The sequence below is a fragment of the Scomber japonicus genome, chromosome 5, assembly GCF_027409825.1.
Source record: "Scomber japonicus isolate fScoJap1 chromosome 5, fScoJap1.pri, whole genome shotgun sequence".
NCBI classification, from domain to species: domain Eukaryota; kingdom Metazoa; phylum Chordata; class Actinopteri; order Scombriformes; family Scombridae; genus Scomber; species Scomber japonicus.
The window spans coordinates 33,002,488-33,118,984 of NC_070582.1; the positions used below are offsets into that span (position 1 = coordinate 33,002,488).

The window sequence follows — 116,497 nt, forward strand, 5'->3', positions numbered from 1 at the left end:
CTTGAGGAACTCTGGGCATGTCTCATCCACCCCCGGTGCCCTGCCACCGAGGAGCTTTTTGACCACCTCAGTGACCTCAGCTCCAGAGATAGGAGAGCCCACACCCGAGTTCCCAGGCTCTGCTTCCTTACTGGAAGGCGTGTCGGTGGGATTGAGGAGGTATTCGAAGTATTCCTTCCACCGATTCACAACGTCCCGAGTCGAGGTCAGCAGCGCGCCATCCCCACTGTACACAGTGTTGACGGTGCACTGTTTCTCCCTCCTGAGATGCCGGATGGTGGTCCAGAACCTCTTCGAAGCTCTCCGGAAGTCGTTCTCCATGGCCTCACCGAACTCCTCCCATGTCCGAGTTTTTGCCTCAGTGACCGCCGTAGCTGCACTCCACTTGGCTTGTCGGTACCTGCCTGCTGCCTCCGGAGTCCCACAGGCCAAAAAGGCCCTATAGGACTGCTTCTTCAGCTTAACGGCATCCCTCACCACCACTGTCCACCAGTGGGTTTGGGTACCGACCACCTTGCAGCCACAGCTCCGGTTGGCCGCCATAACAATGGAGGCACGGAACATGGCCCACTCGGACTCAATGTCCCCCGCCTCCCCAGGTACATGGTCAAAGCTCTCTGGGAGGTGGGAGTTGAAGCTCTCTCTGACAGGAGACTCTTTCAGACGTTCCCAGCAGATCTTCACAATGCGTTTGGGTCTGCCAGGTCTGACCAGCATCCTCCCCACCATCGTAGCCAACTCACCACCATGTGGTGATCAGTTGACAGCTCCGCCCCTGTCTTCGCCCGAGTGTCCAAGCCATCCGGCCGCAAGTCCGACTACACGACTACAAAGTCAACTGCGGCCTATGGTGTCCTGGTGCCAAGTGCACATATGGACACCCTTATGCTTGAACATGGTGTTCGTTATGGACAATCTGTAACGAGCACAGAAGGATCCAGTTGGCACACCCAGTGGAGGGAGAAGCACAACATCTGCACGGAGACCCATGGGAAAGGAGCGGGACCCGAGGGAGCCAGCACCTACACAGGGGCCACGTCCAGGGACTTTGGAGACAAGCACGCAAGAGAGAGCGAGACATCAGCTACAAGGTGACGTGGGGGTAAATGACGCCCATTCCTCACATAGGCAGCCAAGTATCACTGCACAGACCCCGAGAGAGGAATCAAGGCCTCAGGAGGAGTCTGGACCTGAAGGAAGAAGGCCGCAGCGTCAGCGGAGACCACCACGTGGAGCTGTCTCGCTGCAAAAAGACTAATTACGGACTATTGGACACACCTGTGAGACGCCAGGTAGAGAGCAGAGACTTAAAAAAAGGTTCAGTCTGTAATGCAAGAGAGCTACGTGGACGTCTTATTTGTTTGGCGGCTGGTACCCTTTGGGCTGGGTAGGGGCGCGCGCAGTCGGTTAGGGCTTGCCGGCGTGAAGATAATAAGGTAGGGGAGCTGAACCTGGGTGAGGAAGGGAGGCTAGTTGCCTCCCTTAGGTGGCAAGGGCAGGGCTTTAACAGGGCTGCTAGCCGCCGTTCTTCCACAGCCTTTTCCCCAACACTTCATCAGCCGGTGCTCCTGTGCCTTAAATTATTATTGAAAAGGAAATAAAGTTTTGTAATTTTCTATATAACTGCTTTCTGTGTCCTGTGTGTGGGCAACTAAATTCTCTGACAAAAAACCTTCACTGGTTTACAAGGTTTATTACAATATTTTAGATTATTAATGGTAGTCTACAGTCACCGTCTAGTATATTTTTTAAAGACATCTTTAAAACAACCAATACAGACACAGTGCACGTCCACTAGCTCCAGGATCTGGAGAGAATTCAACTGGAAGAATATGGTCAGATTTTTTATAACCCCCAAGATTAGAAAAGGGGCGTCTATGTGTGTCTATTCAGCAGCCATGCTGGAGAGCGTGTGGCCACATGGATGCTGACCATACACACATATTCTGGTCCTGCCAAAAGTTAAAAGGATACTGGGACAAAATATGGAGGGGTTTACAAAAAATAATAGGATACGAGATACCAAAAACATGTAGGATACTCTACTTGGGGAATCTAACACAAGATACAGTACAAAAAGAGGATGAGTATCTTGTTAAAGTATTGCTGTCAGCTAGTAAAAAAACAATTACCAGAATGTGGTACAAAGTAGACCCCCCGACGGAGGAGCAGTGGATGTGCACTGTGGAGGAGATTTTTGTAATGGAGAAAATCACACATAAACTGAGACTACAAGAGTCACAATTTGAGGATAAATGTGAAAAATGGACTGACTACAGAAGACGAGAAGAGGACACCACCATCGCCACTGAACAATAAGGACATTGATATAAGGATGAGTGTTTAACTATGTATGTATGATGTGCCCTGACACTGTAATTGTTGAAAGAAAATTTGAATAAAAAATAAGTTACAAAAAAAAAACAACCAATACAGAACATACATTGAGAAATGTATATACTGTAATTAATATACATCAGAAAGTTGTTCTCCATCCTTTAAAAGATCATTATACTACATTCAGGTTGGTGTGAAGAGAAAAGCAGCTCACCAGTAGGACAGTCATCACCAGGTTGAGAGTTGATCATAATGTTGGCTTCAGCGTTACCTGCAGGTAACTTGTTGGAAGTGAGAGAAACTCATCATCAGTTTTACACACATTCATTCAACATGAGGAACTTTGTAATTGGTGATGTAAATGTTACATCTGACAACTGGTTTTAAATTACCTCTCTCTCATTATGGTCAATATTTCTCATGGGCACATAGATATCTACAAGAGAAGGCAAAACAAAGGTCAAAAATATAAATGCTTACTGTATCAATGAATAACGTTTCTGAATATTTAATGTGTACATTACCAGTGGCTTTGGCTTGTGTCCTGTACACAAATAAAAGAAGCAAGTTTTTATTAAGAATGTGTCATCATCACACCAGAAAGTAGAAAACACTACGTTGTGGGACAATGAACAGAATATCCAGAGGAATATATATTTATTTACCAAAATACCTCTGTGGATTATGTGGTCACTACTTTAAGGCCCAGGGTTTGATGGGATATGAGAAGGTGAAAAAACTCTCTCTACTGATTCAACAACTAATGTCCTGGTGCCTTTGAGCAAGGCTCTGTTCTAGTGGAAAAAAAGGAATTGAAAAAGATTTCTTACCTGTTGTATGAAACGTTTTCTGGAAAAACCAAACAAACAAATATGTATATTTTGTTAAATAATCAGCAGTTAGTAATCATTAAGACCAGGAAGTGTTAATGGTCAGTAAATGCTTGTCAGTTTGACTTTGTTTTCAGTAGCTGTAATTCAGTGGAAATAATATTGTCTGATTACTGAAATCCAATCAAGAATAACTGAAAATGAATATCTTAATGCAGTGATTGAGATGATGAAACTTTTGATATTATTGTTATTAATAATTAGAGGAAATCTAGCAACCAGATGAGGTGCTTTTAGATTTTTTATAAGCTTTTCAGCAGTAAATATTTGAACCTACAAAAGATGTTTTGATAATTCTCTGAAGGTCCATCAATACAAGCAATGCCTCTCGCATTTGATACTATATTTTAGAAATATTGATTATAACTGCTTTCAAAATACATTCAAGTTTCGTTGAACACATTTGATATAGTTCTCACCAGTTCTTCTTTGGGAACAGAGAAGTGCCAATCCCAGAGAGATGACACCTACAGTTACTCCAAAACCAGTAACTCCAATACCAACAACAACCAACTTCCACGTCCATGTTTCTGTTTTGGAACAAGAGAGGCCACAAACGAGTGTCATTACAGCTAAAAGGAGTTTACCATGATTAAAGTTGATTAATCATATCAATTCAGGTTAAGGATATCTTAATTATCATAATTATGTGATACACGTTGATTCACTGTGACACTGTAGAGCAACAGCCTCCATAATGATTAAACTCAGTAGAAAACAGACATGGTAACTATTTCTAACTTTGAACACATTGGTGTCACTAAAACAACATATTGTCAAATAGCCTGGGAAGAAAACATACTGTACTAAACTGAACAACATGTCATTTTTAATATTTATAAATCTAATATGTGTAAGGAATCACGTACTTCTTGCTCACCTGAATTCAATGGAATTACAGATGTGTTAAGTTTCTGATGTGTTGTAAAAAGTCAGAAACATTAAACACATTCACAGCAGTATCTCAGCATTTTTGGAACATATCATAAAAGTCCCACCTTTATTGTCTCCTGATGTCACATTCAGAGGAGTTTCAACAGCGGTCATCGTGCTACCTTTTGCACTTAGATTCATCTCAGCAGTAACTGTTTCTTGAAGACACAAGAACACAGATTTTAAATATGACCCATATTTCAACATTTTCAAAAGATGTCAGAGAAAAAGGCAGTGAAAATAAATGTCACCTGATGTTGTTTTCACTGATGTTAAGGAAGTAGTGGTCGAGCCAACAGTATGACCTGGTGGAACAGAACTCTGATCTAATGAATACAAATAAATCATTTAAATGCAGTATTTTCATTATTGAACTCATCCACTAAGACAACTAAATGTGATTTCATTACCTGATGCTGGTTTTACAGGAGTTACAGGAGTGGTAGCTCTGTTAACAGTCTGACCTGATGAATAATGATACAAAGACCTTTAAAACATTACAAAATAATACATATACAGGTGAATCATGGTCATGTCAGATTTACAGCATTCCCCTGGTGATTTAAAAAAAGAAAAAGAATAAAATCTGTCACATAGATTCATAAAGGTCCTATTTAAATGATTTCTGCATTTAACATTCAAATGGATACAATTAATACTCATGTATCATCTGAGTTCAGTGTGTGTGATATGTAATACAAAGTTCCATCATTACTTAGAATAACAAGTACTCAGTGATCATGAAACAAAGAGAATACCTTCATCACCTCCACCCACAGGTGACTTTGTAGTAGAAATGGAGGTTGTTAAATCAGTTTGTCTCTCATTGTTTTCTGCAGCACCTACAAAAAAAAATCACATTTGAAACTTTACATCACACCTTTGTTATTTTGTGTTGATACTTTATCACTATTCAGATTTAATAATATCAGGTAATGGTAATAATATTCACTCACTTTGTATCATGATGGAGGTTGTGTCACTGTGTGGAGATGGAGAATTTGTCTCTCCACGTTTTACAGTGTAATAACATTTCACTTTAATCTCAGCAGGTGATTTCTGATGTGCCATCATCAGCAGTTCAGTCCCTGTCAGTGTCTGCAGACAAGAGAGGACTCTGACAGTTCCTCCACTTAAAGTGTAGAAATAACACTGAGTCACAGACACTGATGATGGAGTCTGACAGTTCAGTGTGACTGAGTCTGTCTCTGTGATCACTGGTGGATTCACTGTCAGTTTAGGTGGAAGACGAGCTGAAAAAAAAACACATTTCAATCTAATTAAATAAGTGTATTTTCAAGTGTCACAGTCACAGGTTGTCATTTGTTTTTCAAATGTTTCAACCTCAAGAAGTCTGTTCTCACACACTGTGAATGGACTCCTGGCAGTGATGTGCAGCAGAGGAAAGCAAAGAGTAACTTTTAGCAGAGAACATGATGTACAATGAATGATAACAACCAACCCTTAAGTACATTTGGTTTAGTTTCTGTATTGATCTATTTTTACTATTATTACTTTAAACAAATCCTTTGAATTAAATGATGAAATATGTTGTTGCTCCATCTACTCCAGATTATACATATTTCCACTGAATAAAATAACTATTTTCAACTTTTATGGTCACACAGGTTGTTTTAAATGTTTGTCAACCTCATGAAGTCTGCTCTCACACAGTGAGAAATATAAGCAGGTTTGTGTTGAAGTCTTCTCCCCCCTTGAATAGTGTTTCCCTGCTGTTACAATTATGTTTCCTGTAGGGCTGCAACTAACGATTATATTGATAATTGATTAATCGATCGATTATTTTTTCGATTAATCGATGAATCGGATAAAAAAGTATATTTTACATTTCCACCCCTTCATTCAAAAACAAAAACATTATTTCTAACTGACAATGCAACAAAGTGCTCAAACATGTTGCTGCTTGGACGTCCCTGAGTTGTTAAATTAATATGAAATTATAAATAATAATTTAAACAAAACAAGTAAATATTAATGTCTGATAGCTTTAACAAAATAACATACACATATATGCTACACAACAAGAGGTATTTACTGTTGTTCAATCGACCTGAGCTGTTGGAATAATAAATAAAAGATAAATAATAAAGAAAAATGAAAATGAAAAAACTTTTAACAGGATTTGTTTCAACATTCAGTGGCGGTTCAGTTATATTATTTATCGTAAACTATAACAAATTAGTAATAAAAAACATGTCACACAAATAGAGCACACTTATAAATCAAAATTACCCTCCAGCAGTGTCAACCAAGAATAAAGTCTAAACCAGTTCATGGTGGTGTACAGACTGGTTTCATATTATTCTTCATGATTTCACACACAACCCAGAAAAAAAATACAATAATTAGTCTGTAAAACTATATATTTACAGTAATAAATGATGGTTTATTTTTGTAGTTACCAGTTTTACTTTTTCCATCATTAGGCTTCCATACTAACTATGTGAGCTAGATTCCTCTGCTGCTCTCCTCATCTCCTGCTGCTGACTGTGAGATCTGAGCAGGTAGAAGCTGATACTAACTATAACCAGGGAGCACACTGCAACAAGGTTAATGATCAACACAGTGACATTATATCATTAATATGATCATGAATATGATCGTTTTTTGTGCGCGTGCATACGTGCTGCCCTCGGTAGGATGCAGCACACACTTTCTAGTTTTATGTAGTCTGAACTGCTCGTACACTTTAGAAGATTTCGGACGGACCGTTTTCTCCGCTTCTGCCGATACCGGCTCTGCTCAGCTGCGTCTGAACTGCTCTACGACCTGACCAGAAGGCAGTAATCGCGCAACACAACAAATCGATAATGAAATTTGTTGGCAACACTTTTAATAATCGATTTTATCGATTCGTTGATGCTGCCCTAGTTTCCTGTAGTACGACCTCCATGGTTGGGGTTAAGGCTCAGGTTATGGTTAGGCATAGAAGAAGTAACTGGTTGGGGTTTTTGTCACTCAGTAATCAGATTACCATAACGCTGCCAGAGACAAGTGGAGCTCATGTTCAGAGTGTGTGGAACTCACTGGGGTTCAGGTAAGGCCTGCATGCTAGCAGCTGATACAGCCATGAGGTTCAATGGTAATTAAATCTCCTGAACGACATACAAAGTGACACTTGTAGAAAAGAAATACTACAATTGATTATATTTAATAGGAAATCCATGAATACAAAAAAATAAAGATGAAAAAACTAAACAAACTAATGCCACTTGACTGCAATGTTGAATGTTGCAGTGTTTGCGCTGATGGTGTATCACATAAAAAGCATGACAGTATAGTTACTCACTTTGTATAGTGACATCATTTTACCAATAATCCACAACATATACTGTGACATTTGTTATAAAGAAATACTTCCATGCATATACTTAATAGTAAATCCATGTTAACACATGATAAAGACGCTAATGCCACTTGACCCCAAAGTGTATCACTTTATCAGGTTTAATATCAGGTGATAATATTCACTCACTTTGTATCATGATGGAGGAAGTGTCACTGAATGGAGATGCAGCATTTGTCTCTCCAACAACTGCTTTGTAATAACATTGCAATTCAACCGTAGCAGGTGATTTCTGATGTGTCATCATCAGCAGTTCAGTCCCTGTCAGTGTCTGCAGACAAGAGAGGACTCTTGCTACATTTAAAATGTAGAAATAACACTGAGTCACTGATGGTGGAGTCTGACAGTTCAGTGTGACTGAGTCTGTCTCTGTGATCACTGGTGGATTCACTGTCAGTTTAGGTCGAAGAAGAACTGAAAATATAAAGGTAAACATGTATGTTATATTAAGTACATAACTGTTCAATTCATTTGACATTCCTCATGAGGTATTATGATTTAATATAGAAAATGTATAGAGCACATATACTTTGTAAAATGTGTTAATATTCACATATTAATAAGTTACTATTATAAACTGAAACTAAACAGACTAACCTTGTGCTTGGATGTCATGAAAACAATCTGCTGGAGAAAATAAAGTGTTAAAAAGGTTAATAAATGCAATAATAAGGTTTGGGTAACTTTTTACATTATGACCTACGTAGTACAGCCCAAGTATTCCTAACTTACGTTGTAATTGTAAGAATCAATAGAAAGTTAAACTTACGCATGAGGACAACAAACAACAGGAGTCCTGCCATGATGAAGCTGAAGACTAAGACTGATCAGGACTCCTCTAGAGACTACACTTGTGTCTATTGTGGGACTGCACTGACTTTCACATACAGTTGAAACCAGAAGTTTACATACACTGTATACAAAGACACATAACCTTTTTTTTCTCCCTGTCTGACTTTATATCAGACGAAACTTAGTCAGTTAGGATTACCAAAATTATTTATATTTGCTTAATGCCAGAATAATCATAAAGAGGATTTTTTAGACAATGTTTTACTACTGTCTTCAAAGTCAGAAGTTGACATACATTTCATTAGTATTTGGTAGCATTGCTTTTAAACTGTATGACTTGGGTCAAATGTTTTGGGTATCCTTCAACAAGCTTCTCACAATAGTTTGCTGGAATTTTGGCCCATTCCTCCTGACTGGTGTAACTGAGTCAGCTTTGTAGGCCGCCTTGCTCACACACGTCTTTTCAGCTCTGCCCACAAACTTTCTATAGGATTAAGATCAGGACTTTGTGATGGTCACTTTGTAACTAATTTGGCAGTATAATTAGGGTCATAGTCCATTTGGAAGACCCATTTGCACGCAAGCTTTAACTTCCTGGCTGATGTCTTGAGATGTTGCTTCAATATTTCTACATAATGTTCTTTCCTCATGATGCCATCTATTTTGTGAACTGCACCAGTCCCTCCTGCAGCAAAACACCCCCACAACATGATGCTGCCACCCCCATACTTCACAGTTGGGATGGTGTTCTCAGGCTTGCAAGCTTCCCCCTTTTACCTCCAAATGTAACAATGGTCATTATGGCCAAACAGTTCAATTTTAGTTTCATCAGACCACAGGACATGTCTCCAAAAATTAACATCTTTGTCCCTGTGAACATTTGCAAACTGTAATCTGGCTTTTTTATGTTGCTTTTGGAGTAATGGCTTCTTCCTCGCTGAGTGGCCTTTTAGCCCATGTCGGTACAGGACTTGTTTCACTGTGGATAATGACACTCTCTTGCCAGTTTCAGCCAGCATCTTCACACAGTCTTTTGCTTTTGTTCTGGGATTGATACATACATTTCACACCAAAGCACGTTCGTCTCTAGGACACAGAACCTGTCTCCTTCCTGAGCGCTTTGATGGCTGGACATTCCCTTTTTTTTTTTTTTAAGTATGTTTTTTGGGGCTTTTTGCCTTTAATGTACAGGTTTAGTGGAGAGAGACAGGAAACTGGAGGCAGAGAGGGGGGAATGACATGCAGGATACGACCGCTCGGTGCGGGATTTAAACCGGGGTCGCCTGCAGCAAGGACAGTAGCCTCAACACATGGGGCGGGTGGTTTACCCACTGAGCTAAACACCGCCTCGACATGCCCATTTATACTTGCATATAATTGTTTGAACAGATGAATGTGGCACCTTCAGGCATCTGGAAATTGTACCCATGGATGAACCAGACTTGTGGAAGTCCACAATTCTCTTCCTGATATCTTGGCTGATTTCTTCTGATATTCCCATGATGTCACACGCACAGGAAGCAGTGTGTTTGAGGTGTGCCTTAAAATACATCCACAGGTATGCCTCTAATTAACTCAAATGTTGTCAATTAACCGGAATCAGAAGCTTCCAAGGCCATGACATCATCATCTGGGCTTTCCCAAATTGTTTAAAGGCATAGTAATCTGATTCAAATCGTTCATCATTGTTATGCCCTAGAAAACGTGTTTGTTTCTAGAAAACACAATTCTGTGTGATTTGTTTATTATCATAACCATAACAACATAGTAGCAGTGCATGCTGGGAAACAGACAGGAAGTAAATTCACCATGCGGCCATCAGCTCTTCAGTTACTTGGCTATTCTTCCTCCCTCTTTGCTAAGGCAACGTCTGTGAGTATTAGTTATCCAGTAAAATAAAGTTATGAAGCAATTTTGAGTTTGTGCTGAGATGCTAATTGTGTTGCTAAGCTAAGTTAGCTCTATATTTTGCTGCTGCTTACTGTTTTCATTTGGTCAATTGTGTTTCATGGTATTGGCTGCACTGCTAGGATAGCTAAGCCATGCTATTTACCAGACACTGTTGTGATGTTTGGTTGTATAATAATGCAGATATTTTGTTGTATTGTGTTTATAGGTTCACAAGATTCCCAGTAAACTTAATGGAAATGTATCATCTGTGTCCTGGAATTTTTTGGGAGCGTTTAAACTGAAATGGAAACATAGCCCATGACACTGATTCCTTCTCAAATCTGATTTTTAGGCCTGACTGTCCACACTGTTTTTAGCAAGTGTCCAAATCGGATTTGGCTCTGTTCAGACTGGGCCACAGTAATGACCAATCTGACAGATTGCCATGGCAACGTTGTCAGAGTGGAGGCGTCATCTAGCGTGTATATATACATGTGATGTCATATAATTGCAACAGCGACAGCAACAACAAACCCTCGAGCTTCACTTGAACCGAGCCATCTCCCCAAAGAAGAATTTGGTTTGGTCCTCTATCCATGGACTGATGTTTTTGACGTCCTCTGTTGCCTCCAGTGATATCACCTAGCAACAACAACTGGAATAAGTGCGGGTCTGGTGTCGCATAGAGTGACGTAGAGATGTAGAAAGACGTCACAGACAGTCAAATCCGATATGAGTGTTTGGAGCTGTTCAGACTCAGACACATCTGTCCCAATGCGATTTGAAACTACCTCCCAAAGGCGGTTTCAATCTGGTTTGCAAAAATCGGATTTCACTGCCGATTTTGCAGGTTTTCCCACTTACAAAGCATGTAGAGGTCTATAATTATTATCATAGGTACACTTCAACTGTGAGAGACGGAATCTAAAACAAAAATCCAGAACATCACATTGTATGATTTTTAAATAATTAATATGCATTTTATTGCATGACATAAGTATTTGATCACCTACCAACCAGTAAGAATTCCGGCTCTCACAGACCTGTTAGTTTTTCTTTAAGAAGCCCTCCTATTCTCCACTCATTACCTGTATTAACTGCACCTGTTTGAACTCGTTACCTGCATAAAAGACACCTGTCCACACACTCAATCAAGCAGACTCCAACCTCTCGACAATGGCCAAGACCAGAGAGCAGTATAAGGACATCAGGGATAAAATTGTAGACCTGCACAAGACTGGGATGGGCTACAGGACAATAGGCAAGCAGCTTGGTGAGAAGGCAACAACTGTTGGCACAATTATTCAAAAATGGAAGAAGTTCAAGATGACGGTCAATCTCCCTCGGTCTGGGGCTCCATGCAAGATCTCACCTGGTGGGGCATCAGTGATCATGAGGAAGGTGAGGGATCAGCCCAGAACTATGCCGTCATGGATTAAAATCCTGCAGCGCACGCAAGGTCCCTCTGCTCAAGCCAGTGCATGTCCAGGCCCGTCTGAAGTTTGCCAATGACCATCTGGATGATCCAGAGGAGGTATAGGAGAAGGTCATGTGGTCTGATGAGACAAAAATAGAGCTTTTTTTGTCTAAACTCTACTCGCAGTGTTTGGAGGAAGAAGAAGGATGAGTACAACCCCAAGAACACCATCCCAATCGTGAAGCATGGAGGTGGAAACATCATTCTTTGGGGATATTTTTCTGCAAAGGGGACAGGACAACTGCACCGTATTGAGGGGAGGATGGATGGGGCCATGTATCGCGAGATCTTGGCCAACAACCTTCTTCCCTCAGTAAGAGCATTGAAGATGTGTCGTGGCTGGGTCTTCCAGCATGATGACCGAAACACAGAGCCAGGGCAACTAAGGAGTGGCTCTGTAAGAAGCATCTCAAGGTCCTGGAGTGGCCTAGCCAGTCTCCAGACCTGAACCCAATAGAAATTCTTTGGAAGGAGCTGAAAGTCCGTATTGCCCAGCGACAGCCCCGAAACCTGAAGGATCTGTATGGAGGAGTGGGCCAAAATCCCTGCTGCAGTGTGCAAACCTGGTCAAGAACTACAGGAAATGTCTGATCTCTGTAATTGCAAACAAAGGTTTCTATACCAAATATTAAGTTCTGTTTTTCTGAAGTATCAAATACTTATGTCATGCAATAAAATGCAAATGAATTAAAATCATACAATGTCACTTTCTTGATTTTTGCTTTAGATTCCGTCACTCACAGTTGAAGAGTACCTATGATAAAAATTACAGACTTCTACATGCTTTGTAAGTGGGAAAACCTGCAAAATCGGCAGTGTATCAAATACTTGTTCTCCCCACTGTATGTCTTTATACAGTGTATGTAAACTTCTGGTTTCAACTGTACTTGTCATACTGTAAGTGTCATTTAGCAGAACTTGCGCTCAGAAAAACCACAGCGAGCATCAGAGGTTAAATAATACATAAATAATACAACTAACTACGTGTGGTATTTAGATGAATCTACCACAATGGGGGCTAACCTCTGAAGAAAGACACAGTTTGTTCATCATTTCTTTTCTTTTGTTCTTTTTCCCAGAGTAGCTTTTAATCATATCAGCAGAACTACTGATATGCAATGTCTCAGTTTCACCTTTCAGTGTTTGGTGCATGTGTGTGTTCTTGTTATACAGGTAATACTGTATACTAGGAAATCATCTCAATATGCAGTTGTGATTGTTTTATGTTTTTATAGTTTGAAGCATTGTGACACAGCGAGCATCAGAGGTGAATCATCAGACCATGGAAATATGCACATATTTGACGGGCCCCACAAATACAATACGAAACAAGACACAGAAACATTCACACATCTGACATCCTTTTTAAAGAACCAAGTACTGTACATGTATTTAGATTATTCAACCACACAAGGGGCTAACCTCTGAAGAAAGACAGTTTTGTTTGTGGGCAGAACTACTGATATACAGCGTCTCAGTTTCACCTTTGTGTATGTAGGTGAATATTTTTATTATACGAGCTATACTGTATACAAGGAAATCATGGGTTATTGTAGATAAAATGTTTTGTTTTTTACTGTTTTATATGTACATGTTGTATTTGTTTACATGTAAAATACATTTGTTTATCATTCCTCTTGTTTGAAGCACTTTGTAGAAACTTGTTTTGTGTTTACTGTGATATAAATAAACATGAAACTGAACTTTATCTTTTGAAATGAATGGGACCTTTTTAATAGTTGATTATGTTTTTATGATTTGAAACATTGTGATGCATGATACATGACTTCTGTTTCTATCAACTCAGTAATAAAACCTATAATTGTTGACACAGTTACTTTTAGGTGTTTAATATGAAATGTAAATTTTCTTTATTGCATCTGTGAACTATTAACATTGTATTGTAATTGTAATTAGTAAAAGTCATAATAATAATTCTTTAGTCTCAGCTTTATCAAATAAACAGTGCATGCTGTGGTTTTCATGTAATACATTTAGTGTCACCATGAGTACGTAATCCATTACATCTACTCCCCAAACTATTTTAAGAACCTTATACTGCATTCAAATTAAGAGAAAAAGAAAATCAACTCACCAATATTGCATTCATAGGTGACCATACTGTAGGTTTAATCATAAATATATAGAACAGAGAGAGAGAGAGAGAGAGAGAGAGAGAGAGCATAACTTTGTGTAAGACAGCATGATTATGAAGGAACATCTCTTAACAGAAACAGAAATCCTGATCCACTGTTGAAACTTACCAAATATTTCCTGTAATCTGAAACAGAAACCAAAGAGGACTGTTTTGTTATAAGCAGTACATGGTCTTCACAATGAATGTCTGAACTGAATTTAAAACTGGGCAAAAATTATGAAGATGACACATACATGCCGGTAATAAGTCGGACTTGTTTCCAGTGAGGGTTGGACTCCGCCACGGCTGCCCTTTGTCACTGATCCTGTTCATAATCTTTATGAACAGGAATTATCATTACACTCTGATTATTGAAATATATGTTATCAGTTTATCTTTAATTCTGTCATCCTGTTTTTCAACACTGTAATGTTTCTATCTTGGTCAATTCTGCACACAAAACATCTTTTTCATGTCTATCCATTAAAGTCCATGTAAAGTAAGAATAAATATGTGTTCTGAGTTTGACATACCACAGAAAAGTGTGTTGTTAACCACTCTGCCAAATTTAAATGATTCACGAGCAAGGAACACATCACCAACGAGATACGTTTTAACAGATTTATTGACAGAATTTGAATGAATTGTGTATTCTTGATGCGGAGTGATTCTTGATACGGTGATTCTTGATGTGGTGTGGGGAGGTCGGATGAAGGATCCGCCGCTGCGCCCGGGCAGTGACGAACCCCTAGGAACCTGTGAGAGAGGAGAGAACAGAAGACAGGGAAACTCGAAAAAAGCGAGAGTTAACGAGGGGGAAGATGTTAGGTCTGTTTATATAGGAGCCGTAATTGGTGTGTGTTCCCCCTCCTTAAACTGCGCTTATCAAGCTTCGATTCACGAGCAAGGAACACATCACCAACAAGATACGTTTTAACAGATTTATGGACAGAATTTGAATGAATTGTGTATTCTTTTTTTTTTTTTTTTTAAAGTATATTTTTTGGGCTTTTTTTGCCTTTAATGTTCAGGACAGTGTAGAGAGACAGGAAACAGGAGGCAGAGAGAGGGGGAATGACACGCAGGATAAGACCGCTCGGATCGGGATTCGAACCGGGGTCGCCTGCAACGAGGACTATAGCCTCAACACATGGGGCGGGTGCGCTACCCGCTGAGCTACGCTCAACCCCATGAATTGTGTATTCTTGATGCGGAGTGATTCTTGATGCGGTGTGGGGAGATCAGATGAAGGATCCACCGCTGCGCCCGGGCAGTGACGAACCCCCAAAAACAGATCTTAGATCATTGAGTCTGAGCAGATATAGCGGTGATATGTTAATGAGGCGTTAATAGTGATAAATCCAAGATGCAAGCAAGACGGCATGGGTCGAAGTGCGATGGTGACAGTGAATTCTGAGCATCCAAGGAAACTGAAAAAATGGTAATATGAACATCGCTTTGAGGGTCAGGGCGATGTGAGGAGTTTGGTATCCTCAGCGAATGGTGTGTATGCAAGTGGACAGCAGTTCGGCAGTAAGAGAAAGCCATTTGGCTGGTTCTTGGTGGAGGAGACCAGAGAGAAGTGACTTACTTGGGGATGGTTTATGGCTAGGCTGGAATTACCTGTGATTAGTTTGGAGAAAAACTAGTACCGCTGAGGTAGGATTTGATAGTAGGTGTTCTTATGTTTATGGCAGAATGAGCATAAGTGATGTAGCAGATGACGGTGGTGAGATAGAACGAGGGGAAAATGGTGTTGTGTCGGTCATGAAAGTGTTGGAAATTATTCCAAGCTGTCCAGTAGGAGGAGAGTGTAGAAGGTGATAAGCTGTTAATGATGTAGTTTTGGAATTCGATGATCAGGAGTATTAAAGATGGATTTACAGATTGAAAGTCAGTGCAGAATATGGAGGAACTGGAGTCGGCCGTGGTTTGGCGTGCAGAGCCAAGTTTCTGAACTTCTGGAACATAAAATGAGAGAGAGAGTCAGCGATAGTATTATAGTGGCCTGAGACATGGGTGGTGCGGAGGATATATTGGTTAGTTGACGGAGTGCCACATGAGCGACACATGAATGGCATGATTGAAGGGGAGTTGGAGCGACCTTTGTTAATGATGTCAACTAATGAGATTATCATAGTGTATAAGAATGGATTAACTAGACTATTCGTGTCCCCATAGAACGGCGGCGGCTACTATGGGGTAGATTTCGAAGAGGCGGAGGAAGCGACCTGGCAATTGTCCATGAGTTCTGGGGGCCATTCTGATGCGAACCATCTACCGTTGTAGAAACCCCCAAAATCAACAGAAGGAGTGGCATCAGTGTAGCTGGATGTCAAGGGAGTTGGTCAGAAGGAGATACCGTTCCAGGTAGAGAGGAGGTGGAGCCACAAGCGAAGCTCGGCGAGACATGATTGGTTCGGTGAGAAGGAAGACTGAAGCGACGGGACTGAATATGCAATAGACAGCAGGTGGCTCTAAGAGGTGTTGATAAAGAAATAGATATGGTGACGAAATAGGACAACATATATGTTACTTTGAACGTGTGACAGGGGCATTGATAATGAAATGGTTGAAGTGATGAGATAGGACGACGTGTAGGTTACATTGAACGTATGAAAGGGGCGTTGATAATGAAATGGTCGAAGTGACGAGAGAGAACGACAGGTAGTTCACGTTAAACGTGTGAAAGGGGGTGGTTTCAGCTGGCCATTTAGCGGAGAACGATGCATGGTTCAAGTTGCGGGAGTAGCACTTGGGGGCAATGACATTCCGGTGTCACTGCCCGGGAGAAATGAGCTGCAGGGATCAGTGTAGTAAAGTATGGGTTATCCTGGTACCTCGATGATGGGACGGCGGGGTGCTGGAATCCCGGTGGCAGAAGTTCCGGTTGAAGCAGAGTGCTGGCAGCTCTCGGTGCCAGGAACCTTTACTAGAGCAGGCTTCTGTGGCAACTAGAGCAGGATGTCCATGTTAAAAGCTGCCTGCTGTCGAACTAGGCGAGCCAAGGTTGGATTGAGTAAACGGCGGGGTCACTGACATCAAACATCCTGGCCGAATTGAAGTGGTGCAGATGCAGTGAAAAACAGCAGGGGTCATTGGCATCCTAGTGCTGATGTTCTGGTCTAAGCCCAGTGCTGTGATTGGAATGAAGAGACGGCAGGGGTTGTAGGCATCCCGGTGCCCGATGTTCCCGTTGGAACGAAGTGCTGTGGTTGAACAGATTAACAGCATGGGTTGCAGGCATCCCGGTGCCTGATGTCCATAACTAAGCAAAGTGCTGCTGTTAGATTTAAGAAAACAGCATAGTCACAGGCATCCCGGTGCCTGATGTCCCTGTCTAAGCAAGCGCTGTGCTGCTGTTGATTTAAGGAAACAGCATGGGTCGCAGGCATCTCGATGCCTGAAGTACACGACTAAGCGAAGTGCTGCTGTTGGATTTAGAAACAGCATTGTCGCAGGCATCCCGGTGCCTGATGTCCCTGTCTAAACGAAGCGCTGCGGTCGTAGTGAGGAAACGCCATGGTTGCTGGTATCACTGTGCCCGATGTTCCCGTCTAAGCGGAACATTATGGTTGGAGTTAGAAAAACACATGGGTCGCAGGCATCCCGGTGCCTGATGTCCCTGTCTAAATGAAATGCTGTGGCTGGAGTAAAGAAAACTGCATGGGTCGCAGGCATCCCGTCCCTGTCTAGGAGCGGCGCTGCGGTTGGAGTGAGGAGACGGCGGGGGGTTTATGACTCAGACGATATAGAAGCAATTTCAGGTTAGTTGTATTTGTGATAAATTGTGTTGGTAGCTTGCGATCCAGTGCTTTTAACATGGACGATACAGAGTGATTTCGGTTAGTATTGTGATAAGCTGTGTTAGTAACGTCAAAGTCCTTCTAAGGCAAGTCATCTCACTCGGCGGCAAAATTGGCCACGCCTCCGGGCAGCTATTTGGCCATAGGAAGACCAACCGGCTATCTAAATGAATAGGGAGAGAGCTGTATCTCCATTTTCCGAGGTCTAAGGGACATAAAAAACATATGTTTTGAAATCACGATGAAAATCAAACTATAATCGCTGAAAGGGTTTGATGGTTTGGTATCAAATTAACGTTTTAAAAGCCTTCTTCCTTACAGGCATTGTTCAGCTCTTTCAGTTTGTTCAACAGCACCTCCCACTGACACCTTTTCACATTACTTACTCCAGTAGTATTTTCAGTTCACTTATGTTTTGGGTCATGCTACAACAAGCCATGTGCAGCTCTCATTTCTAGTTGACAAGCCCGGGTGAATATACGTCTGTAAGTAGTAATTCATTGTCTCATTGATGTTTATTGATGATACCTGTTTCATAGTTCATTTGTGTTTCACTCTGTGGCAGAAATGTAACGTTTGCTGCTAATCAGTACTAGTCATATAGCTTATTTGTTAGCCTTTAGCATTAGGCTGCAGTTTATTGTGTGTGATGCTGGCTTGGAGGCCTTTGTTGTGAGCTAATGCTAATTTAGTTCTTCTGTTCACTCACATGATTTATTTGTGCACTTTGAGAGTGATTTGTGCATTATTATTTTGGGAATATTTTCAGTTCATGTCCATTACAATTCATGTGATTCATAAAAAATCATTGTTAAAAAAAGGGTTAAATATTTACAACTAAACATTATTTAGTACACACTGTAACATTCATTCTATGTGTATTTCATGTCATTGCAGTTCTACAAAAATTAAAAGAAGGACAGAAAAGAGTATCAGAAAACTAAACAAGACTTTGCCTTCAAACTGAAATCAGTCTCCTCCTGGTCTTTTTTCCCACCTTCTGATGTTAACTGTCTGCCTAGCTTTGCAAGGGTGGCTTTACGCACAGTGAGGGCAGAACAGTAGAAAGACGTCAATACGGCGGACTCATCATCTGGAACACAACTTACCTGTATACAGCATTCAGCTTCCTTCTTTACTTGCCGCACACATCAGTTTAAGGATGCAGCAGCAACACGCAGACGATAAGCCAGAAGTGCAGTCACGGCGCTCAGGTTCCAGGGCTTCAAGACGGACGCGCCTGTCATCAGCAAGCGCTGCTGCAGTCGTCGCACGAGCAAAGGCAGAAGCAGCACGCACACAAGCCGCTTATGCAGAAATGGAAGCAAAAGTTATGATAGAACAAGCTCAAGTACAGGCAAAGCTGCATGTGCTGAAACTGGAAAAAGATGCAGCAACAGCCTCAGCCGAGGCAGCAGTGTATGAAGCAGCTGAGGAAAACGAAATCACTGGGTCTCAAGGGGAACTTGATCTCCAGTTCGAACCACTCCCACCTGCCCAGAGAACATCTGAGTATGCACTTCAGCACTCTCATGAAAAGGCTGACGAATCATCTGTGGTCTCAGGGCCTTTGACACCACCACTACGCTTTGAGCCAACTATCAACATCCCAGCCACGCACCACACTGCAGGAGCCAGTATCAACATCCCAGCCACGCACCACACTGCAGGAGCCAGTATCAACATCCCAGCCACGCACCACACTGCAGGAGCTAGCAAAAGCTTTGCTCAGCCAGACCACAGTCTGCAGTGGACACCTCTCCGCGCTGATGGCCAGACATCACCCATGCCAGATGTCGCGAAGTACCTGATGCGTCGGGAGATGATTACCTCCGGCCTTCTCAAATTCGATGACCGCCCTGAAAATTATTGGGCATGGAGATCCTCTTTCCTTGCAGTCGTCAAAGAGCTGGACTTGAACTCAAGAGAAGAGTTTGATCTCCTGTCAAAGTGGCTAGGACCTAAGTCAACAGAGCTGGCCAAAAGAATGCGAGCGGTGCACATCCACAATACAGCTGCAGGGCTTGACATGGTATGGCAACGGCTCGAAGACAGCTATGGATCACCAGAAGTCATTGAACATGCTCTGTTTAAGAGAATAGAAGACTTCCCTAAGATGTCTAACAGAGACAACCAGTTGTTACAGCAGCTTGGAGACCTCCTACTTGAAGTTGAGTTTGCACAATCAGGAGGGAAGCTACCTGGTTTGGCAGTCCTTGATACGCCACGTGGAGTCAACCCTATTGTTGAAAAACTCCCATACGGCTTACAGGAGAAGTGGGTCAGTCAGGGGTCGAGGTACAAAGAAGAGTACCGAGTTCCCTTCCCCCCATTCAGCTTCTTCTCTCAGTTCATACGCAGCCAGGCTAAAACAAAAAATGATCCAAGCTTCATCTTCACATCCAACACACAAAGCCACTTTAAAGCTCCAAAGCCCACCAAAACACCTGTGTCAGTAAGAAAGACAGAGGTCGCAGCTGAAGCTGCGGCTACCTCTTCAAGTGCATCAGGGAAAAAGCCGGATGATCCAGGGAAGTTCTGCCCGGTGCATAACAAGCCGCACCCTCTGAAGAGGTGCCGCACTTTCAGAGGAAAACCACTGGAAGAGCGCAGAGCTTACCTCAGAGAGAAAAACATCTGCTTTAAGTGCTGCTCTTCAACATCACACATGGCAAAGGATTGCAAAGATGTCATCAAGTGCATAGAATGTAGCAGTGACAGGCACTTAGCAGCACTATATCCTGGTCCAGCACCATGGATCTCTGCCAGCTTAGAGACTGCACCAGAGCAAGGCGGGGAGCGAGACCTTCTTGAGAATCCAGAGGTTACCTCAAAATGCACAGAGGTCTGTGCAGGAGCTGCTAGTGGAAGGTCATGCTCAAAAATATGTCTAGTTACAGTGTATCCCGCTGATCAGCCTGAACAGGCAGTCCCCATGTATGCTGTTTTAGACGACCAAAGCAACCGGTCCCTGGCACGACCAGACTTCTTCGAGCTCTTCAATGTGAGAGGAGGTGCAGTCCCCTACACTTTGAAGACCTGCTCTGGCATAGTGGAAACGACAGGAAGGAGAGCGACAAACTTTGTCATTGAATCAACAGATGGGCAAGTGCGGCTCACTCTACCTACACTCGTTGAATGTGATATGCTCCCTGACGACAGGACTGAGATTCCCACTCCAGAAGTAACACGCCACCATGAACATCTGAGGCCTGTGGCAGACAAGATACCTCCACTCAACCCTAAAGCCCAGATCCTGATCCTCTTAGGGAGAGACATCCTGAGAGTCCACAAAGTGCGACAGCAATACAATGGAAAGAATAATGAACCCTTTGCACAAAGACTGGACCTGGGGTGGGTTATTGTGGGGGACGTTTGTCTGGGGAATGCCCACAAGCCTAGCAGTGTGAGCATTTACAAGACAAATGTAATGCTAAATGGTCGGAGCTCTATTCTCAGTCCCTGTTCAAACAACTTTCAAGTCAAAGAAAAAGCTGTCATGTTAGCACGAACTCCATCTCTCCAGAGTGGAAAAGAAGCTTCAGCTCTTGGGAGCACTGTCTTCAATCGAACTCCAGACGATGACAAGCCAGGCCAGTCTATTGAAGATCAAGCCTTCCTCACTCTCATGGATCAAGAGGTCTTCATCGACGAGACAAATAGTTGGGTTGCACCGCTACCTTTTCGCACCCCACGCCACCGTCTGCCCAACAACTACACGCAAGCGTCAAAACGACTCTCCTCCCTGAGGCGCACACTGGATAGAAAGCCAGTCATGAGACAGAACTTCATTGAGTTCATGAAAGACATCTTCAATAATGACCATGCAGAGCCGGCTCCTCTACTCGCAGGTGGTGCAGAACGATGGTACTTACCTATATTTGGAGTGTATCATCCTCAGAAGCCTGGGAAGATAAGAGTGGTTTTCGACTCAAGCGCAAAGCAGGATGGGATCTCCCTGAATGATGTGCTGCTAAGCGGGCCGGACCTGAACAACACTCTGCTAGGAGTTCTCGTGCGTTTCCAAAGGGAACGCATTGCAATCACAACTGACATCCAACAGATGTTTTATTGTTTCAAGGTTCGAGAAGACCATCGTGATTATCTGCGTTTCCTGTGGTACAAGGAGAACAACCCGGACAAAGAGGTCAGAGAGTTCAGAATGAAGGTGCATGTCTTTGGCAACAGCCCCTCCCCTGCTGTAGCCACTTACGGGCTTAGGCGAGCTGTCCAGCAGTGTGAGGATGAGTACGGCACTGACTGCAAGCAATTTGTGATGAGGAACTTCTACGTTGATGATGGCCTCACATCAGTCCCCACAGAAGCAGAAGCAATCGACCTGTTGACAAGAACAAGGGAGATGCTAGCAGTGTCCAATTTGCGCCTCCACAAGATCACTTCCAACAGTGCTGCAGTCATGGCATCTTTCCCTGCAGAAGATCTCGCCAACGATCTAAAAGATCTTGACCTGGGAACTGATGCTCTGCCACTGCAACGCAGTCTCGGACTTGTCTGGAATCTTCAGACAGACTGCTTTACCTTTCAAGTGTCAAAGGAGAACAAACCATTCACCCGCAGGGGCATCCTGTCGACCGTCAACAGCCTGTTTGATCCCCTTGGGCTCGTTGCTCCCATCACCAGGCAAGGGAAAGCCCTAGTCAGAGAAATCTCTACCGAGGATTTCGACTGGGATACCCCTCTCCCCCCTGAAAAAGAAACACCCTGGGAAGCCTGGAAAGAATCTCTTTCAGACCTCGAAGGGCTGAGCATCCCAAGAACGTACTTCCCTACATCCTTTGCCTCAGCTCAACACCGGCAGCTGTGTGTCTTCTCTGACGCCTCAATGATGGCTATTGCAGCGGTTGCTTATCTTCGAGTCATTAATAGTGAAGGTCAATGTCACGTGGGGTTTGTCATGGGAAAAGCCAAGCTGGCACCTCGGCCAGCTCACACAGTTCCACGATTGGAGCTGTGTGGCGCCGTTCTAGCAGTGGAGATGGCGGAGCTGATTCTCCGTGAGATCGATGAGGATGTACATGCTGTTGACTTCTACACAGACAGTAGAATCGTCCTTGGATACATTCATAACACCTCAAGAAGGTTTTACATGTATGTCTCCAACCGAGTCAACCGCATACTCAAGTCTAGTCGCCCAGAACAGTGGCACCACATCGCAACTGAAAGTAATCCAGCTGACCACGCCACAAGACCTGTGTCAGCAGCAGCCCTAAAGAATACCAACTGGTTCTCTGGCCCAGAGTTCCTAGGACAGCCAGAAGAAGAGAAACCTTCTCCTGAAGCAGCCTTCACACTCATTGAGCCAGATGTGGATGAAGAGATCCGGCCTGAGATCGCAGTGTTCTCTACCAAAGCCGCAAAGGTTCAACTTGGGGCAAGCCGTTTCGAACGGTTCTCAACCTGGAGGTCAATATTACGTGCCATGGGAAGACTCATACACACTGCACAAGCTGCAGCGAAAACCTCTCAAGAGCACACTGCTGATGTACTTTGGCAAACAAAGGCAGTTGTCATTCGCAGTGTGCAGCAGGAAGCCTACAAGGAAGAGATCAGGTGCTTGGAGAAGGGTGGTAAACTCTCAAGGCAAAGTCCTCTGAAGAAACTTAATCCCACCATTGACGAAGATGGTCTGCTGAGAATAGGAGGGCGCATCTCATCAGCTGATCTCCCCAACTATGAGAAGCACCCCCTGATAATTCCGAAGAGCAGCCACATTGCAACTCTTTTGGTAAGGCATTATCACGAGGAGGTAGCTCACCAAGGGCGCCATTTCACGGAGGGAGTCATCCGGGCTGCAGGGCTGTGGATTGTGGGAAGCAAGCATCTAGTTTCCAGAGTGATTCATAAATGTGTGGCCTGCAAGAGACTGAGAGGAAGGTTGATGGAGCAGAAGATGGCCGACCTACCTGCCGATAGGCTTACCACAGAGCCTCCTTTCACGCGCGTAGGTCTGGATGTCTTCGGACCTTGGTCAATCACCTCACGCCGAACCAGGGGAGGCAGCGCCGAAAGCAAACGTTGGGCAGTTCTGTTTACGTGCATGAGTACCCGCGCTGTGCACATCGAAACAATAGAATCCATGTCCACATCTTCATTCATCAATGCTCTGAGGAGATTCTTCGCCGTCCGTGGGCCCTCCAAGCAACTCCGCTCTGACCGCGGCACCAATTTTGTTGGAGCCTGCAAGGAGCTACAAATTAACACCGAAGACTCAGAGCTCAAGAAGTATCTTGCCCATCAAGGGTGCACCTGGATTTTCAACCCGCCCCATTCTTCCCATATGGGCGGCTCATGGGAAAGGATGATAGGGGTCGCACGCCGCATCTTGGATGCAATGCTACTTCGTTCAGGGACAGCTCCTCTCACTCATGAAGTACTCACGACACTGATGGCAGAGGTCATGGCCATGATGAACGCCAGGCCGCTGGTACCGGTGTCAGTGGACCCAGAAATGCCTACTCTCTTAACACCTGCCATGCTGTTGACCCAAAAGATCAGTCCTCTGCTACCCCCTCATGGAGACTTCAATCAGGAAGACCTGCATAGAAATCAGTGGAGACAAGTACAATGCCTAGCAGACACGTTCTGGAAGCGCTGGAGAATGGAGTACTTAGCCACGCTCCAGAAACGCAGAAAATGGACAGAGGATAAGCCAAATGTTCAAGAGGGAGACGTCGTCCTCCTCAGAGACAACCAGGCCAAATGTAATGAATGGCCTGTTGGAGTCATCCAGAAGACATTTCCCAGTGCTGATGGAAAAATACGTAAGGTCGAAGTGAGAATATTCAGTCAAGGTACTCTCAAGGTTTTCCTTAGGCCCATCTCAGAAGTTGTTCTCCTTCTGTCAAAGGACACTTGATTATCTTAAGGGAACCCTAACATGTTGTGTTTTGGATAAGAGTGGTATAACAGGGTCATACCAGGCGGGGAGTGTTCAGCTCTTTCAGTTTGTTCAACAGCACCTCCCACTGACACCTTTTCACATTACTTACTCCAGTAGTATTTTCAGTTCACTTATGTTTTGGGTCATGCTACAACAAGCCATGTGCAGCTCTCATTTCTAGTTGACAAGCCCGGGTGAATATACGTCTGTAAGTAGTAATTCATTGTCTCATTGATGTTTATTGATGATACCTGTTTCATAGTTCATTTGTGTTTCACTCTGTGGCAGAAATGTAACGTTTGCTGCTAATCAGTACTAGTCATATAGCTTATTTGTTAGCCTTTAGCATTAGGCTGCAGTTTATTGTGTGTGATGCTGGCTTGGAGGCCTTTGTTGTGAGCTAATGCTAATTTAGTTCTTCTGTTCACTCACATGATTTATTTGTGCACTTTGAGAGTGATTTGTGCATTATTATTTTGGGAATATTTTCAGTTCATGTCCATTACAATTCATGTGATTCATAAAAAATCATTGTTAAAAAAAGGGTTAAATATTTACAACTAAACATTATTTAGTACACACTGTAACATTCATTCTATGTGTATTTCATGTCATTGCAGTTCTACAAAAATTAAAAGAAGGACAGAAAAGAGTATCAGAAAACTAAACAAGACTTTGCCTTCAAACTGAAATCAGTCTCCTCCTGGTCTTTTTTCCCACCTTCTGATGTTAACTGTCTGCCTAGCTTTGCAAGGGTGGCTTTACGCACAGTGAGGGCAGAACAGGCATCTTGGACTGCGCATGCGCAATACTTCACGACAGTCTTCATTTACGGTAGGCACTGACAGTAAGACGTCATCTTACGCTCACAGCAGAGACAGAAGTTTGCTCACAGTCAACTTTCCCAGATCATGCCACAATTTTGGATAAAGCATTACAAAATATATGTACACAAAGTATAAACTGCTGATCATGTGTTTTAAAATGTCGCTGTTGAAAATGACTTCCAAGTGTCACAAAAACGTGACCACGTAGGACCAGCAAAATGATTGGAGCAACGGCACCAGAAGAGGCGGGACATGTGCAAACACCGGCCATCTTGGCGTTACGTAGTTTCCCTATGCATTTCAATGGGAGTGATATGTCTCCTCTTATTATAATGTCTCTGGTAACGTGCAATACGGTGTGTTTAATGGCAGATGATGCCTAAAATGACGATTGACTCGATATACTGGCAACGTGCAACCCAGTGTTTGTAATGTGCAAGTGCGTGTAACGGTGTGCAATGGCAAAGTAACGTTAGAGTAGCTGCATGAGAAGCTTCCAGCTGGTATATGGAAAAGACAATGTGGAAGTAACTTTAAATTAGTTATTAATCTTTACTACAAAGTAGTGGAGATGGATAACGTATGATGCAGGACTGATGCCGTTGGTATAAATGCCATAGACTGTATAGAAGAAATGGATGTAACAACGTGACGTCACCCACTGGTTTGTGGACTGCTGCTCGGAAGCCAATGGTTTCTAATCTGGGCAGCGCCATCATGAAAATTTCAGGTGCATGCTGGGAAAAATAAAAACACGGATTCTACTTATATGGCATGAGGCGGGGGCATGGGCGGGCCCATGGGCGGAGTGGGGAGGTTGCAATCAACCTGTCGATCACGACGTAGCCATGCCCTAATGCATACCCTGCTTTATCAAATGTAAAATCAGGGATGGCAAAGTTTTACAAATGAACATCATACTGCATTAAAGAAGACTTTAAACTAGCGATTGAGACCATAAACACATTTTGAAAAGGTTAGAAATCAAGTGAGAAGTTGGTAAATTCTCCATTGACTTGTATAGAGACAGAAGTCCTTTTGACACCAAAACGATAATACTGACAAGTCTGAGTAGAATGAGTAGCGCAATACTACCTGGCCCATGCCAGGGGGGGCTGTGGCCGTGGGGCTACAGGGCTCTGTGACGTCACGCGTGCCGATCCGGGCGATGATTGGCTTAGACGAAAACCCGGAAGGCGGGAGAGCCGGTGGCTGTTGTTGAAGCTGAGTAAACAATGAAGCTTTAGTTTAATGTGGCTGAGGTTGATAGGGAATGCATCCTATGCAGGAATCATTGGCAGTTCGGTCGCTGATGTCGGGGTCCGTTTGTGGATGTAAAAGCGGCCGGACGGAGGGTGCGAGTCTGGTGTGGTGGAGAATTATCTGGACTGTTGAAGCGGCTGAGGAGGGGAGAGTTGAAGCTGCTGCTCCAGTGGCTTTGTGCGTTGCTTCCCTGTTTTTTTGCCCTCGCTAGTGGAGGAGAGGAAGCCGCAGATCTACCGGGAGTGTCACATCAGGGGAGTGTGAGTTGAAGAGCCTGCGAGGCCGGCATGTGCCCCGCGGGCGCTCGGCTGCGGTCTGCTGCTGGGTGATGAGAGGAGAACCGGTTTCCCACGAATCTTCAGTCAAGTCGGACAGGTTGATCTGCAGTTTGTGATCCGTGGTGAGTTTGTTCTTGGAGTAGTAATCGTAGCATTTGTTCAAGTTTTGTTGATTTAATTATGCGAGAAGTACGATCTGTTTCTGGGATGACCATGAAAGCTTGACTGAGACTGCCTGCATGTGAAACTCGAAAGCGAGAGTGAACGAGGGGGAAGATGTTCGGTCTGTTTATATAGGAGCCGGAAGGGTTGTAATTGGTGTGTGTTCCCGCTCCTGAAACTGCGCTTATCAAGCCATCAAAAAAATCGCCAAATATATGAAATTAGGTTTCAAAGTTCTTTCTCTGCTCCCAAACGCTGTGGGCGTTCCTGCCGAGTTCGCTGAAATCCCGCCCCCTACCAAGTGTCACCAGTCAATCAAAGTCACCACCTCAAACTGAAACATGGATGCTTCGGCGGCTAGCTGTAGAGTAGACTGTAGTAGTACAACGTTGTATTAGGGCCATGTGTTAGAAAAAAAAATACTGACCTGGAAAAGGCGGGAATATTTTTCGAGAAAAAAACTGAGATTAAACTCGCAAATTTGCAAGAAAAACTCACACTTGCCACAAATAAACTCACACATTTACCAGAAAAAAAAACTCCGAAAAAAGGTGTTTTATTCTGCCAAGCATTCACCTCACTCTAACACTGGGGAGGAGTCGCTTGTGCATTATGCTGCCATGGAAGAACTGATCTAATTGTACTTTTCAGTTGGGTTTATCAATAAAGAGATACTTGTGTAACCGAGCGTTATACTTAAATAGGTTATAAAATAAAAACACAGACGCTGCTGCTTGAACATGACACACACTTCCGTTCTACTCCTTCAAATGTATGTGAATTAAACTGGTATATTTTCTGACATGGTATGGGTTTTTCTGTGAAACAGACCCAGTTTCTTGCAATGTCTTTTTAAAGTCTGAATGCTTAGGATGATATGGTGATAAACACATAAACAGTAATTTTACCTGTCTGGACATTCAGCTCACTGTCTAGTTTATTATTATTATTATTATTATTATTTATATGCTGTTATTGTGATGTTAGCTGTAAAGTAGCAGCTAACTCTGCAAGTTAACTTCCAAACGTACAACCAAACATTAGCTGATATATTTAGCTGCATAACTTGCTGTGCTATGCAGGTGTGTATCTGGTGTTTGTTCACTGCTTTCAAGTGTTTACAACCATGAAGACCTATAAACACAGGTTTGCTATCACATTAAGATTATTTCGACTGATACAAAATGCTATGTTTTCCATAGCTGTTACTCTTACTGTAGTTTTGTCAAATCAACCTGAACAGTTAAATCCTGATAGTTTTTACTCTGTTGTGCTTTGTTACACATACAGATTGATTCATACAAAAATAGATGTACTTAATTGAACCCAAATTTCTTGGAAAATCCTGACTTAAAGCATCAGGCATTGCTTAAGAAAAGAAAATATACAGTAAATCAACACTAAAATGTAGAAATGTATGTCTATAGAAAACAATAGCTCAATACTAAAACATCATTTTGGAAAACCTGCATGTTGTTTGTTAGATGATGTTTAATATGATGTTTGTTTTTAGTCTGCCTGCACCATCCACTGAAGAGCTTTTCAGGACACAGGTCAGCAGAGGTACAGGTGACACTTTGCCTCAATTATTAAAAAAATAAAATTGGCACATATTTGCTCCACACAGAAATTTTAATGTTTTATATTGTGCATTACGTTAGCCACCATGTCATGGTCTTCTCAATCATCCATTAACAATGGCACAAGACTAATAATGGCATTGTATTTATTTTTTAAGGGCACTCCCAGACACACAACTGTTGTCTTGCCAGAAACCTTCCAGCCTCTCATCCTGTAGCCCTGTTCATCAGACCTGGACCCTGTTCTTCAGACCTGGACCCTGTTCATCAGACCTGGACCATGCTCTACCCATTACTCTCCTGGATTCTTCTCTAGACCGGCTTGGCTGCTGCTCAGCTCCTCTTCAGCCTTTTCCCAGCTCTACCTCCCATTTCTATCCCCCTCAATAAATACTGTCTTGTCCTTCAGTCGTGCCTCCTCATCTCTCTGTATCACACACTGTATTATTTTCCAAATATATTTAAAATTTTCATTAAACAGAATCACAGTGAATACAAAAATATGTTGAAAGGTACAACACCAATAGTTAAACACACACACACAAATAACTATTCAATTAAATTACAAAGTTATTTTGGCTGTCTGCTTTCTGTTTTTCTATACAGTATAAAACATTTCAATATTTCTTTACAGAGGCGTACAACATATTCATCATGACTAATGCAGCTTGCTCCTCAGAGATGGTGGCGTACGTATGGTCTGTGTCCTGGGGAGAAAAACACACCAACTGTAAGGGTTCTTTAACAATATAGCATAAACCTATACAGTAATTATATTCATTAATGTGTTTCATGTCTGACTTACATCCTCATTTTCAAGCTCCGACTCTTGTGGTATTTCAGAAACTGTGAATAAAAGAGCACCACATGATATTGTTTCCCTTTAAGTTATACATTTTATTCCACAGTCTGTAAAAATAAAAGAGATGACATGTGTAGGTCCTCTGTAAATATAAAAAGCATGTAGTCCACCTGATCTATGTAAAGAATTTCACAGTCATTGCACTCCTCTAAATGTATGCATTGTTAATGAGTCTTCAGTGATTAAATACTGTATATGCCTGTATTAAAAGAAAAAGAAAAATATGTAAAATATGTAATGTTCTCCATCCTTTAAAAGATCATTATACTACATTCAGGTTGGTGTAAAGAGAAAAGCAGCTCACCAGTAGGACAGTCATCACCAGGTTGAGAGTTGATCATAATGTTGGCTTCAGCGTTACCTGCAGGTAACTTGTTCAGTGAGAAGAGAGAGGAAGGGAGAGAAACTCATCATCAGTTTTACACACATTCATTCAACATGAGGAACTTTGTAATTAGTGATGTAAATGTTACATCTGACAACTGGTTTTAAATTACCTCTCTCTCATCATGGTCAATATTTCTCATGTGCACATAGTCATCTACAAGAGAAGGACAAAGGTCAAAAATATAAATGCTTACTGTATCAATGAATAATGTTTCTGAATACTTAATGTGTACATTACCAGTGGCTTTGCCTTGTGTCCTGTACACAAATAAAAGAAGCAAGTTTAAGAATGTGTCATCATCACACCAGAAAGTAGAAAACACTACGTTGTAGGACAATGATCAGAATATCCAGAGGAATATATATTTATTTACCAAAATACCTCTGTGGATTATGTGGTCACTACTTTAAGGCCCAGGGTTTGATGGGATATGAGAAGGTGAATGAACTCTCTCTACTGATTCAACAACTAATGTCCTGGTGCCTTTGAGCAAGGCTCTGTTCTAGTGGTTCTTTTCAGTGGGCGATGAGAGGACGAGCTGCAGTACATGAAGCTGAATGTTTGTGTCAAAGTGGTATAGAAAAATACCAAGTCACTCAGCTTTTTCTAAAAAGGAATTGAAAAAGATTTCTTACCTGTTGTATGAAACATTTTCTGGAAAAACAAAACAAACAATTTGGTATATTTTTTAAAATAATCATCAGTTATTAATCATTAAGATCAGGAACTTTAATGGTCACATAGGGCCCCATTTTAACTATCTATAGCGCATAGTGTGAAGCATGTGGCGCAAGTACCTTTGGGGCGGGTCCAAATCCACTTTTGTTATTTTGATGACGGAAAAATGGTCAGTGCACCAGGCGCCTGGTCTAAAAGGTATGGACTTAAGTGTCTTGAGCGTCTTTCCTCCAGAAGCAGACGTAGTTCTGAGACTCATTCTCCACAAAAACACCAACAACTCACTCTGTGCTGGATATATTCACGTCTCCTCCAATCAGGTCATGCAGCTGTACACGTACAGACATCGTGGTGCTTTGTTTTCATTTATTTATCATTTAATTACAATTTAGGTTCTCTATAAATGGTCTTGTTCAGTATGTAGTAACAGGTAAACTCAGCAGGGTTTTAACTGTTGAAAGTATGTAAACCTGATCCATGTCATCTCCATAATATGTGTTAAATATTGTTCATAAACTGTTTTAATCATGTTAACCTTTCATACGGCTCAGTGGAAGGCTCATTCTCATTTTATTTTTTACAATGAATTAAATCTGATAAATATTATGACTAACTAATATGACATGTATTTTTAATATGTTGATGTAAATCATAATAAGAATTCACATTGTGGTTCTTTTATTTGTAATGTTTTGCATATTTGTGTGCTGCAGCGTGTCCCTGTGGTAACAAGCACAGTGTCTGCGCCTATATAGAGCATATTGAACTCTTGATGATGCTCCCTTAAATAACAGTAACATATGCACCAGTGACGTCAGACCTGTTTTTTATGGTCAGTAGTGCAATCGCTTTCCTCTGCCTCAAAATAGCAACGTGCCACCAATGAACCTGACTACACCTCATTCTGAGACCAACACGTCTATAGGCGCACAGACTGGTTTATGTGCATTTGCTATTTAGACAACGTGGTTGCAGGAAGAGAAAATGACAACTGCGCCGTGAGAAACTAACAAAGACACATGCGCCACGCACGCCATCCACTGTGCACCGACCGCAAGATGGAACCCTAAATGCTTGTCAGTTTGACTTTGTTTTCAGTAGCTGTAATTCAGTGGAAATAATATTGTCTGATTACTGAAATCCAATCAAGAATAACTGAAAATGAATATCTTAATGCAGTGGTTGAGATTATGAAACTTTTGATATTATTGTTATTAATAATTAGAGGAAATCTAGCAACCAGATGGGGTGCTTTTAGATTTTTTATAAGCTTTTCAGTAGTAAATATTTTAACCCACAAAAGAGTTTTGATAATTCTGTGAAGGTCCATCAATACAAGCAATGCCTCTCGCATTTGATACTATATTTTAGAAATATTGATTATAACCGCTTTCAAAATACATTCAAGTTTCATTGAACACATTTGATATAGTTCTCACCAGTTCTTCTTTGGGAACAGAGAAGTGCCAATCCCAGAGAGATGACACCTACAGTTACTCCAAAACCAGTAACTCCAATACCAACAACAACCAACTTCCACGTCCATGTTTCTGTTTTGGAACAAGAGAGGCCACAAACGAGTGTCATTACAGCTAAAAGGAGTTTACCATGATTAAAGTTGATTAATCATATCAATTCAGGTTAAGGATATCTTAATTATCATAATTATGTGATACACGTTGATTCACTGTGACACTGTAGAGCAACAGCCTCCATAATGATTAAACTCAGTAGAAAACAGACATGGTAACTATTTCTAACTTTGAACACATTGGTGTCACTAAAACAACATATTGTCAAATAGCCTGGGAAGAAAACATACTGTACTAAACTGAACAACATGTCATTTTTAATATTTATAAATCTAATATGTGTAAGGAATCACGTACTTCTTGCTCACCTGAATTCAATGGAATTACAGATGTGTTAAGTTTCTGATGTGTTGTAAAAAGTCAGAAACATTAAACACATTCACAGCAGTATCTCAGCATTTTTGGAACATATCATAAAAGTCCCACCTTTATTGTCTCCTGATGTCACATTTAGAGGAGTTTCAACAGCGGTCATCGTGCTACCTTTTGCACTTAGATTCATCTCAGCAGTAACTGTTTCTTGAAGACACAAGAACACAGATTTTAAATATGACCCATATTTCAACATTTTCAAAAGATGTCAGAGAAAAAGGCAGTGAAAATAAATGTCACCTGATGTTGTTTTCACTGATGTTAAGGAAGTAGTGGTCGAGCCAACAGTATGACCTGGTGGAACAGAACTCTGATCTAATGAATACAAATAAATCATTTAAATGCAGTATTTTCATTATTGAACTCATCCACTAAGACAACTAAATGTGATTTCATTACCTGATGCTGGTTTTACAGGAGTTACAGGAGTGGTAGCTCTGTTAACAGTCTGACCTGATGAATAATGATACAAAGACCTTTAAAACATTACAAAATAATACATATACAGGTGAATCATGGTCATGTCAGATTTACAGCGTTCCCCTGGTGATTTCAAAAAAGAAAAAGAATAAAATAAAATCTGTCACATAGATTCATAAAGGTCCTATTTAAATGATTTCTGCATTTAACATTCAAATGGATACAATTAATACTCATGTATCATCTGAGTTCAGTGTGTGTGATATGTAATACAAAGTTCCATCATTACTTAGAATAACAAGTACTCAGTGATCATGAAACAAAGAGAATACCTTCATCACCTCCACCCACAGGTGACTTTGTAGTAGAAATGGAGGTTGTTAAATCAGTTTGTCTCTCATTGTTTTCTGCAGCACCTACAAAAAAAATCACATTTGAAACTTTACATCACACCTTTGTTATTTTGTGTTGATACTTTATCACTATTCAGATTTAATAATATCAGGTAATGGTAATAATATTCACTCACTTTGTATCATGATGGAGGTTGTGTCACTGTGTGGAGATGGAGAATTTGTCTCTCCACGTTTTACAGTGTAATAACATTTCACTTTAATCTCAGCAGGTGATTTCTGATGTGCCATCATCAGCAGTTCAGTCCCTGTCAGTGTCTGCAGACAAGAGAGGACTCTGACAGTTCCTCCACTTAAAGTGTAGAAATAACACTGAGTCACAGACACTGATGATGGAGTCTGACAGTTCAGTGTGACTGAGTCTGTCTCTGTGATCACTGGTGGATTCACTGTCAGTTTAGGTCGAAGAAGAACTGAAAATATAAAGGTAAACATGTATGTTATATTAAGTACATAACTGTTAAATTCATCTGACATTCTTCATGAGGTATTATGATTTAATATAGAAAATGTATAGAGCACATATACTTTGTAAAATGTGTTAATATTCACATATTAATAAGTTACTATTATAAACTGAAACTAAACAGACTGACCTTGTGCTTGGATGTCATGAAAACAATCTGCTGGAGAAAAAAAAGTGTTAAAAAGGTTAATAAATGCAACAATTAGGGAACTTAAAAGAAAAAAATATTCCAGGTAGTTTTTTACCTGACAGATATCTAAAGTATGATCTTTTTCTTTTGTTCTCACTTAATACAAAATATTACACTGTAAATGAGGAATAATTACACTGTACACTGTTAAGAGTTAACCAGTGTTTGTAAGTGTGAACCTTCATCAGTTTGTACATTAATGCTGAAAGAATCAATAGAAAGTGTAACTTACGCATGAGGACGACAAACAACAGGAGTCCTGCCATGATGAAGCTGAAGACTAAGACTGATCAGGACTCCTCCTAAAGACTGCACTTGTGTCTATTGTGGGACTGCACTGACTTTCACATACAGTTGAAACCAGAAGTTTACATACACTGTATACAAAGACACATAACCTTTTTTTCCTCACTGTGTGACTTTATATCAGACGAAACTTTAACTGTTTTTAGTCAGTTAGGATTACCAACATTATTTATATTTGCTTAATGCCAGAATAATCAGAAAGAGAATTTTTTAGACAATGTTTTATTACTTTCTTCAAAGTCAGAAGTTGACATACATTTCATTAGTATTTGGTAGCATTGCTTTTAAACTGTATGACTTGGGTCAAATGTTTTGGGTATCCTTCAACAAGCTTCTCACAATAGTTTGCTGGAATTTTGGCCCATTCCTCCTGACTGGTGTAACTGAGTCAGGTTTGTAGGCCGCCTTGCTCACACACGTCTTTTCAGCTCTGCCCACAAACTTTCTATAGGATTGAGATCAGGACTTTGTGATGGTCACTCCAAAACATTGACTTTGTTGTCCTTAAGCCACTTTTTACCAGATTTACCAGTCGATCTTGGTTCCTACCCTCACCTATGGTCATGAGCTTTGGGTAGTGACCGAAAGAACAAGATCGCGGGTACAAGCAGCCGAAATGAGCTTCCTTCGTAGGGTGGCTGGGCTCTCCCTTAGAGATAGGGTGAGAAGCTCAGTTATCCAGAGGGAGGTCGAAGTAGACCCGCTGCTCCTCCGCGTCGAGAGGAGCCAGATGAGGTGGCTCGGGCATCTAATCAGGATGCCTCCCGGACGCCTCCCTGGTGAGGTGTTCAGGGCACGTCCCACCGGTAGGAGACCCCGAGGAAGACCCAGGACACGCTGGAGAGTCTATGTCTCTCGGCTGACCTGGGAACGCCTCGGGATCCCCCGGGAAGAGCTGGACGAAGTGGCTGGGGAGAGGGAAGTCTGGGCTTCCCTGCTTAGGCCGCTGCCCCTGCAACCCGACCCCGGATAAGCGGAAGAGGACGAGACGAGACGAGGCCTAGGGTCATTGTCCATTTGGAAGACCCATTTGCACCCAAGCTTTAACTTCCTGGCTGATGTCTTGAGATGTTGCTTCAATATTTCTACATAATGTTCTTTCCTCATGATGCCATCTATTTTGTGAAGTGCACTAATCCCTCCTGTAGCAAAACACCCCCACAACATGATACTGCCACCCCCATACTTCACATTTGGGATGGTGTTCTCAGGCTTGCAACCTTCCCCCTTTTACCTCCAAATGTAACAATGGTCATTATGGTCAAACAGTTCCATTTTTTTCAGTTTCATCAGACCACAGGACATGTCTCCAAAAATTAACATCTTTGTCCCTGTGTGCATTTGCAAACTGTAATCTGGCTTTTTTATGTTGCTTTTGGAGTAATGTCTTCTTCCTTGCTGAGTGGCCTTTTAGCCCATGTCGGTACAGGACTTGTTTCACTGTGGATAATGACACTCTCTTGCCAGTTTCAGCCAGCATCTTCACACAGTGTTTTGCTTTTGTTCTGGGCTTCACACCAAAGCACGTTCGTCTCTAGGACAGAGAACCTGTCTCCTTCCTGACTGGTATGATCGTTGGACATTCCCATGGTGTTTATACTTGCGTATAATTGTTTGAACAGATGAATGTGGCACCTTCAGGCATCTGGAAATTGTAGACATGGATGAACCAGACTTGTGGAAGTCCACAATTCTCTTCCTGATATGTTGGCTGACTTCTTCTGATATTCTCATGATGTCAACCAGAATCAGAAGCTTCCAAAGCCATGATATCATCATCTGGGCTTTCCCAAATTGTTTAAAGGCATAGTAATCTTAGTGTATGTAAACTTCTGACTTTGAAGAAAGTAATAAAAAAATGGTCTCATTTTTCTGGCATTTAGCAAATATAAATATTTTTTGTAATCCTAACCGACCTAAAACAGGAAAAGTTTCGTCTGATATAAAGTCAGACAGTGAGAAAAAAAAGGTTTAACAGTGGGGAGAACAAGTATTTGATACACTGCCGATTTTGCAGGTTTTACAAAGCATGTAGAGGTCTGTAATTGTTATCATAGGTACACTTCAAACTGTGGGAGATGGAATCCAAAACAAAAATCGAGAACATCACATTGTATGATTTTTAAATAATTAATTTGCATTTTATTGCATGACATAAGTATTTGATCACCTACCAACCAGTAAGAATTCTGGCTCTCACAGACCTGTTAGTTTTTCTTTAAGAAGCCCTCCTATTCTCCACTCAAATTGTAGAACTGCACAAGGCTGGGATGGGCTACAGGACAATAGGCAAGCAGCTTGGTGAGAAGGCAACAATTGTTGGCGCAATTATTAGAAAATGGAAGAAGTTTAAGATGACGGTCAATCTCCCTCTGTCTGGGGCTCCATGCAAGATATCACCTGGTGGGGCATCAGTGATCATGAGGAAGGTGAGGGATCAGCCCAGAACTACATGGCAGGACCTGGTCAATGACCTGAAGAGAGCTGGGACTACAGTCTCAAAGAAAACCATTAGTAACACACTACGTCATGGATTAAAATCCTGAAGCACACATAAGGTCCCCCTGCTCAAGCCGGCACATGTCCAGGCCCGTCTGAAGTTTGTCGATGACCATCTGGATGATCCAGAGGAGGAATGGGAGAAGGTCATGTGGTCTGATGAGACAAAAATAGAGCTTTCTGGTCTAAACTCCACTTGCTGTGTTTGGAGGAAGAAGAAGGATGAGTATAACCACAAGAACACCATCCCAACTGTGAAGCATGGAGGTGGAAACATCATTCTTTGGGGATGCTTTTGTGCAAAGGGGACAGGACAACTGCACCGTATTGAGGGGAGGATGGATGGGGCCATGTATCGCCAGATCTTGGCCAACCTCCTTCCCTCAGTAAGAGCATTGAAGATGGGTCTTGGCTGGGTCTTCCAGCATGACAACGACCCGAAACACACAGCCAGAGCAACTAAGCCTGAACCCAATAGAAAATCTTTGGAGGGAGCTGAAAGTCTGTATTGCCCAGCGACAGCCCCGAAACCTGAAGGATCTGGAGAAGATCTGTATGGAGGAGTGGGCCAAAATCCCTGCTGCAGTGTGCAAACCTGGTCAAGAACTACAGGAAACTTCTGATCTCTGTAATTGCAAACAAAGGTTTCTGTACCAAATATTAAGTTCTGTTTTTCTGAAGTATCAAATACTTATGTCATGCAAATTAATTACTTAAAAATCATACAATGTGATTTTCTGGATTTTTGCTTTAGATTCCGTCTCTCACAGTTGAAGAGTACCTATGATAAAAATTACAGACTTCTACATGCTTTGTAAGTGGGAAAACCTGCAAAATCGGCAGTGTATCAAATACTTGTTCTCCCCACTGTATGTCTTTTTATACAGTGTATGTAAATTTCTGGTTTCAACTGTACTTGTCATACTGTAAGTGTCATTTAGCAGAACTTGCGCTCAGAAAAACCACAGCGAGCATCAGAGGTTAAATAATACATAAATAATGCAACTAACTGCGTGTGGTATTTAGATGAATCTACCACAATGGGGGCTAACCTCTGAAGAAAGACACAGTTTGTTCATCATTTCTTTTCTTTTGTTCTTGTTTTTCCCAGAGTAGCTTTAACCATATGAGCAGAACTACTGATATGCAATGTCTCAGTTTCACCTTTCAGTGTTTGGTGCATGTGTGTGTTTGTAGGTGCATGTTCTTGTTATACAGGTAATACTGTATACGAGGAAATCATCTCAATATGCAGTTGTGATCGTTTTGTGTTTATTATTTGAAGCATTGCAACACAGCAAGCATCAGAGGTGAATCATCAGACCATGGAAAAACGCACATATTTGGCCCCACAAATACATTATGAAACAAGACACAGAACCAAGTACATGTTGTATTTAGATGAATCAACCACACAAGGGGCTAACCTCTGAAAAAAGACGACAGGTTTTGTTTGTGGGCAGAACTACTGATATACAGCGTCTCAGTTTCACCTTTGTGTATGTAGGGGAATATTTTTATTATACGAGCTATACTGTATACAAGGAAATCATGGGTTATTGTAGATAAAATGTTTATTTTTTTACAGTTTTATGTGTACGTGTTGTATTTGTTTACATGTAAAATACATTTGTTTATCATTCCTCTTGTTTGAAGCACTTTGTAGAAACTTGTTTTGTGTTTACTGTGATATAAATAAACATGAAACTGAACTTTATCTTTTGAAATGAATGGGACTTCTTTTTAATAGTTGATTATGTTTTTATGATTTCAAACATTGTGACACATGATACATGACTTCTGTTTCTATCAACTCAGTAATTCCCGGCATGCACCTGAAATTTTCAAGATGGTGCTGCCTAGATTCGAAACTATTGGCTTCTGAGCAGCAGTCCACAAACCAATGGGTGACGTCACATATGTTACGTCCATTTCTTATATACAGCCTATGGTAGCGACCTATGGTAGAGACTCACATCGGGTAGCGTCATGGGCGGAGTCATGGGCGGAGCGGGGAGGTTGCAATAGGTTGCTAGGGCTGGATCTCGAGGACATTGTGCAATCAACCTGTCAATCAGGACGTAGCCACGCCCTAATGCATACCCTGCTTTATCGTCAAATATAAAATCAGGGATGGCAAAATTTCACAAATGAACATCATACTGCATTGAAGAAGGCTTTAAACTAGCGATTGAGAACACATTTTGAAAACATTTACTGAGGTTAGAAATCTGTAAAGTAAACTGGAGTATGGCTCATGGGATAAACACCCAATAGAGGCCGTCCACACTGAATTCTGTCAAAGAATTCTAAATGTTCAGAGGAAAACCCCAAATAACGCCTGCCGAGCAGAACTGGGACATTTCCCATTACTGCTTAACATACAGAAACGGGCAATGACATCCTGGACACATCTAAATACAAGTCCAAAAGACACACTTCCATTTAAAACACTAAAAACCCAAGAGCTGAACCCTGAAAACAGCCCCCTCACTCAGCTGATAGTGAAGCTAACTAATCAGGCTCCTATCAGCACAGCTCCAAAACAACACAATAAAACACATTATCAATCAATCAAAGGATCTATATTTAGAACATTGGGAAAATGAAACAAAAACTCAAAATCGACTAAATTGTTATTTAACTCAGCAGCTCCTCAGCCTCTTCAGCTCACTGTCTAGTTTGTCAAGATATGCTGTTGTTGTGATGTTAGCTGTAAAGTGGAAGCTAACTCGGCAAGTTAACATGGCAGCTAATGTTAGCAGTGTGCTAACGTACAACCAAACATTAGCTGATATATTTAGCTGCATAACTTGCTGTGCAAGACGAAGACCTATAAACACAGGTTTGCTATCATATTAAGATTATTTCGACTGATACAAAATGCTATGTTTTCCATAGCTGTAACTTAACTAACACTTAAATCCTGAAATCCTAAAGTTTTTACATACAGATTGATACAAAAATAGATTCACTTCATTGAACCCACATTTCTTGGAAAATCTTGACTTAAAGCATCAGCCATTGCATAAGAAAAATACAGTAAATCAACACTAAAATGTAGAAATGTATTTTTAAAGAAAACAATAGCTCAATACTAAAACATCATTTTGGAAAACCTGCATGTTGTTTGTTAGATGATGTTTAATATGTGTTTTTTATTCAGCTGGAGAAGAAATCAAGGCCTGGTGACCCAAAACTTGTTGCACCTCAGGTGTGCCTGCACCATCCACTGAAGAGCTTTTCAGGACACAGGTCAGCAGAGGTACAGGTGACACTTTGCCTCAATTATTAAATAAATAAAATTGGCACATATTTGCTCCACACAGATGTTTTAATCCACAGTTATATGAATGTTTTATATTGTGCATTATGTTAGCCACCATGTCATGGTCTTCTCAATCATCCATTAACAATGGCACCAGACTAATAATTTTTTTTAAGGGCACTCCCAGACACACAACTGTTGTCTTGCCAGAAACCTTCCAGCCTCTCATCCTGTAGCCCTGTTCTTTAGACCTGGACCCTGTTCATCAGACCTGGACCCTGTTCATCAGACCTGGACCCTGTTCTTTAGACCTGGACCATGCTCTACCCATTACTCTCCTGGATTCTTCTCTAGACCGGCTTGGCTGCTGCTCAGCTCCTCTTCAGCCTTTTCCCAGCTCTACCTCCCATTTCTATCCCCCTCAATAAATACTGTCTTTTCCTTCAGTCGTGCCTCCTCATCTCTCTGTATCACACACTGTATTATTTTCCAAATATATTTTAAATTTTCATTAAACAGAATCACAGTGAATACAGAAATAAGTTGAAATGTACAACATCAATAGTTAATGTTTTCACTAAAAGTACACTAAACACGTGGGGGAAATATGTATGTATGTGTGTGTACATATATATATATATATACACAATGCCAAAAAACAACCTATCAATAACTATTCAATTATATTACAGTTAGTTATTAAGTTATTTTGGCTGTCTGCTTTCTGTTTTTCTATACAGTATAAAACATTTCAGTATTTCTTTACAGAGCTGTACAACACATTCTTCACGGTTAATGCAGCTTGCTCCTCAGAGATGGTGGCGTACGTATGGTCTGTGTCCTGGGGAGAAAAACACACCAACTGTAAGGGTTCTTTAACAATATAGCATAAACCTATACAGTAATTATATTCATTAATGTGTTTCATGTCTGACTTACATCCTCATTTTCAAGCTCCGACTCTTGTGGTATTTCAGAAACTGTGAATAAAAGAGCACCACATGATATTGTTTCCCTTTAAGTTATACATTTTATTCCACAGTCTGTAAAAATAAAAGAGATGACATGTGTAGGTCCTCTGTAAATATAAAAAGCATGTAGTCCACCTGATCTATGTAAAGAATTTCACAGTCATTGCACTCCTCTAAATGTATGCATTGTTAATGAGTCTTCAGTGATTAAATACTGTATCTGCCTGTATTAAAAGAAAAAGAAAAATATGTAAAATGCAAGTGTTAATACCCTAAATACCAGAAAGTTGTTCTCCATCCTTTAAATCATTTGAAAGTCTTGTTCTCAGTATTTCTCATCCAGCTTGGAGAACTTTACAGCCAGTTTTATTTATTGTAATATACCGTCCTCCTGGCCCGTATGCCCAATTTTCATATGACTTCTAATTTAGTCCTTAGTACTGATAAAGTAATTATAGTAGGCAACTTTAACATTCATGTGGATGTTGATAACGACAGCCTTAACACTGCATTTGTTGCATTATTGGATTCAACTGGCTTCTCTCAAAATGTGAATGAACCCACTCACTGTTATAACCACACCCTCGACCTTGTTCTGACATATAGTATTGAAGTTGAACATTTAATAGTTTTCCCTCATAATCCTTCTTTATCATTATTTAATAACGTTTGAATTCCTATTACTGGACTATACGCCGTTAGACAAACATGTTTTTACTAGATGTCTGTCTGATGGTGTTGTCACTAAATTTAAAGAAATAATTCCATCATCATGTCTCAATACAACACAGATGACTTATTCTGACTTTAGTCCCCCCCAGATTGACTGTGTTGTTGATAGTGCTGCAGACTCACTGAGAACAACTCTGAACTCCATTGCCCCTCTAAAAAAGAAGGTAATTAAACAACAGAGAACAGCTCCATGGTACAATTCCCAAACCAGACAATTAAAGCAAACTTCACGAAAATTAGAAAGAATATGGCGTTCCACTAAACTAGAAGAATCTCACTTAGCCTGGCAAAACAGTCTTTAAGCATATAAGAAGGCCCTCCGTAATGCCAGTCGTCTACTACTCATCACTAATAGAGGAGAATAAAAACAGTCCACGGTTTCTTTTCAGAACTTTGACTAAACTGACAAAGAGCCACAATACTACTGATCCATGTATTCCTTTAACTCTCAGTAGTGATGACTTCATGAGTTTCTTTAATGGTTAAAATGACGTTTTAACTATTAGAGACAAAATCAATCACCTCCTGCCCTCAATACGCACTGATGTATCCTGTAACACAGGATACCTAGAAATCACTGTTAACAGTGATTTCTAGGTATCCTGTGTTACAGGATACATCAGGTTTAAACCTGATACTTATTTAGACTGTTTTTCTACAGTCGACCGTATAGAATTGACTTTAATGATTATTTCATCCAAACCATCAACCTGTCTCTTAGACCCAATTCCAACCAGGCTGCTTAAGGAAGTATACCCCTCAGTTAGCACTTCCTTATTAGACATGATTAATCTGTCTTTGGTGACAGGTTATGTACCACAGTCCTTTAAGGTAGCTGTAATTAAACCACTTCTTAAAAAGCCTACTCTTGATTCAGAGGTTCTAGCCAACTATAGGCCGATATCGAACCTTCCCTTTCTCTCCAAGATCCTTGAGAAAGCAGTTGCTAATCAGCTGTGTAACTTTCTACATAGTAACAGTTTATTTGAGGATTTTCAGTCTGGATTCAGAGCTCATCATAGCACAGAGACTGCACTGGTAAAAGTTACAAATGACCTTTTAACCTCATCAGACAATGGACTTCTCTCTGTCCTTGTTCTGTTAGATCTTAGTGCTGCCTTTGACACACACATTGATCATCAAATCCTGTTGCAGAGACTTGAACATTTAACTGGTATTAAAGGAACAACATTAAACAGCATTAAAATGGTTTAAATCATATTTATCTGATAGATTTCAGTTTGTAAATGTTAATGATAAATCCTTCATGCAAACAAAAATTAGACATGGTGTTCCTCAAGGTTCAGTGCTTGGACCAATACTATTCTCTTTATATATGCTTCCTTTAGGAAACATTATCCGGAATCACTCAATAAATTTTCATTGTTATGCAGATGATACTCAATTATATCTATCAATAATGCCAAATGAAATTAACCAATTAACTAAACTACAAACATGTATTAAGGACATAAAGGCCTGGATGACCTGCAACTTCCTGTTACTAAACTCAGAAAAAACTGAAGTTATTGTGCTTGGCCCTAAACACCTTAGAAAGTCATTATCAAATGACATAACTACTCTGGATGGCATTACTCTGGCCTCCAGCTCCACTGTAAGGAACCTAGGAGTTATATTTGATCAGGATCTGTCCTTTAATTCCCACATAAAACAAATGTCAAGGACAGCCTTCTTTCATCTGCGTAATATTGCAAGAATTAGACATATCCTGTCTCAAAATGATGCTGAAAAACTAGTCCATGCATTTGTTACTTCTAGGCTGGACTACTGTAATTCATTATTATCAGGCTGTCCTAGCAAGTCTCTAAAGACTCTCCAGCTGGTCCAGAATGCAGCTGAACATGTTCTGACAAAAACTAGAAAGAGAGATCATATTACTCCCACCTTCAAAGCTCTCAATGATCAGACTCCATCATATCTTAAAGAGTTTATAGTACCTTATGTACCTACTAGAAGACTGCGCTCCCAGCATGCAGGCTTACTTGTGGTTCCTAGTATCTCTAAAAGTAGAACAGGAGGCAGAGCCTTCAGCTATCAGGCTCCTCTCCTGTAGAACCATCTTCCAGATTTGGTCCGGGGGGCAGACACCCTCCCTACATTTAAGAGTTGGCTTAAAAGTTTCCTTTTTGATAAAGCTTATAGTTAGGGCTCTTTGAGCTCTTAGCTTATGCTGCTATAGGCTTAGACTGCCAGGGGACTCCCATGATGCACTGAGCTCCTCTCTCCTCCTCCCTCTCTCTCTCTATCCATCCATCTATATCCATTAACATTCATGTACTATTAATGCATTCAATAACCTAAACTTCTTCCCCGGAGTTGTCTGTGCTTTCTGGTCTCACAGGTAATCTGGGTCTGTAGACGTCCGGATAACAGATTACTGTCCCGGACCTTCTAGCTTCATTGTTGATTTTCATTGTGCCTCTCTCCTCTATCCTTCCTTTCTCTCCTCTCTACCCCAACCGGTCGAGGCAGATGGCCGCCTGCTCTGAGTCTGGTTCTGCCTGAGGTTTCTTCCTGTTAAAAGGGAGTTTTTTCTCGCCACTGTTGCTTATGTGGGAATGTTGGGTCTCTTTAAAGTTAAAACCTGAAGAGTTTGGTTTAGAACCTGCTCTATGTGTAAAGTACCTTGAGATAACTTTGTTGTGATTTGGCACTATACAAATAAATATTGATTGATTGATTGATTATACATTCAGGTTGGTGTAAAGAGAAAAGCAGCTCACCAGTAGGACAGTCATCACCAGGTTGAGAGTTGATCATAATGTTGGCTTCAGCGTTACCTGCAGGTAACTTGTTCAGTGAGAAGAGAGAGGAAGGGAGAGAAACTCATCATCAGTTTTACACACATTCATTCAACATGAGGAACTTTGTAATTAGTGATGTAAATGTTACATCTGACAACTGGTTTTAAATTACCTCTCTCTCATTATGGTCAATATTTCTCATGTGCACATAGACATCTACAAGAGAAGGCAAAACAAAGGTCAAAAATATAAATGCTTACTGCATCAATGAATAATGTTTCTGAATACTTAATGTGTACATTACCAGTGGCTTTGGCTTGTGTCCTGTACACAAATAAAAGAAGCAAGTTTTTATTAAGAATGTGTCATCATCACACCAGAAAGTAGGAAACACTACGTTGTAGGACAATGATCAGAATATCCAGAGGAATATATATTTATTTACCAAAATACCTCTGTGGATTATGTGGTCACTACTTTAAGGCCCAGGGTTTGATGGGATATGAGAAGGTGAATGAACTCTCTCTACTGATTCAACAACTAATGTCCTGGTGCCTTTGAGCAAGGCTCTGTTCTAGTGGTTCTTTTCAGTGGGCGATGAGAGGACGAGCTGCAGTACATGAAGCTGAATGTTTGTGTGAAAAAATATCAAGTCACTCAGCTTTTTCTAAAAAGGAATTGAAAAAGATTTCTTACCTGTTGTATGAAACATTTTCTGGAAAAACAAAACAAAGAAATTAGTATTTTTTGTTAAATAATCAGCAGTTATTAATCATTAAGATCAGGAACTTTAATGGTCACATAGGGCCACATTTTAACGATCTATAGCGCATAGTGTGAAGCATGTGGTGCAAGTACCTTTGGGGCGTATCCAAATCCACTTTTGTTATTTTGATGACGGAAAAATGGCCAGTGCACCAGGCGCCTGGTCTAAAAGGGATGGACTTAAGTCCCTTCATTAATCATAGGTGTGTTTTGGGTGTAACACACGGTAAATCAGAGTTTGCTGAAAAGAAAGTTGGATGATGAGCTGCTAACCTCACATTTAATTCATATAGAGGAAGAATATGGAGATATAACCAACCAGTCTGATGAGTGTAGAGGTGTGTGTGGTTATACTGCAGCACCAGCTGATTTAATAAACAGTGAGTGGCTGTGCGCTCTGCGCTCTGTGCAGCATCTCAGAGGCTACAGACTTATCAACATATCAGTCCTTTAATATAACCTGCTGTGGATAAGAGACACTGTAAGAATCACCCATGTTCATTAACAGATTAATACAGATGTTTTAACCACAGATGTTCAGATGCTTTTCTTGTTGATTAAATCACTAAGTAGCAGCTGAGCGTCTTTCCTCCAGAAGCAGACGTAGTTCTGAGACTCATTCTCCACAAAAACACCAACAACTCACTCTGTGCTGGATATATTCACGTCTCCTCCAATCAGGTCACCGTGCATGCAGCTGTACACGTACAGACATTGTGATGCTTTGTTTTCATTTATTTATCATTTAATTACAATTTAGGTTCTCTTTATAAATGGTCTTGTTCAGTATGTAGTGACAGGTAAACTCAGCAGGGTTTTAAATGTTGAAAGTATGTAAACCTGATCCATGTCATCTCCATAATATGTGTTAAATATTGTTCATAAACTGTTTTAATCATGTTAACCTTTCATACGGCTCAGTGGAAGGCTCATTCTCATTTTATTTTTTACAATGAATTAAATCTGATAAATATTATGACTAACTAATATGACATGTATTTTTAATATGTTGATGTAAATCATAATAAGAATTCACATTGTGGTTCTTTTATTTGTAATGTTTTGCATATTTGTGTGCTGCAGCGTGTCCCTGTGGTAACAAGCACAGTGTCTGCGCCTATATATGAGCATATAGGACTCTTGATGATGCTCCCTTAAATAACAGTAACATATGCACCAGTGACGTCAGACCTGGTTTTTTTGGTCAGTAGTGCAATCGCTTTCCTCTGCCTCAAAATAGCAACGCGCCACCAATGAACCTGACTACACCTCATTCTGAGACCAACACGTCTATAGGCGCACAGACTGGTTTATGTGCATTTGCTATTTAGACAACGTGGTTGCAGGAAGAGAAAATGACAACTGCGCCATGAGAAACTAACATAGACACATGCGCCACGCACGCCATCCACTGTGCACCGACCGCAAGATGGAACCCTAAATGCTTGTCAGTTTGACTTTGTTTTCAGTAGCTGTAATTCAGTGGAAATAATATTGTCTGATTACTGAAATCCAATCAAGAATAACTGAAAATGAATATCTTAATGCAGTGGTTGAGATGATGAAACTTTTGATATTATTGTTATTAATAATTAGAGGAAATCTAGCAACCAGATGGGGTGCTTTTAGATTTTTTATAAGCTTTTCAGTAGTAAATATTTGATAATTCTCCATCAATACAAGCAATGCCTCTCACATTTGATACTATATTTTAGAAATATTGATTATAACTGCTTTCAAAATACATTCAAGTTTCATTGAACACATTTGATATAGTTCTCACCAGTTCTTCTTTGGGAACAGAGAAGTGCCAATCCCAGAGAGATGACACCTACAGTTACTCCAAAACCAGTAACTCCAATACCAACAACAACCAACTTCCACGTCCATGTTTCTGTTTTGGAACAAGAGAGGCCACAAACGAGTGTCATTACAGCTAAAAGGAGTTTACCATGATTAAAGTTGATTAATCATATCAATTCAGGTTAAGGATATCTTAATTATCATAATTATGTGATACACGTTGATTCACTGTGACACTGTAGAGCAACAGCCTCCATAATGATTAAACTCAGTAGAAAACAGACATGGTAACTATTTCTAACTTTGAACACATTGGTGTCACTAAAACAACATATTGTCAAATAGCCTGGGAAGAAAACATACTGTACTAAACTGAACAACATGTCATTTTTAATATTTATAAATCTAATATGTGTAAGGAATCACGTACTTCTTGCTCACCTGAATTCAATGGAATTACAGATGTGTTAAGTTTCTGATGTGTTGTAAAAAGTCAGAAACATTAAACACATTCACAGCAGTATCTCAGCATTTTTGGAACATATCATAAAAGTCCCACCTTTATTGTCTCCTGATGTCACATTTAGAGGAGTTTCAACAGCGGTCATCGTGCTACCTTTTGCACTTAGATTCATCTCAGCAGTAACTGTTTCTTGAAGACACAAGAACACAGATTTTAAATATGACCCATATTTCAACATTTTCAAAAGATGTCAGAGAAAAAGGCAGTGAAAATAAATGTCACCTGATGTTGTTTTCACTGATGTTAAGGAAGTAGTGGTCGAGCCAACAGTATGACCTGGTGGAACAGAACTCTGATCTAATGAATACAAATAAATCATTTAAATGCAGTATTTTCATTATTGAACTCATCCACTAAGACAACTAAATGTGATTTCATTACCTGATGCTGGTTTTACAGGAGTTACAGGAGTGGTAGCTCTGTTAACAGTCTGACCTGATGAATAATGATACAAAGACCTTTAAAACATTACAAAATAATACATATACAGGTGAATCATGGTCATGTCAGATTTACAGCGTTCCCCTGGTGATTTCAAAAAAGAAAAAGAATAAAATAAAATCTGTCACATAGATTCATAAAGGTGGAAAATGGATACAATTAATACTCATGTATCATCTGAGTTCAGTGTGTGTGATATGTAATACAAAGTTCCATCATTACTTAGAATAACAAGTACTCAGTGATCATGAAACAAAGAGAATACCTTCATCACCTCCACCCACAGGTGACTTTGTAGTAGAAATGGAGGTTGTTAAATCAGTTTGTCTCTCATTGTTTTCTGCAGCACCTACAAAAAAAAATCACATTTGAAACTTTACATCACACCTTTGTTATTTTGTGTTGATACTTTATCACTATTCAGATTTAATAATATCAGGTAATGGTAATAATATTCACTCACTTTGTATCATGATGGAGGTTGTGTCACTGTGTGGAGATGGAGAATTTGTCTCTCCACGTTTTACAGTGTAATAACATTTCACTTTAATCTCAGCAGGTGATTTCTGATGTGCCATCATCAGCAGTTCAGTCCCTGTCAGTGTCTGCAGACAAGAGAGGACTCTGACAGTTCCTCCACTTAAAGTGTAGAAATAACACTGAGTCACAGACACTGATGATGGAGTCTGACAGTTCAGTGTGACTGAGTCTGTCTCTGTGATCACTGGTGGATTCACTGTCAGTTTAGGTCGAAGCTGAGCTGAAAAAAAATGCACATTTTAATCTAATTAAATAAGTGCATATTTCAAGTGTCACAGTCACAGGTTGTCATTTGTTTTTCAAATGTTTCAACCTCAAGAAGTCTGTTCTCACACACTGTGAATGGACTCCTGGCAGTGATGTGCAGCAGAGGAAAGCAAAGAGTAACTTTTAGCAGAGAACATGATGTACAATGAATGATAACAACCAACCCTTAAGTACATTTGGTTTAGTTTCTGTATTCATCTATCTGCTGAAACAAGTCATTCATAATTTACAATAACAGTTGTTGTATGTACATATTTACTCCAGAACGAGGTGTCAGATGTTTCCTGATCTGACACCTGCGATGTCCAAATATTTAATAGGAAATCCATGAATACATAAAAAATAAAGATGAAAAAAACTAAACAAACTAATGTCACTTGACTGCAATGTTGAATGTTGCAGAGTTTGCGCTGATGGTGTATCACATAAAAAGCATGACAGTATAGTTACTCACTTTGTATAGTGACATCATTTTACCAATAATCCACAACATATACTGTGACATTTGTTATAAAGAAATACTTCCATGCATATACTTAATAGTAAATCCATGTTAACACATGATAAAGACACTAATGCCACTTGACCCCAAAGTGTATCACTTTATCAGGTTTAATATCAGGTGATAATATTCACTCACTTTGTATCATGATGGAGGAAGTGTCACTGACTGGAGATGGAGCATTTGTCTCTCCAACAACTGCTTTGTAATAACATTGCAATTCAACTGTAGCAGGTGATTTCTGATGTGTCATCATCAGCAGTTCAGTCCCTGACAGTGTCTGCAGACAAGAGAGGACTCTTTCTACTTTTAAAATGTAGAAATAACACTGAGTCACAGACAGTGATGGTGGAGCCTGACAGTTCAGTGTGACTGAGTCTGTCTCTGTGATCACTGGTGGATTCACTGTCAGTTTAGGTGGAAGAAGAACTGAAAATATAAAGGTAAACATGTATGTTATATTAAGTACATAACTGTTCAATTCATCTGACATTCTTCATGAGGTATTATGATTTAATATAGAAAATGTATAGAACACATATACTTTGTAAAATGTGTTAATATTCACATATTAATAAGTTACTATTATAAACTGAAACTAAACAGACTGACCTTGTGCTTGGATGTCATGAAAACAATCTGCTGGAGAAAATAAAGTGTTAAAAAGGTTAATAAATGCAATAATAACTCATTAGGAACTTCAACATATAGATGGATTAAAACCACTTAATGTGTAATTCTGTTAGATGTAGAAATACTGTATATTAACATGTTAATACATATTAATTAAAATACAGTATGTATTAATTCTTTATATTACGGCCTAAGTAGTACAGCCAATTATTCCTAATTTAGGTTGTAATTGTTTGTGCTGATGTTGTATCAGTACAGTTGGACTGATGCAGGTACAAGAGAACAAGATGTGAAGTTAACAATTAAAGGGGAACAATTAGGGAACTTAAAAGAAAAAAATATTCCAGGTAGTTTTTTACCTGACAGATATCTAAAGTATGATCTTTTTCTTTTGTTCTCACTAAATGTAAAATATTACACTGTAAATGAGGAATAATTACACTGTACACTGTTAAGAGTTAACCAGTGTTTGTAAGTGTGAACCTTCATCAGTTTGTACATTAATGCTGAAAGAATCAATAGAAAGTTTAACTTACGCATGAGGACGACAAACAACAGGAGTCCTGCCATGATGAAGCTGAAGACTAAGACTGATCAGGACTCCTCCTAAAGACTACACTTGTGTCTATTGTGGGACTGCACTGACTTTCACAAGTGTCATTTAGTAGAATTTGTGCTCAGAAAAACCACAACGAGCATCAGAGGTCAATCACACTATCAGACCACAGAAATACATGGACCTTTATAAAGAACTAACTATGTGTTGTATTCAGATGAATCTACCACAATGGGGGCTAACCTCTGAAGAAAGACACAGTTTGTTCATCAGTACAGGTAATACTGTATACTAGGATATCATCTCAATATGCAGTTGTGATTGTTTTATGTTTTTATTATTTGAAGCATTGTGACACATGATACATGTTATCTTCTGACCTAACTTCTGTTTCTATCAACTCAGTAAAATTCAACAAAGGCATTACACTATTCTAAAAAATAAAGATAACATCGTAATAACGCGAAATGAAAAAAAGAAAAAGAACAGTTCAAAAAGACTTCAGAGATCTGTACACTGTCTCCCTGGTGAGATGCAGCTCGCTCCTCTAAGGTGACATTTTTAGGTTTTCTTATTCTGCAAAAAGAAATAAAACATATATGACTTTATACTTTATACTACTATTTATTGAGATTTACAAGTTACAAACAACTGTCTTGCTTTGTAACCTAAAGTTCTAAAGCTCTTACATTCATTTGCATTTTAAAGATGATTGTTGACACAGTCACTTTTAGGTGTTTCATATGAAATGTTAATTGTTTTTATTGCATCTGTGAACTCTATTAACATTGTAAATCCATGTATAGTCTTCTAGGTTATTCTGTTTAAAGTGAAACCCCAATTGGTAAAAGTCCTAATAATTCTTTAGTCTCAGCTTTATCAAATAAACAGTGCATGCTGTGGTTTTCATGTAATACATTTAGTGTCACCATGAGTACGTAATCCCCATCTACTCCCCAAACTATTTTAAGAACCTTATACTGCATTCAAATTAAGAGAAAAAGAAATCAACTCACCAATATTGCATTCATAGGTGACCATACTGTAGGTTTAATCATAAATATATAGAACAGAGAGAGAGAGAGAGAGAGAGAGAGAGAGAGAGAGAGAGGGAGAGAGAGAGAGAGAGAGAGAGAGAGAGAGAGAGAGAGGGAGAGAGAGAGAGAGAGAGAGAGAGAGAGAGAGCATAACTTTGTGTAAGACAGCATGATTATGAAGGAACATCTCTTAACAGAAACAGAAACAGAAATCCTGATCCACTGTTGAGACTTACCAAATATTTCCTGTAATCTGAAACAGAAACCAAAGCACACCTTAGTACACTTTAACAAAGAAATGTGTATAAAATAAACATGTATAACACTGATCAATTGCATTAGCAAGATGATTACAGCAGATGCAAAAGAGGAAGAAACACTTTGATTTACCAGTGATGATTGGTTTTGGTCTAAATGAAACAAATAGAAACAATAGAGGAAATCAGTCACATTTAGAGAATGTTGAGGTTTCTTTTAATAGGTAGATTCTTGATGTGTTGATGAAGAAGGAAACCACCGCTGACACGTCTCAATTGTAACTTTGAAAGGTTTTATTACAAAGGAGAACAATGTCAAACATCCAATCTTGGGAGAGCCCTGTTTCCCAATCTGAAGCTCTCTCTCTCTTTCTTCAAGTCTTCCAGCACTATATATACAGTCCCTAAAAATTCCACCTTCTAAACAAATGTCCAATCTGGAAAAACAGTCCTGACCCCTCATTTATGACTTGTTTTAACAAATGGTCAGTCTAAGGAAATAGCCTTTGTCTCGTCCTTTATGGCTAGCTGTAAACTTTTACTTAAGTAAACGTCTGTTCAAGTGATACAGAATTTCTAGGGTGTCATATATTATCACAGAACCGATGACCAAGCAGAACAGATACTACAATGTAAAATCCAAATCAATATATTGTGTTGGTTTTCACAAACATCTCTGAATACCTGAACAGCTATCAGTATTTCATTCACACACCTCCTGGCTTAGTTATACATCATTTTAATTGGCTATTAGCTGACTAGTAATATCCAGTCAAATTCATACAAGTGTACAGGACAACCTTTAAAACCTGACAGCTTCAACTTTTATGTGGTATAATGTGTGTTCTCAGTGTGGTGGAGATGTTACTTTTTCCAGCCACAATTTGAATAAAATGGTCAATGCCTTCATGTGTCTCTGATTGGCTGGTGTTTTCTCCACAACTCTCAACTTTCTAATAAAAATAAAATAAAAAAAGTCTCATTGCACTTGAGCATGGCACGTAATCTGCACCTGCTCCAGTGGAGCGGCTCAGAGGCTGGAAAAGAGGACTGTTTTGTAATAAGCAGTACATGGTCCTCACAATGAATGTCTGAACTGAATTTAAAGCTGGGCAAGAAATTATGAAGATGACACATACATAATTAAGTTTAACCTAGGAATGTTTAAAGAACAACATTTTCTTACCTCTCGAAACTCTTTTCTAGAAAAAGGAAACAAATTATCATCCAACCCTGATTTTTCCTGTTTTTCAACACTGTAATGTTTCTATCTTGGTCAATTCTGCACATAAAACATCTTTTTCATGTCTATGTCTATTTCTTTTATACAGTCTATGGTCTGTATCTCCATCCTGGAGAAATCCCTCCTCTTTTGCTCTTCATGAGAATTCTTAAGTTTCTTCCCATTAAAGTCAGTGTAAAGTAAGAATAAATATGTGCTCCGAGTTTGACATACCACAGAAAACTGTGTTGTTAACCGGGTGGTTAACAACACAGTTTATATCTCCACAGAAGAAACTGAGTGTTTGCATTTGCCAAATTTGAATGATTAAAAAAAAATCGCCAAATATATGAAATTAGGCTTCAAAGTTCTTTCTCTGCTCCCAAATGCTGTGGGAGTGCCCGCCGAGTTCGCTGAAACCCCGCCCCCTACCAAGTGTCACCTGTCAATCAATGTCACCACCTCTACCCATAGCCTCTACCGAAACATGCTAGCTTAGCGGCTAGCTTAGCGGACTGTAGACTGTAGTAGTACGACGGCGTATTAGGGCCATATGTAAAAAAATAAAAAATAAAAAATAAACTCACAAATTTGGGTGTAGTAGTAGTAGTAGTAGTAGTAGTAGTAGTAGTAGTAGTACTACTACTCTAACATTAGTTACTGCTCATATCTCCACAGAACAAACTGAGTGTTTCACGGCTCTTTTATCTGATATTTAATCAATACAGGTTAACTTTTGACAGGTATTCATACTCAATCAGTTGTTCCTGCTCCTGGTGCATGTTCAGGTTCAGCAGCCCCTCTGTCCTCCCTGTGATACTGAAGCAGCCCCTCTGTCCTCTCTGTGGTACTGAAGCAGCCCCTCTGTCCTCCCTGTGATACTGAAGCAGCCCCTCTGTCCTCTCTGTGGTACTGGCGAAGAAGGTGAGCATCATGGTGTAGAATAATGACATGTCACTTAACATTACTGAAGGGGTCTGTGGGAATTTCTCTTTTATGATTATGAAAAAAAGAAAAATGATGAAATCCTTAATTCCCACTGCAGTCAGACTGTACAATCCTGCACTATAATTTGCACTATAAAGCCTTTTTTAGTTCATTGTTGTTGTATACATATGTTTTTAAATAGTTTTTCTCATATTGTGATGTAGTGTAGCTCAAGTGACAAGGAAGGTGGTAGGCAGGCAGACTCAGGCTGTTGTTTGAATAAGTAAAAACTGATTTATTCAGTCCAGCATAACAACACAAAAGAGCGCGTGTCCAAAAATGAAAAGAATACAATCACTCAAAAATGCGATACTCAAGATACTCAAGATACTCAAGATACTCAAGATACTCAAGATACTCAAGATACTCAAGATACTCAAGATACTCAAGATACTCAACTGAACAAGTGCACACAGCTACACCCTATCCTCTGACCTCCTCTAAACCTACACCTCTCCCTTTAAATAGGCCCTCCACTCAATTAGGCAGAACCATCACTACAGGGGTGTTCTCTCCCTCTTACCAATTGGCACTCAACAATGCTACTTGTATCAGTCAACACTGTTTACCAGCCATCATACGCAACATTTCCATAAGCCAAAACAATACATCAAAAACATGAAATCAGCCCTTTACCCGAGTAAAATAAACCCCCCCCATGCTTAGTCCAACCCACTGACATCACCAGTGTATAAATACAGGAAGTAGGTGGGTGGTTCTTCCTTTTGTTTGGTAAGCACATGGTGGGTATGGTAAGTAACAAAGAAAGACAATGCATTATGAAACTCAGAACTAAACCCAATAAAGATTAACCTCATACATGTCTGTTTTACTTTGACCAAAAGTTTGCTGAATGTAAATTGTAACCAAATATTAGTGATGGCGAAATGAAGCTTTCCGAACCAATGACGCTTTCAATGCAATTGTATTGAAAAAAGGTTCATGGTTCGAAGCTTCAAAACTCCATGAGGACCTCTAATGGTGATAGAGCGATATTGCATTGGGGCCATTGTGATGTAGTTCAGAGGGCTTGAATGGTGTTTATAAAGAGTGCTTGTGGACAGTATTGTCTGTAATATAATAAAGCACATTGTTAAATGATCAGATGAGATAAAGACTTTTATTTGTCCCACAGTGTGGAACATTATATATAAATAAATGAATAAATATATATACATATATATATATATGAATACATGAATATATATATATCTTTCAAATATCATTATTTTTAATTAATTAATTATTATTATATCATTACTAAAAAACAGGGGTAATAATGTGTAGTTTGACATTGTGCATTAAAGCAAATTAGTAGCTAATAAGTTTCAGTAATCCCGGTAGTATAATTGTCGTGATAATATAATGAAAATAATAAATAATAAAAGTGAAAAGAGAGAGAGAGGGTAAATGTAGATATCCACCAAGAAAACCCATTGTGGGACTCGAACCGTAATCGCTCATTTGAGAAGCGAGTGCGCAAGCCACCTGACTATCCGTGAAGAATTTTTAGCGAGAATTCAACAGGCATATACCGCACCAACTCCTACACAACCCACAAGTGCGCGTCCGGTTTCAGGGCGCTTTAAAGATTTGAACCAGTCATGTGGGCGTGCGTGACAAATGAAGCTTCGGACGTCATTGGTCATGTGATCATCATCAAACGAATCACGCTCCGATACAATGGTTCACTGCTCGGTGGTTCATTTTTCTGATACACGCTTCGAATCGTTGGTGTCACAGGTAACATCACTACCAAATATAATGTAAAACAAACAAACAAGCCCAGGATAGTATGTATCTGTATATGATTACTGGTAAACTAATGGTTGAAACAAACAAGCATAGTCACATTAATACATTAACTGGTGTTGATGGTGAAAGAAAAGAGTGACAAATCATGGGTTTCACCCACTTTGTTACATATCACTATCTTTTTGAGCTGCTGTAACGGTGAATTTTCCCCACTGTGGGATCAATACAAATTTAACTTATCTTAATCTTATCTCTCATGGGATACTCAAAAAAAACTTATTTGTTGTTTATCATTCATCATAATGTTCATATATTTCATTTGATGAGAATTTTCTATTTAAGAATTATAACATTAAGATTATTTAGACTAAAATAAAAGTAAAAGACATTACTTACAGATGGTATCAGTTTAGCATCAAATAGTGAATTCCACTGTATGCAGAATGTTACATGCATGTCTACACAGTGTTATATTATCACAGCTCAATGACAGTAAATATTGTACAGTTAGTATACAAGAGAGTTGCAAGCCTGCACAGTGCAGGTTATTCAAAGCTTTGAATGGATCAGTTGAGTTCTGGAAGTGTACTTCCAGTAACTGTGCATGGTGGTGGGACCCAATGTGATATGTTTTCATTAGGCCCAAAGTCCCTAGCAGCACCCTTGCTTGTAAAATATCAGTCATTGATTCACTTTTGGATTAATACAGCCTACATTATAAAGTGGTTCAAATTAGCTTAGCCTCCACCAGCTACAGTATTAAAATGTCTCCTCCTCATATGTATCTTTTAATAATAATCTGAAACACTGTCAGAGAGGCATCCTACATCTCAGAGGAAAATATTGTACTTTCTACTCCGCTCCATTTATTTAAGAGCTTTAATTACTTTTCATTTGAGGATTTGACACAATGGATAATATAACAAGCTTTTAAAATACAACACATTGTTAAAGATGAAACCAAAAAGCAGTGTGTAGTCAGGCTCACATTTCAGATGTCTGAGTTAACAGCTCCACCAAATGGTGATTTTTTTTTCCCCCCTCTAAACTTCTCACATGCTTTCATTTCAATAAATGTTCAAATTATCCAATATTTCAGCAAAAATCAAAGATTAGAGAAAAAGTCCAAAAACTGAAAACATTTGTGTATCAGAACTTAGTTTTTTCTTCTTTCCTCTCCCATTAATCATCTCAGCAGCCCTCACATTTATCTGCTGACCCTTTGGAGGGGCCCCACCCCTAGGTTGGAAACCACTGGACAAAACTATCTAACTGTATATAAAGTAGTGTAAACTAGCTAACTGTATATAAAGTAGTGTAAACTAGCTAACTATATAAAGTAGTGTAAACTAGCTAACTGTATATAAAGTAGTATAAACTAGCTAACTGTATATAAAGTAGTGTAAACTAGCTAACTGTATATAAAATAGTGTAAACTAGCTAACTGTATATAAAGTAGTATAAACTAGCTAACTGTATATAAAATAGTGTAAACTAGCTAACTGTAGCCTATATAAAATAGTGTAAACTAGCTAACTGTAGCCTATATAAAGTAGTATTATAAACTAGCTAACTGTATATAAAGTAGTGTAAACTAGCTAACTGTATATAAAATAGTGTAAACTAGCTAACTGTATATAAAGTAGTGTAAACTAGCTCCACCTCCAGCAGCTACAACAGTAACATGCTGCTCTAACACTGATGCTTCACTATTAATAATCTAATGATGTCATATATAATAATATATCACTACTTTTACTGTAATACTGCATACTACATCACTCATAATACTGCAGTACTTTTACAGTAATACAGCACACTACATCACTCATAATACTGCAGTACTTTTACAGTAATACTGCATACTACATTATTCATAATACTGCAGTTCTTTTACTTTAATACTGCATACTACATCACTCATAATACTGCAGTACTTTTACTGTAATACTGCATCACTCATATTACTGCAGTACTTTTACTGTAATGCTTTAACTACACCAAGCTCATAATACTGTAGTACTTTTACTGTAGTACTGCATACTACATCACTCAATACTGTGGTACTTTTACTGTAATACTGCATCACTCATATTACTGCAGTACTTTTACTGTAATGCTTTAGCTACACCAAGCTCATAATACTGTAGTACTTTTACTTCAGTAGGATTTTTCATGCAGTGCTACTCATAATTCATTACATCTTGATGCTAATTCAAAGTTTATGAAAAAGTATAATTCCGCATGCACTCTTACTCATAAATTAAGATATTAACACTGTATTGATACTTTCACTTGAGTACTTGACTTCCATCAGGGGTGCCAACAAGCTTTCACATTTTTTCCTCATGCACTTTTGGGTGCCCCCTGGTGGCTAGAGGTCAGTCTTGCACTGACTGTGAATGCACCACAGAATTGCTGTTTCTGCAAGTTTCACACCACCTGTTTGATCTGCTGATATGAAGGTATTCAAGCACTAGATATATTTGCCATCTGATTTAAATCTTCATTATAATCACATGACACATTTAGTATTTTATGAATATGTTTAAACATCACATTGAACTCTGGTTGACTTACTTACACATTCACTGAAGCTGTTAACTTGCAGATTTCCTGACAGTGATGTGTGTCAGTGTGGGAGGTTAGACGAGGTTCCTGCTCTCTGTCTTCTCTACATTCACTGTAATAGCGACTCACATCATGGAACAGGATGTGTGAGTGTGTGTGTGTGTCACCTTCACTTTGCTGCCACAGATTAGTACCTGCGTTCTCTGCTTTACTCTCCTGTCAGACGTGGATGATTACTGTTTTCAGTGATCATTTATTCATATTTGATTTACTTTTTTTAAGTCTGGACATATGAGCTGTGAAGTGAATATTAAGATCTGCATTTCCTGCATTTTTTTGTTGTTACTTTTATGTTAATAATGCAGCGTGAAACACTCAACTTGAGCAGTTTTCAGTCAGAGTAGTTCACTGATGATCACAGCTTGACTTATTTTAGGACTGTGCATCTTTCCATCAAAACCAACAGTTTACTGTTGACAGGATGGACTCCATCTCTCAAAACCTCCAAGGTAAGATCTAATTCAACTCTCTTAATTCTCTTAATGAGAATTCCGTTTTTCTACTGCAACTAGAAGGCATCATTCATGTGTTTCTGCAAGCACAAGAAAGTAGTTTGCTTCTGACACATCTGTGGATAAGGTTCACTGTAGCAAAAAAACATCCGCTTCAGATGACTGAAAATAGAGCAGCACTGCTCCTGAGCTGTTCTTACAGACATCAGCAGGTTGAAGGAATGCATGCTGCTCTCTTCAGGCTGAGGTGGAGGAGAGGCTGGAGAATACTGACTCTGTGACTGAAGCATTATGAAAATACCTCTGAAAATACAACAGGATTTTAAATTTAACAAGATTTATAGGGTTGGTTATGACAAGAATATAAGTGTTCTACAGTATGTCATGATGTTCTTTCGATTGCAGTGTGTGTGCTGCAGAACTACTGATGGTGTTACAGAGTAGTACAGCATCTTTTTACCTTATCTGTTTTATGTGTATGTATATGAATGCACGTATGTAAAAGTGCCAGTAACCAATTTCATTTAACCCTTACATACTGTTCATATTCTACACCCTTGCAGTATGTTCTTGGTCAATTGTGACCCAGTCTAAGAATCTCCTCATAAAAAGTGTCTATACCAAATGTTGAAGCACAGGTGTGTTTAGAAAGCATCAATAGTCGATCTGACTGATCAATAAATGTGTGATTAAACCTTGATGAATGTTTCAGAGAGCAGAGAGAGTGTATTTTTTAGCTTTTACACCACTCATTTTAGGAGAAAAAACAGCTCCTATCACACAATATCATGTCCTATTTGACCTAAGACATGAAAATATATTTATTGTATAACCATTAGAGCCATCAGTCGTCATCCTCATAACTACTATCTTATTAAAACTATGAACTTTTCATTTCACTAAAACACATGTTAATAGATACAGAGATAATTTGACCCAGAACAGACTCAATGGACAAACATTTGTAGCATCTATACAAAAATATGACATTTAAAATATTTTAATTTTTGTGCATTTTGGGCCATTTTAGGAAAAGTCATCAAAGTAAAAGAAATTAGTGGTGTTTTTACAGCTGTTAAATGTCAAAATTGGTTGAATCTGACCCAAACAGTATGTAAGGGTTAAAAGGCCATACCCCTAAATTTGCATCTTTTTAGGATAGAATAGAGTCTTTGGTTGCATAGCACCTTTCAAAAGCAGGATTACAAAGTGCTTCACAAATTACAAATGCAAAACATACAATGACAAAAGAATATGTTGCATACTTCACTCAAAGAAAGCAAAGGTGATGAAAGTGTAAAAAACAAGAGATTAAAACACTTAACAGAGTTGGCTGACGTGTTTATATTTTGGGGACTGTAATGAATTGATATATGGTGGTGGCAAGTTCTGTAGAGCCTTAAAAGTAATAAGAAGGATTTTGAATAAAATCTTAAATTTGACATGGAACCAATGTAGTGAAGCAACTACTTGAGTGATATGAGAATACTTTTGCGTCCTAGTAGTCAGCCGTGCCACTCAATTTTGCATATTCAATAAATATGCAGATATGTCTCAGCATACAGGAATACAGTGAATCAGAATAGTCAGACAAGAGACAAATCAATATAATCAATATAATATAGTTACAGTTGTACAGAAAACCCTCCCCATAGGTTCTACTGTTGATTGATCTTTACTTGGAGGCTGTAATTTGTAGAATAATATTGTGTTATACTGAGAGATGTTTCTTTTCTTTTCTTATTGGTACTTTTGACAGACACACATAACCACCATATAGCTGTGTTACATATTACACACTGTTAATTCTGCCTTTTTACTAAGCAGAACAACAAAAATCATCTGCTAATAACCTGATAATTATAATAACAGACTGTAAAACACTATATATATATATATATATATATATATATATATATATATATATATATATCCATGACAAATATAAATAAGTGACAGAACCATAATCTGCAATGACAGTAACTCAAACAGAAAGCATGGACAGTATAGTTAGAGATAAGATCTGTTTATTCAGATATTGTGTCAAACACAGGTGGTACAAAGTCAACAGAAAATTATCACTGTTCCCACTGTTGCCACCATCCATATGTACAATATGCTAACATTTTTAACAATATATCTCTTATTGGGAAAGAAACAGTCCTCACATACTGTTTAAATATCACTCTGAGAGATGTTTTTAATATTTTGGCCACATGAGTTAGATCAGTGAGGACAGATGAAACTGTCTAAAATATGCTGATAGGGTTCTTTGAATATAACAACTTAACTAGCAACTAAAAAACCTCTGAAACAGAACACTAGACTGTGGTAAGACACAATAACAGCTTGATAATGATGTAATGAGTCATAATGCATTGTATGTGTAATATCAGAGATGAGCCATAATTCACTGCACCACAACCATCAGTTGAATTGGTCCAAAGTCAGGTCAGGTTTTACTGTTAGAAATGTTTAATTTGAGTGAGACAGTTGACAAAATGTAAGATTATTACTGACTCATTTTAAGGCTAAAACGTTAGCGACTCTGCCCTCAGCTAGCAGCGGTGTTTCCATTCTAACAGTCAATGACACCAACTGACAAACAGAAGGAAACATGACTGAATCTGTGGTTTTTCAATAATGTCATGAACAGAACAAAGAGAGGGGAACGACTTAAGAGACCACAAGATTCTTTGAAATACTTTATCTATATTCACTTTAACCATGACCAACTTTTCTTACTAAAATGAGGAATTTATAAAGAACAGCAAAGAGTTTAACAAAATGTGACAGTGAGAGTGAAAGTGAAAATGCACACTGTGCCCTCACTCTGGGTGTACACACCCAGAGTGAGATTGTGATAAGTCAACAGTTTAACTGGGTTCACCCATTTTGAAAGAAAAGGGAAGAACGCTGGCTATATAAGGACAGGTTCACAAATTTAAGGTCTGTTTTAACGGTCAGGAGCCCAAATGAACACTGAAACCTGTTTTTCTTGCTGTAATCATTCCTCCTATTCATACTGACCATTAGAAGATCCCTTCATAATACACTTACAATGGAAGTGATGGAGGACTAAATCCATAGTCCTCCTGCTGTGTAAACATGTATTTAAAAGTTGATTTGAAGCTAATATGAAGCTTCAGCGTCCAAATGAGTCAAATCTTCATCTTCTATGTTTCAACGTTAGTGTTTTTTTGTGGCAAAGTCTTTTTGTTACTATACTTCCAGCACAGCTCAACAGGAAACACTAAGAGGGAATTTGATGCTTTTAATAGTCAGTATGAACAGGAGGAATTATTACAGAGAGGAAAAACACTGACTGCTGTTAAGACACACTTTAAAAATTGTGAACCTGTCCTTTAAAAATGCAGTGTGTAAGATTTACTGGCATCCAGAAATGGACTGTGATATTAATATATATATAATATATATATAATATATAATATATAATATTATTTAGTGTATAATCAGCTGAAAATAAATGGTTGTGTTTTTGTTTCCTTAGAATGAGTCCTTTATATCTACATAGTGGGTCCTCTTTCACGGAGCTTGCCATGTTGCACCACCATGTTTCTACAGTAGCCCAGATCAGACAAACCAAACACTGACTCTAAAGAGGGCCTTTCATGTTTTTCATGAGTTTCACAACAACTGTAGGTTCTCTTATATGCTTGGAAGTGGGGGTGGGTTATTCAGTCGGTTGCATTCTGCAACATCAACTAAAATTGCATTCAGTTTTCATCCACAGTTGCTATGGCTACCAGTGTTCCTTGTCACCTAAAGGCCAAAACTACATAAGATCATATATAGATCCAGGATTTAAAAAAGTCTGCAAAGAATTCTGAATTTCTTGTGAAATAGGTGTTGCTGGAAGCTTGGTGATTACAATTAAATTAACACAGTTATTGAAGGGCATTTTTGTATACCATTGACTCTTATCTCTCAACTGACTGCAGACCATGCTGTAAATCTGTACTGAGTGAAGTAGGGTTGTAAAAACAGAACCTCCAGTGGTGAACCAATCATTTGAGTTGATTTGATCACTGAAATGAACTGATCTTGGCCTGAAATTATTTTGTATGGAAGTGGTGGTTTGACCGCATTCATATGAAGAGCAAGTGAAACAATATCAAACCATCTGTCCCAGCAATCATCAGTCAACACACTGTTTTTCCCTCTATATTTTGCCCATTCAATCAAAGAATCAATCATAAAGTTCTAAGAGTGGGACTTATTAACTTAATAAATTGGTTAAATATGACATTGCATGTGTCTGAGGTCTTAGCAGATTTGTTAGAGAAAACAAACCCATTATCCTTTGGGTTAAGAAAGGCTGCCAATTACCTAAATACCATGAAAACACACTCAAACAAACCATTTAATGACATTATTGAATGATGTCTAAGTGGTCCATAAAAACACACAGATCCTATACAAATGTGCGATTTTGTTACTGAAACTCTGCTCTCTCTGCTCTGCTCTGTGTGTGTGTGTGTGTGTGTGTGTGTGTGTGTGTGTGTGTGTGTGTGTGTGTGTGTGTGTGTGTGTACGTGTGTGTGTGCCTGTAACTCGGTAAGCAGATAAGATCTCCGAGCTGCTGAAGCCTCACAGAGTCTGTCTGGTGAAGCCCATCATTCTAAATCAATCCAGTCAGTCAAGCTCAAGATCAGCCAACAGGTTTCTGGTGAGTGACGGAAAAAATCAAGTCTTTAATGTCTATGTCTATCTATCTTTAAAACTATTGTGAACTCTGTCCAAACAGATTTGAGACAAGTAATAAATAGCTCACTTCAATCAGGCACGTTTCCTAAACCCCTAAAAGTAGCTGCCATTAAGCCACTCTTAAAAAAGAGAACGCTGGATGTTTCCATGTTAACCAACTACAGACCTATCTCAAATCTTCCTTTTATAACCAAGATCATCGAGAAAGTGGACTTTTTGACAAATTTCAATCAGGGTTCCGACCTAACCACAGTACAGAGACAGCTCTTATTAGAGTGTTATATGACATAAGGTTGAACACTGACTCAGGCAAGGTGTCAGTTCTGGTCCTGTTGGATCTCAGTGCTACGTTTGACACTGTGGATCACAGTATACTGTTGAACAGGTTGGAAACTTGGGCAGGACTCAGCGGAACAGTCCTAGACTGGTTCAGGTCCTACTTGGAAGAGCGGAGTTATTTTGTGACCATTGGAAGTTATGAATCTGATCGAGTGGCTATGACATGTGGAGTTCCTCAGGGGTCAGTTCTTGGACCCCTTCTGTTCAGTCTATATATGCTGCAGTGATGCGTGGGTCCGCTTTTTTTAACACCCGCCCCAACCCGACCCGCCAGGAGATCCAACCCGCTCTGCCCGACCCGCAAAAAAATGCGCTGATCATGACCCGAACCCGACCCGACCCGAGGAAAAAAAAATAAAGCCAGTGAACGTATTGCCATGGAACCTACCGATGAGAACTCATTTGTAACACTGTAAGACAGATAAACAAGGATTTGCAGTAAAGATTATGATTTTCATGAAAGATTAATTGAATACCAAACAACAAATACACTGTTAGTTATTGATTTTTACATCGTTCTTTATTGAACGAGTGCGGAAAGCATCTCTCTGCCCTGCGCACAAATACAAACACACACAAGTACATGCCAAACATAGTCAAAACTGTAATATCTGCTATAACATCAGATCTGAGAGCTTACATTTTAGTGAACTGATCTTTGATCACTTGTTTAAATTGAAGTAAAGATCATAGAATATACTGTAGGTAACAATGATATTTCAATAAAACGTATATGTTTAAATTGAAGAAGTGCAGAGCATATAATGATATTTATAGCTGATGACTCTCAGAGATCGAGAGGTGAATTAATCTTCTGATCACAATTTAACTTTAGCGTCACTAAGCTATTAAACACATCACACACAGGTTATTATTGATTGAGCACAACCATCATGTTGATTCGGAGTGACACCCAACTGTGTTAGGACATAGTCAGGTTTGATCAGTTAGCCAGAGTCCGCACAAAAGTAGTCACATAGCGATATTAATAACAGTTTTATTTTAAAGTTTGTCTTCTTCTTCTTTCACATAAAACATGGATTATCATAAATAGGCAAGTGAAAGTTCCTAAGTGAGAAATATGTGTTTTGTCTTTATGACCCGCCCCGCCCGCAACCGCAATATTTTTAAAAAATTGAACCCGAACCCGCCCGACCCGCGGATATCCGCGGGTCATGGGTCGACCCGCGCATCACTGATATGCTGCCCTTGGGTCAAATTCTGCAGAACTCTAATGGAGACTATCACAGTTATGCAGATGACATGCAGATATACCTAGCACTGTCTCCAGATGACAACAGTCAAATAGAGTCATTGTGTCATTGTTTAGAGCAAGTAACAAATTGGGTGAACCAAAATTTCCTTCAATTAAATCAGGACAAAACTGAGGTCAGTGTTTTTGGCAATAAAGAGAAGAGGATTGCTGTCAGTAAACATCTCGAGTCACTCTCTCTAAAAACTAGGGACCACGTCCGAAACCTTGGCATGCTGATAGGCTCAGATTTGACTTTCAGCAGTCATATCAAATCAATCACCAAAACAGCCTTCTATCAGCTTAAGAACATATCCAGAGTGAAGGGTTTTATGTCTCAAACAGACCAGGAGAAGTTAGACTCGACTACTGTAACAACTGGACTCCCACAAAAAAGCATTAAACAGCTGCAGCTGGAGTTTTAACCAGAACAAAGAGAGCAGAGCACATTACTCCAGTTCTAAAGTCTTTACACTGGCTCCCAGTCAGCTATAGAATAGATTTTAAAGTTCTGCTACTGGTCTACAAATCACTGAATGGTTTAGGTCCAGAATACATGAATGACATGTTAGTAGAATATAAACCCAGTAGAGCTCTGAGATCTACTGACTCAGGTCAGATAGTTGAGCCCAGAGTTCAAACTAAACATGGTGAAGCAGGTTTTAGTTGTTATGCTGCACACAACTGGAACAAACTACCAGCAGACATGAAATCAGCCCCAACTGTGAATATTTTTAAATCCAGGTTAAAAACACTTCTCTTCTCCTGTGCTTATGTTTGAGCTCTTTTAAAGCACTTTACATTTTAATCTTTCATTTGCACTCTATGTCCTTTTAATGATTTTAAAGCAAATCATTATTTTATGCTGCAAACTTATATTTAATGCTCTATTCTAGCATTTTATTTCTCTCTTTCTATTTTTCTGTACTTTGTTTTTATTATTAGGGTGGGGGGTGAGGGGTTAATTGTATGTTTTAATGTTTCTCAAATTGCATGTTTTTCTCTTTTATGTAAAGCACATTGAGTTGCCATTGTATATGAAATGTGCTATATAAATAAAACTGCCTTGCCTTGCCTAGAAAAGTCTGCTGTCAAAAAGGGTTCAACTACTTATGGCTTTGAATGGATAAGCTCTATCTACTAACTGAAATACATAAGAAGAAAGTAGCACATTACATGAAATGCCATAATATTTTTGCTCTTCCTGGCAAAACAGCTGCTGTTCCTGCCTGATTTAAAATGTTGAGTGAGCGCTATCCTTAAAGCTGCAATGACTGATTTATTTTGACCACTTGGTGGCAGCAGAACAGTCTGTTAACACATCGGCTGTGTACGAAATCACTTCCTATTTGCTATAGAGTGAACTACATTTACCCTCCACCATTTTATTTGAGTGTCTGAAAGCTGAGTGTGTAAATATATCCAATATATAGAGCACTCAAATATTCCTCCCCGTGACTCTACAGCTGATGATGATGACACAAAATGATGACGATTAGTTAAAGGTATAGTAAGCGATGTGGGGGAAAACGAGGAGAAAAGTTGTTGATATTTGAGTGAAAACCAAAACACCCCCCCTCCCTTCATGCTCCTTCTAAGGCTCCATCCCCGAAGTTCATGGACGCGCATTTCATGGTAACGGACGTAACCACTGCGCAAGCTTCAGTTAGATAGCAGCATTTATTTCTCTGATAGTACAGGTGGCTAGCCTGGCTAACACCAGACCGCATCTCAATCTCATGTGAGATTATTGTGATAGCAAACCTGTGTTTATATGTCTTCATGACTGTAAACACTTTGAAAGCAGTGAACAAACACCAGATACACAGCGAGCAACTACACACAGCAGCTACGTTGTAGCTTACGTTAGCACGCTGCTAACGTTAGCTGCAAAACGTGCAGAGCGTCAAACAGCTGTAGTAACAACTCTGCTACTTTACAGCTAACATCACAACAACATCCTGACTAACTAGACAGTGAGTTGAATGTCAGCAGGTAACGTTACAGTTTATGTGAAGCAGCGCTGATGTTACTCACCTGTCCAGCAGAGCAGCGTCTGCCTTCACTCTCTGCTCCTCCGCCGGGTCTCCATCTGTCTCTCCGCGGCTCCGCCGGGTCCCTGTCTGTCCCTCCGCCGTTAGAAAACCACACTGATGTGTCCGCGGGTCCTTGTCTGGTCAAAGTCCTTCTTTTATATTAAATGTTCTTCTAACTTTCTCCTCTCTGGATGTTTCTTTGTCACCTCTCCTTCTCCACCATGTTTGTACCAGACGTTTCTCACTCCGACTGCGTACACTACGTAATCCCCCTCCATTGTTGTGTTGGCTCGCACCGAGCCACATATTTATCAGCTGAATCTCAGAGCCAGACTGTGTACTGATTGAAACCGGACTTTTTTTTCAGCGCGCACTGGAACGGACAGCTATAGCAGATAGTGAGGAGAGATTTGGTGATTTTGACAAAAAATGTATTGGATTTTGATTTTGAAATTGGATTATTATTGTTTACTACACCGTTAAGGTCTGAAATCTTGATTTGCTGCTCACTATTGATCAAACTACTTAGTGTTTATATTATATAGGGAGTAGTGAAGGAGTAAATAAAGGAGTGATTTCAGGCACAGCCACCATGACATAGCAACACTCACCTCATGAAGTTGATACGGCTAAGGCGAGCATATATTTCCCTATTTACACAACCGATCCAGCAGACATTCACTAGAAATTAAGTTTGTGATGAATGATTAATGTACATCCAGTATTCTCTCTCCTTTTAACTCTGTTTTGGTCTCAAACAACTCCAGAGAGAAATATCTGGCTGACAAATGCTCCACTACACGTTTGCTGCTAGCCACTAACTTTTTCTGCTGATTCACATTAGACTAAATACTCTGTAGATTTGAGGAGAACTGTTGGTGATAATTCTTAATTGGTTTGTGACCTTTTTCATATTACACATAGGGTCTCATTTACTAAAGATCTGTGTGTCTAAAATGGTGTGTAAACTTGACATCACCTGCAAAAAATATGCAAGATCTACTAATGCAGCACACTGAGGCTTGAGTCTTTCAACTGCGCAAGATAACACTATGCATTTAATATGTTTACCATAATGAATATGTAATATGGGCTGTTTTTACCCCAGTGTGCAAAATACAGAGAGGAGAAAATGCAAATATGTTATTTAGTACATGCATTGTGATTTACCAATTTGTGATTTATGTTGTTGATGGTAACTGTGTCTATAAATAATATGTTTTGAAGAGCAGGTATTAACCAGCTGCTCACAGATGACTGCTGTTACTGTGGTGAGGAGGACACAGAGACAATAACACAATACACAGAGAATGGGTTTTTTCCACCTGTGGTATTATTTTTGGAGTGGAATATTTTTGGTTTTACTAATAGCAAACAATTAAAAAAAACAAATAACCTCTTCCACTAGAACCTGATCACATTTCATTTTGTTCTTGCAGCTTTCTGCTCGTCCAAACTCTCCATTAAGACACAAAACCCTCATTTAAATACTGCTGTCTGCACCTGTTTTCATACAGTTATTCTTAGTAGATCTAAGTAGTAGTAGTAGAAATCAATTGCACTGTGCACGCAATTTAGTACCCATAGTCGTTTCATAAATGGTTAATAAAAAAATTAAGTTAGTGCAGCCTTAAATGATCATTTTGGTGTTTTTGGTGGATAGCAGATGCTGGACATTAGCACTATAGAGCAGCATTTTAGTTCAAATTGCAGTTTTTGCGCCAATATTCACTGACTGTTTTTATATAGTAGATTGACAATATTGCATTTTTTTTCTCAGGGTCAGACAATTTCATCAACAATTTGCTGTTTTTACTCTTCAGTGCTGTAATGATCAGGAGTTTGCTATTGTAGGACCTATAGATCTGTCAGTATCACATCTAATGTCCTGTCTGTGTCTCTCTGTAGGTGCTGAGTCTATGGAGGGGTTATCTGGTTGTTAACAAGCAGCCTGTCAGGGTAAATCACTACTCTCATATTTATTTGAGCTAAACCTCTATTGAAGGTTTGAAATCTCTGTTTTTTTCTTCTTCTACCTGCTCTCCTCACCTGTGTTTGTTGGACTGCTCATTCTGACACATGACAGCATTTTAAACAGATTTATTGAGTTAAAATATTCATATTTGGAGTTTGCAGGATTATGTTACAGTGACACAGACAAATAACTGTCACTTACAGGAAATGCTAAACTGTGTCAGCAGATCTTTCTTTTAAGAAAAACTATGTCTTGATCATTCTGGATACTCCATAGAGCATAATGTTTATACTGTTTTCACTTTAGAATACCCTGTGAAAAGTTGCAGTTAACTTTTTAAAGGCACATTTTTCACAATTCACCTTCATTGTATTGTGGGGTGGAGGCAGATATTTTCATACATGGAGGAATAAAACTAAAACTATCTACATCTATGTGCACACTACCAGATGTCAATACATAGTTTCTTTTTCTTTAGTAATTTGGGTAAACTGACCCTTTAACACAATACAGTCATTCAAAAATGTGTTCTCTGTAGGAAGGACTTCATGGAAAGTAATTGTTGGGAATGTTTGACTCTTACAGTAACAAAAATAAAAATGCTATATATTAGTAATGTTTGGACTTCAGCAGAATGTGATTGCCTGCCTTACTTCTTGTTTCACTCTGTGTTCACATGCGTGTTTGTTTGCGTGTGTACAGGTAGAGAGCACGTTCAGCTTCCTGGAGATTTGCTCCATCGACATTCACAGTCTCACACAGGTACACTATCATTTTTATCAAAATCTGATTCAAAGCTGTTTTAAGATTTGTTACATGCATGGCTCAATACACAGAGGTTTGTTTTACACACAGAAGCAGACACAAACTCAACTCATGCCTGTGCTACAGATCCACACAGTTCTGTTGGTTGTTTGTGTTTGAGTGAGAAATGTATTCAGGAAAAATGCTTTTCTACTGTATTCAAGACTGGTTTATTTGAATTGCACCAGTAGATATTCATTTGTAAACACATACTCCAAATCTTTTTAAATTTACTTTCATTAGAAACACAATCAAAATATACATATTATACCTGAAACTGTGTGTGGGGTATTTATCATTCTGTGGATGGCCTTTTACATACCTATGACCATATCCAGAATCAGGTTACAGGTGTCTTAAACACCAGTTTTTACAGTATATTACAGTGTGTAGTTACAGTATATTTTTGTCATTTCTTTTATTAATTTGTTAATGCCAAAGATGCTGATCTGTTTGTTCCTTTCAATACATAGCTTTTTTAATATCTGACAGAAATGGGACAGTTAAGAGGCCTGTTTTGCCATATCATTACTGACATTCTTGACTATTGTCATGTCAATTTCATTACCACCAGTAGACATTTTATTATTACACTTGCTACCCTTGAGTCCATAAGATCTGATTTCAGTGTGTGTGTGTGTGTGTGTGTGTGTGTGTGTGTGTGTGTGTGTGTGTGTGTGTGTGTGTGTGTGTGTGTGTGTGTTGCAGATTGTGTTGGAGACAGACAGAAAGACTCTTAGTTTCAGTGTCTTGCACATTGAGGATCTTGAGGCCATGGTCAGTCACATGACTGGCTCACTGAAGAGGATCTTCCCTGATTCATCTCCAGGGTGGGTTTCCCTCCACAACCTGCTGCATGCTACACTGAACCTCCAACAGTCTGAAAAGCTGCTTTTTACACACTGTCCCTCTTTTGCAGTTGCTGAAAAATAGGTTCAAATTCGACCTCATGACCCTGTAGCACCATTGATACCATTTGTTACACAAAATCTTGACCTCTGAGCTTTGTGTGTATACCTTCAGGAAGCTGTTAAAGACGATTCCTCCTGAACTTGAGCAGAGACTCCACACACTCACCAGTAGAATAGAAGAGGAGCTGAATGGTCAACCTGGATCCTGTGGTATGGAGCTTTAATTTTATAGGGCGAACTTTGACAGTTGACTAAGAAGCCTTGGTGTTTCCAGGCGTTTATAAAGTGTGTGTTTGGATGTGTGTTGCAGGAGGATTCTCTGATACCTATGCTGCTCTGTGTGACTTCAATGAGATGCCGTTCAGAGAGGAGATTCAGTGGGTGGGTCACTGTTTTAATACAGCATCACACACTTTATTATGCTGGCAGTACCAAACTACTATAGTGACACTTTATAGGCACTTTGCAATAACGGAAATGACATCACCAGTGTCATCAGTGTATCCAAATAAATGATGACCAAATGTTTTAACAGGATGTTGACAACATCTACAACATGCACAAGTGGAGACAGTTCAACCTGCAGGACTTCAGTCACTTAGATAGCAGGTGAGATTCAGTGCAGTCCTGTTACATCCAGTCCTTCTCCTCATCTGTGTGACATATTGTTTAAATTCTTCTCTTCTCCTCTTCTCTCCTCTCCTTCTCTTTCCTCTCATTTCATTTCCTCCTCTCCTCTCCTCTCCTCTCCTCTCCTCTCCTCTCCTCTCCTCTCCTCTCCTCTCCTCTCCTCTCCTCTCCTCTCAGGGACTTGGCAATAGCAGTAGCAGCTCTGTCTTTCAACCAGTGGTTTACCAAGATCTACAGCAAAGAACTCAAACTGGTACTCTCTCATTAGTTCATTCATACAGTATGTATTCTGAGATCATTTGTCCTCATTTGTCCCTGAATTCAACTTACCGTGAATGTATGGACTTTGTCTGTCTCTGTGTTTGTCCCTGCAGTCAGTAGACATCCAGCAACAGCTCACCTTCCTGCTGTCCAGATCTCCCAGTCTGGAGGAACTCTCACTGGAGGCCAGCGGACTCAAACTGTGAGTCTGTGTGTGACTGTGTGCAGATATGCTGGTGTGTAACAAGATGAAGTAAAGTGATGGAAGTAAACAAACTTCCCTCAACAAGACGTGCTCTGTGTTTAAATGTGTGATAGAGATTTCAATTTAGACATGAGCTATTCAGATAGTAGCTTTGCAGATGTCCTTTAATGCACAGACTGAGCTTGGCTGCAGGTTAGAGGTCCTGATTGCCCAAATATACAGCATGCAAACCAGCATGATACTACACCATATACTTATTGTTACATTTCCATGTGAATGAAACTACTTGAGACTGAGAAGTAGCTTTCTTCTTTCCACTGCAGAGACTTTGCAATCAAAATGGCCGCTGCACTGCGGGATCACACCTCCTCTACACTGCAATCCATCAACCTCTCAGGCAATGCCATTGAAGACAAAGGTGGGCATTTGATATTACAAGAGTGGCAGAAGCAGAGAATTAGAATAGAACATATGGTATGAAGTTATGGTGATCATTTCATTGTTTACAGTATGTTGTCTAATGAAAGCTGCCCTCCTCCTCAGATTTTAACATGTGATTTAAGATCTGTTCACCCAGACATAAATGTATGTGCGTGTGTGTGTGTCGTTTCATTTCTAGGTGTTATAGCACTTAGTCTGGAGTTGGAGAATCTAGTTGAGGGACTTAAATACCTCTCTCTGTCCCGGGTGTCCATGACAGCAAGAGGTAGAGTCACACATGTAACTTTCCTGCATTCAAATCTGTAAAAACTACTAGACCTGTGTTGTATATTTCGTTGAGCTGTGTACTTGTGTTTTTCCAAATGTTTCCAGTAACCAGAGAGATCAGTCATTTTAATCAGTATAGCGATCTGTTTCATCTAATGTCCTGTCAGATGTCATATCCTCTTTGTTCATGCGTCAGCGCTGTTTTTGTCCACAGGAAGCTTTCATAGATTAACCTTTTATACAGTTTTAAAACACATTTTTACCATATGCTTTTTAGATCATGGTCATTTTAACTATATCTTTTAACTGGATGAAGGATTTTAGTCATCAGACATCTGGATCAGAAGTTATCTGAGAAACAAGCTGAGCAAAACACTGATTTTTGTTTAAGGTGAAACTGTTTTATTCAGTGTTTTTACCAGTTTGAATCAGTAGGTCTGTTTATTGAGGACAGGAGGAGAACTCTGCAGGTAATTCAGCTCCAGTAAAAAACCTCCTGAATGATGAACACTGAAGATCAATGAAGACAACTCCTGCAATGCCTTCTACACATCATCATCAAACTCCATCATTTGTTATTGTTTTGAATGGGAGACCCCTAGTGGCAGAAAATATTGCACGTTTAATAAAACCCCGTACAAAAGGAGTAGAAACTCCACCCAAACTCCTAAATACTTATAATGGCAAGGCAGCTTTATTTATATAGTGCATTTCATACACAGGGGCGACTCAATGTGCTTTACATAAAAACAAACATTTAACAGTAAGAATTGGAAATAAAAAAATATAAAAACATGCGATTTGAGAAATAAAAATAAAACCCAAACATTAAAACATACAATTAACCCCCCCACTCCACCCCCCACCCCACTAATAGTAATAAAAATATAAAAAAATAGAAACAAAGTGCAGACAAATAGAAAGAATAGAGCATTAAATAGAAGGTTGTAGTATAAAATAATGATTTGCTTTAAAATCATTAAAAGGACATAGAGTGTAAATGAAAGATTAAAATGTAAAGTGCTTTAAAAAATCTCAATCGTAAGCACAGGAGAAGAGAAGTGTTTTTAACCTGGATTTAAAAATGAGAATCTTTCATACTGTGCTATAATTGTGTTGTTATATGCTTCCAGGTCTCGGCTGTCTGAGTCAGGTGTTATCCACCAATCAGCTGTTCTCAGTATCTCTGACCCACCTGGATCTGTCTGATAACCCCGGCAGCCTGGTTACTGAAGACGCCACGGTGTGTGTGTGTGTGTGTGTGTGTGTGTGTGCTTGTATTCATAATGCTTCACAATCACTGGCTCATTCATCAGCTGCTTGGCTACCAGCTGACTGCTCATATTCATGCTGATGTGAAACACACACATTATAACTTGACACTTATCTCTGTTACTCCTCTGATATATTGCTGCACCTCCTTCCACCACCTCAACCTCCACCTTATCTTCTATATTTTTCCTATTATTGATTTAACTTATATTTAATGTTCCTATATGTGTTTATTTTTACGTGTGCAAACTGTGAACATATTCAACAAACAAACTTATAAAGAGTTTTTTTTCTGTTTGTGTCTTGCAGTTTCTCTTTAAGTTCTTGTCCAGTACTAACTCTCTGTCTCATCTGGACCTCAGTGATACCAACTGCCCTCTAGACACGGTCAGTGACAGTTTGATTTGTATTTGGGTTTTTTTTTACTTTGATTGATATAAGTACAGTCCATGATTCACTGTACATATAAATGCATCCATTCCTCCCGTCTTTCACTGGTTGGGAACAGCTCTAACAGTCTTGAAAGTAAGTTATCTTGTTGCTAGATAAGAAGATAAACATGATTTTCGTCTCTGAACATCCAGTACAGTAATATCTCCAGGACATGTTGAGTCTACCTTAGCATACAGATTGTTAGCAGCTGGAAACTAGCTGAAAAAAATAATAAAATCACTCCAAACAGATGTGATCTACATGTTGTGTCTACTTGAGTCCTGCCTCACAGAGCTGCTGACATGACTGTAGAAGTTTTCTGCATGTCACTATGTATGTAACACACAGTCATTGTGCTCTCTTGCAGTTGTTTGTGTCTCTGTCTGCTGGATGTTGTTACAAACTAATGCACCTGAACCTGGCCAGGAATCCTTTCAGCCACAGGTGAGCTTCTGTTGTACAATCCATTAATGTCAGCAATCATTACTTTAACCTTAAGGAAGGAAGGAGGGGAGGAAGGAAGGAAGGAAGGAAGGAAGGAAGGAAGGAAGGAAGGAAGGAAGGAAGGAAGGAAGGAAGGAAGGAAGGAAGGAAGGAAATGGAAAGGAAAGGAAAGAAGGAATGGAGGTAGGAGAGGAAGGAAGGACGAAAGAAAGAAGGAAGGAAGGAAGGTAGGGGGCAGGAAAGAAGGAAAGAAAAAGTGAAGGAGGGAGGGAGAAAGGGAGAAAGGAAAAGAGGAAGGCAAGATGGAAGGAAAGAAGGACAGAGGAAAGAAGGAAGGGAGGGAGGTAGGGGGAGGAAAGAAAGAGAGAAGGAGGGAGGGAGGAAGGAAGGACGGAAAGGAAGGAAGGAAGGAAGGAAGGAAGGAGGAGGGAAGGAAGGAAGGAAGGGAGGAAGACAGAAGGAAAGGAGGGAGGAAGAAAGGAAGGGAGGGAGAAAGAAGGAAGAAAAGGAGGGAAGGAAAAAAGGAGGGAGGACAGAAGGAAGGAAGAAATGGGGTGGAGGAACGAAGGGAGGAAAGAAAGAGAGAAGGAGGGACGGAGGAAGGACAGACGGAAGGAAGGGAGGAAACAACAATAAGAAATGTATAATGAGGGTACAGAGGAAACAGGACAAAAGATATCATAAAAAATAAAAGCATATGCATTGTTTGACATGACATGTTAAAATGTTTGCAGTGAAAAGAGTATTTGAGTCATTCAGGCTGAGAGCTAAGAACAGAGCAAAGGCTGCAATACTAAGGTAAGGTAGATGATATGGATGAATGAGAGCTCGCTGACAGGTACAGTTTATACTGACAGTATAATACAATGCAGGTGACAGGCTGAGATAGGAACATACTGAGAATGAATTACATCAGACAGTTACTAGTAGGATGAAACACAACCTTTATATTTGTGTGTGCGTGTGTGTGTGTGCAGGAAGGTTCGGGGGGTGACCAGGAGCATTCGAGAGTTCTTCAGTCAAAGCTGTGAGCTCAAATATGTCGGCCTATCTGCAACCAAACTACCTCCACAAGCTCTCAGGTGTGTTATACTGTACTCATTATTAAAACATACATTTTGCAAAAGTGGAAGCTTTGGAGGAAGCTGAGGAGGAAAGAGCAAGCTGTGTTTTTTTTTATACAGTCGCTCTGATATAACAAGCATATACTGCTACTTTGATACAGTTATGTAATATCTTGTTTTGCAACTAGGTTATTACTACAGGGTCTGGCTACTAACACTCGTCTCTGTGGGCTGGAGCTGGACCTCAGTAGCTGTGAAGTACAGAACACACATACACACACACACACACACATACAAAATGTCTTTTTCTTCAATGATGACCAGTTACATATATATATATATATGCCTTTTAATTGTTTTATATGTATTTGTGTGTATGTGTGTGTGTGTGTGTGCAGCTTCGCTCAGCAGGAGCTCAGGTGATACAGGAACACATCTCTGAAGCTACAGCTATTACAAGTCTGGATATCTCTGATAACGGTATGCAAAAGTACACACACACACACACACACACACACACAAACAATCAAACACACACTTAAACAACCAAAGAGGAATTAAAAATAAATTAAATCATATTAACCCTCCAATTCCAACATTAATTTTAGGACAGGATTGAGCCCCAATTGTGCTTTTTTTGGGTCACATACATGTAACTGAAGACAAAAAACAATGCTGCAGCACTGTGGTGTGAAGCTGTCATTAAGGCTACATTTCTAATGCCTCCTGCTGTATTATAGAATTATTATAGAACTTCACTGTCTCTGCAGGTTTTGAGAACAACATGGTGACTCTGATTCTGTCTCTGGGTCGATGCCACTCTCTCCATCACCTCGCACTGGGAAGAAACTTTGCTATGAAGTCCAGGTTTGATGAACACAATAAAAAGAATGCTACATACACTAAATATCTACTTAACCTGTCTTCTTCCAGCCCTCCGTTATATATGATCATTTTACTCTACTAATTAGTGTTATCTTGGCTCATCACCTCATGAGAAATTCCAGTAATGTTCCTCATAAGCAAAAATAGTCAGTATACCCAAACCTGATTGAGCTGTACATATCAAATTCTTTAAATGATATGACATTTTAAAGGGTCAGTTCACCCAAACCTATGCAATAAAACATTTTCTTTCTCCCAGATAGTTTTGGTTTATATTTTGCATATCTGTCTGATTAATGACCCCACACCAACACAATACAAGTGAATGGAATTTAATTTGTGGTGCTCACATCATTTAAAAAGTTTAATCTTCAAACATCCTTCCAAAATCTGTATTCCGGGTATACAGAGATTTTATTATAAAAAGAATTTCTTAGCTTCAGAATACCGCCTATGAAAACCAGCAAATAAAATGTGTAATTGATTGATACTATGGATGGAGTCTCCCTTGACGACCAATGCTGTATCTGTCTTCCAGAGCCTTGACTGATGTTCTCCATCGTATAGCTCAGCTCATTCAGGATGAAGAGTGTGTGAGTGATCTTCCTCTCGTTTTTTACTACCTCTACTAATTCAGTGAATGGTGCCTATACATGCTTTTTGGCAGCACAGTGACTCAGTCTCAGACTCAGTCATGGTCATGGATTCCAACCTCAGCCATACCAGGTTCTTTATGTGTAGAGTTTGTATGTTCTCTCCATGTTTGAGTGGGTTTCTGCTGGGTGCTCCAGTTTCATCCCACCACCAAAAGACATGTATGACAACTGGCACTAGCAAAAAGAGCTGCACTGCGGCTGCCCACTGCTCCTCAGGGTGTGTAGAATGAGTCAAATGCAGAGGACAAATTGTGTTTTCATGTATGTGAGTGCTGAGAAGGAAAGACAGTAAAGCCATCTTTTTGTCATATTACATTATCCCCATTTTTATATTTATATTTATAGTCATATTTATTTAAATGTAATGATTTTAATTTTAAGATTTGTGTGTGTGTGTGTGTGTGTGTGTGTGTGTGTGTGTGTGTGTGTGTGTGTGTGTGTGTGTGTGTGTGTGTGTGTGTGTGTGTGTGTGTCCAGCCCCTGCAGTCCCTGTCAGTGTGTGATTCCAAGCTGAAAACAGGGATGCACATCCTGCTCAGCGCTCTGGGCGGCCACGCTGCTCTGGCTCAACTGGACATCAGTGGAAACAACATCGGGGACACTGGGGCTAAAATGCTGTCCAAGGCCCTGATGAACAACACAGGACTGAGGTTATACACTCACGCGCCTGCGCACACACACACACACACACACACACACACACACACACACACACACACACACACACACACACACACACACACACACACACACACACCCAAGCCCAGGAGTAATCTGAAATACAGTATGCAATTTCCCATCTGATTTTAGAGTGTGAAGTGAATTACAGGATACGACCTCACCCTCTAATAGGCACAGGCAGTATCATGTGTTTCTGAAACATACATCATCATTTAAGCGGTTACTCTTTCAGCTGTAGGTCTACAGTTTGCCACTAGGTGTCACCATTCCACTACATGAAAGCATATTTGATTAACTGCAGGATTTAATGTGTTGTGAGGTTATTTTGTTATGTGGTGCTGCATGGTGCACCTGTCAATCAAATACCCCCCCTCCCCTCCACACACACACACACACCATCACCACCACTGTCTTCCTCATTTGCTTTTTTTCTCTGTTTAAGGACTCTGATATGGGACAGAAACAGTGTTACTGCCAGAGGTTTCCAGGATGTGGCTGATGCTTTGGAGAGGTCACACACACACACACACACACACACACACACACACACACACACACACACACACACACACACACACACACAACATAACCTTAACACAAACAACAATGTATAACTGATATGAAGATATATATGCATATATAGCTTATCATGTCAGTGTTTTGGAGCCAATACATCTGTCAGAGAGAGACCTAATTGCTCTGACACAAAATATTAAAAAGAGACATTTTAATTAAACACATGGAAGTATGGTTCTGTTTCTAGTGTAATTACACAAGTGCATAGAACTACATAGAGTAGAAGATAGAAAACATCCTGCACATGTCCACATCATTCATGTTACACACATTATTAACAGTCAGCCAGAGTTGCGCACACACATGTAAAATAACTGCTGATGTGATTTTAATTTGATTTCATAGATATGTTATATCATTAAGTACTAATGGTTAGTTATCAATTTTTCAAGATGCCTTAAGTCTAAACTCTCTTTCCATAATCTCCCATAATTCCAACACTGATTTTATCCTAGCCAAAATAAGCAGACTAGTGTGAGGTCAGAGGTGAGCAGTATCCAATGACTGAATAAGAAAACAAAGGAAGTGAGGGAGGGAGTCAGATAGTCCAGGACCAAACTGTCTTCTTATAATATAAGCAGAGTCAGAGTTTTGTAGTCTGAGTAGAAACCAGGAAACTTCAGTGTCTTCAAGCGATCTGGTAGCTGCTACATCAAACTGTCTTCCAGACTGGAAATAATGGAAGACAGTTTTAATGATAGATGTGAGTTTTGATGTTGGTCCTCTCTGTCTTGCAGGAACGTCACTCTGCAGCAGGTGTCTCTCCCTCTGGCTGATATCACACAGAGTTACCGCAGCAGCCCTGACAGAACCAAAGAGGCTCTGCACAAGGTCAGTGTGTGTATATGAGTGTGTGTACAGTGTGCAACCAAATGATTTGAGTATATATTCAGTGTGCCATGTGTGTGTTTGTTCAGATTCAGCAGTGTTTAGACAGAAACAACCAGAGACAGTGTGACAGAGTGGAACTGCGACAAATGTACAGAACTCAACAGTTTGAAAAGGTAAGAAATGAATGATAAAAAGTGTAAAATAGTGTATGTGTTATCATGTCAGTTATCATACTAACATTTTCCTCCTTATTTAAAATAAAAAGACTGAAAACAGGCATAGTGTGTACATCATATGGCACTAAAAACTATTTTTACACATTTACCTGCTGTGTGAACATAGTGCATTTTATCAGCATGGAATCATAGAGGAACATTATGGATACCATGCAGGGATGATTGCACACAAACACCTAGTGGGAATCAATTAGCTGAAGCTCCACACAAACAGAGGAGAACCTGAGAAGCACCTGCTCAACACCAAACAGCAGACAGGCACAGTTAATGACTCGATACTGAAGACACCAGCTTCTGTGTGATAACAGATGTGTTTGTATCCTCACATCTGTCTGAGTGTCTGAGTGTCTGAGTGTCTGTGTGTCTGTGTGTCCGTGTGTCGTCCTCCACCTCAGCAGGTCCATGGTCTGTGCCGGCAGCTGGAGGACAGTCTGAAACGTCTGACCCACTGCAGCATTCAGGAACTCCAACCTGACATCCTGGCAGCTCATGAAGTGCTGCACAATGCCAAAGAGTCTCTGAAGGTACAAGCTGCTCACCTGGGTTTGGAAGACAGAAACTGTTTATGTTGTGTCTTTATTTTAGATTCAAAGAAAACATCATTAAAGGTCCTTGAAGAGCTCAGATGATATTCATTCAAGAGCACTGACTACTATTATTTATCAAAATGAACCTCCTGCTTTGAAAGTGTCAACTATAATCTTTACTTCAACTCAGACTTATTACTAAATTACTATTACATCACAAAAATATCAGAAAGGACACTATAAGTCATGTCATTTTGGACCAGAATAATCCTAGCAGTCTGGCAGACTCTGCTGGAATTGATTTGCATGTCAGAAGTTGTAAAAGATATATATAAATGTTGCTTTATGCTATGTATAATATATTTGTTGGCTTTCTCTATGCAGCTGCTTCCCTCTCTGTATGAGGCGGGCAGGAAGTGGACCCCTGATGGAGACCTGGTGAACTGCATCCTGACTGATGCTGCTACTGCATTGACTGATGAGTTCACTAGAAGCATACAGGTACACACATAAATACAGACAGACAGGTCGAATGGGTAGCATACTGTTGAAGGACTTATCATCTATTTGAATGATAGGCTACACTGGAGCAAGCGGTATCCATGACAACATTTAGTTCAGCTCTATTTTCCTGCAGGGTCAAACACACTCTTAATGCAGTTTTCCTCAGGTGCAAGTCCATTTTTGGTGTGTCTGTTCCTGTTTGGTAATTTCCTGCCATCAGAGAAGTGATTGATACATGTTTCATCTACAGCCTCTGATTTGACAGAGGGGCTGAACATCATTTTTCACACGTAGATGGGACAGCAGAGGTGACATCATTCATTATTTAAATCTTGTGACACAGGCGACAGCATCGGTCAGAACCTACAATAATTCATGTTCTGTATTTTTTAAACATCAGACTGGAAAACTGTTAGTCACAGATTCCAAGTTTATTCCTTTAGATCAGTGTCGTGTGTCAAACATAGGGGTCCAATCCGGCCCACTAGATAACTTTGTAAAGTATGAAAATTGCAGAAAAGTAATTCCAATTTTTCTGCTGCTTTATAGTTTTCTGTTTTTTCACCCTGAACAGAATACAATTTTACGTAATACATATTGTGGTCATATTTAAAACATTCATATATTAAACATCAATCAGCAGCTTCTGTGCAAAATAGTCTGAAAGAAACTGACACATAATATTGTTGCTATAAGACATCTTAGGCTATTTATCTTTTGTAAATAGATGGTTTATTATAGTAAATATTACATATATTCTATATTATTTATAGCTTATTATGCAATGGTTTTACTGGTCTGGCCCATTTTAGATTAGCCCAAATTGGGCTGTATGTGACCCCTGAACTAAAAATGAAGATGAAGCTATAGGAGAGAGCTTCATATAATACAGAACATCATTCTTGATGGTGAAACTAAGTAATACGATATATGCTGAATATATTAACAATTAGCTTTTTAATTGTGGTTCTTATTTTTAACAACGTCATTAAATGAATGACTAAACAGGGCAACTTTTAAAAGAAATGATGTCCTTCTTCTTACATTTTCAAAGAAACTGAGCTAAAACACTAAATGTTTGTACCTCAGTAATGTCAACCATGTCCTCAATTCCTGCAATCTGTTATATCAATACAACAGACAACAACAATTAGTTACTCATGGTCAGGAGCATCTTTAAACAATTATGGTTAATTCATAAAACTCAGCGATAAATTAGGCTCCTGGATTTTAAGCTGAATTTGACCTAAATAAAACCCCATCTTTTTATTTAGGTCGGACTCTTGGGTAAAATGTTAAAGAGGAAATCTTTGTATTTTGACTTTAAACATGTTAAATTTTATTCTAGCCTTAAATTGAAAATGACCAACTGTTTTTGTTTGTTTTTCCTTGTTTCCTTTTTTCCGGCCTCCTGGCTGTTCCTGAATTTACTATAATATGAAACTCATGAGTCAAAAACATTTATGGGGAGGGGAGTCAGGTTGGCACTTTACATCCGTGGATGAAAGTCTGTGTGAATGGCTGAATGTTGGCATGTAAAGCACTTTAAGTGGTCAGAAGACTAGAAAAAAAAGAGACTTCCTGTTCCGATCACCACCTAATAACCATTGATATGTGAATCTCTATAACACCAATCATTTTTTAACAGCTGCTGGTTAAATTCTAGTTTGGTCTTGGGGGAGGACTCTCTCTTGTCAGTGTCAGTCTGGACTCAGACTAACGACACTCGGTCTTGGCTGTGCCTCAACTCCCAGTTTGTGTGTTCCAGGAGCTGGCTCAAGGCCTGATGAGGAGCGCGGAGGCAGTGTGTCCACGAGTGGTCCAGAGATCAAGTGTGGTCGAGTGTGTGTCGGAGAGTGTGTCCAAGAGAAGCAGGCAGACACACACATTCCTCAGAAACACTCTGGTGGATAATGCGGGGAAGATCATCAGCAACAGACTGCGGTAATAACTTTTATATAAGACACACAATATTTCATCATCTATCTTATTTCACCTTCATGAAGCTAGTCTGAGTTTCCCTCTGCCTCCAGTCTTTGTACAAAGTTAAGCTAAACTGAATCCCAGGAATGCTGCAAGGCTGTGAGGTGATGTTGGTGCTTTAGCCAGATGGTATATTGAAAGTTTTAGCAGCATCACAAGACACTGGCCCAAAAAGCATTTGTTTCTCTACCCAATATTTTTTTTTCTAAAGTGTCACAAACTATGCTATGTGATCCATGCTGTCCAATCACATTTGGACTGTGTAGAGCAAGGGACATGTACAACCCCATTTGATCTCTTGTGGACCGGATCATTAAAAAAATGGAAGGAAGGTAGGAAGGAAAGAAGGAAGGAGGGACAAGAAGACAGGCATGAAAGATGGAATGAAGGAGGGAAGAAAAGAAGGAGGGAAGGAAGGAAGGAAAGAAGGAAGGAAGGACAAGAAGACAGGCATGAAAGATGGAATGAAGGAGGGAAGAAAAGAAGGAGGGGAGGAAGGGAGGAAAGAAAGAAGGAAGGACAAGAAGACAGGCAGGAAAGATGGAAGGAAGGAGGGAAGAAAAGAAGGAGGGAAGGAAGGAAAGAAAGAAGGAAGGACAAGAAGACAGGCAGGAAAGATGGAAGGAAGGAGGGAAGAAAAGAAGGCAGGAAGGAAAGACAGATAGAAAGAAGGGGAATGGGATTGGAATGGAAGGAAGGAAGGAAGGTCAGACAAGGCTCTATGGGCCTAAAAATGCAAAGATTGAGAGTGCACCATCTTTGAACACAGCATCCATGTCCTGGACCCAGACCTGTACCTGTACACCCAGAACAGTGACGGCTGTACAAATCCATACTTTTTGTAGTGTCCCATGATGGTTTCAGTGCTAGGCAAACATTCACATTTTTTAACTGAAACTTCCTCCATCCTTCAACAGCCTTTATAATCCTGAATATATAATAACTGCACATTCAGTTTGGAACTACTAATTTTCCTCAAACAAGAAGATCTTATTAATTACAGTATATTAGCCAAATGTACTATAGAGATTTTAATAATCAAATATTATTAACTGTTAACATCAAGCTTGTAATTACTGTAACTGACTGATTGTTGTCTTATCATATGTTATGTTATGTTATCTTTTGTTTCATCCAACCAGTGAACTGAGACGATCTCTGAGTGTCTCTCTGGCTGAAAGCATCAGTGAACAGCTGCAACAGGATCTGAAAATGGCACAGGACAAAATAGTATGTGTATATATGTCTAGTATTGTGTGTGTGTGTGTGTGTGTGTGTGTGTGTGTGTGTGTGTGTGTGTGTGTGTGTGTGTGTGGAGGTGCACTGCATGTATGATTGGAATATTTAGATTAATGCAGCAAATTACATTCGCATTACATCTATCTATCTATCCATCCATCCTTCCACCCTTCCATCCTGGCTCTCTTGCGTCTCTATTATTTGTGTGCTGCTGTAGTAATAACATGTTTTCTTCCTCTACTGTCCAGGATTGTATTATCAAAGAGAATTCATGCAGTCAGAGAAACAGCATCCCAGAGCTCCGCCTGGTCGATGGCGACTTCCCCACTGACGACGTATGGGACACACATCCATCTATCACTCCATCAATTCTGTTATTCACTCCTGCATTAAATAGCTGGATTTGTTCTTCTTCTTCTTACATTTTTACTCTCTCCATCACCAGTATAGTCCAGCATTCTGGAGAAATAGTTTCCACTCCAAGAGCCTGAGGCCTGCTCCTTCAATTAAAAGTAAGATACAACCACAATTACTATATCACCCAGTCATCTCTGTCTATGTCTCTGCCTCCCTCAGCTCCATTCAATTCAGTTTAATTCAGTACACATGCATATTCATTACTGTACACTGAGCCCAGCACGTGTCATGGAGGAAAAGTGTGGAGGAGATGAGGACAAATAGAATGAATGTGTTCATTTAATCAGATGATTTATCAGCTGATATGAAGAAATGAACTCTGCATTGTTTGTCACTGTATTGTTCTAAAGCAGGGGGGTCAAACTCATTTTCATTCAAGGGCCACATACAGCTCAATTTGATCTCATGTGGGCCGGACCAATAAAAGGAAGGAAGGATGGAAGGAAAAGAAAGAGGAGAAGGAAAATAATACAGGAAGGACAGATTGAAGGAAGAGAAGACAAGAAGGAAGGAAGGAAGGAAAGAAGTAAGGAAGGAAGAAAAAGAAGACAGGGAGGAAGAAAGGTAGGAAGGACAGACGGAAGGAAGGAAGGAAGGAAGAAAAAGAAGACAGAGGAAGAAAGGTAGGAAGGACAGACGGATGGAAGAAAGGAAGGAAGGAAGGAAGAAAAAGAAGAAGAAGGAAACTGGGCCGGATTGGACATCTCGGCGGGCCGCATGTTTGACACCCCTGTTCTGCAGCCTCACAGAGAAGATAGAATGTATCAAACCACACTGATTCTGACACACCACAGCTTTCACACTTTATTTAATCACATCTGCTCATGACTTTAAGTAGTATATATAGATTTTATTGTAGTGTGCTCCAGTGGGTGTGAAACAACAAGAATACTAATGGTAGATTACATACAAAATACAGCATGTTTGAAGTTAAATTAAGTGCAGGTGATGTTAGCCTGTAGGACAAGCTAACGTTTATGTTAGCTCAATAAAACCATGTGACAGACTCTAATATCATATATCCACAGGAATAAACCTGTCCTGTTTTAGTGAATTATGCATGCCTAAACTCATCCTGCCTTCAAAACCTATACATAAAATACTATACATACATGCTGTGTTTGTACAATTGAATGATATGAGAGCACAGACATTGAATTCAAGTAGTAATTACAGAGCAGAATTTAAGTATTTAAGTAATGTGAGAACACAAATTGATCATCAAAGAGCACAGATTGAGTAATATGACAGAATGAATCAGTAATTCACAAATACTTTGAGATTTGAATTTGATATTACTTTATAACATGTTTTACTAATAAGCAATTGAATGAATTAAAAGAAAAGGTGGAAGAAGTATTCAGATCCTTTACTGAAGTAATAGTATCAATACCACAATGTAAACATACTCCATTACAAGTCAAAGTCCTGCATTTAAAATCCTACTTAAGTAAAAGCACATAACTATTATGTATTAACTAAAGCTGTCAAATAAATGGAGTACAATATTTCACATCACATCACATGGAAATACTACAGTAAAGTACAAGTACCTCAAAATACTACTTCAATACAGTAGGTGAGTAAAGTTACTTTCCACCACTGATAAAGTATTTAGAGTAGTCATTAGTAACAGGAGAGCATACGTTATGTGTTTTATTATTTTATTTTTGTTGTAGAAGACACATGCAGATCTCAGTATCTAAGTGTCACAATTTACTGATAATACTGTTATTAATACTTCTGCAGTCAAATAATCAATAATCACATGGACAACCAGTTTGTTCACTGTTTAATAAATGAAATAGATGATAGAATTAAGAAGAATGTGATACTGTGAGAGATTACATTGGTTATCCCATCATTTCAAAATATATATGGTTACAGATTACTAGTTACTCTATTTAAAATGTAATAAGTAATGTAACTATTTCAATGCTCCAGATAAACCCATATCATGATTTATTTACTAAATATAAAAAAATATTGATTTCAAAGAATTAAAAACAGCAATATATGTATTCAGCATCATGTTCAATATTAAAAAAAGAGGAAAGTCTTAGAGGTGTGACTTCAGATGTAACCTCCTTTGTAATCATCATCATTTCATCTGTAACTGTAACAGATTACACTTACATTTATTTAGTAATGAGATAAGGTAATGCCGTTACATGTAACTAGTTACTCTCCATCAGTGGAAATAGGTTACTTCATTCCGGTCTGCTACCTCCGTGATCCAGTCTGTCCTCAGAGCTGAGGTACAGAGCTCAACCTCCAATCATATTACCCCCTTCTATACTACATGTGTGCTGTGCCATGCTGAACCATTCCATGGCAGACACACAGTGCTGTTTGGCTAATTGGAGCATGGCCTGTTTACTTTCACACCAGTGACTTTCACCATGGGAGAGAGAGAGAGACAGGGAGAGAGAGAGAGAGAGAGAGAGAGAGAGAGAGAGAGAGAGAGAGAGAGAGAGAGAGAGAGAGAGAGAGAGAGAGCGAGAGAGAGAGAGAGAGAGAGGAGATGGGGAGAAGATGGAGGAGGGGGATGAAGAGGGAAGAGAAGGAGGAGGAAGAGGAGGAGGGAATTTGGGGCACCCCGGCTCCTCACCCCGGCTCCTTTTGTTATATAGGATGATAGAGGCTTAAAAGAAGTAATAATAAAACAAAAGTGATACATTGTATTTTAGCTTCATGTTGTTTCTATATGTTTGTGTTTGACAGATAGAGGTTATAAAAAGAATTAGGTCAATATGTTATATTATAAGTATCTTTATTCAGTCATTCTATTTCATAAAATGTATTCATCAATTTGCATTTCAAGGGCCTCTGAAATACCTAGGGACCCCGACCATGAAACTGAAGTAATATTATGAACATATTGGATTAACCCTGTATTCTACCTGCCTGGTGTGTGTAACAGTGTTAGTGTGTGTTTGTGTGTGTGTGTGTGTGTGTGTGTGTGTACAGTGTGACTGCAGCATCCATCTGCTGCTCTCTTCCTTCTCTGTTTCCTCTCTGCATGTCTATGCTTTAACTGATTATTTCTCTCTTGTATGCTTTGCACTGACACCCCTCCTCTTCTTTTCCTTGCCTATTCTCTCCTCCCCCTCTATCCCACTCTCTCGACACCCCCCTCCTCCTTCTCCCTCTTCCCGCTTTCCTTCTCTCTCCATTCTCCCCATGTCCTCCCTATACAGCTCTGCCTGCCCTACATATACATACCTCCCAGTGAAAAGCATGCTTACAGCGTGGGCTAGATTCCCCACACTTTTCCCTCCCTTCCTCCCTCCATCCTTTTCTCTTTCATCATCTCTCTTTGTGCCTCTCCTCTCATCAGTCATTCTGCTTCTCTCTCAGGTCTCTTGGATGCAGACTGGGAGCAGCAGAGCAGGGACAGAGGAGCGGAGAGAGAGAGGGGAGGAGGCGCCGGAGATGAAGGAGGAGGAAGGAGTGGCCTCCACTGGTTGCCGACAGCAACCCCACTGTCAGTCACGGCCTCAAGCCCCTCCCTGTCCCCTTGCACCTCCCCTTCCCCCTCCCCCCCGGGACGGAGGGGGTGGAGGCGGGGGGGAGGGGGAGGCGGCAGCGGTGGATGCTGCAGCGGCGATATCAGGAGCGAGAGGAGCATCGTTCATTCCTCCTCCCAGTCTCCCCCTCCTATACTCCATCTCCGCTCGAGCTCCAGTGGAGGCTGCCGGCCGCGGAGGCTTACCCAGACGAGAGGCTCCCTTCCCCGGCTGCGGCCCCAGCCCAGGCCCCCTCCCTGGCCCTGGATACCCCGCTTCTCCCATGGAGCCTCTACCCACCCAGGGACAGACACTAAGGCACTACACCGCCTCCCGACCGCGGCCACGACGCACACACACACAGCCCCCCTCCTCCAGGCCCCAGGTAAGAAAACACACTCACAATTCAAGATCAAGCGTGCAGAAATTATAGAGCATCTTGTACCCATACACACACACACACACACACACACACACACACACACACACACACACACACATACATAATGTATATATCCATTTATAATCATGCCATTCAAAATTTTCACTCACACACAATTCATGCGCATATAAAATGTGCTTTACACAGTAAAATAACAGCCCCAGTGAAAGGCAGAAAGCAAGAGCGAGGGATGGAAAGATGAGAGATATGAGGAAAGAAGAGATCGGTGAAGGATAGAGGGAAGGTTAGATGAGGTAGGAAGGTAATTGCACGACTACAGATGGATCCCTGAGGAGAAAATGGATGGATGGAAATGTAGAAAATGGAAATAACATGATAGAAAAAAAAAGTAGTGGGGGAAAAAAAATAAATGAAAGGATGGAGGTGCACTGCATGTATGATTGGAATCTTTAGATTAATGCAGCAGATTACATCCACATTACATCCATCTATCTATCCATCCATCCATCTATCTTTCTATCTATCTATCTATCTATCTATCTATCTATCTATTTATCGTCTGTCCATCCTCTCCTGCTCTCCATGGCTCTCTTGCTTATCATTTCTGTGATGCTGTAGTAATAATGGTAGCCATCTTTCTCTTTGCATTCTCTAGAGCCAATGTAGTTGTGCTGAGTATGTGTGTGTGTGTGAGTATGTGAGTGTGTGAGAATAGGCACATGCATTTTGGGAGTGGTGTTCCCTGGGTTGTTCCCAGTGCTGATCTCTCTCTCTCTCCCTCTCTCTCTCTCTCTCTCTCTCTCTCTCTCTCTCTCTCTCTCTCTCTCTCTCTCTCTCTCTCTCCTCTCTCTCTCTCTCTCTCTCTCTCTCTCTCTCTCTCTCTCTCTCTCTCTCTCTCTCTCTCTCTCTCTCTCTCTCTCCCTCTCTCCCGGGAATGCTTTCACTAACTCAATTATTCATGTTTTCACATTAATGGGGGTCTCTTTCTCTCTGCTGTCACAATGTAAATGGAAAAGAGGGTTTCTCTTCATTTGTGGTGACCTTGTGACAGTAAATTGCATCTTGTGTGTGATTTGTCATTTGCTGATTTAGTATTAATGTCAAAAACTGCTTGATGTTTTTCACAACCACAATCAACCTAGTTTTAATTCACTAAGGAACATCTGTGCAGTAGATGATGAACAGTGTGAGTTCAGTGAGTGATGAGTAGGTGTGTGTCCTGAGTGCTTACATCTTACTTATGTACTTAGCTATTTATTGCCCTATAACACATGCTATCACACTTACTGATGTCCAGGGCTGCAACTTATGATTGTTTTTATTATCAATAATTTACTTTTTTTCTTCTAATTCTGCCTGAGAGGCAGACATTCGCCTGTGCATTGTGGCCTGCTAACCACTCATCACAAAACCTTGTAACCCCGTATTTCATTTTGGACATACTGGGTTTTCCGACAGCGACGATAACTATCAACATCAAAAGAATGGGTCGAGCCTTGCCAAGCGAAAGCATTTTCTTCTTCCATCATGGAGGGCCCATTTCTTCTCAAGGGCTGACATGACTTCATCTAACAAGAGCTAGAACCTTATATTATTCTGTAAGTGAGTTAGTATGATTACTCATTTTACACTTATTGATAACGTTGAAATAACAGCTTGTACACTGTATTGTAAATAGTCATATCCACTGCTTCCACAAGCTGCTGAATGCTATAAGAACCAGAGGAGCTGCTTCCACACACAGCTGATTAATGGACACTTGAGCATATCAAACAAGGAGAATGCAGAAAGCAGTTTTATTTTCACCCTCATATTTTCCTTAGATCTGAAGGGCTCCAAATGTTTTAGTTTGGAGCAGTGGTTTTGCCATCAAACTGTAATGATTTAAGGAACGAAAAATGAAAAAAAAGCAACTCAGCACAGCAAGCTGATGCTGTTAGCCGAAAGGGATTTGTGTAGCAGATTTTACTTGAGGCTTGTACCAAACCAGAGTCCTTTCAGCTGCTAAAAGCAACCTTTTTACAAAGGTTCTCTATAGCATCATGCTCAAATGGTTCTACATAAAACATTAATGATCCCTTGAAGAACATTGTTCCACAATGACACAAATTCAAGGCCTGTTAAAGAACCACAGTGAGGTCTGATTTATTTTTGTATTTAGCACACTGGGACTTTGTTGAGTCATTACTATTTTGTTGTACTGTATAGGAGCCAATCATGTACATGGCCTGTATTTATAGAGGCTAAAATGATCCATGTAAACCAAATAATCTACATCCACCTCAGGTATTTGTAAGTGGCTCTCTGCTCTGTGTCACAATGTTCAGAGCACGTTTTCCAAAAATGGATGCACAACAAGTCCCACCCCCCCTTACTTTACTGTTACATGTATTTTTTAAACCGTTTTTTCCATTTCACCCAGAAGTGAACAAAAGCACACTTCTCATTCCTAACCAACAGCTGTGTATTTTGTAGGCTCAAATGATGGCTATTACTAGCACATTTTATCAGCTGTAGCTAGCTAGCCAAGCTAATGCTAATGCTGAAGTTTTTTGAGTTAATAGAAAACTGTCAGCAGGTGACTTGTTTCCAGCTTACTAAACAAATAGCCCATAAAATGGACTTCAGTATGACCATAATGGCTACATACATGATGTAATGCTAAAACACTGAGGCTAAAACTACTTGTCTCCACTAAAAGCTCTGCATCCTCACCAGCAGGAAATCCATTTAGAAGACCTCTGAATAAAGGAAGGTAGCCTTGGTAAGCCTCAGTATTAATACAGCATTAATTATAAAAATGTAATTAAATTATTAGTCATTCTTAACAGGCCTACTATAGAAAAACATACTTGGGAAAGCAACACAGCGATTAGCTTTATGCTTTAAAGGTGCTGTGTGTCGAATTCAGTTGCATCTATTCAATTTAATCGATTCAATTCAATCGCAACAAAAATGATCTCAAGGCTCTTCTCACAGGTCTAGACTGTACTCTTTAATTCAACTTATAGAGACCCATTCCTCAATGAGCAGCACTTGATTACAGCAGCAAGGAAAAACTCCCCTTTAACAGGAAGAAAGCTCCAGCAGAACCCGGCCTCTAGGTGGGCAACCATCTGCCTCGACCGGTTGGGATGAGTGCGAGAGAGCGAGAGAGAAAGGAGAAAGGGAGATACCGAGATGCACAATACAACAAGGCATCCTAATCTTTATCAAAAAGGAAAGTCTTAAACCTCTTAAATATAGAGATATAGAGAGTGTTTGCCTCCCAGACCCAAACCTGAAGATGGTTCCACAGGAGAGCAGCCTGATAACTGAAGTCTCTAACTCCCATTCTACTTTTGGAGACTCTAGGAACTACAGGTAAGCCTAGGAGTGCAATGTTGTACCGAGATAATTGCGTACTATGAGCTCTTTGAGATATGATGGTGCCTGACCGTTAAGGCCTCTGTAGATGAGAAAAAGGATGTTAAATTCTATTCTAGATTTCACAGGGAGTCAGTGCAGTACCGCTAAAATGGGAGAAACATGATCTCTTTTCCTAGTTTTTGTCGCTACAGCAGGTGCATTCTGGACCAGCTCTAGAGTCTTTAATTTGCTAGGGCAGTCTGATAATACAGAATTTCAGCCTAGAAGTAACAAATGCATGGACTAGTTTTTCTGCATGTTTTTGAGACAGGAAGTACCCGATTTTTGTAATGTTACATAGATGAAAAAAGGCAGTCCTTGAAATTAGTTTCATGTGGGTGTTCTGGCTATTGATAGATATAATTCGGTATCATCTGCATAACAAGAAATGAATGAATGTTTCTGAATTACCTATAGGAAGCATATAAAGAGTGAATAGTATTGGGCCAAGCACTACACTTTGTAGAACTCCATGTCTTCTATGTACATGAAAGAGTCATCATTAACGTGTACAAAACTAAAATCGATCTGACAAATTAAACCAGTTTAATGCAGTTCCTTTAGTGCCAATAGAATGTTCCAGTCTCTGTAATAGGAGGTGATGGTCAGTGATATCAAATACAACACTAAGATCTAACGAGACAAGTATACAGAGAAGAGAAGGCCTTTGTTCCGTACAGTTAGGATGTCATTTGTAACTTTCATCAGTGCTGTCTCTGTGCTATGATGGGCCCTAAATCCAGACTGAAAATCCTCAAATCAACAATTTTATGTAGAAAGTCACACAACTGATTGGTGACTGCTTTCTCAAGGATCTTAGAGAAAGGGAGGGTTAGATAAAGGTCTATAGTTGACTAAAAAGCCTGAATCAAGGGGAGGCCTTTTAAGAAGTGGTTTAATTACAGTACACAGCCTGTTACTAAAGACAGACTGATCATATCTAATAAAGAAGTGCTGAGGGAGCAGCCTATTTGGTATGGGGTTTAAGAGAGAGGTTAATGGTTTAGATGAAGAAATCATTGAAGTTAGTTCAGTAAGATCTGATAGAGAAAAAAGTGTTTGGTGCCTGTTGAGAGCAGGAGGTGATGAGCTTTGTCTCTAATAGTTAGAATTTTATCATTAAAGAGTATCATGAAGTTGTTAATACTGGGAGCTATAGGAATACAAGCATCAACAGAGTCTTTGTCAGCCTGGCCAAAGTGTTAAAAAGGAACCTAGGGCTGTTTTTATTCTCCTCTATTAATGGTGAGTAATCGCAGTGAGCCTATGAGACTATCAAAAACCATCAAATGTTGTATTGAGACATTCAGTAAAGATGTTATTGCTTCCTTGTATTTTGCCTGCTGCATTGTACCACCATATTTCTACATTAGCCCAAAGCAGACAAACCAAATACTGGCTCTAGAAAGGGCCTTTTCCATTTCTCTGAATTAGGCTCTCTTATATGCTTGGCTGGAGTTGGTGGAACTTCATCAAACCAAATAAAAAGATGTTGTTATTCTAAACTCTGATATAGTGAGGTCTGCGTTTTGGTCCAGTCCTGAACAGGTCATTTTCTAACTTAAATGTCTGTCAGTTCAGTTCAGTTCAGTTGCTTTTATTGTCCCCTAAGGGAAACTTGACTTGCAGACAGGTTAAAAAATATCAAAAACATAACATAATCACATGTAAAAAACAAGACAGACAAATCACAGACAACTCTCATTCTGGAGAAAGACTGATACACCCAAACAGATACACCCCTCCCTTCGTTCTCCTTCAGAAGCTCCACCCCCCCACCCTCCCAATTGATGGACGTGCATTGCCATAGCAACCACCACAAGATAAATATGGCAGAATCCCAAGTGATGCATCAGCAGTAGATTCATTTCTGTTCCTCTCACACATTTTCACGAGCAGAAAAATTATTTTGTCTCATGTGAGAACAAAAGTCCATCCAAACTCTGCGCCTCTCTGCATCTTCCCCACTTCTCACTCAGCCAGCATTTAGCATCTCTGTCCACAGAGGCAGCGTCTCTGTCCACAGAAATAGCATCTCTGTCCACAGAGGCAGCGTCTCTGTGCACAGAGACAGTGTCTCTGTCCACAGAAGCAGCGTCTCTGTACACAGAAGCAGCGTCTCTGTCCACAGAAGCAGCGTCTCTGTACACAGAAGCAGTGTCTCTGTGCACAGAAGCAGTGTCTCTGGGTAGTTTTAGGTAGTTTTAGGCTTTGGAGAATGATGTGCAAAAAAAGAATCATGTTGTTCTTGGCTACGGTGAGGTTAGTGGAAAAAGTACTATTAACCTGTATATAATACCACACAGCGTATCTGTCCACAGATATGTTTCCAGAATCACTGATTCTACCTTTAACTTGTAACCCTGTAATATAGTTAACTAATGACATAGCCCCTTGTATAATGCTATGTTACTGTTAATAGTAAACCTGTTCACTTGGCATGCTAGCAATTGCTGCTTTTGTCAGAACTGACAGACACAAAGTTTAATCCAAACCATATGCTTTTGTTCTTGTGTTTTTGGCTTGGCAAAGTTGATAGAAAATACACCCTCCTCTTATTAGAGCTCTGTGAACATCATTTTGGCATGTGGATTGTTTCAAAGCTTGACAAAAGATGGGCGTCTATTCCCAGTCCTTCCTGTGTGGAGTTTTCTTCTCTATCCATGTTCAACTAGGTTTCCTCTCATGCTTAATAAATTGTGTACTGTAAATGAAAGGACTGTGTCCATCATCACTGTAATGGAATGGAGATCTGCCATTCTTACCATGAGTGCTTGGAGGGACTCCAGCTTCCTGTCACCTTGAAAAAAACATTAGGAAAAGACAAAAACTCCATTAGTTCAAACAGGACATGGAAATCAGCTATTAAAAAGGAGGTCAAGTGATTTTTAACAAAGATAATAATTTTGTTTAGCCTTTCAAAAGGATGGAAAAGCAGGCTAACAGTAATCAGAATAAGGAAATGTGCAGGCAAGGTAACAGATGGCGTAACACAAGGCAGCATAGGAGGATCTGGCAAATGCATGAGGGAACCTGCTCACTGTCCTGTACACTGTGGAACTGTAAGCAGATGAGCAGCAGCCATGGAGGAAAGTCCCTGCTTACAAGGGCAGTCAAGTGATTCACAGAGGCAGGAAATTCACTGAGGGCATCTATTGGACAGGTTTGGTACAACACAAAGCTTTACTTCCACCTGCTGTAGTGTGCCCAGTCAAGCCTGCAGCAGTGTGCAGTGTCCTGCTGCCCTGGCTCTGCTGTGCACCCGCGGGAGCAGTTGTGTTGGCTCCCCTGCTGTGAATTCAGCACGCTTGCTGGGCAAGCAGTGAGCAGCTTAATGCAGAGCCGCAGACACACAAACATGACTGTATCAACATTTGTTACTGTAAAGGCTTTGATCTTGTGGCTGACAGGTTTAGTCATGACAGTAACTTCACCCACAGGTTTTCAAAGGTTGTTGAACACAGATTAAACTGAACAAGAGCAGCTTACTAATGCTGCTTTGTTTATTTGCCTATTGTATGTAGAAGCATCCATGTCCATAAGATGGCTGTGCGGGTGTGCAGATTGGTGTGTAGAGAATGCTCTGTTGCCCCTTGGTAACAAGTGTGTGTGTGTGTGTGTGTGTGTGTGTGTGTGTGTGTGTGTGTGTGTGTGTGTGTGTGTGTGTGTGTGTGTGTGTGTGTGTGTGTGTGTGTGTGCGTGCGTGCGTGCGTGCGCGCGTGCGCGAGAGAGAGCCAGCAATTGTGTGACAAAGTGCCATGTTGGCATGTATTGCATAGAGACAGGTGGCTGTAAAGGAGGTGGCAGAGAATGAAAGAGAGGGACATTACTTTCATTGGATGATGGAGAGAGCTGAAAGCTGGAGACAAATACTGCATTCACGAATGGTAAATGTCCCTTTGTTATGACTTGGAAGCATTCAAGTATTCATTTCCCCACCTGGCTTTCATATAGTTTATAGAGTCTTTTGACAAAAATGTACAATTTATTATAATGTGGTACTAGATTTTGTCTGTAGAATTTAAGTCTTATATATTTCTAACTTTTATGTGTTTCAGGTATTGTGAGGCTACAGCTGTTACCTTTAGTACATACAGTTTTTCAATATATTTTCTAGGGTAGTTTTAGGCTTTGGAGAATGATGTGCAAAAAAAGAATCATGTTGTTCTTGGCTACGGTGAGGTTAGTGGAAAAAGTACTATTAACCTGTGTATAATACCACACATACAGCATTACCATACACTCTCTCTCTTCTCTTCATCCAGTTGTCATTATAAACTCTGTTTGAATAGAACTGCTCAGTCTTTGTAGTTCCCGCTCATCTACAGTAACATTATTACCGCTATGTGCTTTCTGCTGATCATTCAGAAGCTCAGCAAAAATATAGTTTACAGTCTTGGTTGCTTGTATTTTGGAAGTAGAGTACTTATTTTGCTTGTATAAACAAGTATAACCTCCAAAATGTTCTATCCTTGTATTTGACTCTTCGTCCTATTGCATCTCTAATTGTGACTATCTTGTTTTTAAACCTGAATCCTTCTGCTAGTTTTAGTCTCAGCTGTGTGTCTCATATTCTGGGTACGTGACAGTCTGGTGCCAGGGCAGCCTTTTCACCTCAGTAAGGAGATTTAGATAAAAACCTGAACAGTGTTGTTCAGCGCTGTGAAGTGGAAATAAGTGGAAGAATGCCTTTGTTTTCTTATTTTGGAATTGGTGACATCATAGATTTGTTAAAGCCACCCTTGACGGTGTTGCTATATATAGAAAGAGGCAGAACAACACTGTGAAATTGTATTATCAACATGTAAAGGGTTAGAAAAATGCTTTGTATCCAAACAAATGCAACTCCAGTACAATATAAGTTAGTTTCTGCAGACTGGGCTTGACCCAGTTAGAATAATGCTTACACACAACAACTGTCCTCAACTGGAGCTACTTATTGCTTAGTCCACAGCGGCTTGTGCACATCCCTATTAAAGCCCAACAGAATGCCTTTAATCTACAGCACCAATGATGGAAATAATCTAAAAATGTTGATGGATTAGAAACCAGTAAACTGTAACTGTGTAGTATGGAGTATGCTGTTTATCTGGCTATATCTTAAGAGCTGATCATTGGACAGATTTGCATATGCACCATTTCAGTGTCACAACCTGGTTCAGACGTGTGCTCAACAATACAAAATGAAGACAATAATTCAAATTGAACATATGAAATCAGAAAATATAAGTAAGGTTTGTCTATGAGCCAGTCAGTTATGTATGCAGTGTGTATAAGAGTGGTGTGGAGTGTGTGTGAGTGGGAGACACAAAGCACAGAACATCAGTTGGCAGCCCATGGGAGGAGAGTGAGAGGATATTGCAGGACTGATAAAGGCTCCTGAACCCAGCCTACTCAGGTTTACTGCATCTCTGACAAGCTCTGAGCTCCACCCTCCAACTTCCTGTCACACAGAGGAAAACACAGCTTAGCAGAGGGGACGTTGACATGGGTCCTGGTCTACATACGTGTGTGGATAACTGATTCATCCAGACAACAATGTTGACATAAGTCTAAGGAATCTGCTTAAAATTCATCTGTAGTTGTTGTCATAGCAACAAGTCCTTAAGCCCAAACTTGCAAGAAACATGTTTTCTTTTCTTAGTTCCTAGCGCATGACCAAGGGTGGACTCTAAACATGAACTCAATTTTTTAATCCAAATGTCTCACTTTCTCAGATATATAATGGAAGAATGTTAATATATTAAGATTTTAGATGAGAACATGCAGGTTATTGACAATCATTATGATCAGCTGGTGTATTTACCAATATTTAATTTTGATAATGAGGAGCTATCTATACCTATACATGATAAAATATAGAACTTAATTAAAGTTAGTACACTGAAAAGAAATGAATCTGAATTTAGTTTGGGATATTCTGAGCAAAAAGACATGAACTCAACTAAAAGATGTGACTATTAAAAGACCAATGGAGCCAGAATATGGAGCACATTTGAATCACTGAAGCTTTTTAAATGATTAACTGCAGAATTCACTTTACTGAAAATAGTTCATGCAATTAAGGCTTTCAGACAATTTTAATAAGACTGAATGTTCATTGCAGGCTTAAAAAATGCTTGTATGTCCAATGAGGAGAACCTCGCCAATCATGCACTCAACATCAATCACAGTCTGACCACATTCACTGGTAATATCTAACAGTGATGGAATAGTTGAAACAGTTGGAATACTGTAGAATGCAATTAAGAACAATATAACAGCAGTACTGTAACAATGTAAGGACACAGAAAATGAGATCCATGAATCTACTCCTCAGTGCTGCCAATTCACTTTATTTAACTGTAATCACATGATAAGCTCTCAGCCAGTCATATGAATGTGTATCATGGTTTCAACTCTATTCATTTTGCCTTTATTATTCAAGATTCAAGACTTAATACAGGATTAATTTATCAATCCTCAAACTGCATTCAAATTAGCTGGATAAGAATGAACAGGATTATTTTAGCTTGATAATACAGCACCTGTTACAATATGGTTTGAATCCATGTGAAGCTTCCTTGTTGCTGGGATGGTTGGAGCTTTTCTGGTGAATATTTTTGAACCAGACTTGATGGCAATAGTCTGGTAACTTGAGACAGGGACACATAAATATCAGTCCAGTGTCAGTCAGGGACACCTCAGTAGTTCAGAAGACACACCAACCTTTTTTCTACTACTCACCACTAGACACACATTCTGCTTCTGTACTTTTAAGTAAAGCTCAAATTAGATGATACAGCTTGTTATTGCTATTGTCATTGCCATAGAAACATCCACTTTTTGATCAATATAATGAACAAGAGAGTGGGAGGAACAGCATGTGACCAGCAGATCCAAATTCCATTTCTCCGAGCCATGTTTGAAATGTTGAACTACAATACATTTTTAATAATAATGTTGATGGTAGCATTTTCTCTCATATTCCCTGACTTGCACAAACACACACTGCAAACAGAAGCATGGAATATTTTTTGGAAAAGAATGAGCAGGTAGAGAAAATGGGTGCACTGCATACATGGATGAATGAATGACAGAAAACAAGAAAGGTGAAGCATGATGACCACTACTCTAACCTGATCACACTAGACAAGGCATGAGAATAAATAACCAGTCACCTTTCCTTCCCCAGTGTAAACTCTGAAACAGACAGGAGGCTGTCAGCTTTTAGTACAATACTTTAAATACACCAAACTGATAAAACTGAGGTGAATACTGAGCTTCATTTTTAAGAGATTTTGATTTGTAAATAATAGTATCATCTGCATAGCGACAAATAAATACATTCAGAGCTGATTCTGGTCAGAGACAAAGCTCAGCTCAAGTTCACCTGACTTTTTGACATTCTTTAGAGTTTACCATCCTTGTTCACACTCTCTATCCACCATCTAATCTACATTTAATGTTATTCAGCTTTTTTTTGCATTTACTATATAGATTATTGTTGCTCAGCATGATTCCTGGGTTGTTAAATATGTGCTTATTTCTGACTGTTAACTCTAACCCAGTGTGTCTAATCTTAACTCTAGGTTTCAATCATCTTAAAGTCCAGTTTAAATCAGGAATAGACACAGCTACACTGGTCCAGCAGTAAGGATGTGAAAGCAGGAAACATCTCTTTTTTAGGTTGCAGTGAGAAAACGTTTGACTATATCAACAGACAAGTCTCACACTTCTCCTCAAATGTTACAACAACATCAAAAACACCCAGATTTTTCACTCTCTGCTTTTTACATTTGAAGCAAGATTATCTAATGAAAGTTTAATGAACCACTTCAAAAATACCTCTCACAACATTTCCCCGTAAACGTTTTGCATCTGTCAAACGGTGAAGAAAAGACATGTTGGATTTTGTATGTTTCTGTCCTGTTAAAGGTAGACAAACATGCAGACACTGAGACACACACACACACAATGCAAATCATGTGTTTTTTTGTTGCAGGAGCCAGTGTCAAAAGTAGAAGAGAATGAGGCCACTGAGGGGATGGGCAGAGTGGATGAAGGAGTAGAAGAGTTCTTCACCAAGAAAATCATCCCTGACTATGCACTGTGAGTAGAACACACACACTCATAAGCAAACACACACACTCATAAGCAAACACACAAACACATTTCTTTCTCCGCCGCCAGATATGTACTTAAGGCAGCAGTGTACTTGCAGTGAAATCTTTGATTATCTACAAGGAGCAGGACTTGAAACCCATTTATATCAATTTGTAATTAATGACTGAAAGCCATGATTGGCTTAGAGTGCCCATCAATCTCCTCAATCCCCACTTCTCTACTCGCCAGTGTCAAATAGTGGATCCTGTTGCTGATTTTTAGACTGGAAAATCATGGTAGCTTGGATGCAAGTATTAAATTTCATCTAAATGATCCACCAAACTGTTTCTGGAGACGTGACGTGAGAATCGGGACCTGCAGTTCCTGAATATTTTAATCTGTTTTCAAATCATTTTAAATGTTATTATTGATCTACTACATTTATGAATTGCAGTTTTTGAAAAAATGCAGTGTCCTGTAGAAATGATAATAGTAAAGGAGCAAAGCTAATGCCGCTTTAGATCCTCTATAGGCAGAATTAAGAGACACATGTAGAGGCCATCACTGACTAAACACAGGTGTCCCACTGAGAACCATGCTTTTAAGCTTTTCATCAGTAGGGGAGAGTGAATTGATCTCAAAAGTATTAATACTGCAGTACCCGAGCCTTAACAAAAGGTATTGATTTTCATTGAAGCTCTATGCCAAATACTGTTTAAAGACTGACGCCTCCCTTTTTCTTCTAAATTACTACAAAACCATCATCTGTGTCCACTTTCAAAGCAGAGATTAGCTGTCACAGTTCACCTGGTGCCCCACTTTACATTAGCTTCCTGCAATATAACACAGAATCTGTCCCAATGCCCATATTATCAGCATATATGAGTCAAAACCTACTCAGCTCATTGAGACACACCTGATTAATAGAACCATATTCTGACTTATGCAAAGACAAACGCATCATGGGCAGCAATGTGTAATACAGTTAATGATTGATTGATGGAGTTATCTATTGTACAAGAAACATGACATGACATTATTTAATGGTGTCTATCGGGTAAAAGCTTTAAGAGTAATTCTCAATATCATTGATGATATATTTAGCATGTTTAGTATGTTGACAATGCCAGATGTGATATTGTTCTTGTCAGTCTCATTGAGATGAATAGAGTTTTAAGTGATAACTATATATGGAAATTCTCCCAAAGCTGTGTAGTATTTAGACATGGATAATGATAATTAGGTTGATTCCAGTGTTACCTTATTCATGTCTTATGATTACTACCACTCCTAAAACCAACAGCTGGACAGATGTGACACAGAGGGGTGATGTGCAGTGACAATACTTGCCTGCTTCCTAGTGGCTAAAACATATGAAAGCTCCCTCTCTCACTCAGACACACACACACACACACACACACACACACACACACACACACACACACACAGACAGACCAAAACACTGCTATACTTAGTAGTGTTTCTCACCAGTTAATAAAAATGTCACCAGCTGTAATATTTGCAGTCTGTCAACTTCAGTGTCAGTACCACACATTTGTTCATAAATATCAGAGTTGATCACAGGAAAGAAAAGAGCTGCCACAACAGAGACACGAGGAGGGAAAGCCTCAGTAAACAAGTCTAACCCACCAAAAGCTCAACAAAGACACACTGCATACACTCTGTGTGAGGAGGAATGATTGTATCTACCTTTCAGCTGCAGTTGTGACTGTATTAGTAACAGTTGTAACATTTAGTCATAACACAAATCTAAATGACACTGTTTTGTCATCCAAGGTGCTTTTAGGTTACTCTCTGGTTGTACTTGATATCAGATTAAATAGATGCCCTGCAATATCCTTAAAAAAATGACACCCACAATTATAAAATAAAGTCATGGAAGTCCACATACATACACATACACATATACATATACATATACATATACATATACATACACATATGAACTGGATTAAAGTAGTTTGAAATCAGCTTGCAGAGCTCAGCTGTGAAAACTGAAAGTGAAAAAAATGAAAGAGATCATTTACACATCACACACCTGGCTCATTAAAGAGTTTGTTTCCCCCACAGCTCATTCACCAAACAGCATGTTGATGATGTGGAGGAGTCCGCAAAAATCTGGATTATGTTCAATCATAGAATTATTGAACATTCCCTAGCAACATATTTTTAATGCATTATTTCTACATCTGTGCACAGCAACTAGAGCATGATTAAAGTAAACTGCATTAGAAATGTTGTCGAGACATTTTGTAATTAAAGTGTTGATGTGGAGCACTTTGATTTCATTTCTAGTATACTGCTGCCCTTATACATCACATGCATTAACAGTATTACCACACACAGATGGTGTTGGCAGGAGTTACACACTGGTGTGAGGGTAAAACTCTCTCTCTGGGACTACTTTGGTCCCTGATTATTCCACCAAACGTCCATACTTTTCCATGATAAAATGCTCTTTCTCTCATTTTTCAGGCTATTAAATTATTACAATCCCATGTTTTTTGTTTTTTTTTTGCATTTTCAAGAAAGCAAAGGCCCCACGTCTCCTGATAACTGCTTAAATAACAGTGTATAGTAATGTAAGAAAAGTGTTTGTGATTCCAACCCGGTAGCTCTATGTGTAGATTTGCATGGTGGATGTTTTTGTACTGTTTGATAAACCCTGTGACCCTTCAATGTAACACCACATAAACACACACTCCCTGTCTGAAGTCTGTTCTGGACCTACCTCAGTTTGCTCTTTCAGATTACCCAACACAAAATAATTGAAGATGATGCTATGTTAAGATGGTGCAGCTTTTAGCCTGAAGAGACTGAATTTCCAGATTGTAAGCATTCAACGCATTACTGAATGTGCCACTGGCCTCTTGTTGGCTGATTAGCACGTTATTTTGCCTTAATCACTGTGACTGATGTCATTTTCAGTCAACACTGAAGCTGTGCTAGCAGTGGCTAGAGGCAGTAAGCATGTTGTGTAACAAAATAATCATAACTCAAATGTTCCCTTACTAGCTTTTTCACAGCTGTCAACCAAGTCTCAAACAGAGCTGTTCAGACATTATTACATGACAGAAGTAGACATGACAGCTTTGGTCTCGTTGGTGTATATAGGGGAGATGACAGTCCTTGTCCACTGACTCCTGATCGATGACCTTTGACCTCTCTTGAGCATTCTTGGTGTGGGGTTTAGCTGAGGTTGTTTTTTTCTGCTGTTCACTCAGACGCTTGTCCAGGGTCTTTGCTGTTTCCCCTAGCATTCTTCCTCTTGGGGGGGATCCTGTCTTTAGGGTGTACCAGCAAAGATCAGGCTTTGTATAAAGTGCTCAAGATGTTTCATAAGCCCTGCCATGTAAAGCCCTACTGGTATTCTCCTTGTGATCCCAAGATTCTCATCATCCACTAGGGTTAGTGGACCTTAACCCTTCAAAACGTTGGCCTTAGTAATTAGCAGCTTTAGGGCTTTGAAGGGTTAAGGTAGCTCCTCACCACTCTGAGCCACCTGTGACCTGTTGGTTCTTTACACCATGATCACAGTAGTTCCATAAACTTAAACCTTAAACTTAATTGCTATATTTTTTGTAACCATGACCAGCAAGTTCTGGTGCCTAAACCTAACCAAAGCTTGACCAAGGCAAACATACAAGCAAACAGTTCAAAGACATTTTGGAAGGCACTGAAAAACCATGTTGTCTTACGCTTCAGTCTAGTAGTCATAAACAAACAACATATTTTGACATACATTTCAGAGAATTTGTGTTTCTAATACTTCGTGGTTATTTTGATGAAGTGCTGTACGAGTATAGATCTCAACCTGCTTGTGCAACTGTGGGAGATTTTCGAATGATATGTTGGACAGCACTCTCTTACATACCTGATGCATGGTCTAACTGTGGCCATCACTGATATATTTCCCATGCTAATCCACTAAGATTATCATTTGTACAGAACAGAATCCAGACATGGCACCACACACTCCATCTTCTCTTTTTGGTTTTATACTTTCAAATCAAACAAACTACCTGTCTACAACACACAGAGATCACATGTCTCATGACCGTTGATGCAAGTTGACCTGACGAGCTTGGCTAGTTGGTTGTTAATCTATTTTATACACAGTATACCACGTACCAAGCTCACATTGTTATGTAGAGAGGAAACATCAGTGCCTGTTGGTGGATGTCCTGGAATGTGAGTGAATATTTCACATGTAGAGGTTCTGAAAGATTTATAAATGGAGTGATGTTGAATAGGTAATCAACCATAGTTATACTCCATCTTTACACTTACTCAGCAGAAGAGAAGTGGGTGTACCATTGTAACCATTGGGGTCAATAACACCTTAGTCATTAGTAATGTCTACCTCCAGTTAATATTACAAGACAAGATATTAGTCAAACCGTTCTTCTGCTCCTTCTCGTCAAAGTTGACAATGGTGCTAAATGAAAAGTCAAATGTCCCTCTAGGGACCATGAATATCCAGACCAAATTTGATGGTAACCTAGCCAGTGGTATTCTAGATATCTTGCTCTGGACCAAAGTTTTGAGCACAGCCACCAACTGGTTGAAATCACCATGCCATGCCTTGTTTTTATTCGGGTAACTCTTGTGGTCAGTGTGATTGAGTGTAACACCACTGAGAGGTGTTTCTGCTCTGTGTGCTGTTTTTGCATGACCTTTTTTTCGTCGTCTATCTGAACATGAAGCATGTGTCTTGAGGCCTCTAGCAGTAGTTGTAGTACTGAGTGTCTCTTCTTGTCTGTTGCTCTTTCTGCTGTCTCCCTGCTGCAGAAAAGGCCGGTGGGAGGAGTCAAACTCTGCCCAAGCCACCCCCTCAGAGTCAAGTTCAACCCCCTCAGCCTCAACCCCCTTTTCCTCCTCGTCCGACCATATCACCTCCTATGCCACCACCACCCCCGTCACCTCCCCTTCTGTCCCTTCAACTGACACATCCTTCACATCCACTGATGTTCCATCCCTCTCTACATCCTCCACTCCCTCCACCACCTCCTCTTCTGTCACCGCTCCCACCACCACCACCACCACACTTCCTACCAAAAACATCAAGAAAAAGTTTGGCGACTTCTTCGCCTTCAAGAGGGCTCGAGCCGGGAGAGCCGCCAAGGCAGGAGGGGGAGAGGGAGGAGGAGGAGAGGCGGTTAAGGTCAAAAGGACCTCCATTGCAGACCTCATTCGACCCCTCCGCGAGGCCAAAGAAAGGGAGAGAGAGAGGGAGAGGGACAAGGAAAGAGAGAAGGAGAGAGGGACAAGATCAGGGGAGGATGCTAACGTTTCTAATGATGCCGCCACCACAGAAGGAACCGTTGCCGCCAGTCAACATCTTGCAGGCGATGCGAGGGAAACGGTGGCGCCTGCCAAGACGTTAACCACCACGACACCCCCCAGTGAGACCCCTCCCTCATACCCCGTCATCGCCACGACCCCTGACCTCACCACCGCTACGCTCTCAAATGCGGAAGAAGAGGCGGCGACCTCACTTCCCGACTTGCCAGGCCGAACTCCGAGTCCAGTGGTCACTTCCCCTCTGACTGAGCAGGAGCGGAGCAGTATGCTGATGAAGGAGATGAAGATGGGAGGGACTCCGTATGGAGAGAGGAGGCTGAAGGTAACCAAGAGATCACTGAGAGAGGGCAAGAGCCAGAGTCTCATACTGCTGACGGGATTAGAGCCCGAAGACAAGGATAACACACACAGTAAGGTCAGTCTGACAATACACTGAGAGCACACACACACACACACACACACACACACACACACACACACACACACACACACACACACACACACACACACACACACACACACACACACACACACACACACACACACAGATCATCTGATACAAGCAGCAAGACCCACCTACCTAAACTACAAAACTGCCAGTACTGTCAACTCTTAAATAGTGACTGAGAACAGCCTTTAGTTGAAACCAGCTTATAATAAATACAGGCTTTTATTTTTAATATTTAAGATATGTCCTTGTTTCATGATCTCTTTTACTGCTTGAAACAGTCTCTTTTTTATATAAATACTATTTTTAGTACTTCATTCCAGTGGCGTCTACTATGCAGTTTTGTTGTGTTTTTTTTTTATTATTGCTGTTAAGTTACTTTCAGTAAAACTTCCCACTTCCTGCACAGGTATTTCACATTAAAAGACTTCCAGCAGCAAAGGGCATAACACCTCAATTCTCCTGGAATGTTTTCAAAGTTAAACATCTGCAAGAAGTTTTGAATCTCCCTGAGTGAATCTTAACAGCAATTTAAAAGATAATAATAACAGCAAAGTTGAAGTGAATTAGCATGCATGTATTAAATGGTAGAGGGTAATGTTGTAATGGACTTGGTTTGGTTGGTCAGTCCAGAGATGCCCATAGAATAGAATAGAATAGAATAGTCTTTATTGTCATTGTACATGTACAATGAAATTGAAAGTCCTTATGGTATTATAAGTAAAAAAAGAAAGAAGGTGAAAAATAAAATAAGAAGTTAGCACTAAAACTAAAAGAAAGGTGACACACAATACACACACACACACACACACACACACACACACACACACACACACACACAATACATTCCACATGCTGCCATCAATATTGCACGATTCCCCTTTATATTACACATATAATTGTTGTGCAGTTATTACTATGCAGTGACTCCAGTGGCAGCAGAAGCAGCCTGGAGATACTGAGGACTTCATAGTTGTGGTTCTCAAAGCAGTCACTGGTGTGATTAGAGTGCTGAACATTTTTTATGGATTACAAAAAGCTAATCTCAAGTCAGAAGATCAGTCTAAAAAAATGTTACACACTACACTTTGGTCTGAAGTTGTCTCCAGTAATATAACATGTTATTTATTAGAAGTAAATTGGCTATGACACATAAGAACACAGAAACGTTCCTTCAAGTCTAGATTGGCAGAATTAGGAGATAAAAGATATATCAGGAGCTAAGCCCTGATCTTTTCATTAATGTGATTTCATCTGTAAGCAGCAGCTGAAACTTTGGCTCCTGAGCAGTTTCCATGTTCTGTCCAGATTAAAACAGGACTGCTCTGCTGAAACATGTTAGATCACTATCTACCAGCTCCAAAATGTAACTGCTGATATTGTTCATTTTTCCTTCCATTTTATTTACATTTATGATATTAGAGTTAAATGACTACACGCCCACAGCAACAGTATGGTCCTGGCACTTGTGCATGTGTACTAAATGTGTATGTATCCTCCTCCAGAAGCATGTATCTGAGAGCACATCTAGTTTTGAACAGAGGCTGCAGGTGATGCTGCACAGAATGGGCGTGGCCAAAACTCCACCTGCAGAAACCAAGTCCAACCAGGTAGGATGTGTGTGTGTGTGTGTGTGTGTGTGTGTGTGTGTGTGTGTGTGTGTGTGTGTGTGTGTGTGTGTGTGTGTGTCTGTGTCTGTGTCTGTGTGTCTGTGTGTGCCGACACAACATGAAGCTTTAATCAGGTATGAAACACTTTGGAAAATAGACAGGTTAACAATTAATTAATGGAGTTCTGGCTTAATTCAAAACGTGTTACATGTGTTTATTTATCATTAAATAAAGACGACTTCACTTCTGACAAAATGACACTGATTTAGTAACACAATAATGAAACAGTGTAAAATGTAAAACAACTGTGTGATGTAGTCTTGCCTGGAATACAAATCTGAAGTCATTTTCTACAAGTAGTTTCTGAACTGCCTTTGAAATGTTGAATATCATCAGTGTTAGTAGTCTAAACTCTGTTGATTTGAATCCCTGTTAGTTGTTATGGCAACTCTTCTTGGTTTCCATAACTGTACAATGTTAACTGACAGGAGCACAGGTCAGGTTGACCTCCTGTGCTTTAAATAGAGATGCATCACACTGTATATGTATAAAGGGAGGGGGTTGATGAGAGATGGCTTGTCATCACTGTGAAGCCCCCACATGGCCTCATCATGGTTGTATGTATGTATGATTTACCATGCATGTGGTTAATAATTGTGTATTCTCATGTAGAGTTCATTCAGGAGAATCAGATTATGTATTATCCTGGGATGTAATGTTATGTTTGCTCAAGATTTTCTATACATTTTGTGGAGCATTCTAGAGGCAGTAAAGGATGAGATCTGTAGCAGCAGGTTTCTGCTGGTAAAGCTTTGTCAGGTAATAATATCTTGTTGTGTCATTGATTGTTTAATACTGTCCAAAACATCTGTTGTAGAATAAAGACGAGGAGCTGAGGAAAGCCAACTCTGAGGGTAAGTGTGTGTAAAATAGTGAAGGAATGTATTTATTCCTATAAATAGATCTATCATGTGTTTTGTATTTGTCAGATGAACTGATTCATAAACATGTATTTGCTCTTGCGAAATGAATATAAGTTTGTGTTGTGGTTCATCAAAGTAATGAAAGCATCTTCAGATGTAACTGAATGAGGCTGTGAAGCTGTATTGGGGAAAAATGTGAATCAATTCTCTGTTAAGAAACCTTGAAGAAAGTAAGATAGCATGAATAACCCTGAGCCAACCGCTGCATATAGAACATGTTCTGGAACTTATTTATGTCAGACTATGTAGATTGTATTATACATAGTTGTTTTTATGTTTAATGATGATACTGTGGTTACATCTCTCACTGGGTCAGTGTACTTTATTTGTACTGTATCTCACTGAGCTTTAAACTCTAATTGGATTTTTTCCCACAGTGCTGTGTTCTGTAATAGAGAGATTGCTTTCATGCTGGAATAAGAAATTCTTTTAAATTTGGTTCTTTCATTCCAGTCTTGTTTGAGTCATCATAATTAGTTTGGAGACCTGCCACTTCCACCTTCAGTGTATCTCAGTATTCACATTGTATTCACTGCTGTAAGGTTTGGATTCAAATCTTACTGTCTGTCTGTCAGGTGCTATCCTGGACAAACCTGACCCACCTCCTGCATACATGAAGCCCAGAACCATGTCTACATCATCAGGTATAAATGTTTCTGAAAACGCAGAACTAACAATGATTTGATCCTTCTAACAAGTATAGTTTGATATGTACCACAGAGCTCCATTATTACTGCACTATTAAAAACACATCAGTGAGTCACTCTGTTGCACTGGCTAGTTTATTTTGACTCGGTCTCACACACACCGTCCTGCTGCAGGAAATGCTCACTAGAGCAAGAAATGTGTATTAATGTGCCACTGAATATAGTCCCCAACAAATGTACCGTTTCCTCCTGTCTGAGTAACATTTGCTAAAAACTACAGTGAGCAGCTATTTTAGAAAACAAGATGTTTAAAACGAGATATTTTTTTTACAGATGAAACCATATGTTTGTGAAGCATTTTTAGGAAAGTCAGAAAGTACTGATGGACAGACTAACATTGTTGATTTTGGTCTTTTCATTAGATTAGTTAACAATAAGAAAAATCAGTTTTTCTGTTAAGCTTAAAGGGATCATTTGTTGGGTTTTTTTAAGTGTCCATAGTCAATGTATTGTCTGCAGTAGATTTGGGTCAACACAGTCTCAGTCTGGAGAAGCAGACAGGAGTCCCGGCACAGAAGCTAAGCAGTGTACCGCTGTGGACAGCAGCACAATGTATTATAGCCTCCTAAATAAAGACCCACCTAAAAAAATCAATAGCAGTTTAAGCGTGTGCTATATTTAGAATATTTCCACTGCTTAACTTTGCCGTCAGACAGCCTTTCTTTTGGCACTACAGTTTCTCAGCCCTAGAACTACCATATTACTATGCATGGCATGCACTATATTACACTGCAGATCAGCTGTTTGGGTGTGAAAGTGTTGTTGCAGTGTAATACAATGTACAGCATGCAGATGAATATGGAAGTTTTACAGTTCTCCAGTCTGGGAGTGTGCCGACCCCCATCTACTGCAGGTAATACACTAACTATTAACCTCATAAAACCACTGCTTCCAAAATGACAAACTATCCCTTTAAGAAGTTTAGGTGACAAATCCATTGAAATTCTACTGGCAGTTATTTATAACTCACTGTCTTCATGGTTTCCATAAAAACTATGATCCAATCAGAAGTAAACCACAGTCATTATTGAAGTTCTGTGATTTCATGTTGCTTTTGAGTTTCTGTGTCCTCACTGGTAACAAAGTGCAACATGGGAGAGAGCCTGTGACATCATCAACATAGTCACTGGCCTGAGCTGTGTGATGCAGCAGACTGTGTGTAGATCAACCCTCCTGATGTTTCAGGGCCTGTGTTTTATATGCATTAGTCCACATGTGTCTGAACATCTGATCAACCTAAACTCACTGATTGGACCAGCATGCATCATTCATGAATCAGACGTCATGGATCACCACTTACATACAGTCTCTCACCGTCTTGTTCCCAGCCGACCCCAGGCATCCAATGAGAGCGCTGGACCACATCCGGCCGGACCCTCCCCTTTACCCAAAACCTGCCGTCCCCGATCGTCCCGTTGGCCCCCTGCCACCCAAACCTGCCGTCGCGGCCAAGCCTCCCATCCCCACCCCGACTGGTCCTGCAGGAGGAGGAGCTCGTCCCTCCTCCGCTCCTCCTTCCAGCAGCTCAGCAGAGGGAGTCCAGCTCAGAGCACACACACATGATGGCAGGACAGCAGAGAGTCTTACACAGGTAATAAAAAACAGACTTTTTAAACTATCTTTAAAGGAATCACTACATATTACCAGTTCAAATTTGACCTGATGATGACACAAGGAAGTCAGGGTCACCATAGTCAACATGAGTGTGTATATAAAATTTAAATAATAATCAAATAGTTGTGTGGTGGACTGACCTGGTCATTTTTTAGGCGTAGGGGAACTAAAGCACCACCAGCAGGAGAAGTTCCAGAAAGATAGAATAAAGTATTATTAATCTGTCTGAGTGTAATCAGTTAAACAGACCAAAGATATGACGATAAAACATGATCTATATGTTCAATCAATACATCAATCAATCTTTATTTATATAGCAACAAATCACAACAAAAGTCATCTCAAGGCACTTTACACATAGAGCAGGTCTGGACTGTACTCTTTAATTAAAATTAGATTAAAAGTAATACTGTAGATGTCCACAGGAACGAGACCCAGATAAATCTATTTTTTGATTAATAACTGAGGTATTGCTATAAATCCTCCTGGAATGACAGCTGTGTAAAACGTGTTGTAATGTGCTCCATTATAACAATGTCCACACAGCATTTTATTATATTTGTGAAGCTCCACTACAGACACAAACATACATCTTTGGAGGAAATATAAATACTCAAATGTGATCTGAAGGCACCGAATATAGATCATAAAATAAAATGAGATAAAAGACAGTAACAATAAACAAACTACATCACATAAAATCTAGTCTTTAGAAATTAGTTTTAAGAAGTGATTTAAAAGCAGTTACAGATTCTGTGAGCTTTATTTCCTCTGGCAGGTTGTTCCAAAGCTGAGGGGCCCTGATGGTAAAAGCACAGTCCCCTCTAGATTTCAGCCAGAAGAGCCCCACCTGAGGATCTAAGGCTGCGGCTCATATGGAGTCAACATATCTGATATTTGGCTTTGAGCTAGACCTAGACGTGCTTTAAAAATCATCAGTAAAACCTTCAAATCCACTCTGAAATGAACAGGAAGTCAGTGGAGAGAAGCCGTTCTGAACCAGTCGGAGGAGAGAGAGAGAATTTTGTGTGGAGCTGGAAAGGAAGGAGTTACAGCTAGTCTGGAGAAAATAAAAGCATGAAATAGCATGAAAATAGGAACTATCTAAGCCCAATATGATTGATCCTCTTTATTCTATTTTTAAATGCAGCTATTGTTTGAGCTGAAATGAGGAAGAACATTAATTTAATAGTAGAGTACTTATTATTGATTTCACGTGTGTATAATAGAATGATAGTTTCTGTCATGTTGATGGTGTATAAACTCATTCACACCTCACATCAGCTGGATTCATTTGTCTTGGGAGCAGAAAAGAAAAAAAGAGTGTAAAATAATGTCAGAAAATATGTTTATGAATGATCTGAAGCTGATTATGATAACATGATGACATATTTTCACGTCCAAATATATTAAACACAAACCTTTTAATAAAAGATCATTTAATTTGCCTCTTAATTAGAATCTGACTTTAAGGAGTACAATACTTTCCTTGTCATTTAAATCCACTTAATATCAATTTATTAATGTTTTTAATATGAAAAGAGAAGAATCATATTAATTTCCTTTGGCTGTAATTAACTGATGAAATACATCAGCTACACCCCTTAAAAACCTTCATTTAATAAACTATTTATTAAGAGTTTCAGGAGCTTTTAGGAGGTGCATGGCTTTCCTCTTTCTACTTTCTACTGTTGAATGTTACTGTTAGCCTTCTTAGCTCATGACAGTCATAATATAGCAGACATGTTGATCTTGTCACAGCCCACTGAGCAGCCTCTGATTCCCCTCTGCAGAATGAAAGTCAGGAGGGTCCCAGGGGTGCAGCTCCAACTCCGTCCCCCAGGAAAGAGCTGCTTCCTCCAGCCCCGTCTCCATGGAGGGGGGGTCCCAGCACACAGGATCGCTCTGAGAAAGCACAATCAGTGACCGACGGTACGGCTCGTACAAGTGGTGAAGAGCTAATCCAAATTCAAAGGAGGCTTGTGATAGTCTGCATTCTCTCCACACATCTCTGGGTCATTATCACCTTGATGTCACATGATGCCACATGATGTCACATGATGTCAAATGCATCATCACACAGCCAAGTCTGACCCATCATCTGTAAATCTTTACTCTAATAGCAGCAATGACACACACAATGTCCCATTAACAGCTCTTTATTGTATTAAAGTAGCTTCCAAAACAAATGCTCACATACATGTTATAAACTACATACAGGCTTTTAATCACATGCCTGAATACATGTTATAAACTACATACAGGCTTTTAATCACATGCCTGAATACATGTTATAAACTACATACAGGCTTTTAATCACATACCTGAATACATGTTATAAACTACATACAGGCTTTTAATCACATACCTGAATACATGTTATAAACTACATTCAGGCTTTTAATCACATACCTGAATACATGTTATAAACTACATTCAGGCTTTTAATCACATACCTGAATACATGTTATAAACTACATACAGGCTTTTAATCACATCCCTACATCACTGCAACAGGCCAACACACACAATTTACATGTTACTGTAATGTGCTTTTCTCCCACACTGAAATGGACACAATGACTAATCTGTCTAATTTAGAAATACATGCTGATTTTAATGATGTATGCGTATGCACTCCTTCAGAGAGTCTTCCCAAACCAAGGCAACACCTGAAGCCCCTCCCACAACGGCGAGCTGTGTCCGTCCATGAGGACGCTCTGGCCATGACACAAGGTGAGATGTGTTTAATGAAGACATAGTGAATACCAAAAACTATCTACGCAATGTAAGAAATATAAAAAGCTGAAGCTGATCATTAAATATGTTGGTCTCTCTCTCTCTCTGTCTCCTTCTCTCTCAGAGCTGAAGGCTGTGTTACAAAGGTCTCCCATCCGTTTCCGGGGCAACAGAGGGGATCTGCCCACCTGCACCGAAGATCCAACCAGTGGTGAGGAAGCACAAAGGCCTCAGGAGGGGGAGGGGGGGTGGGGGGTGTAGGGAGGGGCTGTTTGTAAGTCATGCTAAGAAGCTCCTTTTTAAAAATGTGTTGTTTCTGAGAGGTGAAGCTGTTCTTCTATCTGTCTTTTGTCCTCCTGCTCAGTCTGGAAAACAGGGAATCAAGCAGCTGAAGAAAAGAAGGAGGCAGGCTGCGGAGGGACGCTAGATCAAAGCAAGCCCCCCCCTCAAGAGGTCTCTGGGTGTCCCTCCTCTGCAGCTCAGGCTCAGAAAGAAGAAGCATCAACACCGAGACTCTTCAGTCCCACCGCAACTGCCGATAAACCCCCTCCAACCTTGGAAAAACCCTCCCTAACCCCCACATCCCATGCCAAGGGCCCCGGCACAATCTCATCCGAAACCCTGCAGCGCCCCCAAGCGAGCCCCCCGCCGCCCCACGGGAAGAAGAGCCCCGGCACGTTAGCAGCGGCGGTGGACGTAGGTAACGGCACACAGGAGAGAGGAGAGGCGGTCTCTAAACAGCACACGACAAAGGCAGAGCCAGCAGACCAAAGAACTGAGCCTCCCTCTCTCTGAATAACACACAGACTCACCTGAGGAGGAGAGAAACACCTGGGAGAGACTGGAGGGGAAGTGGGGGCTGTGACATCACCGAGATCAGGAAGAGGGAGGGTGTAAGAGGTCTGAGAGCAGCTTGAATGTTGTTCCCTCCTGTGTGAAACAGCTGGAAGACTCACATCATACCAACATCCCAGGTTCAATCCCCACAGCAGCCAATGTGCCCTGTTGAAGTGTCCTTAAGCAAGGCACTGAAGCCCTACCTGTCCTCTCCTCGTGTTGTACTGTACTGTAGAAAACAGCTTCTGTGTCCCACGTCAGCGCTCGTCTCCGTGGAAGTCTTATCCCATTCCAAAAGAAGCCTTTATTTACCCAAATGATGCTCAATCAACTCTTAATGTGATGAAATTAAGAGTTTCATGACCCACGACAACAATCAGTCAAGGTTCCACTCATCTGGAGCTTTCTATCATGTCAGACAGTCTTCAATATGAGATGTTTAGAATAATGGAAATTACAATATTCCGTGTGAGTAAATATAAACAGTGTGAGGGTAACTTAACGGTTAAAATATAATAATAATTAAGGTAGCAAAGATTTGAAATGCCCAACCTGCACCATTTGTTTTGGTTTGTATGAAGCTAAACTGCCTTCATATTCATTTGACAGTATATTAGTTATCATATTTAATCCTCAATAGCAGTTCAGCAGCTGGTACTGTCACTATGGTAACCAAGCCCCCAGGAACAGCGCCAGGCTTTGAAGCCAATTTGACCTAGCATCCAAACTGTGTAATTACAACATCAGTGATGATGATATTGGACCCAAAAAGACTTTTTTTTACTATAAACTTAAGAGTCTCATCTGTGAATCAGAGGATACATTTTTCTGAGTGTCACTAAACCTGTGAAATCACAGTTTGATCCGTTTGGTCTAATATCACTTCAAGTGTCCAGAAGAGCTGCAAAATTACAATGTTTTATCCTTGTTTTTTTTAAATACTTGAAAAAAAGGTGTTTTATTCTTCCAATCAGTCACATGGCCTGGCTTGTCGTGCATTATGCCTGCTGTGGAAGAACTGATCAAACTGTATTTTTCAGTTGGGTTAAGCAATAAGGAGAAACTTGTTATCTTAGCCCAGAATCACCATATCATCCTAAGCATCCAGACTTTGAAAAGACATTGGATTTCTCATCAATTTGCACATTTTCGACTATATAATGTCAGAGAACATTCCTTTTTTTTCTCATCAATTTGTTAGTTGCTATTTTTCAACAGAGAATATCTGAGTTTTTTCTCGTAAATTTATGACTTTAATCTCAGAAATTCTTTGTTGTTTTCTTAAAATATTATCCTCCGTCCTCCAGGGTTTTTTTTAACATATATGGCCCTAATATGCCATCATAAGAAGCAAAGCAGAAGAGGAAGAACTTTTTTGAGAAGCTTTAATAGGAATGAATAAGACCCTGCTTCCAATGCTGTATCCAGTTCTCTTTATACATCCATGATGTCAACAAGCCTTCAACACAATGTTTCATAAAGACGTGCTGATTTATTTCACAAAGCCACATGAAGGTGTGACCAGACATACAGTGTGTATTATTTCCCTGACTGACATTAACTACTATTAACCTCACATTGAGTCCTTCCAATGAGACCGAGCCTCACATGGGACACAGCTAGCATCAGGTAGTAAAAGACAACAGGTGGCTGTAGTGAAATACGTGTAACTCTCAACAGAAGAATGGTTCATTTTACAACACGTTTGTGAGTGTAGTTCATTAACATGTTCATCACATCATTCATATCACCTGCTTCTACATGTTTGTTATATTGAGTTGATTTGGGGGTTTTCAAAGCCGATGATGTTTATGGTTAGAAGATGAGAGACGATATAAATATTCAACTTAAAGTATCATAAAGCACATTTACATGTTTCATTATGACTTCAGTTCAAGTGATTCATCTACATTACAAGACCAATTAAGATCATGTGTTCTCATTGGTTTTTCCATTTTTAGTAAAGGCTTCAAATTTGGATTTCACCTTTTAAAGACCCTCTTACTCCTATTTTGATGAAAATCTATTTAGTCACTAGCTTCTTTTTAATTGGGTTTCTGTTGAGGAGGGGGTTCTTTTTTGCTCCAACCAATCACTGGAGTAGATATCATTTTTTCAGATGAGACAGAAGCTGTGTTAGCAGTCATTGAACTGGGACCTGGTACTGTTGAGGTCCTGCAGCACATCACAGCTTCTTCCAGCAGCTGCTCTGAATCCTGCCATTTCCTCTCTGACAGATGTGTGTAAAAAACTACATGAATGGAAAAAGAACCAAACTCTATTTATCTTAACACCAGAAA

General features: G+C 39.9%; 4 protein-coding genes and 1 long non-coding RNA gene across 5 annotated transcripts in view; 1 reads left to right on the forward strand and 4 right to left on the reverse strand.

The window, feature by feature from the left end:
* Positions 1 to 3,745, reverse strand: part of LOC128358888 (uncharacterized) — a 7,548-nt gene extending 3,803 nt beyond the window's left edge. Inside the window, exons 1-5 of the long non-coding RNA XR_008321419.1 lie at positions 3,647 to 3,745; positions 3,168 to 3,186; positions 2,862 to 2,881; positions 2,730 to 2,773; positions 2,552 to 2,618 (exon numbers count right to left, since the gene is read on the reverse strand). This is a non-coding gene — a long non-coding RNA (uncharacterized LOC128358888). The remainder of the gene's footprint in view (positions 1 to 2,551; positions 2,619 to 2,729; positions 2,774 to 2,861; positions 2,882 to 3,167; positions 3,187 to 3,646) is intronic.
* A 286-nt stretch (positions 3,746 to 4,031) lies between these two features.
* On the reverse strand, positions 4,032 to 9,820 carry LOC128359510 (uncharacterized). Its single transcript, XM_053320003.1, has 7 exons — positions 9,722 to 9,820; positions 7,657 to 7,798; positions 5,117 to 5,413; positions 4,919 to 5,002; positions 4,571 to 4,624; positions 4,412 to 4,486; positions 4,032 to 4,318 (listed from the first exon to the last, which is right to left on the reverse strand). Exons 1-7 carry the CDS (start codon positions 9,818 to 9,820, stop codon positions 4,179 to 4,181), a joined length of 891 nt encoding a protein of 296 aa, XP_053175978.1. The 3' UTR covers positions 4,032 to 4,178.
* Positions 9,821 to 32,494: 22,674 nt separating this feature from the next.
* On the reverse strand, positions 32,495 to 34,287 carry LOC128359511 (uncharacterized). The gene is made up of 7 exons (XM_053320004.1): positions 34,254 to 34,287; positions 33,482 to 33,778; positions 33,285 to 33,368; positions 32,932 to 32,985; positions 32,773 to 32,847; positions 32,587 to 32,679; positions 32,495 to 32,502 (listed from the first exon to the last, which is right to left on the reverse strand). Exons 1-7 carry the CDS (start codon positions 34,285 to 34,287, stop codon positions 32,495 to 32,497), a joined length of 645 nt encoding a protein of 214 aa, XP_053175979.1.
* A 12,782-nt stretch (positions 34,288 to 47,069) lies between these two features.
* Positions 47,070 to 50,606, reverse strand: LOC128359512 (uncharacterized). The gene is made up of 7 exons (XM_053320006.1): positions 50,573 to 50,606; positions 49,542 to 49,832; positions 48,558 to 48,854; positions 48,360 to 48,443; positions 48,035 to 48,088; positions 47,876 to 47,950; positions 47,070 to 47,221 (listed from the first exon to the last, which is right to left on the reverse strand). The coding sequence occupies exons 1-7, from the start codon at positions 50,604 to 50,606 to the stop codon at positions 47,082 to 47,084; spliced, it is 975 nt and encodes a 324-aa protein (XP_053175981.1). The 3' UTR covers positions 47,070 to 47,081.
* A 10,324-nt stretch (positions 50,607 to 60,930) lies between these two features.
* carmil2 (capping protein regulator and myosin 1 linker 2) lies at positions 60,931 to 114,191 on the forward strand. The gene is given in 42 exon segments (XM_053318557.1): positions 60,931 to 60,958; positions 63,517 to 63,623; positions 69,197 to 69,247; positions 69,966 to 70,025; positions 70,776 to 70,897; positions 71,091 to 71,188; positions 71,289 to 71,359; positions 71,514 to 71,587; positions 71,786 to 71,861; positions 71,983 to 72,071; positions 72,398 to 72,492; positions 72,694 to 72,780; positions 73,916 to 74,025; positions 74,364 to 74,441; positions 74,854 to 74,930; positions 75,908 to 76,012; positions 76,183 to 76,252; positions 76,393 to 76,474; positions 76,765 to 76,861; positions 77,418 to 77,472; positions 78,013 to 78,185; positions 78,659 to 78,727; positions 79,530 to 79,623; positions 79,710 to 79,796; positions 80,255 to 80,383; positions 80,771 to 80,887; positions 82,659 to 82,834; positions 84,016 to 84,103; positions 84,361 to 84,447; positions 84,558 to 84,624; positions 87,890 to 88,098; positions 88,100 to 88,423; positions 99,834 to 99,940; positions 104,747 to 105,674; positions 107,213 to 107,317; positions 108,195 to 108,231; positions 108,876 to 108,944; positions 110,336 to 110,598; positions 112,415 to 112,553; positions 113,268 to 113,357; positions 113,485 to 113,571; positions 113,725 to 114,191. Coding segments are annotated over 42 exon segments (5,508 nt in total). The 3' UTR covers positions 114,156 to 114,191.
* The last annotated feature ends 2,306 nt before the right edge of the window (positions 114,192 to 116,497 follow it).

Bases quoted from the DNA above. Each gene is read 5' to 3' on its own strand.
- LOC128359511 (XM_053320004.1), bottom strand. From the start codon at position 34,287: ATGGCAGGACTCCTGTTGTTTGTCGTCCTCATGC. The intron at 33,369-33,481 runs GTGAGTGAATAT...TTTTTTTTGTAG, and splicing joins AACCTCCATCATGATACAAA to GTGCTGCAGAAAACAATGAG. The intron at 32,986-33,284 runs GTATTCTCTTTG...ATTATTCATCAG, and splicing joins TGTGGGTGGAGGTGATGAAG to GTCAGACTGTTAACAGAGCT.
- LOC128359510 (XM_053320003.1), bottom strand. From the start codon at position 9,820: ATGGGAATATCAGAAGAAATCAGCCAAGATATCAGGAAGAGAATTGTG. The intron at 5,003-5,116 runs GTGAGTGAATAT...TTTTTTTTGTAG, and splicing joins AACCTCCATCATGATACAAA to GTGCTGCAGAAAACAATGAG. The intron at 4,625-4,918 runs GTATTCTCTTTG...ATTATTCATCAG, and splicing joins TGTGGGTGGAGGTGATGAAG to GTCAGACTGTTAACAGAGCT.
- LOC128359512 (XM_053320006.1), bottom strand. From the start codon at position 50,606: ATGGCAGGACTCCTGTTGTTTGTCGTCCTCATGC. The intron at 48,444-48,557 runs GTGAGTGAATAT...TTTTTTTTGTAG, and splicing joins AACCTCCATCATGATACAAA to GTGCTGCAGAAAACAATGAG. The intron at 47,951-48,034 runs GTAATGAAATCA...TGTATTCATTAG, and splicing joins TCCTGTAAAACCAGCATCAG to ATCAGAGTTCTGTTCCACCA.